The sequence below is a fragment of the Maylandia zebra genome, linkage group LG8, assembly GCF_041146795.1.
Source record: "Maylandia zebra isolate NMK-2024a linkage group LG8, Mzebra_GT3a, whole genome shotgun sequence".
In the NCBI taxonomy this organism is placed as follows: Eukaryota; Metazoa; Chordata; class Actinopteri; order Cichliformes; family Cichlidae; genus Maylandia; species Maylandia zebra.
In genome coordinates, this window is record NC_135174.1 from 9,768,265 (window position 1) to 9,890,292 (window position 122,028).

A 122,028-nucleotide genomic window follows, 5' to 3' on the forward strand; every position below is an offset into this window, starting at 1 on the left:
GCCTATAACGGAGGTTGTTATGGTTTTAAAGAACCAGGGCCCTGTGCTTCGTACGTCGCTTACTACATCCAAGATCAAATGAAACATCCAAGACCAAATCATCGCGCTAACTCTGAGCTCGCTATTCCGGTTCCCCGAACACACCTGTTGTTGACGATTAGTATAGCTGGATGAAGTAATGTGAGATCACTGGGTGGCCCAACAGGGGCTACGCATCGATAGTAGAAACATTGATCGGCAACCCTTTGATTGGTCGGCGAAAATGTCGAAGGAGCGCGCTCGGTATTTTTCGGCAGCAGAGCAAGAACTCTTGAGTGAGGGATTTCAGGAGTTTCAGAGTTTAATTAAAACGCAAGGGAACACTGCAAAGGCTGCAAAAGCAAGGAGAGAGGGCTGGCAGAAAGTTGCTGACAAATCAAACTCGTAAGTAATTCAATAATAACAATAATAATGGAGTGGATTTATATAGCGCTTTTCAAGGCACCCAAAGCGCTTTACAATGCCACTATTCATTCACTCTCACATTCACACACTGGTGGAGGCAGCTACGGTTGTAGCCACAGCTGCCCTGGGGCAGACTGACAGAAGCCAGGCTGCCATATTGCGCCATCGGCCCCTCTGGCCAACACCAGTAGGCGGTAGGGTAGATTTATCATATCACACCATATTATCCAATATTATATTACATTATATTATATTATAATATGTTATATTATATCCCCTTTCACATTAGAGCCACAACAGGACCCACTAGAACATGGGAACAAGTAAAAGTGAAATATAAGAATATTCTACAGAATGGTAATATTTATCACTTATATTGCTTGTCGTCTCTTGGAAAGAGACCCTGGAATACTCTGTTTGTTTGTTCATAACAGCAACCAAGAAAAGGGCAGAGCAAAAAAAAAGACAGGTGGTGGTCCTGCACCCCCTCGTCAACAAGTTGGTTAAGTGAATAATACCCTCACGGGAAAATCGATATCTCTCTATGAGCACACTGTCGCGCTGAGCTAAAGGATCCTGTCTGTCCCGCAATATACGCTGAATTCTGAGGACTCTCCTTATCAATCTTGCACCTTCCGCAATGGGTTGCTCGCGTAAACGGACAGGATATGACTGCAACAGACTTCCCAAATCCACCTTCGCTTTTATAGCCGTGGTCTCTCATCTTGATTACACGAAGTAATTTACAATTACTACTCTGAAATATGAATTACATCTGTAATAATCACATACATGTAATAGAATGTTAATAGTACATTTCCCTTTTTTAGGGAATGACCTGTATGTATCTGTGTGAAATCAATAAAAGGATCAAGTGCTGCATTATCTTTAGTTACATTGATGTTATTTATTTATGGTGAAACAGTGGTGGAATATCGCTGTTGCTTTCGTATGAATGACGCGGACATACCTGCGTGGCCGCGATCTAATCCTGTTTACATAAAGTAAACCTGCTCCCCAGCAGGTTTACGCTTACGGCTCTGTTGCTATGACAGCAAGTCCCGGATGGGCTTCGGGGAACCGAACGATCCAGGATCACGCAAAATCGTCAACAATCTCATCCAGCTAACTCACTTAGCGCGGTACGAAGAACAGGCCCCAGGACTGAAAAGGTTATGTTGTGGTTTGAATATTGATATATGGCATCTTAACAGATACCAGACGGGGAGTGTTCCACTCTTAATTTATTGCAATATAGGCGCTCTTTGCAATGAGCTAATTTTATTTTGAAATTCGTTTTATTTTGAAAACCAGTTTCAGAAAGTGACAGGATGTCAGCCATGTTTGTTTAGTTCCTAGCGGATCACATGTGGGGAAATTTGATCCAGTGACATCTGCCTTTTGTTTGTGCCATCGACACCACCGTCTGTAAGTTTCATTTGTATTGAATTGTAGGATTGTATTTTATGTATATTTTGTGGAAATATTTGCTGTAGATGAATACTTTAGTAGCTGTGTGCTAACGCTAATGGATGTGTATTGGAATCTAATTTTGTTGTGCTAATGATGCTAGGTTAATTTTAGCTATGTTATTTGTATTTCAGTTTTACTCCATGAGGAAATACTCACTAATTAAAAGGAGTTGGACGCTACATCCTGACTTCGCGCGTTATTTCGAGTGGAGTTAGGCTACTGCTGAATTGTGTAGCGTACACACACAAGGAGAGCAGGATAGATACGATGTCACATGAATGTGGATATTACCTATATGACCAAAATTGGTTTAAGATGTTGGCTTTGTTTTTGTTTTCCACCTTTGGAGGTTGTCACTTGGTCATTCAGCTGTCGCTTTTTATTATGGGCATTCTAAGAAACTATTCCTAAAGAAAATCTAACAAAGGGGGGTTACTTTATTAACTTGGAACACCTGCTTCCAGAAACAGCAACTCTGGTAATGCTTTTACTGTGAAAACTGGGAAAGTCACTCATTAATGGTTGTTACCTTTTGTTTTTCAAATCCAACAAAGTGCGACTTAAAGAAATGTTCCCTTCTGTGTAGAGTCATGCACAAAATCCAAATGTATGGAAAACGTATGTGGAGGATTTTTTTTATTATTAGTACACCACAAGACAAGGGTTAGAAAACATCTGAAAGGCCGCACAAATCCATCTCCAGCCCATCTTTCACTGATCCGTCATCACCACGAGCAGTGACCTTAGCAGAGGCTGCAGAGGTCAAACCACGCTGTCCATCTCCGTTACTCAGTTCATGAATAAACAGAGGCCAGTGTATGGGCGTACACGTCTGCTAGGGTGATTACACGCACGCAGAAACATACGCATGCATGCTCAAACATCCTCGTGCCGATTCCACTGGCATAATTAGAAACATTTGGGATCATTTGCAAAGAGAACACAAGCTCTGATGGGATCCAGATGCACTACTGGGTTTCACTGAAAATACAGGAACCCTTATTTATGAGGGGCCTTTGCTGGTTCCTCACTCAGGGAAGTGTGTGTGTTTGTGTGTGCTGCCCAGTTTGTTCATATACTAAATGGGTGTTTGGGAGCAGATCATCCGTATTCAGGTCATACTTAGTTTAATGGCTTTTGTTTTTGTGAGAAAATGAAGGTTTGCATTTCTCAAAATTTCACTCAAATTAAAAAAAGAAGCAGTTAGTGGATCACAGAAATGCCTGATGACGGTTACGTCCCTCTGAATGATACTTGTTACATGTTACTTCAAGAGGTTTGCTCCAGTCATCTTCTTGTTTTGATGTCACCAAAATGTTTGCTGTGGAGAAAAATAAAACAAACCATAACCATTATGAACTAAGTCATAACACAAGACTCAGTACTAGTGATCTCTGGTGCAAGGCACAGACAGTGTTGTTACATGTAGCACAATGCTTCCACCTTGTGGATAAGATATGAACAAACACTTTAAGATCAGTGGGAGTTGATAGATCTCACAGTGGGGTATTGGCAGGAGAATTATGATGACGCGTGATAGCCCCTAGCAAGCTTCTGGTACAGTTTTGGAGGGTTTTGGTCGATCTTCTTATTTAAATTGGTTGGTTTTCTGGCACCAACCAAGCTTTTAAGCATAGTCTAAAACTTTTAATAGGGTTGAGTGTGGGGCTTTTTAAAGGTCAGTGTTAGTCTGCCTTATCCATTCCAAAACACAATCTACATCAATAACATTATTATTTCTCATTATCCAGACACTCACCTATACATCAGATATTCTGTGCAGACATAGCCATACTGTGTCTCCAGCCTCTCTGCTCTTCTATCCCGTCTTTATTTCTTTGAAAAACAAAGATAAACTTTCATTATTAGTTAGAAGCACAGCCTCTTAATCTAATAAAAGTTACATTCCTTCATGTCATGGCACGTTATGTAAGATGTTAGTGTTAGCAACATTATGCCAAATTACAATGTTAGTTATGTAAGAGCAGTGTTTATCCCTGTGGACTATCAAACACCATTAAATAGACTTTCCAGTGTCTTTCTGACAGTGATAAAAAGTGACCGTGTAATCACATATGACAAAACTCCCACAGGCTTTTTATCACAGTGTTGCTGTCAAGTCACATCAGCTGACGCTGTGGAACATTCCTGACCTTTCTACAGTGTTGGAGTCCATTTATGAGATCAGCTTAATGTTCCTGTCAACTGATCAAAACAGCTTTATCGGCCGTTCTCCCTACAGTCTCCGTCGCCACTCCCTGCTTTGTTCTAAAGCACACGGTTGCTTCAGATGATGCTGGCGAAGCAAGACGATGAGGTCACTCATGAGCCAGCGAACTGATCAATTGTAGGAAGAATCCCTGGTAAACAGGCAGACAAGTGGGTGAAGTCGGTGCATGTAGAAACGTGTATGTGTGTGTGTGTCAGAGTGCATATTTACCTGGTGGAGGACGACAGAGGGTCAGCTGGACTTCAGGTGGAGAAGTTTTGAAAAGCTTTAGCACCTTCTGCAGGATAAATAGTTGATAACAAACAAAAATGCATGCAGATATTTTTGAGATTTTAATCATCGTATATACTGCATATAAACCAAGTTCAGTAGCATTCATACATATAAAATCCATCGTATCGTAAGGCTATATCTGATTTGAATGGAAGAAAATCAAAGCCCACTAACAAAATTAGCAAACACAGATGATTAAGCTTAAATGGACGGTTCACACCAAATTAACAAATCTTCCCTCTTGCCTGCAGTGCTGTTTATCCTACAGATTGTTTTGGTGTGAGCTGTCCACTTTTGTAGATATCAGCTGTAAAAATGTCAGCCCGCTCTTGAATATAACAGAACTAAATTGTACTTGCCTTGTGCTGCTCAAAGCACCAAAAAAGTACATTTGAAAAACTCAGCAGTGATGTCTCTTTCCAGTAATCATGACCCAGTTACTCAAAAAGATTCTCAAGTAAATCTCAATGAACATCTACCACAAAATCTACAGCCCCAAGGATGAATTTGCATTTGCACTGCCTACTTTAATTTAGCATCTCCACATACTGGATAGGACAGCTCCTTGAGCGACTGGCCATTGATGGCCAGCAGGACATCTCCCTCCTGGATTCTGCCGCTCTGCTGAGCAGGCTGACCCGGGAAAAGCTGCTTTATCCGGACGAGGCTCCCAAAATCTCGGGTGGGCGGGTCCAGCTCACACATCAAGAAGCTGAAGCCCAGCCCACTCTCATTCTTGATCAGAGTCACTTCCTTGGTGTTGTCTTTGAGGTCAAGGATAGGGCCAGTAATGGGATAATGATAAGGTGAAGCATTGGAAGGGCAAAGGAGAAGAAGAAGGAAGATAGAAGAGTGTGTAGTAAATGCCTTCATTCAATAACGTCTCTGTTAATTCATGTTGCTTAAATGCTTACGAATATGTTACACCAACTCCTAAAAGTTCACTTATTCACCTATTCCTTTTTCCTTTTTTTCCTCTCTGGAAGGATTATGTGATAGGCCAGTCTGAATCTGTATTGTTTGCTCTTCAGTCAAGTCAGAGTGATGTCTCCTGTTTTCCCCACTACACCTTTTTGTGTAACAGTTTTTGTAAAGATAGTGGTCCAAAATCCCTCCTGACTAACTACATGAAACATCTCATTGATGTGCTTGCCATTAAGCATTTTGTATTAATTTTGTATTAATGTATTAATTTCTAAACCTGAGCTGAGGTGTCGTACCATCAGTAACAAAGCTGTACTCGTTGGGCCGATCAGATATCGTGTTTAAAGTAGTGCTCACAGATGAGGAGCTGTTGAGTCTTAGCTGGCTGGTAGATGAACTCAGGCTCGGATTGGATACAGTGCTGCTGGTGTCAGCAATAAGAGAGACCCTGGGTAGGTTGACCAACTCCCTCTCCACAACCAAGGACACTACCTATGATAGAAGAAGACAGGACAAGATTGGGATTTGGTTAAAAAAAAAGGGGGGGAGAAGGAGATATGAGAGTAACAAAAGGAAAAATGTAAATGGATGGCCACGGTGGAACAGAATTCAGTTTGATATGAAGCAAAAAGATGAGACCGAAAACTGACAGGATAAATCCATTTGCAGCTGGACTGAAATGGAATTCATGTTGGATTTCTACTAATGTGGCTCAGTCTGGACGCTGTGCTCGCTCATATCTCATCTTTAAGTGTCTTTGGAGACACAATGACCACAGGACGTAGAACTCAAATCCAGAATCATGGAAGTGAACTAAATCCATCTTTATACTGTCAGGGTATTATAGTTGGCACCATGGACAGCAGCAATAGACAGAGTGCAGCACCGGCACTTTAGTGAGAGATTATTTTAGACCTTACTTTAGATCGCTTGAGATCCAATAAAGATACAAACTGTATCTAATATGAAGGCAAATGATTTTCAGGAGTTTTTCTGAGTCTGAGCACACAAATCTGATTCTATAATTTTGGATAGTTCATCATGCAGTAGTTGTTTCTCACATTGACATCCACAAATCCACATCATTAGTATGGCTAAATCATAAGTCACCATCAAATGCAGACACTGGTAATCCTTGGTCCCTTGTAGTCGCATTTCATGAATTTACCTCCCCAGTTTTACTCAAGCACTCCACAGCCTGCTGGTAGGTGAAGCCCTGGAAGTTAGTGCCGTCGATCTCCAACAGTCTGTCACCTGAAAATGAAAGAGTTAAGAAACAGTTAACTCTTACTATAACACTTCTTCCTTTTACAATTACAAATGTGTGATATTGTAGTTTTGACTCCTTTGTGCCTCCATGTTATTTGCTTTTGGGTTGTTGGTTTTTTTAAATTTATTTGATTAAACCATTAGGTTTTAGCATTGCTTGATTTAACACAGAGTGTAAGAGATGAGAGATGAGATAGCCTTTATTTGTCAGTTGCAGTTGCTCACAACCGAGATGACAGACCTTGCCGACCGTACATACAATACACAAACATCACATTGGGGAGACAGGTCAGGCTAGGTAGCAAGGGGGAAAAAACATCGAAATGTGTAACACAAAAGGATAATCCAGGAATGCACAGATATCAACACACCATAACACAATAAAACACAGACAAGCAACATAGGAGAGTATTCCAGTGTGTACAGCTGATCTGGGAGCGCTGTAATCTTCGATTGCGCCTCCAGCTGATCCGTTGTCCACATCGGATGGGAGGTAAGCAGGAGGCGTTGGATTCGGGGGAGGGAGGGTGATAGTGAGGGCGTGTCAGTATCAGTGTACATGTTTCGTGTGTGTGCATGTGTGTATCCCGTGTTCAGCTGAGAGAAAGTGTCACCACGCCCGGTTAAGCGAAAGTCAACAGTCTCCAGTGGACCCAGGTGGCCTTGAAGGAGGGACAAAGAGTTCTGACAACAATCCTGTTATCATGGGAAGAATTTGTTGTTCCAGTCGGCTTCAACCTTGGCAGGACTTCAGCTGGCGCCAGGGGGGCCGCATGAGTGAAGCTGATGAATGTTTGGGTTTAGTGCGAACAACTGCATCCAATTTTTACAGTTGGTCTAATGTCCATCACTGGTCACCAATTATCTCAATTCCCGTTGTTCTTCTCCAAGATCTTATCCATATTGCGTTCAAAACACAGTCTGAGTACTCAAAGCCCTGCTATCGTCTATCATGTCTGCCAGCCTCATAGGATTTTGAACAGCTGTAGCCGCTTCTTGTTCTTCGATAAGCCAGCTCCAATCAGCTCGAACTCTGTTATCGTGGTTCCAAATTGGTAGATGTCGTTCATTGTCCTCCGTCGAGAGTGTCGCCAGACACACGACGCAACCGACCATCGAGTATCCGGCAGCAAACGTCTCCGCAGGACAATCGGGCTCTCCCAAGCCTAGCAGGGTGTCAATTCCATTACAGGAGCAGTTGATCAAATCCATAATTCTTTAGGTTTTAGAGAACAAGACTGGGAAACTTTTTGAGGGTTAGAGTTAGACGAGACTAGACAAACACATAGAAGCAGCAGCAGGGAAGATAAGAGAGGGAGAGGGAGAAAGATGTGTCCACCTCTTCCGAGAGCCAAAGAACAAAAGAGTGTAATACCTATATGCAAACGTCCATCTCTCTCAGCAGCCCCTCCTGGAACAAGGCTCTTGATGTAGATTCCTCCATTAGGAAGGTTAGTGTTGATGCCACCCTAAACCATCATTAACAGAAGACCTTAGTTTAACTTGATGACAACATAGATATATTGATAATTATACTGTGATATACTGATAATAAAGTTGCTTAAAAAGTTTATTTTGAATAAAATAGGAGAGCAACCTCTGTGATAGATTCTCAGCATATTCCAGTCAATCTGGGTCAGTCTCTTTGCAATGGAGAACTCAACTCAGCTGACTGTCAACTGGTTGTATCCTAGTTATTTTCCTAAATCGTCCATTCTGCGTGTTTTTATTGAAGAACATTTATTAAAGGAGCTTTAACTACAAAGTACTTTACAGTGTCGTATTGCTTACTTTTCCAGTGCAGATCAGGTCAAGAAAGGTAACTCTCTCTAATCCTGTCAGACCATAGATGTTAATAAGATTGGCTGCAGTCTACTGCTGGAGATGAGCTGCTGTACTAATTGTCCTCCATGACTGTCAAGCCTAATGTTTTTAATCGAATTATTCTTCTTAACACGTTAGTTAGATGCGTACAGGCTATTGAACGCTAATACCAAAAAAGCTATTTTCAAAATCTCACTTTGTAGTCCACATCTTAAAAATGGTCAATACCCTGCCCAATCTGTTCATTCTATATTCATTCATGTCACAAACTTACAGATATGCTAATGCCCAGATTTCCTGATATCTTCCTGAGCTCCATGCTGATCTCTTCCGGCTTCACGCAGTTCATAGATGATGACAGAGAACAGCTATCCTGAACATAACACAGACATTAACAACACAAAGTTCAAGCTTCATCCTTACCTCACCTGAAGTATGCTTAAAGAAGGTTGTTAAAGAGATATTTAGCAATTAATTGTGCAGAATTATCACAGTTTAAATCCCTAAACTGCTTGGATGTTACCTGTGTACTGAGAACTCGAACTTCAGGGGGGAAGTGTAGTTTCTTGCTGGTCTTTGGCGTCATCATGACTGACACAATCTCATCGAGGCTATCATCTCTCGATCGTCCATCTTTCATTAGTGTTGTCTGGGATATATATTTTCTCAACCCAGGAGAACGACAATTATTACTGCTGGGACTGATGGGAACTGTGGATAATGGCAGCGACACTGTAAGAAAGAGAAACAGTATTCAAAGAATCGTAAATGAAAATGTACAGGATAATTTTGCAACAGCAAAGATGGTGGTAGTGCAAAAACTTTTTAAACCCTACTATAAGTGAAAAAAGAAGGGTTTAAAAAAAGTAGGGTTTTTTAAATTTATCTAAGCTAGCTAGTTGCTAGAGAGCATATGGGAGAAGGACGCAACCCATAACAACAATGCTCAGTGGCTATTGGACCAAAGAGCAGACCATGTCAACCTTCCTGAAAAGGGTCCAGTGACCATCACAGTGGCATATATCCAAGAAATGGTCCCAGTGTGAAGAATTACATCACTAGGCCCTGATATAATTCATGCCTACTGGCTGAAAAAGGCTGACTGCACTCCGTGAGCATCTGGCAGCACAAATGAACCAGCTGCTTGTAGATGAGAGACACCCGGAATGGCTAAGTTGAGGCCGGACAGTCCTGATCTCCAAGGACCTCCAGAAGACAACAGACCCATCCAACTAGCAGCCAATAATCGGCCTCATTACCACATAGAAGCTCCTGTCAGGCATCTTAGCAGCTATGATGAACAGGCACATGGTTCAATAAATGAGCGGGACACAGAAAGGAATTGGCAGGAATACCAGAGGGGCAAAACATCAGCTACTGGTAGACCAAGCAGTCGCTCAAGACTGTAAGACCACCGCCTGGATTGACTACAAGAAAGCCTATGAGTCAATACCCCACACATGGATGCTGCAATGCCTAACTATACAAGATCAACAGGACCATGAGAGCCTTCATCAGGAACTAAATGGCAGCACTAATAATGGCGCACGATCTGATATCGTCGTGTTGGTGTTGTTCCCAGATTAACATAGTAAATGTTGTTCCAGGATCAGCATTGCAAGTGACCAGTCAGAATGTTGTGATGTCATACTTTTGTGACTTCGGGAAAAACCGCCGTAAAACAAAAAACTGTACTTAAGCTGCGAGAAACCACCTCTGTCCGCCGATCAACGGACCCTGACCCTAACCCTTTAATAAACGCTAAGCAGAATTGACGCCCAGCTGGAAACACCTCACGCAAGTCGAGCTGCCCGAGATTCACAGAATTTACAGAAAATGTAAAATTTTTGTGATTTATATCATTATCGGGACAATAGATATCGTATATCAGGATATGAGATTTTGGTCATATCGCACAGCCCTACAGCACAGGAACAAAATCTCGGCACAAGATCCATAGAGGCTGAGATCTACCACACCAGGCAAGACCCCAGGTGTGGGCTGTGTAATGCCCCACATGCCCTAAAGACAATCCAGCACATATCAGCAGGGTGCAAGATGCAGGTAGGGCATACATGGAACGCCATACCAAGTGACTGGCATAGTACACATAACATGTGTGCCATGTGTGACCTGGAAGTCCCGAGGTCAAAATGGGTAGTCAAGAATGACCGAGCTAAGATCCTGTGAGACTTCCAGGTACAGACAGACAAACCGGTGATGGCTAACCAACCTGCCATGCTAGTGGTGGACAAGCAGAGGAAGATGGCTGTCGTGGTAAATGTAGCTATACTGAGCGATAGCAAAATCAGGAAGAAGGCTGAGAGAAGAGCTCGAGAAGAAGTCGGGAGTGAACAGTGATCCCAGTGGTAATCGGAGCCCCCTGTATTGAGTGCTTCTGTAGTCTCTTTTTGATAGCTAGGTCTATACAAGCTAGCACATGAACTGAAACCTGACTAGTAACAAAATAAGTCTGTTGGGTACTTGCTAGTCTTGCAATCTGTCATCAAATCTTGAAACTCTTGGACAGAGCAACAGTGGGCAGTTTCCCATTATAAATACTTATTTTTTAAACAAAGTTAAACAGAATCTGCTTGAAAAAATATTGCTGGTTTTAAATAAGAACATGTAATAAAATTATTCATTTACATTGATCTGAATCTTAAAATCTTAAAGTATACAAGCCATTTACGTAATCCTGTTTTATGTTTCTTTTTTTTAGGACTTTAAATGTAAGGCAAAGCAGAAAGAATGAAATGCTAACACATATTAACACTCTCAGCATTAAGTCAAAATGGAGACTGCGGTTTCAAGCTTTTTATAGTGACAATGGAGGCTGGAAGGTGGAATCAACAAAAAGCTGAAATGTTGCTAGCAGGCTAAAAGGTAGAAAAAAATAAAAACCAGCTGAATCCTCAATATTACACATAAAAGTGGTCAAAGGTCACAAGTACTCAAGTATTATTACACACATACAGTAACCACACACACACATACATCCATACACACATGCACACAAAGCACCTTTCGGCTGTGAGATAATAAGCTGCACCTCCTCTGGGCTGTTTTGCATGACCTCTGCTGCCTCGCTGAAGGTAACACCTTCCAGGCTGATGTGGTTCAGAGAGATCAGACGGCCACCTGTAGGCAAAGGTCATGGTGAAATTAAATGGTGCTAGTGTCCAGTGACAGTACATGTACAGACTACATGTGACCTCAAACACCCCATAGACACCTCAAGTGCCATCTTTGTCCTCCTTTCTTCTTACATGCTACATATTCTCTGCATCATTTTTCTTAGAATAAAAGACGATGCTGGATGAAACAGTCAGCATAATATATTGGAATCCGTTTTCCTTCTTTCTAAGTGTTTTATGTGGTGTTACTTAACTTTAAGTAAAATATCCACATGAGTCCATACCAGCTCTGATGCGTCCATCTTTATCAGCAGGTCCACCAGGCACAATAGAGGCTACAAAGATGCCCAAATCATAACGCCCTACTGTGTCCTCGCCAACTATTACTATACCTGTAAAAACATAAACCAGATGAACAGAGAGTTTGTTGGGTTGAACATATTCCAGAGGAACCATCTGTCATGGTCCTGCGACCATGACTCAGTGACTTTATGTTTATGTTCTTTATTGTTATTACTTTCATTATTATTCATGGCTGTTTTGGGATGGTTTGTGTTTGGGATTTTAGACACTGGGTTCTGGGTTTGTGCTCCCTCTGTTGGTCCCTGGTGTTAGTGTTCCCCTGTCTCGTCAGGTTAATCAGGTCCAGCTGTTTCCCCCACCTGTGTGTGATTTCCCAGTGTCTCTTCGTGTACTTATAGTGTGTGATTTCCTCTGCTCCTCGTCGCGTCGTCTGTGTTCATACCTGGTGTAATCCCCTGCGTGCTCTCCCTGCTGTTCTCCCTTCATGCTCAGGTTTGCTATTTCTTTGTGTAGTTTCTCCCAGTTAGTTCATCCTTAGTTCTGTTTTACCATCCCCACTTTATATTGGATATTATCAATAAATCACCCTCACACCTGAATAAGTGCTGCGTTTTGAGTCCTCCTTCCGCTCTCCACACGGCCGCTGCCCCGGACCGTGACACCATCACACATATTTATACAGAATAGTACTAATATGTAGCAGAAATGGCACAGTGATTGTATCTAACATGTATTAGTTATGTCCAGCTGGTTTTGAAAACAGCATTTTATATATACAAAGTGAGTTTAGCTTACCTAGGCCAAGCTTTGGGTCTTTCTTTAAGGAAACACATATAACTTCTCTCTCAGATGGTGTCCCCAGTTTAGTTGGAGTTTCTACAAAAAAATATAGTTTAACAGTGGAGTTAACATGTGGGAAAAGCAGCTGTGTTTCAATGACTTGATGATGGAGCATTGAATCACAAGGCAACCAACCAGAATTAAACATTTTTAAGATGCTGCTCTATCATAAGAGTACTTGGTGTAAACCACCTGTCATATGTCGGTTAAAGTGGCTGAAAGTGTATTTGGTTATATAGTGTACCTTGGGCTGCTGGCGAACCACAAGGGGCTTCAGATCCACTCCTCTGAGAGCACGATGGTGAGAGCATAACACTGCTGCTGCGCTGACTGCTAGAGCAAACATTAAATAAGAAACACAAAGCACAAAAAAATTACCCGTGGTAACTTCATGAAAGCTTTAATATCTTTCCTCTTCTATTCACCTGTCTAGTACACTTTTATAAAAATAATAATCTAGATAAGGATTACATAACTGCAGGAGAATCACTGACATTCTCACGAAAGTATGGGCCATAAAAGCCAATTGCTCCTCTGTCGTTGCTACAGTTATGAGATAAAAAGCTGATGACCCAAAACATTACGACCACCACTAGTTGGTAGTCACGTTGCACTACCAGCGCAGCTCTCACAAACCAAAGCATGGGTTTCTGAAGCAGTTCTGTAGCATTAGGCATCAACACGACAGCAGCAGATCCTTTAAGTCCTGTAAGGCGTGACTTGGATCAGCATTCTTCCAGCACATCCCCCAGCATGCTCTCTCCAGTTGGACGTTTGTCCCTGCCTTAGGTGTCGCTGCCTGTAAGTACTCACCACAAGCCTTGCTGTTTCAGAGATGATCCAACCCAGGTGGCTGGCAGCAACCAGTTGGTTCTTGTCAAAGTTACTCAGCTCTTAACACCTGCCCATTTCTGCTGCATCCAACACATTTCCTACAAGAACCAACTGTTCACTTATCATCTAATATATCCGTATATATTAGATGCTACAACACGATCAGTGTTCCTTAAGTGGTCATAATGATTTGGTTCATCTGTAAATTGAATGTTCAGTGCGGGAAACAGCGTTATGCTTGTAAAAACCGCTGGAAAACAAAGTACCTTTGCTCGTTGAGGCGCTGCTGTTTTATGCGGGCCTCGATCTTGGCTGTGACATCATCATACAGCTTGGTCATGGACTCATTCTGAGGCGTGGTCAGACCGCTGTCATCCTGAGGGGTCTCAGAACATGAGAAAGACTTAAGCTGGCTGCTCTGAGCACGGCACACTGCTGCGTACTGCACAATATTGTCCTCTGGAGAACAAAGAGGCAGAAGTCATCTTTAGTATTTGGACAGCAGAGTAGACTTTATGGTTGTGTTTTTGTTAGTTTCTTGGTGTATTTCTTCACTGAGACAGAGTAACACTGAAATAACTAACCTGACACCAGGCTGTGGCTTAGCTGACGGGAGTTCATCTCATTGTTAAACTTGTGTTGCGCTGAACAAAGGTTACAAAGGTATTTGGCTATCTTCGACCTCTCCGTGATGAACGTGTGCTTCTTCTTGCTGCCCCGGCACTCTACTACAAATTTATGCTTCTGCGGAAAAATGAAGGAAAATTTTCTAGACCATGAAAGGAAACCGTGTGTCACTCCCATAGACTGTATAAAACATGGAGGAAGGTTCCAAGTCTCATTCCTAATCAGCAGAAGGCAACTACTCTGGCTGCAAAGAGATGTCTGGTTGTGTGGAAGTCTATGGGCAAATGGCCCTAAGCTCCTTTGATTCATGCTCTCAGTAAATATTTTCCCGCTAGGTTTACGGTCTTAATAACTAGTTTGAAGTATTATGAAAGTACTTTTTGAATTCCATTACTATCCAGAAGGATAACTCAACAGGTTGAGCTTAAGGTCCGGCCAACTTTGTGATGGACAAGCAGCTACCATGAAAGAGTATGGTTTCAAAGACCTAATACGGTGATAGCCAGAACTTATTGAGACTTAAGAATAGCTTAGCAAACAACAGCTCCATCCTTTACACAGAGTTTATGGTCACTACCAACCAATGGCGAAACCATTACTTCACTCACATAAGACGAGATGGTTGCTGTGTCCCTCCAATAGAAAGTCTGAGCAGTGGATCTGCTGCCATCTTTCACCTCATAGACAATAACACCTTTGGCACAAACCCCAAGAATAATCTCTCCGTCTGAAGGCTTTTTCTCTCGTGTCACACGGTGGAACGAAACGCCGTACTCAGGCAATTGTTGACACACCTAAGAAAACACAAAGCGGTAACCACCATTTCTGTGAGACTAACAGTGGTCACAGCTATGAAGATACAGTAAAACACACTGCATCATTATTTAAATATTGTCACAATAAAGACAGGTTTGATACCTTGAGAAATTCAAGTTCTGATTCGTCGGTGAGCATTTGAGCATTGTTGGTGTGAAGTCGCAACAGCTCCCCCTGAATGTAAGGCAAGGCACATTTCTCCAACACGCTCTTGGAGACATACTCATCAGGGCGGTAGTAGCCCCTACCATATACCTGCAAAGAACACCAGATAACAGACTTATGTTAATGCTATTCAAATAATTTCTGAACAGAATTAAAGGATAATGACATCATCAGGATCATAAGCTAAACAATAATAATCAAAATATTCACCCCAAACTAAGGGTATGATGGATAAGCAGGATCTATAGAAGCACTCTACCTGGATTCCAGCTTGATCCAATCTATATATGAGTTACTAACTAACTATAGTGACGGCATATAACTACATTCTAACTATAGTTTAGCTTCAGGTACAGAACCTCAGGCATGGAGTCTCCATACTCCGTCTGCATGGCCAGACCTCCTAGGTACAGAGCAGTCTCCTCATGACAGGACAGCCTGTCCTCCAAAAGATCTCTCCTAAGCTGGAGGTAATACTGGTGTCGGGTCTGTTTGTGCCTGATGGAGAAGATCACACACACTCAAAGGTTTCTCCCTCAAACTAGGGCTGTTGGCAATAATCAAACAGGGGGAAAAACAACATACAAAAGAAGAGAAATGTCGTTGATGAAGAATTTGACCCTGAAGAAAAGGACAAAGGTGGCAGTAGGCACTTTTTTCCAGCTATCTGGAGCAACTTTAGAAATCTTGGTGTCGTTGTCCACAAAGAAAAACTCATTATCTGACCAGAGAAGAGAGAAAAGAAAGAAACTTTAGTGACTTGATAACGTATCAGTTACAGCATACCAGCACCACACAAAAACGTTTACCATCAATGTAAGCAAGGCCGAAGTAGAAATGCTCCACAAGGTTGAAGTGAGCCACAATCATGTCAAAGACGTCTCCTCCTCTGGATTTCACCTCGCACCTGACATGGATGCTCTGGCCATTCGGCATTACAACACTCAGCTCTCTTTGAGTGGTAGGAGATTTCCCTTTCTTTGACTGCAAAAATAGAAGTTTGAGAATATCAGATTTTTATCTGTCTAATTAATCTAAGAGGATTGACGGGTCAATTTTGGTTGTAGATGAACAAAATAGATTATGAAAGATATAATTTTTTAGATGAATAGACAAAATATTCACTTTGCAAAATATTACTCTTCAGAATTCTATAATGGATATTTTGAAACTAAACTGATTAATATTCCATTCAACCAGAGACCAATGCAACTGAGGAAAGCACATCAAAACTGTACTTGAGTAAACACATTTAGCAGTATTCTAGTATTGTGTGTCCTTGAAAGAAAATCTCCTAAAATATCAGGACTGTACTCACCACAATGGATCCAGGAAGTTCCAAGACAACCAGCGGCTCATCCAGCACTCTAATAAACTCAAGACCCAAGTCCTGCAACACAGGAAAATGGAGAGGAAAATATAGTGTCCTTAAGTAAGAATACTCATTACATAGAATGGCACTTTTCAGAAACATATACATATTACTGGATCATAAGTATTAATCCATTGTTGCTTGTATATCTCTTTAATGTTCTACGTGTTCATCATTCTTATTATTTGTATTTGGTTTTGTGGTTTATCTATAATAATGTAATTCAGCTGTAAAATAATAAGTACACTTTAAGGTAAAGGGTACAAAGCATGACATTTGTAATGAAAACGTAAAAGCAGAAAGTGGCACAACAAATACAAAATACAAGTATAAATACAAATGTATTAAATTTAAACTTTATTAAAGTAGCTGGGACATGGGGGAACTATGGTACCTTGTAGATACGCCACTGGAGGGTTGTGAAACTGACAATTTTACTGTGTGATTGTGGTACACACAGGAAGTGGTGTCCTACTCAATTTGTTAAGGGAAAAAAGTCTGGATGGTGGCATATGTTGCTCCAAATCCTTATCCCTGTAACCCTTGTTCCTTCTCTAACCTATGCTAACAGAATATCCCATATTATTTTAATTTTTTTACTTTTGAAGACTGTTTTCTTGAGTCTTGGCAATCAGTGAACAAAAGAAACAAACATTATAGCTAAAACTGAAAAATGTTCTCATTGTTGAGAATTTTGCCTACTTTGTCTTTCACAGACTGGTGAACCCTTCACTGTCAGCTTTGAAAGGACCTTGTTTATCTTGGGTGCTTCTTTAAGGTCAGTTATGTTTCTGATTCTGATCAATCTAACAATCAAAACCTGTTTAAGTCTGAAATCCATTTAAAAAGACCATATTTCTCAATGTGTTGTAGTAATAACTAAATATATAGATGATTCACAAATTACATACATTATCACAATTATTTTGGGAAACATTATACTATACTATAATATAATGTCACAAATGCACTCACCTTTACTTTCTTATCATTCAGACTCATTGAGGAGTCAAACTGTGTGAGGGATCTTGAGTTGGCATTTCGATTACCATCCATATAAGGACTACCGGGGCTGCGGTTCAGCTGCTGCCAGCTGCCGTACCTCTCTATTTGCCGGCCTCCCAAGGGAATCCTGGGGAAAATTAGATTTCCATTCTCAGTCTGATGGCAGGTGAGATCCGTCACTCATGAGATGATAGCTTGTGCACACAGGAGTAACATTTTGATGGAACTAGCTTTGTTAAACACTCCTTTGGGATTTGACAACTCTGTATGGTTTCTATGTCTTTTTTAGTTATTTTACCACACCTTATTTAAGCAAATACATTTCACTGAACATGCCCACCCGTGACGCAAACAAAATAGGATTTAAAATGTGGCAGAATGCTGTTATAAGATGTGTAAAACACATTTCATACCCTGTGGCATTAGCTGAATAAGATACCCCCGAGAATGTTCCGGACATCTTCTTCTTCAGCGACCATGTCGAGTTACTAAAAGAGCTCCCTGAAAAATAAACATGTATGTCACATAAAAGCTGAATATTATTTTTAAAATATGCTTCTTAGCTTTCTTGCAGGATAAAGACTGATACCACTCATGTCTAACATGTAGTTAGCTTAGCATATTAGCTTAGCCTGGAAGCAGGGACAAGCTCTGTCCACGGATGATGAGACTTCTGTGGCTCATTAATGAACACATTTTATATCAAAATCTATACTTTATCTATACTTTAAAAAAATATCAACTTTTGTTGGTTTTAAAGAATAATGTAGTTAGATTTACTGAACAAATTAGGTTTTCTTCAGTTGAGTCCTTTGTGTTGTTTCAGTGAAAAACTGCACCCGCGATCCTCACAAGGACCAGCAGAAGAGAATGGATGCATGGATGGAGGTTATGTAAAGGTTAGACTGTGTTTTACTCAAGAAACTTGTGACCCACCTGTGCAGGCTTGCTCTTATTTATTTTTATCTCTTTATACTATTTTAATTTGGTGTATACTTACTTCTGTACTGTAAAGCACTTTGTGAATTCTGCTCTTAAAAAGCACTATATAAATAAACCTTACTTACTCTAAAATGCTAAACTGATTTACTGAAAAGCCATTGAGTTAACCAGCCACAGTATTCTGCTGAAATAACACAAATGACTCAAGTAAATTTATACTGTTGCTTGGGAGTTACTTAACACAGTTATGTGTCTCTAGGACAGTAGGAAAGGGGATTTCCTTCAGGGGGCCCCGAAGGAACAACATAACTTTCTCTCTTTTGTTTAATTTAATATTTAGCATAAGTTAACTCAGCAAGCAGAGCAGTGCACACAGTCAGGAGTCAAAATTGGGACGCTGGCACTTGACAGCTAGCAAGCTGAAAGAACGTAGAATGACACAAATCAGTGAGAAATGACAAAACTCTTAGGCTGTGTCCCAATTCAGGGTCTGCACGAGTACTATAAGTACAAGAAGTGCGGAAGTGAGAGGCTTGTGAAATGGGACGGTCTACCCTTCGTCGCGCTGTTCAGGTTGCCTAGCAACCATGATACTAACCGCAAGAAATGTTTCATACAGCTTTGTGTGACAGAAATGAAGGAGAAAAAATGTTTTGTTGGTCATTCATTTTTGTCATGACATCACTTTGATTAGTTGAGTATCTGAGGCTGAGACCACGTGACTGTAAAACATGATTGTTGGGCTTCATTCCTGTACTGAACAGTCATTTCAAGATTAGTTAGTAAATAACAATTAGCTAATGTTGGTCATGAGACTAAAATCATCTCACTGTGGTAATGTAAATATAATATGGACAATATTATATGTATTGTCCGATTATTATGATATATATATTTGTAGAGGCTTTAAAACCAAGTTAACACTGAAAGTCACTAATGTTACATAACTTTGCCGACATGTGGCCAACAGCAATGTTTTAATGTTATTAAACATTTGCACATAAATAAGTGACATCCTATTCAGTACTTACTTTTAACAGTTCACTCTTCGGCCGCTCCCTCCTGCAATATTTTGCGGCAAAATTATCCACACCCACCGCCACGCTATGAATTGTGGGATATATGGGACCACGAAGCGTGAACCGGACCATGCTTGATATTTGGGGAAATCAACGGCGCATTTGGAGTATGCATTTGAAGTACACTTCGAATTGGGACAGCCGTCGCGTGGCGGTGACGTAATCGCACTTAAAATGCGTACTTCAAGCGTGCAGACCCTGAATTGGGACACAGCCTTCGTGTACCACGGAAAATGTTAGAGAAAAGTGGGACAGACCATAAAGCATGACTCATCTGAAGAGTACCTGTCCTATCAGTGCCACTAGAGGAGTATTGGTTCAGCACCAATCAGCACTATAGTTAGGACTGACATCAATCTCATGCTATTGTAAAGCATTGTTAGGTAGTGTACTTTGACCAGACCTTTGACAATCAACATTAAACTCTTTTTTTCCTCTTCAGACAAAGTGATAACTGATGAAAGACCTGCTTTCCCCCTATTAGGTGGACCTCAACTAGATCTACACTTTCACTAATGAGCACTAATGAACTATACCTGCTGATTGCAGCAGCTTTACATTTAATATACAGACATGAAAGTGCTATTGTTTTTCTAATGCTTTAAGCTAATAAGACTTTTCAGAAACATTACATTTGACAATTAGAAGCACTTTCTTACTGTGTAATCTGTCCCGGACCACTTGACTGCGGTCTGTTAGCTGGGATCCATTATCAGCCATAGAGACGTGATCAGCCTGTTAAGAAATCATTGTCAAACTCAAGGAAACAGAGTTATCACAAAAATCAAAACCAGACATGATCTCAGCTAACCGGCGGAGCTTCAACCTAAACACTTAACCACTACTCACCGAGTTTCTGTAAACATCCTCCACCAGCTGCCTAATAAGACGCTCTGCAGGAGGAAGCATTGAAGCCTTGTGGTGTAGCTCACAGGTTTCCAGCACCGTTAGCAGGTCCGTCCTTCTCAACATCATGTCCTCGCACATGCTCAGTAGCAAACCTTCCAGCTCAGCACTTATTTGGACTGGCTGTGGAGAAAAATACAGAAGAAAAGCAAAATGAATGGCACGCAAGTGCTAAGAATAAAGAAGAATGAGATTACGGGAAGATATAAGAGGAGGAGTACCTGGTTGTGAGGTAGGTGATAGTCAACACACCAATAAAGAGTCATCCCCAGTGAGTATACAACCATCTGAAGAGTAGATACACACCAAATACGTGACTACTAAATAAGTTAACCTGAGATTTCATTGTTATCTACAATTTAGAGATTTTTTTTTTTTAATCCTACGAGGTATCATGCATGATTTCCAATTATGGTTTTTCTTTTGGTCAGTGCAAGATTTTCCAAATTTAGTCAGCTGCATATTTAGCAAATTGGCCACAGCTGTGCTTGTGGAACATCTGTTTTTTGGAACAAGCACGCACTGCAATATAAAAGACCTCAAAGCAACAACAACACACCTTTTCGACTGCAGTCCTCGAGGAGGCGGTGTGACCCTGCTGGACTTCAGGGGCTGTGAAGGAGGCCATGTCTTCATTTCGAGCACAGCTTTTGAAGGCCAGACTCCCGTTGGCTGAGAGCAGCACTGAGCCTGGGCTCAGCACGCTGCTCATGTTGCCTGAACCTAAACGGAGAGCACACCACAAGCTTGTCACCAGCTCGAGAGATTTGATAAAAAGAGATTTCTTTGAATAAGATCATGCTTTCAGCCACAGTGTGTTTGTTATTGAACATTACTTTTGGACTAGAGAAAGAATATCAGAGATACTAAATGTAACTTTCAGATCTGAAAAGGGGGTCAACGAGAAGGTGACTTCTTTGGGCTCATGGGGAAAGGGCCCTCAGTTTAAAACATCAATAAACTTTCATGTATGGAAGCATTTACAGTCTTGGTTGCTAGTTTCAGGTCCTAATAATTACAACATGATTTTCATTTTGTACATTATGAGCTCCCTTAGCATCAAAAGAAAGAAAAAGTAGGATGCATACAGCTGCCTTACCTCCTAACTGACAAATAGTTAGTCTATGACTATGAGTTGTCCCCTGGTTACTTTGTAATCATCTACATCGACCGTTTCACATCGAAAACACCATGGCAAACGTGAAAGGTTTCAAAATGGGACCTCATACACTAATGAGTACAGTGGCTATATCCATCTTTATTGTACAGTCTATGTTTTAAATCAAGCCCTGTCCTTAAACAGTTGTGAATTTGGGAAGGTGATGAAGGAAAGTTACCTTTTTTGGAGATTTCGAGTAAGGCATCAGTGGTGGCAAGAAGCAGACACCAGACCTCATCCTCATCCAGCGGTGAGCCCCGGGCCTCCAAAACCTCTGCCAGGGTCACAAACGTACCCATACTTCTGGGATACTCAAGCAAAAGAGACAAACCCAAAGCACCCCATTACCAAATTTTTATTTTATTGCAAGAGAATAAGGCTCTTTGTTTCCTTATGTTACAACGTAAAAGTTCAGATGTTCATCTACACTACATTTTGTGAAATAGACTCATTTTAGATGAAATACTCAATCAAATGCCATAGAAGCTTTCTGAAAGTTGATTTTTCCTTTTTTGTGTCATTAGAATTATATTTAAATGAAAGCTCTTGTGACAAGTGCTTAGCGTATTTTCTTAACAAATCATACTGATATGCACATCTGAAGATTAAATGAAAGATAAGGAAACAGAAAACGTTAGATGTTGTAAGTGTATTTTTGAATCAGTTTCTTTATCAGTGCTAACTAAGAGCCTGCTGAGCTAAGCGTGGTGATCAGCACATTTAAAGCACTTATGTGCGTAGGTTAAAGGATTTCTGAAGTGCTAAATTACCTTGAGAAGCTTCCAGTAAGTGAAAACATCCGGTGTACTGAGCAGGAACATGAAACACGGCTTATTGCTCATCACTATTATCAATTTCCAATCCTATAAATTTAATATATGTATTTTAAACAATACATACTTAATACAGTTCAGGAAGATATGCAGGATGGGTCACAACTGAACACATTAAAATGCAATAATCCTTGATTTTTACCTGCTTATATTTACTTTAACATTGGCTTTAACCAAACTAGCTTACTCCATTGGGGTGGCTGTGGCTGAGGAGGTAGAGCACTAATCAGAGAGTTGTGGGTTTGCATGCCAAATATTCTCGGGCAAGATACTAACCTCAAGTTGCTTTCAGATGCATCAATCAAACCTATACTTTCAAAGTAGTTTTACCCAACACTGAAAATGCCTTCAATGAAAAGCCCTCTTGTTTAAAGATGTTTTATTGGCATGCAGACACATTCGTTGACACAAATAAGGCAAAGTACATCAGTTGATTTAAAAATCACAGCTCCAAATAAAAACTCCTGCAGAGAAAGTAAGTCACTGCATTGCTGACATAAATGACAAAAGTCACAGTCTTTCTCTTCACACAGAGCACATGATGAATGACTTCAGTTGCTCTGTGTCACTTACACACAAACAGATAAAAATGAAGGCGGCTCAGTAAAATACTCCTGTTTTTCTTATTAATAAGCTGTATCTCACTCACTGTGTGTGGGATTGAAATGGGTGTTTTCTGCCTTCCTCAACCGCTCCCTGTTCTGCAAACTTACCAGCACTGTTCTAGAATAAAAAGTGAGTAGCTATAGCAGCTGACACAAAGGATAAAGTACAAAACATGCTGACTTTTGGTGACAAACTGTGTGACTGTACGCAAACACACACTTTTACACTTTGTCGGATGAGCGCTGCTCAGGCTATAAACGATAAAATCTGCATTCCACGCATTATGGAGCCTACCTTATTTCATCCAGTATCTGGAGAGATTCTTCTTAAGTTCCTTTCTCTGAACCTAATCCTTCCTCCTCTTATTCATCCCTTGCTGCCGTTCCACCCACCTCTCCCTCATCCCGGCGCTCCCGTCTGGCAGCTCGTGACACCCCAGTCATCTCCTCATCACAAGAAAAAGAACCCATAGCACAAATTTCCCCTGTGCTCGCATCTAATGACGTGGCCCTCTGCGTTTTCCCTTATTTTCTACTATTTTTAGACCGGGGAAACTAAGAACATAATTGGATTTGCAGGGCAAGCTAACAACAGATGGGGCAGCAAAGCACCAATCCATTGTAGGCAGCACTGTGTTAATCTGATGCTTCAACTACTAGTGACACATTAGGTTAAAGCAGGAATAAACACAGTGTGTTCATGCAGCTACTGACAGCTTCATGTGACTTCTCTAAAAGTGATTTTCTGAAACTTGGATTTATGCATCTGTGGACAGGCAAGCATTATGTTTCATTTGGGCCCAGGTTCTTTTGTTTAAAGTATGCTGACAATCTACATCATTAGTAGTCAGCTTTGCGTTTAAAAACTTGCAAAATAACAACTCGGTTGTAAATCATGTAGGTTACAACCTCGGATACCTCAGTACTATAAAGTCCTGTAATTAGACAGGCTCAAAAGTTAAATATTCCTTGAGAAAATTGTGCCATTTTGGGGAGGCAGTTTTATATATTTTTTTGTCTGCTTAATTACTTCTTTTATTACCCTAACATATGAAAGAGCACTTCGTAGAGACGTCTGCATTTCCCCCATTCTCTGCCAGAGTAAGCTTTTTTTTTCTATATAGACAACAGGATGAAGTGTGGAGACAAGGTACTGACAGGACAAGGAATGGAAATTGATTTAATAAACTTACTATAATAAAAAATGGATAAACAGCTAAATAAAAGAAGGTAATTGATGTGTAAAGCTGTGTATAATTATATATTAGAAAATGTGGGGCTGGAATGATAAATATTGCAGTTCATAAGCTATGAAATAGCGATGAAATATTGAAGTCCACTGTGTGATTTCTTATTTCGAGGTGTTGATCTGACAATTGGGCATCACTGATTAGCGCTGCTGCAGTGAGCAGGTCAGTGAAAATGGCAAAGAAAGATGGAGATAGTGAGCTGTTGTGTGAATCTTTGTGGTGTGAGCCCGTCTGTGTACCATTCTCTTACTCAATGGGAGACTGCCTCTCCAACACCAAATCTGTGTAGGGTGCTGAATAAAATGTCATATGTATTTTACTTATACATAATTTAATTATATGTATGGGATATATGTTGATTTTGAGGCCTTGATAAGTCAAAATGTTACAAAGTATGATGCTATGGACCAACTTTGGACCAGGTTTTTATCTAGAAAAGTAAAGCAAAGGCTACACCTCATAAAAGTAGTCTATAAATACCTTTAAATTGTCATTCAGGACAAAATTATTTTCATTTGGCGCTTTAACATGTATAAGTTTAACTGGAATAGTTATTTTTTATGTGAACCTGTCTTACATTTGCTTGATAGCTAGGTGTAGAAAACAGCTATAAAACTGATAATACTTTGTTAGCGCTATTTTAAATGTTACTCGTCACTTTTGTATAACGTTTTCAGTAGAAGATGAGTAGTTGTACCTTTCAGGTTTTTAAATAACCCTTTAGCAAGTAGTTAACATCCACCCATTCCCATTGAACGCGACATCATTCCAAAACGTTGCAAAACCGTCGCTTCCGCTTTGCAGACGTAGCCGCCGGGAACGCGCAGGCGGTTTTGAACGCCCCCTGGTTCTCATTGTGCAGCCGAGGAAACATCGGAAGGTTTCGACGACGTTGGTATGAAATGGCAGAAACTGCCTGGGTCGCGGAAGCACTGAGACTAGGTTGCGTAGAAGCTACACATGTATCTTGCGGTGTTCCCAGCCTGCTAGTGTGACGAAACGGGAGTGTAACCGGAGGGAAGAAAGGGATTAAAGCGCTGTTTTCCTCCTAAACACCGTCCAGCTTGTGTCTCCGGCAGCAGGCAGCGAGTGGCGACTGCGGGGTCGACACTGTTGGAATTAACCAGAGAGGGGTGAGCTCGACATATGGATTTTTTTTCTCCCACTGAGACATGTTTGACGTGTTATTGTCAACTGCTGGGAGGGGAACGGACAAATGTGGGTCACACACGTTACTCTAAATAGGTGTCACCATAACGTATAGGGTGACCAGCACCACAACGTATAGGGTGACCAGCACCACAGCAGGCAGGACAGGTCTGGCCTAAATGGTACAAGGCAACCAGAGTGAGCGGCTACACTGGGAAGTATACCTATCCATGTCATTAGCACAGCTTACACCGCCAAGCGTGAACCGGGTGGTGTCACAGAGGTATAAAAGTATCAGGCTCAGACTGCAGTCTTTGTGCTTGTGTGTGTTTTTAATGTGATGATTTAACCTGCAGATTGACAAATGTACTCCTTTTTTTGCCAGTTGCATCAGTGTGAGAGCATTTCTTAGCTCCTGTCTTTATTATAAACAGGGATGAGATCAGAGGATTGTGTGTTTCTTATCTAACACACGAGATTATTAGCTGTATTAAGAATTTTATTATATGGCCAAAGTTGGGTTAGGCAGAAATCACCCCAGGTTGCAGCTTGTGCACTCAATATGTGCATCTTGGTTACACTGAAGTGCTTCTGTCGTCATATTTGGGCGATGCAGCTCTCACAGTGCACTGCACATTGCTAGCGGGGCTTTTGGGAACAACCTGCCAAGAGGACAGGGATGGTCAGGCCAAAAGATCCAAGAAATCTGATTCCTGCACCAAAAGCAAAAGGTAGCCTGCAGAGCCAGGATTATGAATCCACATCGAGCCCACTCTGACATCTTGATACTGAAATGTCCGAGGGATTATAAGCCTCTTAACTTTTTTACCATGGTTTCAGCTGATTTGTGTTGTCTTTTTGTGACAACTGTTTGTATCTAGACACCCATCAGCAGGCCATTTTATTAGTAGACACAAGTGTGTAGCATCATTTTTTTTGGAGAGTGGAGTCATTGTTTGACATAAAACCAGTCATCACGGTAGCGATGCAGTGCTCGTCCTGCTTTAATTCTTCTGCTGGGACCAGCCCTAACACAAATACAACAATTAACCCAGCACGTCACAGTTCAAACAGTCACAGCTGAGAGCAGAGACGGTTGTGCCTCTCTGCACTTTTAGATTATGGACACAAAAGGTTGGTCCATATTGCTTTGTTTTTGCCTCCAGAGGCCCTAATATCATATACATTAACCTAAATAAATTAAGCTTCTTAAAAGAAGGGCCCAGAATTTCTGAGCAGGAAACGGAAACAATCATTTTTTTGTATATTATGAATTGTGACACGTCCTCTTCGTTATCTGCAACATTTTACACACTGCTCCGGTCGTCTTTGTTGTTTTCAGACGTCGTCTGTGATTTGACATCGCTGCCACAGTGTTTGCTACTACAGTATTAAATAGTAATGTTAGACTGTTATCAGTTATGTTTACATACTTGGGTTGTGGACGTGCAGTCTCATATAATGCATTTATTTACTGTAAACAGCATGCTGATAAGACACTTAAGCGGAGCCAGTTTAAAAATGCTAAACTAGCCGACAGGGTGGGGGGAAAATCCAGTCTGTCAGCAGCTTATCCAGCTGCCTGGTTCGGTACCTGTAGATTGTCACCATTCTAAAATTTTCATCATCATCCATGAGCTGAACTTCTTATATGTTGGCGACAACAATGATGATGCTACCTGCAGGTCCTAATTGAAATAGGCTTTCAAGCTGTCAAACAGTGCACTCTTCAGTTTGTAGGAATATTTTGTGTTTGACCAGGCGTTTCCTCAGATTAGATGTATTGCCTTGTATTGAATTTTGAGCTACAAATAATGCAGAAAGCACTATTTTGAAAATGGAATCACACCTGAGACTGCTTTCTGCTTTCCACTGCCTCCTTTTCGGCGCATGTTGTTCTTCTAAACGTCGCGGAGGTGGCATCGGATGCTTTGGGTCCCTTTGTTGTTCTAACCCATTTTTTTTTAAAATTTATTTATTTTAAAGTCAAGCCTTATGTTGTCTCACACATTAAAAGAATAATTCCCAGTGTCATCCTCAGAGTGAAGATTACAGCTCATTAACTCTGGTATCAGATTATTATTTGATACTGGCAGATACCTAAAGCCAAGGTATTGGTATCCTATCAGCACTGGAAAAAGCTGAATGAGCAGATCCCCAGACTGGAGCCTAGGGGATGGGTCTATTTACTGGTATTATAGCATGTGCCCCTCTGCTTTATAGATTGGTTAAGCTTTTCTTGTGGTGTGTTTCCTGTCTGCTACCATGAGGCATGTGATACTCACACAAATTAACTGCCTGGGGTTTTTTTTGTTGTTGTTTTTCTTTTTTTAAAATTTAGGTTTTTCTTATTCAGAGTATTGTCAATTACTTGATCAGCAGTTTGTCAGACAGCTTGAAATCTAGGCCAAGATTACAGGAAGTTTAACAATAAACCCCCCGTGGTTTGTGTCTGCAGATGGCCATGAGAGAAGTGTCATTCAGGGCCTTCATTGGTACCAGAATTTGGCACTGAATAAGGCCTTGTGAGCTCTTATCAGCAGCAGCTACTTTGGCTGAGTGCGAGCGCTTTGAAGATAAAAAGCGATACTGCTGGTGGAATCGACTGTGGTCACCCAGATAACTTGGAACTGTTTGATATTTGCAAGAATTTCGCGTTTATGGTTTTTCTTTTCTGGGTGAAACGGAACAAAGGTAGACAAGATGGGAAAAGAAGGATCAGCTCCCAGCAGTGACAGCGTGATGGACAGCTGTGTGGGAGAATATCTGGACAGGAGCGGCAGTTCAGAAGCCATATCTGCTACTTTTTGACACAGTTATCTGTTTAGTTCTGTCTGGCTGTCAGAGACCTTATTTGCCCACCACCAGTGTGTCAGTGGATGGCAGTAGCTGTGCCACATGTGCTTAATTTGAATTCTGATACAGCTGCAACTTTCATGTGCCACATGTGTTTATAAAAGCGGGTTGATGGGTTTAAAAATACTGTAGTGCTGTAGTATTGTCATTTATTTTCAGATTAGCATGTACAAACGAATCCTAATTGATAACTGAGCCAGTTGTCAAAAAACCTGCGCCACTGCTATGGCAATTTTTCTTTAAGAGATGTCTTAAACCTTAGTTCTACTGAGCTGCTTCAGTATGTTTTCACATGTGTAAAAACATTTATCATTAAGAGCAGGATAATAACATACATTAGCTAATTAAATGGTTGGAGCTGGTGTCTTAAGAAAACATCCCTGATGCTTGGGCCTGGCAGAGCGTTCAAAAGCCAGCCTGGCTGTGGTGAGAGCAGCTTACACTCGGAGTCCTGCTTGGTTTTCATCTGGAAAACTGCAGAATCTTACCTGTACAGACTAAATAATTAATAAGCTAGTTTAACAGCTTCTTGCACAGTTAAATATTTCCTGATTCATGTTGAGACAGAAATGATTGCTTCTTTTTTTTCCCCCATTCAGTTATATGTAGATCTTGGCCCGTCTTACCTTTGTGGTCGTCTAGGTTTGTGCTGTTGTGATTATAATTTCTTATTCAAGTGGTTCAAACCTACCTGTGTAGGTTGACTTGATTTGCAGCTCCACAATTCCTTTACATAGATTATTTTATTTTCATGCAGGCTTCCACACATGCACGATTCGCTGCTTTCTAACAACTGAGGTTGATGGGGCTGATAGCTTGATACACTCCATCAGATTGCTGAGTTCCATCTTAAAAGGAAGCTGGGGATTTACCTGTCTCACAGGGATCCTGAAAACCTTTGCACTGCTCTTCCTTCACATAGGAGAAATGATCATGTACCATTTGTTTAGACATACTCTTTGCAGCGCTGGGATAGAGCTACACATACTAAGTAAAACAGAGCTTGAATACGCCCTCTCCCTCCTGTGTGGCCTATATTTGATATGCTAAATGACTTTTTCTGAAAAGCGTGTCCAGGAGTGTTTTGCATGGTATTTCTGGTCTGTGCGCAGAAGGATACCTCTGGCAAATAAAGCTGACATTTTTGCTTTGTGGTGGATGCGGCTAAATGTTGTACATGAAAGAAGCTGAGCTCATTTGGATTGAACGGGGAACTGAATATGAAAGCGACGTGGAGGCCTCAGAGTATTCGCTGTCAAAGTTACGCTAGACATAATTGTTCTAGTAAATTCTTGCATAGTTGCTATAGTAGTCTAATTAAATGATTGAAAACTGAATCCTTAAAACCATTGCTGTTTCATACTTAACTTCATTTAAGAGCTGCTTTGAAGAAACATACTGATGACAATTTCTTTTCCTTTGATTCAACAAAAGCTGGTCAGCTGGCAGTTTTACTGTCGCCTTGGTAGTCGGCAGCATGCAAAGTGAGAAAAATTAAATATCTTCATAGGTCCATCTAGCTGAACTGGATAATTTAAATTATTAAAACAAACTAGTGGGGCTTTACACAGTGAGACCTGACCTGAGCATTATGATGATGATGATGATGAGGTAGCCTTTATTTGTCAGTTGCAGTTGCTCACAACCGAGATGACAGACCTTGCCAACCGTACATACAATACACAAACATCACATTGGGGAGACAGGTCAGGCCAGGTAGCAAGGGGGAAAAAAAACATCGAAATGTGTTACACAAAAGGATAATACAGGAATGCACAGATATCAACACTAGGGATGGGTATTGATAAGATTTTCATGATTCCGATTCCATTTTTGATTCTGTTTAACGATTCGATTCTTTAACGATTCTCTTATCGATTCTTTTAAAAAAAAAAAAAAAAAAAGGAGAACACTAAGGTCGATTAGCTTAGAACTTTTGTTTTATATCTTCTCTTTGAACAAGATAGAAATTTATGAGTAACATGGCCTTACAAACCCAACAGTGACATCTTAAGAGATCCACAGCCTACGGCTCTTCAATGGGGTGTCACAGGGTCCCCAGGAAAAAAAATTGTAAATGTAAAATAAAAAAATAAATATTCTTCTGTAGCAATTACACAAGAATATCCAGTAATGTCCCTGCCTACAATTAAACACATTCACTTACCGAAAATCGGGGCATCTGTTGTGGCAAATGGGTGCAAGCCTTTTACCACAAACTTAGTCACTGCTCGGTGACATTCGTCTATCCTGGCCTGAAAGGAGATGCTACCGGTAGACTGCAGCGAGAACTGCCAGCATCTGAGCCAGACTCTGTCTCTCTCATCATGGTCACCTAAATGCACAGCAATGGCAGGTTTTGTAATAAGACAGATCGCGCTAACATAATATGCACTGTTAGTTGATTATTTATCCGCCGCATTAACGGGAGAGGACGTGCAAACGTTACCGCTGCTGCTGGGTTGAGATTCACGAGTCCGGAGCGGAATTAAAAACACGACATTCATTTAAGGTCATCGCGTGTTTTGTGAGCAAATGCTTTTGCATATTCGTAGTGTTTCCTCCCTTAAATGAAATATCTACTTTGCAAGTATTGCAAGTTGCCCTGTTGTCATCCGTTCTCGTAAAGTGTAATCAAACTTTTGAGCGTTTGAGCCGCTTAGGCGCCGTGTTTCCTGCCAGGTAAATGACGCTCCGCAACGTGGTGACGTCATTCAGGGCGACTGGAACTGAATGACGTCAGTGAAACAGTGGGAACCGGTTCTCAACAAGAACCAGGTTTCGATACCCATCTCTAATCAACACACCATAACACAATAAAACACAGACAAGCAACATGGGAGAGTATTCCAGTGTGTACAGCTGATCTGGGACCGCTGCAATCTTCGATTGCGCCTCCAGCTGATCCGTTGTCCACATTGGATGGGAGGTAAGCAGGAGGCGTTGGATTCGGGGGAGGGAGGGTGATAGTGAGGGCGTGTCAGTATCAGTGTACATGTTTCGTGTGTGTGCATGTGTGTATCCCGTGTTCAGCGGTGTGTCACCACGCCCGGTTAAGCGAAGGTCAACAGTCTCCAGTGGACCCAGGTGGCCTTGAAGGAGGGACAAAGAGTTCTGACAACAATCCTGTTATCATGGGAAGAATTTGTTGTTCCAGTCAGCTTCAACCTTGACAGGCCTTCAGCTGGCGCCAGGGGGGCCGCATGAGTGAAGATGATGAATGTTTGGGTTTAGTGCGAACAACTGCATCCAATTTTTACAGTTGGTCTAATGTCCATCACTGGTCACCAATTATCTCAATTCCCGTTGTTCTTCTCCAAGATCTTATCCATATTGCGTTCAAAACACAGTCTGAGTACTCAAAGCCCTGCTATCGTCTATCATGTCTGCCAGACTTATGGGATTTTGAACAGCTGTAGCCGCTTCTTCGATAAGCCAGCTCCAATCAGCCCGAACTCTGTTATCGTGGTTCCAAATTGGTAGATGTCGTTCATTGTCCTCCATCGAGAGTGTCGCCAGACACACGACGCAACCGACCATCGAGTATCCGGCAGCAAACGTCTCCGCAGGACAATCGGGCTCTCCCAAGCCTAGCAGGGTGTCAATTCCATTACAGGAGCAGTTGATCAAATCCATAATTCTTTAGGTTTTAGAGAACAAGACTGGGAAACTCTTTGAGGGTTAGAGTTAGACGAGACTAGACAAACACATAGAAGCAGCAGCAGGGAAGATAAGGGAGGGAGAGGGAGAAAGATGTGTCCACCTCTTCCGAGAGCCAAAGAGGGTTATGAACCCAATCCAGCATGTAGTTGAGCCAAAGAGACCAGTGCAAAGAGAGAGATCCTAAACACAAGAATAACCAAAACAATCTGACTGTGTGGTTCAAAGACACACGAGTTAAAAGGTGCGTTTGGTTTAATTTGGTTTAGTCTGTGGACTGAAAAAGACAGGGACCATTGGGCTTCTTATCTGCACTCAGTTCAAACGCCTGCATCACTGATGGTATGGGCTGCATTAGCGCCTGTGGAATCAGCTTGCACATTGGAAAGGCACCATAAGGGCTGTAAGGCTCAGACTAGTGTCGGTTGAAGCATCGTAGAAGAGCTGGTTGGAGTTTAAGGGAAGGATGGCTGCAGGTTTAATGTATGAGGGACATTGAGTGCACAGTTGGATACTATTACGTCACATTAACACAGCAAAATGTTGCATTTTCCTTCAGCTGAAATGCCAATCCAGAGAGCCTGTGTAGGTAAACTCTGATTAAAAATGCATGAAGACTGTTATTGAATTTAGCAGCTAGCACATTTATTATTGTTTCTCCTGCTGTTTTGTTGTGTACCCTTTGTTGTATACACTGTGTGTCTTTTTGTTCAACATCCAGCAGCACACTTCTTGCTTGTGTTCAGGGTTGTTTGTAAGTTGTGCTCTGTATTCATCCCTGTACCTCTTCGCCGTCCGGCTTAGATGCCGAATTTTGACATGGTTCTGCAACGGGGAAGAGAGATGTTCTGATCAGAGTCAAAGAGAATAATGCAGCAGGAGAGGAGAGGGCACAGATGAGGAGAAGCAGAAAAGACAAAACACAAGCAGCGCAGGCAGAGCTGTGTTTACAGCAGGGTGGCATGTGAGCCAGTATAAACATCCATTTCTGAATGAATCTGTTGGTTTCTTGTAATTCGGGTTTGTTAGTTTTAATTAAAACTCAAAAGATACGTCTTCAAACAGACGCGCATCTCATTTTTGATACTTGGAATTAGAGCCAACAGCTATATGCAAAACAAATAGTGTATTTTTAAAAATGTGGCAGGAGGCACATTATTTGACGTGACTACCGCCGCGTTTGAAGAAACGCAACAAAAAGAATGTGACCCCGTGTGACGTAGACCACTTCAGAATGTGGTCTAACAGATCCAGTCTCAGTACGTATTGGGTGCTTTCACAGCCGTCACTGTTGGGCAAGCGCAGTGACTCAGTTCCTTTCTGCACTGCGTCTCAGATGTGACTCAGGTTTAACTGAGGTGTTCTTGACTTCAGTCCTTCAAAGCAGCGTTGAAGCAAAAGTGAAGAAAATGAGATAAAGCTGAATGTTCTAGCCCTCAGCAGTTGGCTGTGTTTTCTTCTGTTCTTTGAAATGCACCTGTGTTGGTCACGTGGAGGGGCAGCAGCAGTAATCACTGTTTGTTTGACTGAAAGTGTGTTCTGGGTTTTATACTTATGCATTAAATGTGCCATAGGTACTTGACCCTTCTGAAATCCTACACTGTGCTGTATCCTCATTAGAGATGGCACGATACCACTTTTTTATGTCCGATACCGATATCATAAATTTGGATATCTGCCGATACCGATATGAATCCGATATAGTGTTTTTTAATCAACAAAACTGTTTTTTAAATATCTTGCTGCATTTTGTATAAGTTCATACTCAAGTTTAAAACAACAACTACACTAAAGCTATTCTGTTATACCTGTATGCAAAATTTTTTTTTCATAGTTCAGCAATACTGATCAATCTAATAAACTTAAACCTACACCATCCTCCCTATTCTGGTATTTTAAAGAGTACTTAGCGTAAATATTAAGCAACCTAACTAATAGGGTTCCAACTCCTAGCAACAACAAAAATAAATAAATAAAAAATAGGAAACCACCCCTCACGCTCCACCTCATGATGCTTAGTCGACGTAATCAACCTTAATTTGATGCAGTGTGAAAGAAAATGCACAGAAATCAATTATTTTTCAAGAAATATTAAATAGATTCAACATCTTTCTTCAACAAAATTGCAGACTGCACAGATGGTACCTTCCCAAAGGAAAAAGTACTATAGCATATATATATATATATATATATATATATATATACATATATGAATGAATGACTTAATAGTCACTATATACAGTAATTGACTTCTATTCATTTTGCATCAAATTAAAACTTTGGCTGTCAGATAATTATTTATTAAAAGCTCGACATTTTAAATGAGAATAAGAAAGAAAAGTATGTCTTTGTGCCCCCTTTCCCCTGTTCATGCCCTGTCGGCCCCCCTGGCTAAACTTTGCTAGATCCGCCCCTGCACAGTTACCAGCGTCAGCTACGTAGAAAGTAATATTAAATACATTCTAACAACAGCTGATCAAGCTTAAATGTGCTGCTGTTGTTCAGCCGCTGGTTTCCTCTTTCTGGTGCAAAGTGGGCCAAAAGCAAACTAGAGACACGGACTCGCGACAGAAAAGCCGATCAGCTGATCATTAAGCAGTTTCATGATTGAAGTAGCAGCAAGAAGAGGCAGTCGCTTGTTAAGCTTAACGCAGGAATGCTTTACATTCAGAGATGGACTTACACACTTGCTTTACTTCTCTCGGGGATAACTTTGTCGGAGATGAAATGCCAGGTTGCTAGCGAAGCTCCAAATGCTATCCAGACCACCGACAGGTCCCGCATGCCACAGCCGCTCTATCACGTGATGCATACTGCTCCGACGTGCTAACATTCTGAGGTGAGTTACGGGTGTTGCAAGTTTTGTGAGGTGCTTTCGTGATATTTAATGGATCGGATTACATTTTTTATTTTTCTCCGATATCCGATCCAGTAATTTAGGTCAGTATCGGACCGATACGTAATATCGGATCGGTCCATCTCTAATCCTCATACACACCTTCTTAGATATACTACATATCGAGTCATCACAGCCATACCACATCTGTTCGGTACTGCTGTTTCTGCTACTTATGCCTCTGCTGCCATTTTTCAAATTGACTGGAACAGAATGATTCAATTCCAAGAGAGAGACCCCACCACTAACTAATGCTTCAGCAGTGAAAGGATAGAGCAACACAGGCACACTACCCCCAGGTTTAAAAGCTGGCACTGGTATCGGTCACTTGCTTTCTAGATTAATCTTAGTAAGTAATCACAGAATTTAAGATGACTCCACTGCTGTTATAAAGGGGTTTTTTCCCAAATAATATCTTCCATACCAAAACAGTATTTGTTGTTGTACTACTCTTACCAACAGAGTGCTTTGTTTAATATGATTTTGTTAATAGACATATTTCTTTGAAAGCTATCCTAGATAATAAGTTCTTAATTTCTGTGTATCAAACAGAGTAGAGGAGGTTGGTGGGCTGACTGATACTAAAAAGGAAGAGGGTGGGGTGTGGTCTGCCTGCAGTAGCTGGAGAAATCCAGTTCAGGGAATGACCCGTGGAACGTACAGCTATCACTACACAGCCAACCTCCTCAGCACAATGCTCCAAATTCCACTAATGATTTGTCATCTTCATCTCCTGCACGAAACCCGGCTTCCTTCTTCCTCTGTGCCTTGATCACTGCTCCCGTCGCCCTGACCTTTGGAATTTATATATGTGTGCGCAGGTCCTCTGGGCTATAAGTTGGATTGCAGAGGCTTAGTTGTCATTACAGTTGATGAAGCTTCCTTTAGGATTCAAGACACGGCTGGTTTGATTTTTCTGAGATTAATGAGTTCTTCCGGGTTTGAATGGGGGGGGAGAAGCGGAAGAAAGCAAGACAGGATTTGTACCATTATGTTTTGCGCTGCCGTAGACCTGATCACTACAAGTCAATTATTTTCAAGAAATAAATCTGATTTTGTTTGGTACAGATAATGATCCTAAATATTCATTATGACAGGGTCATACATAATGCTAACACTGTGAACATTTGATTAAATGTAACCGATAAGATAACTGCTTCCTCCTGGCTTGTTTGATTGAATTAACTAGTAGCCATTGTGAGATAATAAACTGTGTCAGACGGCCTATATTGTGGGATAGTGTATGGAAATACTTTCCTGAGTGCTTCAACAGAAATTCTTCAAATATCCGTTTTAAATTCGGTGCAGTTTTCTTTTCTATAAGAAAACTATAACCTGTAGATAAAAGATGGACCTAGCCACTGTCACATCACTCATTAGTTTTGAACTTTCGTTTTTGTTTTTTATTTCTTTCAAAACAGTATAACCCCTTTTCCCATTAATACTTACTCGGACTCGGATCGACTGGTTCACAACCCAGTGTGCGTGCTTGTCATCATAGCAACACGTCTGGGCATCCAGCAATGTAATTAATTTGCAACATGAACGCTACAACAAAGGTGGACATGTGGCTTTTTGTGAGACCTGGGGAACACAGCCATTTTGTTTTGTTTCTTTTTGGGGGGGGGGGGGGGTTCGGTGGCTTCAATTTTTGTGAACGAGACGCTCTCATGACTCATTCAGTGATGCTACTGCGGTGTGGCGACGTCACATTTTAGTACCTGCACGGATCGCTTGGCATCCCGGTCGAGCAGGTACTAAAAAAGTACCTGGTACCAGGTACTATGACCTTATGGGAAAATACTGAAAACCGTGGCGAACCGTGCCGAGTCGATCCGAGTAGGTACTACTGAAAAAGAGGATTATGTGACTGTCAACTGGAAGAAAGGGTACCACAGAGGAGTGATCAACTAATATATGTTCCTGCTACCTAGCTTGGTTAGTAACCTGTGTAATTTTGAGCACCAGAGAAACTTAAGAGCAGACTGTCACTGTGCCTTTAAAGCCAAATCTATTTGTTTATGTGCTGTGCAGTTGATCTGTGGGTATGGACTTTTGGAACTAGTCCCACATGGTAACTGAAGTAACTCCAGTTTTTAGAACTTGTTTACTTGCATTTCCTGAACAGGAAAGCCTTGAGAAAAACACTGTTGAAAATGTAGCTTTTCTGTTTTGTTTGATGTAATGAGTCAGTGAGGGTGGTCTTTGCTCAGATCTGATAGATTTGTTCCTCCAGTCTCAGCACAGTACAGTGTGTATCATTTACTCGATGATTTATCTGCTTAGTCTGTCAATTGTAGCATTTACAGACACACGGAGATGCATTTTCAACACTTTTCTGCTTTGTCATTCACATTTTTATGCACAAATTGTAAATATGCCAAAAAAGAAAAAGGACGGTGGAAAAATAGTTATTGGCAGAGATAACAAACGGCAACTTGGATGCTGGTAGGACCTGTTCATATACTTTGCCTGGGGACAACTGTTTATGGCTCACTGATTTTACACTGGGCTTTAAACATAAAGAGGGTGTGCTGTAACACACAGCTATAGTGTTTCTTGATTGAAACGTGTTCTAGAAATCTCTATAGTCTGATCTCCTGTTAATACTTTGCAGGTCTTGAGAGGCGAGCTCCATTTGGATGCCCAGTCACCGATTGTGTCCAAGACTTCACCATGAACCGAAACAAGCGTGAAAGGGAGTACTACAGTATAGATGTGGGCGATTCAACTTTTACAGTTTTAAAGCGCTACCAGAACCTAAGACCCATTGGATCCGGCGCACAGGGAATTGTTTGGTGAGTATATTTACTTTCTGCTGACCCAGATGACAACCTTCACTTGCAGATTGGTCACTTCTTTACTCAGCGAAAAGTTAGATTTAACTTCACCACCAAAACCTGTCTAACATTTGATGAAAGCTTGAAAAGCACACCTTGGACTTTGCCGGCTGCCGTTGACGAAAGTTGATAAGAACAGATGTAAAAAGAGCAGCATAAGTTGCATACAACACAGAAAATTGATGCATAATATTCTATTTGTTGACAGCACCGTGTGGTGTTATCTTTCCTGTGAAGTTTTGTTGATGTGAGAGGGTTAGGTGTTGGAGTGAACTGATCCACACCACAATTGGTTTCTAAAATTTTCTAGGGTTTTTTTTTTTTTTGGTATTCTTTCATATTTGCAATGAGCCATGAATATTTTTTATTTTTTTTTGCTTATGCATCAAGTGGTTGATTGATTGGCCCATCAAAATCACATGAGCTGTCAGAATGAATCCATTTCAACTTGTAACATAAGATGAGCTTGACGAACTCATCTAGCGTCTTTGCTGTCATTAACCTTCTCTCTTCCTCATACCAGGTAGGAATACCAGAAAACTGATGCACAACACAGTTAAGAGTGTCAGCTAAGACTTTAGCTTGTCATGTAAGAACTTGCTGGCTACAAAATCTCAACAACTGCAGTGCTTAGTGCTGGAAAAGGATTAATAGTGGGCCTGTTAAACGTTTCTTTATTTTCTGTCCCATCTGTAATGTTACGACGCCGTGAGGTCGTACACACGTGATCAAAGTTTTGTTTAAAGTAATAAATTCAGGTATGTACAAGTAATCCCTAAGAACCAAAAGCTCAGGCTTGACACTGCTCTAAATGCTCAGTTTCTTGTCTGTTATGTCAGGGAGAGGGGATATTCCTAATATCATCAATTCAGGCATACAGACCCACTCACATGAGGGGTGGACTACAAAGCAATTACAACACAGAGCCCTTTTTAACGTGCACGTTCTGCTTCAGGCATTCTGCACACTCACATTTCTGCACCATCTGACTCTAGTCCTCACAAAATGACACAGTTGAGTTCCACCTACAAGAGAATCCGCTCATATGAAGATTATAAAAATATTACTAGAAAATCCTACAGAGGGATGCTACATAAAACAATTGTAAATGTGTTTGTTTGTACACTTGTTTGACTATTCATTTTATTTCTATGACAGCTGCACAGTGGAGCTCTTTAACGTGACATTTAAGAGCATTTGCTGACATTTTAGCGGCATAAAACAGAGCAGCACAGCAGGACTAAACATGTTCGCGCATTTTCTACAGTTATAACTAAAGTTCCTCTGACAGTGTAAAGCATACTTGGCATTACTAATGTACATCTCTGTATATGAAACATCACTTATGGCCGGCATTGACAAGAAAAGAATTTGGGTCTACGTGGTGCTTTATCCAGCCAATTATAAACCTAAGCTCATTGGCAGCGATGTTGTTTTTGTTTTGTTTTTAACAGATAGAGTAACCAACCTAAGTTTAAAGTAGGAGGAGGCATTATGGGCTGTCCGAATGTATTGCTCAATAGACAAAGTTTGCTGACTCATTCTGCATAGAAATTTCCGATCCTCAGTTTATCCGTTATTACCAACTAAATTTGTTTCTTTTATTTAAAAGGAAACCGTACGGGTGTAAAGATTTAATATTTTGGTTGCAGAAATGAAGAAAAACCAAGCTTAGTTGTTTAAATAATGTAAAAAATAGGTCTCCCTCTCTCTTTCTAAGGCCTCGGGGAGCGTGTTATATGTTCTATTAGATGGATTTCTAAAATTCTCTCAAACCACATATGGTATATTTGGTCAGATTTAAAACCGAGCAAGGCATGCTATTTGTCAAATGATTATATTAAAAATGCTTCAAAAGGCGCCGCAAACGTGGTCAAGACTTCAGGTCGAGTGGTTCTGTTACTGGCTGTGAAGCTGTAGCTTTCTGTAACCTTTAAACATACACAACATCGAAACCTTATTTGATGATTTATATCAAAATGTAGTTCGTGTATGGCTTTCATGACCGGGGAAATCATTTTTTGGTAATGGGATGTAAACATGTTTGTTTCTATTGTAAAGCTGGTCATTTAACCCAGGGGTCATTGGGCTTTATGGCAGTTTGCAGAACTACAGATTTTTGGACTTAAGTGCAACACAAGGGATAACTTTTTAGAGACTGCCACATTCAGTATAGCTCCCCTTAGGTGTATATTATGGGCAAAATATTAGCAACAGACTTGGCTCACTTTAGTTCAGTGGCGCTATTTCTCTCTTCCTCTGCTCTTCCTTTCCTGTCAGTCTCTACTGTCCCTAATAAATAAAGCTGAAAAAGGCAAAATCTTCATATTCCTTTGGCCGTCAGGGAAAAACAACAAAAACAAAGAACAATTTTTAACATCCATTATTGCTGACTGAATTTCTCCTGTGCTCCTTCACCCCAGTTCGGCGTACGACCACAACTTGGAGAGGAACGTTGCCATCAAGAAGTTGAGCCGACCCTTTCAGAATCAAACTCATGCAAAACGGGCCTACAGGGAACTGGTGCTAATGAAATGTGTCAACCACAAGAATGTAAGAGCCAGAATTTAATGGCATTTTTGTTTCTTTTGCATGGTTTGAATGTTTTGGTCTAATTCTTTAGACGTTAGAGGATAGCCTTACCTTTTGACTGTATAGTGTAGGTGCATTTCATGTAGATAAACCTGAGCATTGAATAGAAGTATAATTTAAGCAGGAGCAGAGAATGTACAGTAGAAATTAAAGGGGACAATTAGCTTTGAAAAGTGTTAGCAGGATGCATTTAAATGCTATTCTCATTCCTGTCCATTACAATGATTTAAGTATTGATCTTTAGAGTCACTATATTCAGAGTTGTGTAAAGTATGAGTCAGCAGGGAAGCAAAAAGAACTGGACAATATGTTTGTTTTAAAGCAGAACCTGCTGAGCGCCACACATGGAAACGAACCATAAAAAATAGTGTTTTGAATGACCACAAACTTCTCGGTGCTGCTGCCTCGGAGGTGTGAATGAGGAAACTATCCTGCTGTTATTCATAAATAATGCTAACGCTTCCTCGTTTAACTTTTCAAATTAAGAGTTGGCCTTCGTGTCCAGGGACGTGGATGTGAAGATGTTGTCAAATATACAAAACAACTCCAGCAATTACACTTTTTTTTGTTGTTGTTGTTGCAGATTATTGGGCTGTTAAATGTATTCACACCACAGAAGACACTGGAGGAATTCCAAGATGTGTGAGTATCAGCGAGTCAAATCGCAGCTGCTCAAATCAATACAGGATACAGAACGCCGGGGGCTTAGATGATCTTTTTGGGGGCTTAGCCGGATCTCTTGTTGTGCCTCACGTTAAATACTTCAGGGAAATGATGCTTTATAGTCAGTGGGATGTCAGGTGTGCACATTTCATGGTGAATATTAGAAAAGCACAGACTGAATCAGCTGGTGACAGGAATGAACCAGTTTTCAGGCTGATTGGCCACAATCTGTCACCAGCCTGACACTCACCTGTCAAGAGCTGTAGCTATACTATATACAGTGGGGCAAAAAAGTATTTAGTCAGCCACCGATTGTGCAAGTTCCCCCACCTAAAATGATGACAGAGGTCAGTAATTTGCACCAGAGGTACACTTCAACTGTGAGAGACAGAATGTGAAAAAAAAAATCCATGAATTCACATGGTAGGATTTGTAAAGAATTTATTCGTAAATCAGGGTGGAAAATAAGTATTTGGTCACCTCAAACATGGAAAATCTCTGGCTCTCACAGACCTGTAACGTTTGGTCAATAACAAAAATACAACTCAATACTTTCTAACATAACCTTTGTTGGCAATAACAGAGGTCAAACGTTTACTATAGGTCTTTACCAGGTTTGCACACACAGTAGCTGGTATTTTGGCCCATTCCTCCATGCAGATCTTCTCGAGAGCAGTGATGTTTTGGGGCTGTCGCCGAGCAACACGGACTTTCAACTCCCGCCACAGATTTTCTATGGGGTTGAGGTCTGGAGACTGGCTAGGCCACTCCAGGACTTTCAAATGCTTCTTACGGAGCCACTCCTTTGTTGCCCGGGCGGTGTGTTTTGGATCAGTGTCATGTTGGAAGACCCAGCCTCGTTTCATCTTCAAAGTTCTCACTGATGGAAGGAGGTTTTGGCTCAAAATCTCACGATACATGGCCCCATTCATTCTGTCCTTAACACGGATCAGTCGTCCTGTCCCCTTGGCAGAAAAACAGCCCCATAGCATGATGTTTCCACCCCCATGCTTCACAGTAGGTATGGTGTTCTTGGGATGCAACTCAGTATTCTTCTTCCTCCAAACACGACGAGTTGAGTTTATACCAAAAAGTTCTACTTTGGTTTCATCTGACCACATGACATTCTCCCAATCCTCTGCTGTATCATCCATGTGCTCTCTGGCAAACTTCAGACGGGCCTGGACATGCACTGGCTTCAGCAGCGGAACACGTCTGGCACTGCGGGATTTGATTCCCTGCCGTTGTAGTGTGTTACTGATGGTGACCTTTGTTACTTTGGTCCCAGCTCTCTGCAGGTCATTCACCAGGTCCCCCCGTGTGGTTCTGGGATCTTTGCTCACCGTTCTCATGATCATTTTGACCCCACGGGATGAGATCTTGCGTGGAGCCCCAGATCGAGGGAGATTATCAGTGGTCTTGTATGTCTTCCATTTTCTGATGATTGCTCCCACAGTTGATTTTTTCACACCAAGCTGCTTGCCTATTGTAGATTCACTCTTCCCAGTCTGGTGCAGGTCTACAATACTTTTCCTGGTGTCCTTCGAAAGCTCTTTGGTCTTGGCCATGGCGGAGTTTGGAGTCTGACTGTTTGAGGCTGTGGACAGGTGTCTTTTATACAGATGATGAGTTCAAACAGGTGCCATTCATACAGGTAACGAGTGGGGGACAGAAAAGCTTCTTACAGAAGACGTTACAGGTCTGTGAGAGCCAGAGATTTTCCATGTTTGAGGTGACCAAATACTTATTTTCCACCCTGATTTACGAATAAATTCTTTACAAATCCTACCATGTGAATTCATGGATTTTTTTTTTCACATTCTGTCTCTCACAGTTGAAGTGTACCTCTGGTGCAAATTACTGACCTCTGTCATCATTTTAGGTGGGGGAACTTGCACAATCGGTGGCTGACTAAATACTTTTTTGCCCCACTGTATATGTGCCATGTATGAATGCACTTTAGTTGCCCTGGATGTGTTTCGAAGTCGACAAGATGTCCGTGTAAGTAGCTGTAAAATCAGAGGGGAATGCTGGGATGTGGGGGAAGTGATGGTTACCAAGAGTATGATGGGAACGAACATGATTAATGCCATCCTTTTGAAGCCCAGAGTGTGTGTGTGTGTGTGTGTGTGTGTGTGTGTGTGTGTGTGTGTGTGTGTGTGTGTGTGTGTGTGTACTCTGCTGTGGAGCTAAAAAGGAAACTGGACAAATCGTAGCCAGAGGGTAGCGGGGCCATCGCAGAGTTGGAGGATGAACACTGCATTTGCTTTGGTGTTTGTTTACTTGAATGTATACCGGCACATACATATGTGTACCCATACTATTGGTAATGCATTGTAGCCAGTTTCAGTATTTTATAAGCTGTGTGCAAGCACAGGTTCTGCTTTGTAAATGATCGTTCTCACACAAAGATGTTGCTTTGTTTTTTGTTGTTGTAACAAAAAAAAAAAAATCTGTCAGCGGTTTCTTACTCCATGTAGTGACTGATGATGTAACAGCTGACAACTGTGATAACATCATCACTGTTTGGAGGAGATACCGTACTGTCATTTCCAAAATGCCAGGCAAATTAAAGCTGATTGGGTGAGAGAATCTCACACTTTAATGTCGCTTCATATTCTATTGGCATGTAGGAAACGTAATACAGAGTCAGGCACGTGCACATGCTGCATCTATACACTGTAATACACCCACTGAAACAAACATAAAAAGCCCCTGTGTTTGTTTGTCTCTGCCTGTGTGCTTATTTGAACCTCTTTCCTTGCAGGTATCTAGTAATGGAACTGATGGATGCCAACCTCTGTCAGGTGATTCAGATGGAGCTGGACCACGAGAGGCTGTCGTACCTGCTCTACCAGATGTTATGTGGAATCAAACATCTGCACGCCGCAGGGATCATACACAGGGTAAGCCATACCAGGGGGGCCATATATGCAGCTGTACAGATGTGACTGGGAGCAGTTGCAAGCTGAAGCTTACACTGAGTTAAGTCTGTGTTTTTATGAATTTAAAGTTTCACATCAAAGGAAAAATATGAGACCACTGAAAGATATCGAAGTGTAGTAGTGAAAACACAGTAGGGTGGTTGGAGGAAGGCAGTGACGGTGGTACGTTTTTGCTGACCAGTTGTGCAAACCAATGCTTAAATCATCTCTAAGTAAAATGTGATGTAATTTAACTTCCTGCCATGATATACACTATAGATGGCATGCTTGTGGGCTAAGCTTTATGGGTTCTTGCAGCTTCTTTAGTGTGCAGACATAAAAGTGGAACCTTCCAGCCCGTCCACAGGATAAGTTTGCCTGCTAAAATGTCAAGGCGCTCTTTTAAAGCTGCAGTTGACTGGATCTCATTGCATTTACATTTACTGACGTTTCTAACATGAAAGCACCAGATAACACAATCACACATTTACAGGTTGCAGTGGAGACACACACTGCACACTTGTCGTTACCTTGAAAGATCACACACAGAATGACAGTACACATCCTGAGGCATCAACAGCTGTATGAATAGGTTTTTCATATGGACACACTTACAGAGTGACTGGCAGCCTCCTGTCAATCACCCTCAGAGAGATGTGCTCCAGTAGATTAGCAGAGCTCCTCTTGCTCTGCCAGCCAGAACTAATTGAACCGCAGGCGGAGCTAACCAGCCTCGCTCACACTGGCACAGCTTGGCACGCGAAGCTTTCATCAGGTGAACAGATGCAACGTGAGTCACGGATCGCCAGAGATCGTGCTCTCGTTTTTTTGGGGGCATTGTCTCAGTGATCAGAGCTCTCTGGTCTGTTTCAGCTGCTCAGAAGCTACCTATGGAGGTGGCAGTATGACTGACTGTGGTTTAGCCCTCCAGTCTGATGTTCTTATGATTAACAAGTGATGATAATTATTATCAGGAGGATTTTCAGCTGTAGCGCATTAAAGATTTCCTGAAATTAGCGTTTGCCAGTGAGTACCCTTCAGGTGTAGTCTGTTTATTTTCTTCTCAAAACCAGACGAGGCTCATTAAGATGTTATCAGATTAGCCTGCATGCAAATAAGATTGAAAGGGGGAAATTATTGCAATAAATCACCTGGCATATGGCCAGGTTATAGCCATAGGCAATGAGTCTTTATCGCAGGATTGCTTATAGTTCCTCTCGATTCTGTCAGGTTAGCTTCAGAAGAGAGGAGACACCCTTGAGCAGATGGGCTGTTTTTTAAGTTCTTGTAAGGAAGCATTGCCAAAAAAAAGCACACAGGGAAATGAACACACTGAACTCAAGAGAACAGATAAACAAGGATGAAATGGTGTAACCAAACAAAACAAAGACTTTGTGGTTACAGTGATTCATCATCCTTTCGGTGGGTATCAGCTTTTCATTTAGTAGAGGAGAGAATGATCGCCTCTTCTGAGGGAAAACAAACCCTGATATTTGAGCCCCATTACACCAGCGACTGTGTTTCCCATATATAGACATTTCTAGGAATATTTGTCCCTGCACCAAAAAAAAGTCTCCTTGCAAAGCGAGTTTGATTTTCAGTCAAGTCTTTTAGTTGTCTTTTGTGAAATGTTTAATCTATGTCAGGTTGTAACTTTTGCGGTGGTGTTGTGTTTGAACAGGACCTGAAACCCAGCAACATCGTGGTAAAGTCCGACTGCACACTGAAGATTCTGGACTTTGGTTTGGCCCGGACGGCCGCCACTGGTCTCCTCATGACGCCCTACGTGGTGACGCGTTACTACCGCGCCCCTGAAGTCATCCTGGGAATGGGCTACCAGGCCAACGGTAAGTGCAGGAAGTGGATGAAGCGGCTTCTTGACAGCGACCGGCTAATGAGGAGCTGCTGCCTGGCCTGCTGCATGGCCCTCACCCCCTGAGATGTTTCAGGATCACTTCCCAAACACTCTCTCCCACACACAGGCACACACTCCCTTTTCCTGTAAAGGTTACGCTCAGGGGGGGAGTTGGCATGTGTGGCATCGGTGCTTTGTGGGGAACTTCCTGTCTGAGGACTGTGGTGCCCAGCAGTGTTTTAGCATGTGTTTGATGTTTTATTAACAAGTTGCCTGAGCTCAGCTCAGCTAAGCCAAAAAGTAAACCTCAGTATGAATACAGGCACTAATGCATGCTTCAGCAGTTTCACCGTGCACCCCTGCTTGAAACACATCACAGTTTGAGCAAGGCAGTCTGAAGCACAGAAGTTGACGTATGGTATAATATGTCATATTGATCCATTAGATGCCAGAGCACCAATATTACATAGTTGAGCAGAAAGATTAGTAGAGAACTAGGAGGACTGTGCTGTGAATTAGTGCAGCCCAAAGCTAGCAGAGATGAAACGAAGCATAAGAGATGTACTGCGATATGTGATTAAAACCTATCACCACTAAAACCTCAGTTCTGTATATAGATAAAAATCTATAACAGTGCAGTAAAAGCTAGGGAGACGCATTGGGTGCAGCTGTGGTGCCGGTGGTTTGTGTTAGATGAGCATTTCCTTTTAAGAAGATGGCCTTGTTGTGGGAAGTCTGAGATTCTCTGCTGTGATTGTGTGAGATATTGACATTATCAGCACTGAGCTGCAGACACTGTAAGGTGAATGCCAGCACAGCTCATTAGGTTACCGTAATACTGGACATAAAATGTCTAGAGAAGCCCACGAGTGCAACAGTTTTGTTATAATGTTCTGTCCCAGTAAGGAAATAAAGACTGAATTCATTGGCTAATAACATGCTGAGAGTCAGGTGGAAGCAAAAACACTAAATGTAATTGGAGAGCTGCACTGTTTGTTTGTTACTTTTAAAATTCTGTTGATTTAAAGTGTACATATTGCCCTAGAGCACAGGTGCAGGTAGTACAAGTCCCCTCTCAAAAAACAATTAGAGGGTCTCATAAAAACTAATGCTCATCAGAAACACTGACCTGATTCTTTTTTTTTTCCTGCTGACTTGTTGCATCTTTCTTTCTTATTTTATTTCATTGTTTTGGGTTATTCTCTTCTCCCTCCTTTGATGCTGCGCATATGTAGTGGATATTTGGGCTGTGGGCTGCATTATGGCAGAAATGGTTCGCCACAAAATCCTTTTTCCAGGAAGGGATTGTATCCTTGAGCTGCTTGTAGCAGTGTCTGGCATTTCATGTGAAATGAAGATGGCCTCAAAACAGTCACCTTTTCAGATCTTCTTTTGTTTCCTGATTTTTATTTTTTGTTATTTTTCTTTCTCATCAAATACATCGCAGCTATAGAAATTCTGTTTCTTGGATTTGCCTGACACCTTGACTTGCAGCCGCCCACCTGCTCTTCCTGCAGATCCACTGGCTCGACTCCCTCCTCACTCACTCGAGCAGCAACACTGTTGCTTCGAGCACCATGACTGTCACATGAAAGACCTGAAATAGAATTGATAGTTTGCTCTGCCATAGCTGAGAAGTGAACTGCATAAAATGCCCTCCAGTATCCTCGAACTGCTTAGCGTATGGCTTTTGTTGTAATGTGAAAGAAAAACTCTTAATCTAAAATTTAACACAAAAAAATGATTTCTTGGCATCATTAGATAACACTTTCCAGCTTAAGTTGCAGTGAGGATACAGAGAACATTAAATTGCATTTTTGCAAAAAAACAAAGTTCTCATAAATGTTAAAAGTCATGGTCTGAAGGAGAAGTAAACATACATTTTTGCAGCTATGATGGAGACAAACACCTGTTAAACACTGATCCAGGTGTGAGAGTGCTCTCAGATGCATGCAGGTCATTTTGCGTCATGTGTCACCTTGCACGAACATCATCGTGTTTATGGATTATAATTTCCCCTCTCCTCTTGTTCTTATTTTCATTTTTTTTTCCATTTGGTTTTCAGTCCTGCATGCTAATTCGGTGGTTGTCATTTCATTTTTCAGTTGATGTCTGGTCTGTTGGCTGTATCATGGCTGAAATGGTCCGGGGTAGTGTGTTGTTTCCAGGCACTGATCGTATCCTTAAGTTGAACCTCCATCCAAACCCCCGTCCTCCTCAAACGACCGTTGTCCCATCCTCTGTCTGACATCTTGTTCATATCTTTGCACACAAAAGGGGGGGGAAAAAACCTGCCAAACCTGCTGTTTAATGAGCGATGACGACATTGCGCTCAGGGTCGACATTCATCACTCGCAGTGGCAGAGCTGGAAGAATTGTAGCCATCTTTCATGGCAAATGCTGGCTTCTTACAGCAGGAAAAGTACAAGTTTAATTATGTGGTGACAAGAATAATGGCTCCAATCTATTTAGGTGACCCAGTAAGTCTTATTACACCAAGGTTAGCACTTCTATTATGCTGTATCAGACCCTGTTCAATATAAATGGTTCTAACAAGAAAGTAAACATGCACTACAACCCTATTTGATCCCACTAGAGAAACTGTGAAGCAGTGGAGGGAAAGAATACAGGCATTTTATGCCCTGATTCAAAAAGGTCCCTATATAACAACATATTGTTAAAGAGCTCCTTTGTTTAGTAGTTATGGGTTTTTATTAATGGGCTGATCATGATGTCACCGACTAGTTCCTAGTCTTAAACTTCAATACGACATTAGAATTTCATCATCTAGGTGTATTATGTATCAGACTGTAAAACTGCACATTCACTGACTATCAGTCCGCAGTTGCTAGAATATCCTAAACAATCCTGCTTTCTGACACTTAAAGTAACAAAAATTCACATAATGGACTTAAAGTTTTATTCAGAATAAGTGACTGAGCCCATAAGATCAGGAAAGTATTTACCGAGGTAAATACAAACTTTTACTACAAACTTTCAAACAAGGCTTTTTGCAAACACCAGTATCGCCCCCTGTTGGACACTAGAGAGAATGCTGGTTTTAGGCCCTCCCCAATTGGTTTTAGTTTAAGATCCAAAAGCCAGCTCTACCTTTTATGTGAAAAAAAGGCCACTCTGTAGCTTTGTGTCAATGCCATCCTCTTTAAATTAAGTCAAGGATGATATTGTCAATTGATTTGTTTTTATCTGATCTTTTTAGCAGTGTAGGGTGTTTGGTTGAAAACATGGCTTAAAGGCTAGCTTCCTCATTAGCTTACTACTAGGATGCTAGCAGTCGGTAGCTTTGATTTGTCTTTATGCAAATTATTTACATTCACAAAAGCTGCTAAACAACAGACTAAAGGATAAAGAAAAAAAAAATCAATCATAGCAAATGTACTTTGGCATTAGGAACTTAACAACCAGAGCTTTTTGTTTTCTCAAGGCTAGGTTTCTCCTTCTGTTTGTTCATTCATGTTTGAGGATGAACAAAGATGTGAACAAGCAGTCTGAATGTGTTATCTGTCCTTACATGTGTGTGACTTGTATTTCCAACATCTGGATGTCTTACAGGTGAACCTCACATTGCTTCACTTGACGTCTAGCTATGCAGAGTGCAGATGTTTGAAATATGTGTGTGTATTGTTTTTTTCAGATTGTGTGTATCCCACTCAGCCCATCCTAACAGGTTTCTACAGGAATAATGTGCAAACGAAAATCGTTTAGTTTCAAAGCTGTGTTGTAGCTATTTGTGGTTGTAGTCATTTGCTTTCGTTCTTTTTTGTTTTGTTTTGTTTTGTTTTGTTTGAGCTTTCTTTATCAGCTCAGTATTTGGGGAACATGTCCAAACCAGATCAAACATTCCTCAAACTTCTCTCAAACTGGAGCATCTTGTTTTCCAATCCAGCCGTACGCTTTTCTTAACACTATAACCAAAAGATATTGACCAGTGGAACAAGGTGATCGAGCAGCTGGGGACGCCATCTCAGGAGTTCCTGATGAAGCTCAACCAGTCCGTGAGGACCTATGTGGAGAACCGGCCACGGTATGCTGGCTACAGCTTCGAGAAGCTCTTCCCTGATGTCCTGTTTCCTGCAGACTCTGAGCACAATAAACTGAAAGGTAGGGGTGTCTTGTAAATTCTTACTCAAGCATAAGAAGGTAATGAGTGTTGAAACAGTTTTGGTGGATGGTTGTTAGTAGGAGCAATGAGGCAGTCATTAGTTATGCCACAGTGTGTTTCCGTTTTACTGCTTGAAACCACTGTTGTAAAGCTGTGTTGTTCTTTTTTTAATGTAGAATTTATCATCTGTGACCTTTTAGAGGTTTTTTTTGGGGGGGGGGGTTGTTTTTGCATTTGGAAGTGTAACAAATGAGTCCGTGGGTAGTCAGTGAGTACACATTCAAGGACGTATAGATATGAACTTCTCCTCCACATGTGCTTTGGGTTTGCAACCTAACAAATATCTGCTGACAGCAAAGCCAAAGCAAGATCACTGCTCGGCGGCAGTCTTTGCTTAACCACTTATTCTAGAAGCCGGCAGCACCAAAGTTGTTTCTTCTGTGAAGAGGAATTCACCTCAAGCGTGTCTTTCTCTGTAAATGCAGAGGTGGTGACAGGAACACTCACAGTGAGTGCCACAGAGCTGTTGTAAGATGTCGCAAAAAAAAAAAGTCGTTCTTTTTCAGTCCTTGTTACTTCACAGAGGTAGGAATGTGTGATGACAGTGTGTTCCCCCCTCAAGTTCTCTGCTTTAACAACATCAATTAGCTGTGATGACTCACTCTGTCAGGTTTCATACAGAATGTGAAACAATGTGTGATAATCAGGGCGGATGTCCTTGACAGGCTCAAATGGAGACAAAAGTGGATACATGTTCTCTGTTGAAAAGGCAAAAACCTCGGTGAGTTTCCCATCTTGGATAGCATCGGGGAGCAGTGTTTTGAAAGCTGGCTTTATTTGTTCTAAAGGCTTTGTGCAGTTTTTTTTCTAGTTTAAGGTCTGTGTGAGTCAGTGTCAAAACCCTAAAATAGACATCACAGGTACAAACCTCTGAGTGAGCAAATAAGCTCTAACCATGTACCGTTCAGACTTTTTGCTTGGGAGGGATAGCCAATCACAAGAAAGTTTAATTCTCTCAGTCATACAGGATTGGTTCATGACTTCCTATTAACCTCCGTTAGTTTAGGGTAGAATATGTATTCCCTGGGTAAAAATGGTCACAAAGACTACGCTGCACCAAAAACCACCTTGTGGACCTCACAACAGGAATTATTGTGATTTGTGGTACTTTTCCGTACACTCAGCCATTTTCACCAATATTAGCGTTCCCCCATGTGCCAAATCCCACTTTAACCCTTGACTGCTCTTTTTTTTCTGTTTAGGTGTAGAGGCAAAGAAAAACAAAAAACGTTTGTATTCCCATGGACTGCTACATTTTATCATTATATAATTAAAAGAACAAGAGCTTCAGTTAGCTTGGCACGAAAAAAGCTGGTAGAAATGTCCTTCAAAGAGCTGCTTTTTACTATTTTGGGTATATTTCAGAGCTTGTACATTTTCACTTTTACTTGAATAAAGAAGTTTAATGAGTTAAAAAAAAAACCCACCTTGTGATTGCTTTGATTGCTAGTAGATTGGCACAGTCGCCCGTGGTTTGATGCCCAAACTTGCTAGCCAATCAACAAGCAGTAGTGAAACTTGAAAAAGTGTGGTGCAGAGAATTTTAGCCCTGAAAGTAAAAGTTGTCTTACTGCTGAAATCAATCAATGACACAGCTTTTACTCTGAAGCTGAACGTGCTCTGTTTCTGAGTGGCATCTCACTCTTCAGTTTCACTGCTGCTTAGCAACTAGTTGGTGAATGTTTGCAAACAAGTTGGCAACAACGAGCAAACTCCTGTAATCCTTCACGATTAGTAGATTAGTCACACAGAGGTCACTTGTAGTCTCTATGTGAGTGAGGCCTTAACTTAAAAAGGAATGGTCAGTGTGATTCAGATAGAGGCAAACTTAGGGTCACAGAATAAGACAAATGGGGATTAATCTCAACTGTGAACCCCCAACCAATTTTGGCAGATGGCCTCCCTTTACCTGAGCCTGGTTCTGCTGGAGGTTTCTTCCTTTTTAAAGAGTTTTTCTTTCCCACTGTCACCACCTGCTCTCTCATAGGGGGTTGTCTGATTGTTGGGGTTTTCTCACTACTATTGAAGGGACCTCACAATATAAAGAATATTGAAGGGACTGTTGTGATTTGACGCTGTATTAGGAAAGAAAATGGGTCTGAAAATATACATTTGGAGCTTAATATAAGCAGAATTTTTCCTTTATGGAAAAACAGGACTTTATAAGTGGTACCACGAAAATTATGTTATGAATTTTTTCCCTTCCTCATGGATACTCATTCGTTTACATTTCAAAGCGGTTGCTGCCTACATTGTTTCCTGCACCAACATCCCATCTCAACAGGAAATGCATCTCATCAACCAAGCCGCACACTCCTGCATATTTTTTATGTTCAATTATTTCCTTTCAGCGAGCCAAGCCCGTGACCTCCTATCAAAGATGCTGGTAATAGATGCATCAAAGCGGATCTCAGTGGATGAGGCTCTCCAGCACCCCTATATCAACGTGTGGTACGACCCAACTGAGGTGGAGGCAGTAAGTACTTGAGTTTCGTGTATTTTCATTGCATTCCTGTTTGAGTGATAATCACATGGAAGTGGTTATCACTGCTAATAGCATCTATGTTCATTGATTATGGCAATCACACCTGAGCTCTACCCATTTCAGACCTCTTAAAAAATCCTTAATGTGCAACATCAAAGCCGCTCTAAGTGTAATATAATTTGCTTTAGGCTGGAATATATCCCTCATATTGAATAGCTGATGGGAAAATTCGATTTAAGGGTCTTTTGAAGTTTAGCAGGAATGCCGCAATGTAGCTTTCCTCTGTAGAACATTGAACATTTTCCTGTAAAACAAGTGAAAAGGTAAAGTTTAACACCTTTCAAATGCCATTTTAAGCTCCCTTTTCTGTCTCAAGACTACAAACTGTAAAGCTGTGTCTTTGTGCTTCAGTCTCTAAAATTGAGATGGTGACAAATGTGAAGCCTCTCCTTGGAAACGCTGTGACTCAGCCAGTGCAGATTGATTTTTGACTGCGTTTTGGCAGATTGGGAAATGAGGCGAATTGTTGCTTTTTCCTCCTCTCCCCTGCCTGAAGGCTGATGGGTCAGATGGGTTTGAGTCTCAGTGACCTCTGACCTCTGACCTATGAAAACCTTGTGAACACTTGAAGAAGGTGATGTAGTAATACCATAGGTGTGTCTAATAGCAGGCTGAGGGTACCACTTGTAGTCACCAGTATTTTTCAACTCGGGATTCACTGAGTCCGAGACATCCTCATACACCTGCTGTATGTGAATGACTTCTGTAAATTTGACCTCTGGTTTGGTAACACTCATAAATCAGAGGCTACTAGCGTCGGCGTTTGTCTCTTAAAGAGGCAGCATCAGCATCTTCTCTTTGCTCTGTTAAATGTTAGAAAAGGGAGAGGTTTAAACTATGGCCTGAGTCTATAATGTGTGCGGATGTGATATGAATGTGTGACCATTTGGTAAAAAGACACATTATTCTGTTTTTCTTTCCAGCCACCACCGGTGATCACAGACAAGCAGCTGGATGAGCGGGAGCACACAGTGGAGGAATGGAAAGGTAGGAAGGATCCTCTCCTCTCCTGTCATAAGTACTTAGCCGTTTACAGGGTGATGCATAAGGTTGGTCTAGCTTTGTGCTTCACAGCCTGTGGGACATTTAATCTTTGTTCTGGAAGGGAGTTGCATGTTTTCCTCTGCACAGTCTGTCAGAAACCATAAATGCCCCAGTGTCAGACACGTAGTCCTCATTTTCTGCTGAAAATAACTCTGTGTCCAAAGCAGCATATTTCCCCCGTTGGTCCCCTCGGCCAGAACATCAGAGCTTTACCGGCTTGGGAGAAAGATAGAGAAGAGGGAAAAGCTAATTTTCATTGGTGTATAAATGCAGATTTACATTTGGTTTTTGTTTAGTCTAAGTCTGCAAAATGAATGAAAGCTTTCAAAATTAGTGCAGTTCATTCTTCACGGTTACTTTACAATCCCCGTCATCTGTTTTTAGTCACAAATACTAAGGTGTGCAAACCTGCATCACCTTCCTGCTGGGTCTTTATTAACATAACTGTTCCTTTAATGTGAAAATGGTAAATTTAAAGCCTGTTTGCTTCATTCACAAAAATACATATTCCTGGATTATGATGCTTGGAAGCCTTGTGGGTAGAAAATGAAGCGTATGCTGAGGTGCTAAATGCTAGAGTTGCTTTATACTGGTGAGAAAATACCCACAGGCTACCATGTTAAAATGCTCATCTTATGCATACAGGTTCAGTTCTCGCTAGCTAATTTGTCCTTAATGACAAACGTTTGATTTTAGTGGTGTTAAGCCTTAAGGATGAATGGGGTGGGCACAGTGTAAGTGCTGCATTAGCTAGCACGACTCTTACATTTAAATACAATCACATCTGTTTTTATGAAACAAAACAAACTGAAAAACAAGCAAAACAAGTAGAACCAGTTTTTCCTTAAACTAATATGCATGTTTTATTATTCAAATTAATTTTAAATGCCGTAAAAACTAAACTGAGTAGCTGTTTTTCTTGTGTCCAGTCACATGTTTAGATTGAGCAAAATGGTGAGCTCATCACTTTAGGTTCAGGTTTTTGGAAATATTTGAGCTTTTTTAGATTTTTTTAATAGTAAAAGAGGTGTTTTCTCCATGTTAGTATTCCTTTGAATATCTTTAAGCTCCCCTGTCCTAGCAGAGCAGTGATAACAACAGGAGGTTCACACCTGAAAGTGTAAATGTGACACACAGATGGCTTGAAGACACACTGTCCCATTTCTGTCTCCTTAGAGTGAAATGTTCCCGTGTAAACTGGGCATTCATTTATTACCATTTTTTAGTCTGAAGCTTTTTGCCAAAAGAAGAAAAACATTTGTGCATGACCTCATCTTAAAACTGTCTTTCACCCTTTTTTTCTTCTTCAGTTTTTAAAGTGATCTGAATAAATGGCTTTCATTGTGTTTGTTACAGAGTTGATATATAAAGAAGTGCTAGACTGGGAAGAAAGGACGAAGAACGGCGTCATCAGGGGACAGCCGGCGTCCATAGGTTGGTGGACTTTGTTATGTGAGAGGAGGTTTTAAAATGAGTTTGTAATGGAAGAGATGAATATGTTTGCACTGCACAAGACGTCTGCGCATGATCACGGCTGCTGCACTATATTGCAAGTGATTGTAATGTATCTGAGACTAAGATGCTTTCCTTCAGATAACATTTGCAGCGCTTTGATTTCATTTCCGTAATCGCTCTAATGGGAGCAGATGCGAACAGCGTTGGCCCTGACGTGACCCGCGCTCACATTTGTGTTAATTTATTTATTATTTCGGTGAATCTTCAAAGTCGTGTAGATAAACCGGATACATTCAGGCATTTATACGGCATGTGGTTCAGAATGAATCCACTCGTTGGTTTGTCAAATGTAAAAACCAGCCTTCACCATCCCGTCTTTATTAGATCAGCTGCTAAAGCACAATGCTGTTCCGTGACTGACCACAGGCCCATCCCTGCTTCTCATAGCACAGGTGCAGCAGTGAGCAGCAGCCCCCAGCAGCACCACCAGCACCATCCCTCCACTTCTTCCTCCACCTCCGCCAACGATGTCTCCTCAATGTCCACCGACCCGACCCTGACCGACACCGACAGCAGCCTGGAGACGGCGGGCCCTGCCGCCGCCGCTGCTACAGCCTCCGGCCCAATGGGCTGCTGCAGATGACTATCGCCTACACCTGGTTCTGGGCTGGGCCACGCCACCTGGTCACATCCAAGACCACCAGCCCGACACCGGCCCCTAGACCCACCCGCTGTGTTTGCTTCCCCTCCGTGCTCGTCTTCAGTAGTGTAGCTTTAACTAGCTAGCTGTTTGAAACATTTCTGAAAGGACAGATCTTTTTCTTTTTTAATGAAAGCTGTAGTCTTTTTCTTTACTTCTTTTCTTTTTTTAAAAAACAAAAACAAAATTAGGATTTCTTTTCAGTTGAGTCCTAGCTGTAATTTATTGTGGAATTTCTTAATTTTTTCAGAAACCTGAGATGATCAGAGAATTTTTATCATTTCACTATATTCCGGTTTGTATGAGCCAACAGTGAAAATTTAAAGAAATATCTGTAAAATGTTTCAATGTGATTTTTTTTTTTTCTCCACTTGTTAAGCTACTGCTTTTACAATTTGCCATATACGTGTAGATTGAGTTTGTACAGATTTTATTGTAGATGTAGTTTTACTCTTCGATACAAGTTTGCAGTGAGCCATTGAAAACCTAATTTAATTGACGAACTTTGTCTTAGCACTCCCCCCGTTTCTATTCTCTCTCCCATAATGTGGATATTAGATCATATGTATATCCTTTTATTTGAACTCTTTTGAGTCAGTACTACATTCTTCATTGTAAATTTTAACTTTAACGAAAGCTTTATAATCAACGTATTTTTCCCATCATTTAAAAATGCTGACATTTTCTCACCATGTGATTTGATTTTTTTTTTTTTTTTTAACCTCTTACTACAGGATTGGTTATGGCACAGTTAGGTCCTGCAGGATATCCTCTTGATGACTGTCTTCTGTATTATTTTTAAGTGCTTTTAAAGTACCTCTTATCTGCAGATGGCTGTGCGACACGTTGGAAGTAGATAGGCGGAATAGTTTCGGTATCAATTCAGGACTTCAGAATGTTCTTCATTGTGCTTCGGGAGGTTTTTGTAAGACGTAGAGTAGTTTGAGGTTGTGAAGTCGGCGATGGCGTAAGTGGAATGTGTTTCGGTCAAGTAGGGCGACGTGATATTCGAGAACGCATGCGAACGTGTTGATATTTGGCATCTCGGAGCGACAGCGGTTAGGTGTAAAAGGTGTGTGCCTCCTTACTCTCAGATCCCGTTATTAGTAATGTGTTTTTGTTTTTAATTTTCAAATTTTTTTTCGTAATAATCAGCGAACACTTTGCGAACTAGACTTGCCTGTAACTATGGCTCAAACGAACTATCTCTATATAACCTAGCAGCACAAAAACCAGAGTCAAAAGAAACAAATTTTTTCTTACTGTATGCAATAATAGCGTCCTGTTTTAAGTGTATATGATTTTTGTGTTGAAAGGAAAAGTGCCTGTTGTTTGTCATTCATTCCTGAGTGCGTGTAGGAGGGAGCATTTTATCCGTCAGCTTCTGGATAACAACAGTAGTTTCCATGTCAGAGCGGTGACGTGCGAGGGGAGGTCGTAGTTCTCACGAGCGTGTTGTATATTTTTCTACTTGTTTTGGTTTTGGACTGTTGAGCAAGAGACTGCGGTGTCTTGCAGGAGAAGGTGGTGGTGACGTATGCATTGAGGTGCTTATGCATTTGTTGGAGTCATTTCAGAAGAAGAGGCAGTTTTATCAAGGTCTTTCATCAAAGTAAAAAGAAGTGTTTCTTTGCAGTGACAGCAACCAACATATAGAATAATGACAATTTTTATACATGTAATTTTCTTTAAGTAGTTCATTTAATTTGTTGACTGATGGACAGAAAAATTAAGTGCTGGATCAAACTATATGAGCAAACTCTGCGACTGAATTCATGCTAGTATTTTAAAAAGCTTTGGATAAAGTTTAATATTAGAAAGGCAGATTGACACTAGTAGAAAAAAGGCAGAGCCATGCAGCCACATCACATATAGCACATAACACTTGTATTAACTGAAAAGAATGTCCTTGCCATATTGAATCAGCTAGCCATATTAGCTTATTTTCTTGCAGCAAATCTGCCTGCCACCAAATGTTTGCATAATATTTATTTATGTGATGCGCTCTCACGTGGATCGTGGATGCTGACAGCAGAGGAGTACATGCTACAGTGCTAGGATTGTCAAATTGTGTAAGACAACACCGTCTGCATCCTGTTGTTTTCAGTGGTGACATTATCTTTAGACTGTAGCATACACTGTAGCTCCACTCAGGCAACTTCTCTGCCAGATATTTAACCATTTATTAACAGCATGATTTCTCAAATATTAACACCACTGAGGGCCTTGTCGGTGTCAGGTTCTGAATTCGCACCCTATTCATGTTATTGATCTATAACAACTAGTAACTTTACATCTAGTGGTTTTTACTCAATCAGGTTGAACCATAAAATATGTCTAAATAGCTGAAAAATTATCTATAGTAAAATTAACGTAAACGCCTAATATTGCACCAGTCTGTGATGGCTAATGCTCGCTAATAGTCCTAAGCTGGACATATTACATAAGCCAGCTAGTTATCCAAAACCTTATCAGATCCAAACTTATCAGATCAACAGTCACACATTATTCAAAACAGATTTTCCCAAAGGGTGGCATGTTTTCTTTCCTGAGCTAGCATGTAATTTATTAGCGAAACAACTGTTGGTTTTGTTTTTTGTTTTTTTGTCATGTTACTACCTTCGCTGGTGTCATTTAGCTGCACAGCCAATAGTATTTCATATATCAGCAGACAAACATGGCTATCACTTAGCTGCACAGTTGTTAATATTTTACATTACAAAGCAAAAGCTGGCCCTATCAGTGAGCTACAGGACAGTTAGCATCCAAAATGGCAGCCTGGTGTTAGCTTAATATCTGGTGTGTTAAGAGGCAAATGTTAGCGTTTACACTGAGCTACACTGTATTAAAGTATAAAAGATGGACGCAGTCTCTGTGATGACGTCTACATAAAAACAGGAAAGTGTTTACTGAGGTCAGAGCAGAGTGCTGTTTCTCCGAGCTTTATTTTTAATAGCCGACTCGTGGCTATTAAAAAGATTGCAAGTTTAAGGACAAAGTACAGCGTTAGCAGCTGTGGAGCTTCACCCATACAGCACAACAAAATCAACCTGCAGTCATTTAGTTTCTAACTAAATGTTGTAAACTAAAAATTGATTTTTTTTTAAATGACACAGTTAATGCAGAGAAGCAGTGGTATGCATCAAATTGTCATATTAGCTGAAAAGAAAGATGATGTTCTGTAAAGTGCTCTTAATTTTCTTAGCCCATCGGTAGGAACAAATAATTGGAGTATTTTCTTCTTCTGAGGTTGTTGTTGTTTTTGTCATTATTACATCTCTCAACCACTTTCATTCTGATTCAAGTCAGCTTTGATGAACTACCTCACGCTGAATTTCTGCCTGTTCTTGCATATAGTCGCCTGCAGAATTAGCTATCGAAGACATGTGAATAACAGATTCCATTATTTATTTATTTGAAAGTGTACTATTTGTCGGTTTCAACAGACTTCTAGTTTTGTACATTATGTATACTTCACCTAGAAGTAAGAGAATTGTTATATGTATTTTTTTTTTTTTTTGTTGTTTTCTTTTTGTTTTTGAACTAAATGTGCAATACCTTCAGCAAACTGTGCGAGTAGTATGTGATGGGCCTAGCCTTTGTTAGCTGTCTCCTGAAGGTAAAGAAAATGTTTGGTACTGTCAATCCATGTTTTGATTTTGTTTTTTTTGTTTTTTTAAATGAATAAGATCAGTTTTTATTTCTGTGACTTGTTTATAGTCAAAATGTTACGTATTTGGTCTTACCCGTCAAAAAACAAAGAAACAAAGAAAGTCTTTCACCTGGAGTTTGATGCAGAGACCGAAAGTTCTTTGACTCACACATGGGTGACAGATTTTTGATTTGGGGACATGCTTAGAATAATATTGTTAAGAAACTCACACAAAAAATGAGTCAATACCTACAAGAATTCATTATATGTATGGTGCTGGTTTGTAATGTTTGCTAGTGAATCCAGCCATGCAAGTAGTTTTAAGATTTCCTGGATCTGCGACACCCAAAAAACTGCAACCCACAAAGAAGTGCACTACTAGAATACATGCATTGGGATCTGATGATGCCACCTCTTAAAAACTCAAAAACGGAAAAAAAAATGAAAAAAATAAAATATACTGCAAATAAAACAAATACACTTTGATTCATTCATTGTATGTCTGTGTCTGTGAATAAAGACAAATGCAGTTCTTAAGGGTACTCGCGGTAAATCCCTGCATTTAAATCCTCCCAGAAGTAACTAATACTATCAACAGAATATGTATATTCGGTATAATCTTTATTTAACTGTGAAAGTCATTAAAGACACATTTTTCCTGGAAAAGGGTGATACAGAAAGTGGTCTTGGGCTAAAAAAAAAAAACAATCAAACATTTCAACATACCACCTGGTAAAATACTGCCCCCTGGTGGTGCAAGGTTTATTTAAGATTCGCAGCGGGTAATTACATAAAGTACCTTTTAGGACCAGCAAACTGTGAAGCACCATAATAACAGTAATGAAAATAATAATAAAAAAAATATTCATGTAGTTGTCCTTAAACATCACCACACATGTCAAACATTCATGAAACCCTTTCAATCAAAATGTAGCTTCTGTTGAGACAATCAGTTTGGGTCAGTTGATATATTCATCAGCTAAGGACAAGTATTGATGTGTGTGTGTTTTTGGTTATTTGTGATATTTTGCAGGTATAGTTAAGATTAACAAGTGATGACCACTCATGGCTTGTTTGATTTTTTTTTTTTTTTTGTTTAATGGCCTGAGTGATGTCATTGGGAAAGAACTGCTATAGACCAAATGACCTGAAACAAGGATGGGAACAGTCAGTTGTGGAAACGGAAGAAAAAAAGTAAACTATCAGTGACTAGTATTTTTTGCAGTTGCCATCTTGTTTTGTTTTCTGCTTATTGTGAACCAAAGTGACCGTATTTGAATAAGAAGCTAGGCATCGACAAAGAGCTGGGTCTGAATGAGAACCTAAAAACACCATGTACGTCTACATCCTGGCATCTTATCTATTCCTTTTTTCTTTTTTTTTTCCTCGCCTGTCCCGTTTGGTTCTTTTGCCATCAGAATTATTGTCTAAAGGCAAAGAAAGATGCCCAACGGATTTCTTTCACCAAATGGACCATCCCGGCCTTGCCGCATTGGTCCATTTGATTGACCTTTGTTTTTATTGTTTATTTTATTTTATTTTCACTTGCTACACACGGGACAGACATGACTGGGGGAAAGAAAAGGGAGAAAAAAAGAGAGGTAGGGAAAGAAAAACAGCGGGGAAGAGGAACGGTGATAAAGGGCAAAGAACAAACAAAACAAACAGACAAAAAATACATATTTCAATCACCTGTTGAGAAAGAAAAAAGAGAAAACAAGCAAGAAAAGAGAGCAATATAATGAACAACATCATTGCGATAATCTAACAGTAAAAAACAGTAAATATTGAATATTATTGTGCAGCACGTAAGATCGACAGCGCACAGTGTAATTTGAGGTAGGAGCCAAAAAGGGTGTAGTTTGTGTGTGTGAGCACCTGTGTGTACACCCCCGAAGGGGCCCGAGCGAGCCCCACGCTCCAGGCCCCGACAAGCAGCCACCAGGAGTGAGCCGGTGCATACCTGGACGCCCATCCCCGGACACCAAGAACCACCAACGCACCGATGTCTGAGGGTGTCTGCCACTGACAGGGGGAGTGGTGGGGGGAGATAGGCCTCCATACCTTGGAGGGCCTGAGATGCCCCTAGAGAGGTGGTGTCTGATACCCGACCTGACATATAGACACAGACAAACAGGCACACACAGAAACGAACATCCATTCCCACCCTCATGCTCTCATATGCACTTACTCCACACTCACCCAACGTGGAGACAGACATAAATAGACACTGTACACACAATCACACTCCCCAAGCGTACTCTATACCCCAGGTCTAGGTACCCTTGCATCTTATCTATTCCAAAGTAGCTGAATCTTAAAACTTATCTTCCTGGACCGTTTTACTCTGAATGGGATCATCAGCCATCATAAATCCACTAAAAAACTTAGCCTACTTGGTAAAAAGTGAAAACTCTACTTTTTGCAACAGTGCAGTTGTTTTATGTTGCTAATCTGAAAGAATGGCAGTTAGCATCACTTTGAAGCTAGGTTCACTTTTTTATTATCTCTGTGAGATCAAAATATGCTCACTGTGTTGTGCTTATTCTATCATTCAAAGTTTAAGTATTACAGGATTGTGAGGTGTGCCAGTATTGGATTGATTATTAGCCAGCATCTGCTATTTGGGCTAAGACTTTAGACAAGCAGTCCCCAATCCCCGGGCCGCAAGAGTTGAAGCTCGGGTGTGAAATTTATGGTTTATCGCTTTTTTTTTTTTTTTAAATCATTTTTATCATTAACTCTGTTTCCTTGGGTCTTTTCCCGTGTGTTATGAATAAATCCTCTTTTTTTTGGTACCAGTACTAGTTTTATTTTGTTGTATTTATCCGCGACACCTTAACGGCCGATCAATGAAAATATTGTCGGACATAAGCCGGCCCGTGGCGCAAAAAAGGTTGGGGACCGCTGCTTTAGACTGTATATAAAATTGGAGGCCAGTGTCAGGATTTGACCACACCCATTTTGATTCTGGGGCCAAAAGTGGCCATATTTGAACAGAAGGTGGAGCGCTAAGTTATCACCTGTAACGCTAACAGAAACTCCAGTAGGTCAGGTTAATCACCGTCATGTGTGTAATCCTTGTCACCTTTATTTCCATACATGGTCATTTGTTACAATAGTGGAAATCCATAATAAATAAGCACCATAGATGATCCGCAGAGCAATAACAAACATTTAACCTTCGTCATGAGACATACATAGGAGAAAAGTAAAAGGCTGTTGGAATCAAAGAGTTAGACCAGCGTGTACATGTGCAAATGAAGTCAATATAACAACACTGTATTTTAGCTCTTTAAAAAATGGTCACATTGCCCAACCAAAAGCACGCTTTCACATATAATTGTACTGCCTAAGGGGCCCTTCGGGGATTGACTGTTACTAGTTACACCTCTCAATGTTCTGATTAACGGTAAGATGCTGAAGATAACGTTCTCACAAAACTCAGTAGTACTCACTCATCTTGGGAGCAGACATTTGAGTGTTACAGTGAGTTTGATGCTTTCTCTATTGTTTACAATTTTCTATCGGGCTGGTTTGATCAACGACACATTACATTCACTATAAAGATACATTCTTAATGCAAAACTTCCATTCAATTCACAATTCACTTTCACAAGAATTGGCACCTTCGAGGGACTCATCAGCATCAGCAGTTTATTCCATATGTCTTTTAAAAAAGCTATTATGGAGAAGTATATGCACCACATCTGTGGACAAGCAAGCAACACTTCATTTTTCCTAGTTCAGAACACTTCCCTGAAGGCACAACCAGGAAACTCCATTGTTTCTTTGAGGGCAGTGTTCAGCTTCGTGTGCCAAAATCAACATGGCTTCCAGGCAGGCCATTCTGATCTCTCGTGAGCGAACTGAGGCGGTCTAGCTTTGGTATTTTACTGTGTACTGTAAATGGACTTCATGTACTGAGGCACATATCCCGTGTGCTAAGCTGAAAAGAACCTGTTATATTATCTGTACATTAAAGGTATGTTGACATCAGTGAGGATCAGAGCGAACCAAAGATTGAGGCTTTGCCATCAAATGAGTTCGGGAACCATGTCGATGGTGACGAGAGGCACTGGAAGAGCCTGAGGATAAAAGAAGAGCTATGGCAGAAGTCCCATCTGTTAATGCGTTTGCTTTTTTTTTCCCCTCTGAAAAGAAACTGTTTGGAAAGAGTAGTTTTCTTAAACCTGCCTTTGTGTTGCAATATACAAATTGAACCTCCTAAAGCTACCACTGTAGTTAAGGAGTCAGTTTACCCAAATAGTACAAAATACTCGTAATTAGAAGTTATAAGCTACTCAAAAACTTTCATTTGCCCAGATTTGAAGATATACAGTACATGAATGGGATTTTGGCCAGCACTAACCTAGTATAATTTCAGTGTCTGGTGTTTAAAAGATTAAAATGATATTTAAAAAGGGTCAATTTGTAAAAGTTACAGTTCTTTTTTAGAAACTAACATTTTCAAATTCTGAAACAGAAAAGCGTTTGCTAGCTTCCTCTACAGCCTAAACTGACCCTGCAGTATAAGACACTGTTTGACATTTTGGGAAGTGTATTTGCTTTCTTGCCAAGTTTTAGCTAAAAAGTCCAATATCATCATGCATACTAACGCTAGACATAGCTACCTCGGGTTAGCATGAAAACCACAACCTAATATTTTCTTAATATTTCAGTTTTTAAGTGCCCAGAAAATGAAATTATATATGTTAATCAATTAGCTTTGCAAGTGTCAGTGAAGTTTTTATATATAAACAGTACTAGGCCACCATTTTAACTTGTGTTACGCTAGGCTAATTGGTTAGCTACCTTTATCAAACGAGCCATTTCTAGCAATTTCTGACCAAAAAATCTATGTATGGGGCCAAAATGCTTTTTGAGGTGTATGATGAAGGAAACTACGGAGCCCCGCAGGGGACATGGGAGAAAAAAAAATTAAGACTGACTTTTGCGAGATCTCGCAAAACTATCTCGGGATCTCGCAAAAGTTTTGCGAGATCTCGCAAAACAAACTCGGGATCTCGCAAAACTTTTGCGAGATCTCGCAAAACAAACTCGGGATCTCGCAAAACTTTTGCTAGATCTCGCAAAAGTTTTAGCCGCATTCTTCCCGTTAGCTCGAAGCTAACAGGAGGTCGAGACCTACTTCAGCCGGGAGGAACACCGCTTTCCCCGCACATCGTGCCTCGACCTCCCGGTCGACTTCGAGCCGGCGTCCGAAGAATGCGGCTAAAAGTTTTGCGAGATCCCGAGTTTGTTTTGCGAGATCTCGCAAAACTTTTGCGAGATCCCGAGTTAGTTTTGCGAGATCTCGCAAAAGTCCGTCTTAATTTTTTTTTCTCCCATGTCCCCTGCGGGGCTCCGTAGGAAACACCACCTGTTAGGTGTATAATGACTTATTACTAACAGGTGTAAATTAAAGTCTTTTACCATACCATGCATAACAGCTTTTGTCTATTAATGATTCTTTGTTGGTTTTAAGTTTTTATTACTAAAATGATATTTTGATCTAACAAAAACTAATTACTTTCCCTTTTTTAAAATCATCAACAAAGCAGAATAACTGTGAAGTGTAAGAAAATATCTCTAAGGTATTAGCTATTTATGTCTTAGCTACCTATTAACATGTTTACGCCTACTTTGAAACAATCACTATGAAGCTGTGTTCATAAGCCCAGTAGGCTTTTGCATTTTATAATCAATAGCCTAATAGCTTAAAAAAAAAACTTCTTAAAAAATGGCTCTTTACCAATGGTTCTAGAGCCTCGTGTTTGTGCCCCTAAGCTAGGCTCAATGGCTATTAGCTTTAGCACCTTCTTTGACATACAGGCATGAGATTGGTTTCACACTTCTCATCTAACTCTGCAAGACAGCAAATAAGTGTATTTCCCAAAATGTGAAGCTATTGCTTTAAGATCCCATACAGATAGACAGCAGTCCACTGTCTTAAGTTGCACACTTTTAACACAAAATCCATTCAGTTATTGTCCTTTTAAAGTAGTGGTTAAAGAAGTCAGTGCTATCCACTTCATAAATTGTTACATTATGTTCCACCATTTATATCCAGGCACCTGAACTCAATTTGTAAGACAAACCTCTGCAGTAATCACAGGAGGGCCATCTTTTTAAAATGAGTTTGAAGCATGCGTAACAAAATCAAGACCACTTGCTGTTTAGTAGAGATGATCCTCAGAAAGAAAACAGTCAAAGTTTATTTCCTTCAGAATTTTCTATCTGATCTCTACGCATGTGCACAAGTAGGTTTTCTTTATTTTCTATTTTCAGTCTTATTTTGAGTTAGGACTCATACCACAAAATGCCCCACCCCCACCCCAAGACAGATGAGAGGCCGTGTATCAAAGGTCACTAGTCCTTGCACCAAGGGCCAGATCGCCCAGCGTGGCAAAAAAATCCTCCATTTCCTTTTCCAAGAGGCGGTTGCGATTCTCCGCATCCTCCCGTGCCCGCTCAGAGTTTCTGAGTTTTATCTCCAGCATGCGCTGCTTCTTCCTCTCCTGCTCCATCTCCTGTTCCAAACGCTCCATCTGGGCACACAGAGCAGCACTAGACTCTTCCAATCTGTGTGGAAGCACAATACACACAGAAAAGGTCACGGACATTTGCCTTTTTTCTGTTTGGCTGAACCACCCAGTAAAGCACATTTCAAACAACTTCCTACCTTCCCAACTTTTTGTCTGACCCGTGTGCCCAGATTAATACTAATGTGATATTCTTGGCATTGGAGGAAATAAAACAAATCTGCCCTGCAAGAACCGCTGTTAGCTATCTCTCTCTCTACATATATATATGTCTTACTTGCATAATATAATCTCTATCAGTTTTCTGCAAACATTTCCAACACTATCTGGAGCTGAGCTACCAAAACTGGCACACAGGTATAGCTTATAGTTCTTATCTATAGCAGATAATAACATCATCACGTTGCCTAGCCAACACCTACCAAGGGCTATAATGACCCATTTGCAGCATTTATGCACCTCTAATGCCTTATAAGAGCGTTGTATAACTTTAATTTTGCAACGGTAAAATTTCCTTTATATCCAGCTTTAATTATATATAATATATTATGATGTCATCATGTTGCCATGCAACCACCTAACAACAGACTAAAATTATAGACCAAACAATGTGTCCAAATTCATGGGCTGCATCCTCCTGAGGACGCATTTGTAGACCGATTACATCACAGCGACGCGCCGAAGGCTGTCCAAATTCGTAGACTCCTCCGAATGCAGCCGACAAATGCGTCCTCCTTTTCCCCAAATTTGAAGGATGGGTCGGGTGTGTCCTTCGTGGCCCACCATATCCCAGAATTCATAGCGCGGCCCAGCCAAACTCCAGTTTCCGGCAATGGCGGCCGCTACTAAGTTTTAAAATTACTCTTATTAATCTTTCTGGGTCACAAAATAAACTTTTAACATATTTTCAGACAAGAATGTGGGTGTGTAAACTTCAAATATCTGCTCGGTTTATCAAGATATCACATATTTCCAAAAGTGCTTCAATGTTTTCGGAGACGTCTGTTATCCACCAGCTCGATAGCTAGCCAAGAGCTGGCTATCTAGGGTCACTAGAGCCGCAGAGAATGGCACAACTCCCGGCACATCATTTTCAGATCACCGCGGGCTTTCGCTACTCAGGTTAAACGTAATATATAAGTCACTTAGACAACCTAAAATGTTATTGTTTGGCTTTTTTCAGTGTTTTATTTGTTGTAAAGTTATTAGATTAGATAAAATAAAACTTTATTAATCCTCCGGGTGGGTTCCTCCTTGGTTTTCAAACAGCTGAATAAACGTCAAACAGAAAACGGATTAAACAGAAGTGTGAGATTTACGCCAGTGTCCTGTTATATTTTAGATAGCAAGGAGCAGACGGCCAAGTTTATTAAACTCCACCGAGACAGCGGTGACGCTAATCAGAAGGCTAGACCGTCCAATTTCACAGTCGTTTACTTCCGGCTTACCCAACCTGAGGACCCGGCCCACGTAGACCGCGAAGGCCGGGTCCTCAGGAGGATGCAGCCCATGAATTTGGACACGCTAATAATGACGCATGGGCACAGGTATATAAATATGCTGCTTCCAGCCCAATGATTTAACATTTTGTTTGTTGCTTAAAGCACCTCTGTGTCATGGTCCTGGGTCATGTGACCCAGTATTCTGAGTTTTGTTATTTTTTTCAGTCTAGTTTCATTTCAGTTTATCTAGTTACATTCTGTCATGCCTAGGTTACAGTTTTAATTCATGATTTATCAAGCTCCCCATTTTTAAGAAGAATAAGGACCCACTTAAATGTGAGTCATATCGCCCAGTAAGTTTACTTGGATGTGATTATAAAATACTGACCAAGGTACTGGCAGCTAGAATTGAGCTTGTCATAATCATAAGTAAGATAATACATCCTGATCAGACAGGGTTTGTTGCAGGTAGACAACTCTCCAGCAATCTCCGCCGTCTGTTCAATGTAGTATATACTGCTGAAGATAACATTATGCCAGAGATTGTGATATCCTTAGATGCCCACAAAGCCTTTGATCGAATAGAGTATTACTATCTATTTACCGCCCTCGAAAGATTCGGCTTTGGTCCAACATTTTGCTCATGGATTAAAATAATTTATTCGAGCCCCCAGGCTATGGTGAGAACGAATAATATCATATCTGAACCCTTCTCTCTATTCCGGGGAACAAGACAGGGGTGCCCTTTGTCACCCCTGCTCTTTGATGTGGCAATTGAACCCCTTGCGATGATGCTGAGACAGGCTGCTGAATTGGTAGGGATACAAAGGGGGACACAAAACCATAGGCTGTCCTTATATGCTGACGATCTCCTCCTTTTTCTGTCAAACCCTGCCACTAGTATCCCGGTGGCCCTTGGTATTATCAAAGATTTTGGGAGGGTGTCGGGCTATAAAATTAATTTAGACAAAAGTGTTCTTTTCCCCATTAATAAACAGGCGAGGAAACTTTCTTTCCGGGCCTATCCCTTTGCAATACATAAGGATAGATTCGCATATTTAGGTGTTAATGTAACTAGTAAGTATAAAGATTTACTGGACTATAACTTTAAAGTTGCACTGGACAAAGCGAAATTAGATATGGAAAGGTGGGCGTCGCTCCCCTTATCATTAGCAGGGAAGGCAAATTCTGTTAAAATGATTATACTGCCGCGGCTCCTCTATTTATTTCAGACGATACCGATTTTCATTCCTAAATCATTTTTTAAGGAATTGAACAAATGTACGTCTGCCTTTATTTGGAAAAAAACTATCCCCAGGATAAGACGGGAGTTTCTTGAGAGACAGAAAGAAGAGGGAGGTCTGGCTCTGCCGAACTATATGCACTACTATTTTGCTGCTAATATACATAAGTTGTTATTTTGGGTCAAAGAGTTGGATGAGGATGAAACCCCAATATGGGTTCATATGGAAAGGTATGTCTCTAGTCCAGTGTCCCTGCGCTCCCTGGTCTGCGCTCCTCTACCCTTGAGCAAACATCTTTACACAAACAACCCGGTGGTATCTCATTCTCTGAAAATTTGGACTCAATTCAGATCACATTTTAAAAACAGAACCGCCCTCCTGTCTGCTCCCATCTATGGAAATCACTTGTTTCCCCCAGCCCTCGGGGGAACAGCCTTTAGGGAATGGCATAGAGCTGGGGTGGAATGTGTCAAACATCTTTTTAAAAATGGTACTTTTATGTCTGCTGCTCAACTGGAAAAGGACTATGGAATCTCCTCCAAGACTAATTACTTTAGATATTTCCAGGTTCGGGACTTTGTGAAAAAGTCATTCAGCCCCTCCCTCGAGCTTCCACAAAGCGGATGGACAGACGAGTTGATGGACACAGATCCGACTACTAAGGGGACAATCTCCACGCTATATACACATATTCAGAATGTGGCTTCCCCCTCCCTGGACAATGTAAGACGGAAATGGGAGGAAGAATTGGGGCTGGACATTTCAGAGGTTGACTGGGGGGGGGGGGGGGGGGGGGGGGGGGGCTGTAGATCTAGTACACTCTGCTTCTATATGTGTGAGACACGGATTGATACAGTTCAAGGTGTTGCACAGACTGCATTTGTCAAGGGAGAAACTGGCAAGAATGTACCAGGGGGCCAATCCGACCTGCCCCAGATGTAAACAGGTACCAGCCAACTTATGCCACATGTTCTGGTCTTGTTCCAGGCTGAAAGACTTTTGGGCTAACATCTTTAGAACATTCTCATTCATTTCTAATAAGGATATGGAACCAATGCCTCTGACAGCCATCTTTGGTGTGGCACCAAGGGAAACTCAACTAACAGCCTCTCAGAGGAAGGCAATAGCATTCGCCTCATTGCTGGCTAGGAGATTGATTCTACTTAACTGGATAAAGGCAACACCGCCATCCCATAAACGCTGGGTGGAGGAGGTGATGGCACACCTCAAATTATAACATCTCAGATTTACTATACAGGGCAACACCAAGAAATTCTTTAAGGTCTGGCAGCCTTTCATTTCCTATTTTGAAGATGAGTTTCCTTCCACTCCATAACTGGCAACTCCCCCCCCCCCCCTTTTTTTTTTTTTTCCCTTTTCTTTTCTTCCTCTGTCTGGGTATAGTTTTGTCTTACACTGTGCGGTAGGACTTGAGTTCGAGCTTTTCTGTATGAATGATATGCTTTCTGAAAACTCAATAAAAACACTTTGATTATTATTATCAAGCTCCCCATTTGTCTCATCCCTGTGTGAAGTTTTTTGTGTTAAGTCTTCGTGTGCTTATCTGTCATGTGTCATGTCCAAGTTTTCTTTGTTTGTCAAGTTCGAGTCATGTCTGGGTCTCGCTATGTTTCTCGTTTTATTTTGAAGGATCCTTGTGTTTTTTGTTTATTGTATTTAGCTTCGCGTCCCCTGTCCTGTCATTATGTTAATTGTTGTCAGCTGTTTTCCCCGTGTGATTCCGCTTCCCCTGATCATTCCTTATGTGTACTTAATCCGTGTGTTTCTGCTCAGTCGGTGTCAGATCGTCTGTTATCCTCACCTCATCTTTTCACAGTTTCCGTTATTGTCTCACTGTTTCATAGCCTGCCTAGTTACTCTGTGTTCATAGTTTTTTTCATAGTTCTTTCACAGAGTGTCATAGTCTTTTTAGTTTACACAGTGTTCTTAGTCTCCTTAGTTTTCCCAGTTTCAGTGTTCTCTAATGTTTTTGTCATGCCATCAGCCACAATAAAGGCTCGCTTTATTTTTGGAAACCTAGTTCTGTCTCCACTGTGTCTGCATCTGGGTCTACCTCTTCTTCACACCGGTGCACCCCGCCGTGACACTCTATGTCTTAAAAAACATGCCATTTATTTCCATGACAGGTTTTAGTTGCAAAAAGGGAAAGGTTTTTGAAAATACCAGTTCATTTTCAGTGTTACAGATAACAACATTTTAAGTGTTAACACACTTAAATTGGTGTGTTACAAACTGAGCATAGGTGTGCTTTAACCATGCCATTTGGGTTTAGTATAAAAAATGGTAATTGGAATTATGGTAAATATACAATCTTTTGTTTTGGGAACTTTTTCCATCTCAGGATGTATTTCATATTTATTTATTCAGTCTTTATTCACTGTCTTCCTGACGTGTTCCCCCAACTGTAAAGAACAGCAATACGAAAGTGCCCTTTAAAGGGCTCACAGCAGGTTGTAATTGAAGTACTTCCATTGGTTCTGTGCTAATGAAATAAAAGCCTGACATCCAAAACCATAAAGTTCATTCAAATGTCTTTCTATTTACCATATAAAAGACCGACACTACTATTATAAGTTTGAAAGATCCTGCATCAGAGACTTACTTTTGGATCCTGGCCTCATATGTAGTCTTCTGTTTTCTCAGCTCGTCTTTCAGTCCCTCTACCAGGCTGCTCAGTGTTAGTTTTTCCCCATCTCCATCTTCGGACATGATAATGGACGGCACCCCGGCTGCCGTGGCCACGTTTCCATTTTCACTGCAGGCTGCGCTGCTGCTGCACAGCTCCATGGCCTCGCAACTGTCCTGCTCGGAGCTCGCGTCTGTCGTCATCCCTCCATCCCTTTCTTTGTTAATCTCTCTGTGGCTTTCTCCATCTTCCACCACACCTCCACAGTTCTGGTGCACCGGGGGCTCGCTTGCTGAGTCCGGGACAGATATTTCACAGGAGGACGTGGACCACGGTGTGCTGGATACACTTGGAACGCTCCCCATGCTAGAGGAGGAGGTCACGTTGTCATACGTGGACAGCCTCTGGGACGAGCCGGTGGAGTCACGGTCACGGGTGGACCGTTCCCCTGAAGATGTGCGCCGGTGTCCCCTCAAGGAGGACAAACCGTTCATAAGCCAGTTGCCCCCGCTTCCACCTCCTCCACCACCAGAAGACAGACTGGTTGTATCTGCTGCGGAGCCACTGCTGCTGGTTTGCTTAGCTTGCGGCTGGGAACGAGGCGCTGAAGAGCTTTTGAAGGAATATTTCCAGGAAGGCATGGTCTTGGCTTGTTTACTCGGACTGATTACCGTCTCACCCTTTCCCGATGAAGACCCAAGTTTTGGTCCAGGGTTTGGGTTAGGGGTCTGAGTGGGACTGACGGCTGCGCACAGCTTGGCGTCCAGGGATGAGGCACTGCTGTGCAGATCTTGGTCTGGGTTGGAGACGGGGCAACTCTGAAGGTCCTCTTCAGAGATCCAGGCTCCCAGGCTGCGGTGTTGGAGATGATGCCCTTGGATAGGGATCTCAGTTTGGGGTAGAGCTGGCCCCTCCTGTTCCCTCCCTGAGTACAAACGGTTGTGTTCCCTGATGAGGACTGTCATCAGGTGCTGGACAAGAGAAGTTCCTAGACAATACAAATCACATTCAGCCGGTGTCGGTATAACTTTTTTAGTTTTATTCTAAACTATCATTTTTAATAAATAAATTACAGAAAAACAGAACCTTATTTGATTGTCATTAATTTTCTGTACCTTCCATGATAGTGACTGGGTCCTCCATCTTCGGTCTAAGGATGTTAGGTCCAAATACTGTGGCAAGGTTCTGGACACTCATCTTGTTCTCATTACAGTGGGACTGGACCTCATCAAGGAATCTAAGGAGAGATATAGTGAAAAACTAGAGTAAAAAACTGATTAGGCTACAAAAGCCTAAGTTCTCAACCTAACGGGTGAAGTCACTCACTTGCATATGTACTTGAGGAGGTTGTAGTTCGGTAGAGGTAGAGTGCTAACTTGCTTTCCAAGCTCCTGGACTCCCTGATATGAGACAAATCATCCTTATTCTACTCACAGTACCACTCAAAGTCCTCACACCAAAGGTAAACAGCACATACCTCCTCCTCATCTTTGGCCAAAAGCTGCGCACAGGTTAGAAAGTCTTCATATTTGGAGAAGGGGATAACTGGTTCAGGCAGCTCTCGCAGGTACAACTTCAGCAAGGATGCCACTGTGTGGACGTCTGTGTTACTGCAAGTCAGAAAGAAAGATGATTCAGTAGAATTCAAATCAGTGATGATCATAAAAGTCTTTGGCAAAGTGAATTTTCCCATTTCATCCTCTCACCCACCTGTCAAACAGGGGCTTGTCCCCACAGTCGAAGGCCTCCTGCAGCTCCCTGACCAGGTTGGCCTGTCCTGGCATTCGAAAGAGACCTTCCTCATCCAGACCCCTCTCTCTGATAAAGTCCACACACTGCTCAACCAGCAGGGGTGCAAGGCGGGGGCCAAACTTCTTCTCGTACTGCACTGTGTCCTCTAGATGCTGGCCAAATATCCCTGTTGACAGATGGAAGAAACATAACATGTCAGGGCTTTCTGAAGGCACGAGGCCGTAGTTGGTTTTTGGATTGTGGAGCAAGTGATGAAAATATGTACATTTATTCTGTGGGAAAATTGAATATGACAGGATGTTTCTGGAACAGCATTTTTTGGTTATTTGTAGCCTTCATATGATTACAAAGATAATTAATAAATAAATAAAAAGTGACAGTTAACATGAACAGAGGAAAAAAATGCCCAGAATAAATATGCAATTTTATGCCAGGTTATTACCTGTTGTTTGGCTGCAGCAGTCACAGCTGGATGTTAGCTTGCAGTAATGGTAGTAATTGAAAGAACAGGAGCTGCACAGTTGCAGAAAGCGTTTGTCATACCTCCCCAGCCCACATTTCACCATGTTCATCCATTCCTGTTCAGGCATTTGACTCTTGTAGCTGGTAATTAATCTTTCATTTATCCCACAGACTTCAGCAGAAACAAGCCAAGTTGAGGAAAATGACAGAGAAGCTTGGAAAGAGCAGCTGAGGAAGCAGAGACATGTTGCATGGGTTCTGCTGTGACTGCAGTGCTGCTGTTAAGGAGGGGTCTATGATTTGGCACAGATCTATTCTGGACACAGAGGCAGCAGACTGGCACATTTTGCCTGTGAACTGGAGAGGGAGGCTGGAAATACCACCCAGCCGGTCAGGGGATTCACTCTGAACATACACAGCAAAATCTCCAGTGTTAATTTAACACTGGAGATTTTGCTGTGTAGGTGTCAGTGTATTGACTTTCACTGTGCATTTAGTATGAATGTTGAGGGGAAAGTGAAAATTCTAGTGATATAGGCTAATGATAAGCTAAGCTAATGCGCAAAAATATATTTTTATATATTCATTCTATTGTTTCTTTTTCACAATTTTTTTTCTATCTCGTTTTAAAACTTTTCCTTTGGAAAGATAAACCCCCGCGTATCAGCTTAAAAACGCTTCAAAGAACCAAGGATAAAGTCCCCTTCTGGCCACATGTGCCTCAATTTTATTCCACAACTTAGACATCCACATTACTCACACTCTCATAACACATACATATAGGACCTTGAGGGTGGGCACGTTAACGGCGTCCAGTGGATGGTCTGTGTATTCAACCCCACCTCTGGCGCCGGTGCCCACCTCTCAATTTTAAATCCATGTAGACATTGAGGGTTCTCGGGAGGAGCCGTGCTAACACCTGCTGCTCTCTGGCAGCAGCACCATGCTCTCCCGTATTTTAAATGCACCTTAGAACAACACGCAGCAACACTACACATGAGCGAGAGGAGGGAGGTTTGGAGTCTTCACACACCCCTGTTCTCTGCTGGCCATTGGGGCGGGGGGGCTGGAAGGAGGTGTTGGCCGTCCCTGCTGCTGCAGAGCCTGGGGTGGTCTGCTTGCCTCCACCCTGGGGGAAAGGGTAACATCTCCTGGGTCTAGGTGCCGTTTCCCCCTCCAGGGGCGAGGGTACCTGGACCCGGGGTATAGAGTTTGTTTGGGGAGTGTGATTGTGTGTACAGTGTCCATGTATGTCTATCCCTACGTTGGGTTAGTGCTGAGTATTTGTATATGTGTGCATGAGGGTGGGAATGCATGTTTGTGTCCGTGTCTATATGTCAGGTCGGGTCTTACACTCCACCTCTCTGGGAACTCCCAGGCCCTCCAAGGCCTATCTCCCCTCACCACACTCCCTGCCGTTAACTGATGCCCTCAGGGGTCGGTGCGTTGGTGGTTCTTGGTGACCGGGGCTGGGCGCTCAGGTATATACCGGCTCACTCCCGGTGACTACTTGGCGGGGCCTGGTGCCTGTTGCTCGGTCAGGCCTCTTCTGGGGCAAAGGGGGCCCTCGGGCCTCCGGCCTCTCGGCCTGCGGCTCAGTTCACTCTGGCACAGCTGGCTGCCGGCAGCTGGCGCCACTGCAGCCCCCTCTGGCTTCTGCTCCGTGGCTACTGGGTGACCCCTCATCTGGGGCTCTCCTCAGCTTTTCCCAGGAGGGTGGCACGGATGCCCCTCCGGTGGTCCTCCTTGGGCTCTCGCACTCTGGGGCCTCTGGATGTCTGGGGCCTGGATCTCCTCCATGCCTGCTTCATGCCCTGGGGGACCGGGCTATGGCTCTCTACATCCTCTAGCAGACTATTACATGTGGAAACCTGGAAACCATTTGAATACAAGCGCGCTGATCCACACAGGTGTGCACACAGGTGTTCACTGTTCATAGACATAAACTACACCTCTATTGGCTGCCATCTCCAAGCATATTGTGCAATGTCTGTCCTTTTTGCTACACAACAAAATTCAATATTTAGTATTTACTGCTGTTTACACTTAGCTAGATTAATGCGATGCTGTTGTGTTTAGTATGTTGCTCTGTTTTTTTTGCTTGTTTTCTCTTCTTTTTCTCTCAACAGGTGATCCAGGAGATTTTTTTTTCTTCTTTCTCTTTTTAAGTGCCCTTTTTCCACTGTCCCTCTCCCCTTCTGTTTTTCTTTTCCTTCATCTTTCTTTCTCCCTTTCCTATCCCTCAGTCATGTCTGTCCTGTTTGTAACAACTGAAAATAAAATAAAATAAATAATAACAACAAAGGTCGATCAAATGGACCAATACGGCAAGGCCGTGATGATCCATTTGCAAAGTAAATCCATTGGGTATCCTTGTTGGTCTGCAGACAACAAATCTGACGGCTAAAGAACCAAATGGGACAGGCAAAAAAAAAAAAAAAAAAAAAACTTTTTAAAGGTGCTTTAGTTTTTTTTCCTTTCGAAGACCTACACAAAAGCTAGCATTTTTTGCCATCTTTTCAACGGTCAAAAATCTAGAAAAAAACATGCTAGCTATTTGTCCTAGCAGCACAAAAAGCTAGCATTTCAGAAAAGTTAACAAAAAGCTGGACAAAAATGCTGTTAGAATTTTATCAGTTGCTAGCACAAAATGCTAGCGTTTTAATAAAAAGCTAGCATAGACAAAAAACTAGCACATATTTATTACAAGATTAAAATGAATTATTATTTTTCCAATCTTTTGGGGGGTATTAAAAAAGTTCAGATAGTGAGAAATGCTGTCATTGTCCAAAACGATAAACCAAGTAGATAAACCACCAAGTATAAAATCTATCTATCCATTTTCTTCTATTATCCAAATTGAGGGGGTGGCTAACACAGACACAAATACGTTACACTCACATTCACACTTAATGGTAATTTGGGACCTTTCAATTACTAACTGGATGCCTTTGGATTGTAGAAGTAAGCTGGAGAGAATCCACACAGACGCAGGGAGAACATGAAAACTACACACAGAAAGACCCCAGCAAGCCAGTGGATTCAAGCCCACATTTAAAACTTCTTGTTTTGTGAGAGCAGTGCTAACCTCCGTGCATAGCATTGTGGTATTGCAACTTTTTCTTAATTAATTAGGCCTATGCTAGCTATTTATAAACGTCTGTTATTTGTGTTTCTTGTGTGGACATTTAAGCTAGTCATGCTTGTCATAGATCTTCCCTTATTTTTCCATCAGCCAAGCTTACAGAACTTCTTTTTTTGGGTGTTTTTATTTTCTAAAATTGAGGGAATAAACAAAGATAAATGACTAATTTTCATAAAGAATAGGTCTGCTAGTTGCCAGCAGCTCTTAAACATGCTTTACTAAAGACAAGGATTAAAATTAGATTAATGATATCATACAGTATATTATTTATGTGTTATTCTACATTTATCCCCCTGTTAATATAGAGCTGCTTTGTAACCCAACACCTTCCTGCTCAGCTGCTCCTTATGCCCCACATCATAACCAGACAGGCCTGGTTATATTTCTGGCCTTAGACATCCCGAGCAGACAGGGTGAGAATTACCTGCAGGCTAAAGAAATGAGACAGAGTTGGGGTTGGAGATAGTTTGCATAGCTCAGCTCAAGTGTGTTACCTAAACATTAAAGACAGAGCAGAGATGTGGACTGCAGTCTTTTCTATTCTAGCAGAAAGAGCAAGTTTCATATATTTTGGGCGATGTGTTGAGCTTATAAGGCAGAGAGGAAATCTCCTGCACTGGAAGGCATGCCTTGAATTATTGCTGGCAAAGAAATATGAATAATATATCTTGCTTTCTTTTACACAAAGATGATGAACAAAAGCAGTGTTAGCTGGGCGTCGGGGGGTTCCCCGGAGGCATTTTCCTTGGGGGGCTCAACCCGGGGTAGCGGTCATGTCTGGTTAGGGGCTCTGTTGGCTCTCAGGTGACTGTTTCCTCGCGGCTGCGTGCAGCGGGACTAGGGGAGGGTCTGTGCTGACGGACGTGGGTTACTGACCTGGTAGCCTGGCTGCCCCTGGGTGGGTCCAGGATGGGCGTGAGCTTTCCTCTCCTCAGGGGCTCTCTCTACAGGAGGGGGAGATACAGGAGAGGTGGAGGAAGATCTCAGCCTGGGTGTTTATTGTCTTATGTAGTCTGGAAGAAGAGTGGATGGTGGGGTGGGTGCAGTTTTCTCTGTGGTGGGATTGGGTGGACTGTCCTGGGCTCTGTGGGGCCGGGAGGCGCTGCTGCGCTGGGCCCCGGTCTGGATGGACCTGGGCCCCCTTTCCCTGGTGGGTCGCGGAGTATGGGGGTGCCTACTGGGGTCAGCAGGGGAGCTGGCCCCAGGGAGGGGTCACTTGCCCCTCCCTTCCTTCCCTCCCCATCTCCAGCTGCCTCCCTCTTCCCGCTCCACCACAACCACCCACACATGCAGGACCTTGGAGTAGGGGTATGTCACCAGGGTGCAGAGGAGGCCACCCCCCCCCCCCCCCCCCCCCCGTCCCCTTCTGGCTGCCTCTGCCTCAATTTTATCCCACAATTTAGACATTCACATTACTCACACTCTCATTACACGTACATATAGGATCTTGGGGGTGGGCACGATACACGGAATCCAAAGTACCATCAGGGTGTACACCCCACCCCTGGCGTCGTTGCCCACCTCTCAATGTTAAATACACGTAGACATTGAGGGCCAGCAGGAGGGACCATGCGCTTACCTGCTGCTCTCTGGCAGGTAGCTCCATGCCCTCCTGGGTTTTAAATGCACCTTAGAACACACATGCATCAACATTACAATGAGCGGGTGGAGGGAGGTTCGGAGTCTTCTCTCACCCCCATTCTCTGCGACCTGCTGGAGCAGGGGGGCTAGGACTAGGAGGAGGAGTTGGCCGTCCGACTGCGGTCTGGAGTGTGGGGCCTCCCTGCTGCTGCGGAGTCGGGGCGGTCTGCCTCCCCCCACCGCAGGGAAAAGGGTAACACCACCTGGGTCTGGGTGCAGTTCCCCCCCTCCAGGGGCAAGGGTACCTAGACCTGGGGCTTAGAGTACGCTTGGGGAGTGTGATCGTGTGTACAGCGTCTCTTTATGTCTGTCTCCACGTTGGTTGAGTGTGGAGTAAGTGCATATGAGAGCATAAGGGTGGGAATGGATGTTTGTATATGTGTGTGCCTGTATTTCTGTGTCTATATGTCAGGTTGGGTGTCAGGCGCCACCTCTCTGGGGACATCTTAGGCCCTCCAAGGTATGGAGGCCTATCTCCCCCTACCACCACTTCCCCTGCCAGTGGCGGACCCCCTCAGACATCTGTGCGTTGGTGGTTCTTTGTGTCCGGGGATGGGCGTCCAGGTACACACCGGCTCACTCCTTGGCGGCCGCTTATCGGGGCCTGGAGCCTGGGGCTTGCTCGGGCCACTTCGGAGGTGGGGTGCCCCCGGCCTCTCGGCCTGGGGCTCGGTCACTCAGGCACGGCTGGCTGCCGGCGGAGCTCACGGGCGCGTCACTGCAACTCCCCCTGGCTTCTGCTCCGCGGCTGCTGAGTGAGCCCTCATCTGGGACTCTCCTCAGCTCTTTCTGGGACAGTGGCGCAGCTGCCCCTCTGTTGGTCTTCCTTGGTCTCTTGTATTCTGGGGGCCTCTGGATGTCTGGAGTTTTGATCTCCTCCATACCTGCTTCATGCCCTGGAGGACGGGGCTGTGGCCCCCCCACACCCTCTAGCAGATCATTACATGAAGGAACCTTTTAAAAAACAAAAAACAAACGCGTCCATGCTCACAGGTGTACACACGGGTGATCACACCCACAAACTACACCCTTTTTGGCTCCTACCTCAAAGCACACTGTGTTCTGTTGATCTTATGTGCTGCACAATAATGTTTAATATTTAGTATTTACTGTCATATTCCCATATATCATTGTGATGTTGTTTATTCTATTACTCTTGTTCTCTTCTGCTTGTTTTCTTTTTTCTTTCTTAGCAGGTGACCCAGGTGATTGATATATGCATTTTTTTTCTTTTTTTCTTCTTTTTTTTCTTTTTCTGCTCATTCTGTTGGTTTATGTTTTTTGCCCTTCTCCCCCGTCCCTCTTCTCAGCTGTTTCTCTTTCCCTCTTTCTTTCTCCCCTTCTTTCCCCCAGTCAAGTCTGTCCCGTATTCAGTAAGTGAAAATAAAATAAACAATAAAAGGTGAATCAAATGGACCATTATGGCAAGGCTGGGATGGTCAGTTTGGTAAAGTAAATCCGTTGGGCATCTTTCTTTGCCTTTAGACAACAATTCTGATGGCAAAAGAGCCAAACGGGACAGGCCAAAAAAAAAACAAAAAAAAAACAAAAAAAAAAAAACAAAAAAACAAAAAAACAAGCAGTGTTAGCTTGGCTTTTATGTTTGTATATTTTCCTTAGAGAAATATGGATTTTTAGTTGCTACTGATTGGTGGCCTAATATGTTTTTTTCGTGTTTCAGTTCAAAGGTTTGGCTTTACCTCCTCCAAATGGTGCCCAGATGACCCGCCGTATGGCCTTGACCCAGTCGTCCATATCACTCTGGGAGTTTGCCATGAGCAGGAAGGATTCATGGCTGATGGGTGCCCGATCCTTCTCTCCTGTTCCGCCTGCGGGGACACACAAGGAAGAAGCGTATGAGTGAGTACAACAGAGATGAAATAGGGCTTAATCGTGGAATCAAACTTGTGCTCTGCAGTGTGATGCTACTAGATGGGTTTTATTTTTGGTTATTTGTTTGTTTTTTTGTCTTCATAGGGAACTGCCTCATAAATTTACCTTGAAATAAATGTCAAACTGCTCAGGACTTTCTCTGAAGTATCCTAGCAGTTGAATACAAGATAATAAATTGTTGAGAAGATGAACTCTAACAGAAAAAACATTTAAAACAAACCATTACTGTTAAGAATTAACAAGTAACTATTACAGATATCATAAACATGTAACATGATAAATAATAAGCCAAAAACCTCACAGATCTGATAAAGGGGAAATGATTATTTGGATTAAGTTGGAATTGTGATAGCAGCAGATTTCGCAGAGAGCATTGTTTACTAGTTACACATATATAAGTGAATTTGATCTTCTTTACCTTAAGGTGAAGAGGTTTTGAACTCTTATTAGGTCTCTATACATGTTTGATACCAAAATAATACATTTAAACTGAAAACAAGTCCAAAACATACATTTGCACTGGACTTGAGTGGGCTAAATGCTGGGGTAAACGTTTTGGTTTGGTAAGGTGGATTCAATTCAATTCAATTCGCCTCAAGGCACTTTATATTGTAAGGTAGACCCTACAATAACACATACAGGGAAAAACCCTGTAAAAAAAACTTTGGCGAAAGTGGGAAGGAAAAACTCCCTTTTAACAGGAAGAAACCTCCGGCAGAACCAGGCTCAGGGAGGAGCGGGGCCATCTGCTGCAACTGGTTGGGGAGAGAGAAGGAAGACAGGATAAAAGACATGCTGTGGACAAGAGCCAGAGATTGATAACAAGTGTGATTCAGTGTAGAGAGGTCTGTTAACACATAGTGGGTAATAAATGTAACTGAGGCAGAAATACTCATAGGATGCATCATCGGAATCCCCCAGCAACCTACACCTATTGCAGCATAACTAACGGTGTGTTCACACCGAACGCGATAGAGGCAGGCAGAGCGTCAGGCTTACATGTAAAGTCAATGGAAAGGCGCGCTGACCCGCGATTGCGGCTCCCGCGAAAATTCGGAAGCAGATTTGCGTCGCGAAAACGCGAAAACGCGAAAACGCGAAAACGCCTGAAACGCGCGTGAGTGTAGCGCGTTTCAGGCGTTTGACTCGCGAAAAAAACCACGCGCGTGAGTTTATGTGTTGCATTTTGTGCATACACGCGTTTCGCGTCCCCCGCTCGAGTTGGAAAAATCTGAACTCCAGCGTCAAATCGCGCCGCGACAACCAATCAGGAGCCTGGTGACGTGGCTGTTACCTAGTTCAAAGAGGCAGATCCAGCCAAAGCCCTTTATTCTTCAATAGAAGGAAGACTAATCAATGCCGTAGCAAACAACCCGGAGCCGTACGACACCAGCTGCTTTCTGGACCGAGACAGGAATATAAAGGACCGAGCTTGGAGGAAGACATGTAAAGAGATCGGGCAACCTGGTAAGTTCATTCATTTTTCTTAAGTTTTCTCTAAAGTTTTCACTGACCCGGGGAAGCCGCACAAAAGCTAGCAAGCCACCGCTATTTTCCCACTGACGTACAAATACCGTTCTGCTTTTAGGCATGTTGTCATTTAAGAATATATTTTATTGTTTATTAATAAACAGCACACAGTGGTCCCGCTGTTCATCTGTCACTGCCTCTTTTTTCTTAATTTTCATTTTCTTTTTTTTGCACCGTACAGCATTGCATTCTGCAGCCTGATTGACAAATCTCCTGCGCTTGCCAAATTTATCATGTTTGGTTTTGATAACCATCACGTCCAATAGAAAAAACAGCACAAAAACACCCATAACTATGAGCCTCATTCGGAAATAGACACCTGCACCGCGAGGGAAAAAGGCGCACGAAAGTGGCAGGCAGATGAAGACAAACCGCGGCATAATAATACTTTTACGTTTTGCAATCTACAAAGGTTTGCACTTTGAGAATAAATTGTGAGAACTGTGACCAATGTTCATGTGTGTGGGGAAAACAGTGTATAAAGTGCGTGGCCAGGGGCTAGTTATTCTGAGAACCCCTGCTGCAATAAATGAGGGACCACTGTCTACTCTATGATTATTATATTCAACCTGTTAACATTTAATACTGTATTGATAGAACCAACTGATTCTGAAGCAGAGCATCCCCTGTTGCTTCTCCTGGCTCCCCAGTCCCTGAGCTCCTGCTGCTGCACCCACAGATATGTACAGCAAGCACTGATACCTTTTTAGTCGGTGGGATTGCCTGTGATCACCTTTACTAAAGATCTACAACCAATCTGATTATATCCTGTTTTTGGTTTGTTTGTTTTTTTCAATGTTGAAATTAAAATCTAGTAGCAGCCTTCTCATTTCTTTGTGTTTTGTGCTGTTTTACAGGCCCACAGGGGAGGATGGCTCCGAGGCAGATGAGGGACGGGTCCCAGGACGGTCCATCGGTGGTGGAGCTGGAGCCACACCAGTCTCCAATGGAGCATTTCCTCCTCAGCCTGGTTCCTGCTCTGGAGAGCAGCTGGTCCTTTTTATTCCTGTCTCTCTGTAAATACTTATATTTTATATATTTATGCTTAATGTATTTCTGTGTGAGAATTTTAATATTATTTCAAATCAAAAATCAACCAAGATGGCGCCGCGTATGGTTGCCCTGGTGCTTCAGTGCGTTACTTTTGTTTTGTTTTTGTGCATTTCTTCTGTGTCTGGGCACTCCTCTGGATACTCGTACACCAGAGAAGAGCTCCTTAACTACAGGACTACAACGCCTGTGGATTTATTTCCAATATTTGTCGCATCTGCGGCAGATTTACTGCTGACTCTGACCAGGAAAGCGAGACGCCGAAAGAGAGGGAAGCGAGCCGGCGCACTCGTGCGTTTGAGGAGACGCGGACTGCGAACTGCTCTTCCTGGGATCTTCCTTTCTAATGTACGCTCACTCGGGAATAAGATTGACGAACTGGCCCTGATGAGAAGCATGAACAGAGACTTTGCCTCCTCCTGTGTCTTATGTTTTACGGAGTCGTGGCTCAGTGAGAACATCCCAGACTGCGCGCTCAAGCTGGAGGGCTTCCATCTGCTGCGCGCGGACCGGCAGGCCGCTCTCTCCGGTAAGTCCAAAGGTGGAGGTCTCTGCTTCTACATCAATAGTGGCTGGTGCACAGATGTGACAGTGATTGCTCAGCACTGCTCTTCCTCTCTGGAATATCTTTTTATCCACTGCAAACCGTTTTATTCTCCGCGGGAGTTTGCTTCATTCATCCTGGCCGCTGTTTACATCCCGCCAGACGCAGATGCCCAGGCAGCTCAGTGCGCACTCGCGGAGCAGATTCTCCACACGGAGCGGACATTCCCGGACTCTCTCATCATTGCTCTTGGGGACTTTAACAAAGCCAATCTGAGCCATGAGCTCCCGAAATATAAGCAGTATATTAAATGCCCGACCAGAGAGGAGAGGACATTGGACCACTGTTACAGCACGATCAGCGGGGCCTATCGCGCGGTGCCCCCGCTCTTCACTCGGACTTTCTGACCACGTCATGATCCACCTAATCCCCGCGTACAGACAGAGGCTGAAGCTCTCCAAACCTGTCGTGAGGACTAAAAAACTGTGGAGCAACGAGGCTGTGGAGGAGCTTCGCACGTGTTTGGAGACCACAGACTGGGACACATTGAAGGCTGCTTCTAACAGCTTGGACGAGTTTACGGACACTGTCACCTCCTATATCCACTTCTGTGAGGACAGCATTGTGCCATCACGCACCAGGGTGAGTTATAACAATGACAAACCCTGGTTTACTCCTAAACTCAAAAAGCTGTGGCTGGAAAAGAGAAAGGCGTTCAGAAGCGGAGACAGGGACTGCTACAGAGAGGCCAAGTTCACTAAAGACGTGGACATTGCTAAACATCAGCACTCTGAGAAGATGCAGCAGCAGATCTCAGAGAATGACTCGGCCTCTGTGTGGAAAGGTTTTAGGAATATTACAAACTACAAGCCTAAAACCCCCCACTCCACTGATGACTTGCTCTTAGCCAACACCCTTAACAACTTCTACTGCCGTTTTGACGAGCCATCAGGCAGCCTTCACACCTCCAACGGCCCCAACAATAGAGGCACTTTGGACACTCATTCCCCCACCTCTCCCCCCTCCATAGAGCCATCACCACCTTCAAACTGTTCACCTACAACACCCCCCTCCTCACCCCACACAAAAGAGGATTTCACACCACAACTCTTCATATTCATGAAGCAGATGTGAGGAAGCAGTTTAAGAACCTGAATGCTCGGAAAGCTCCCGGCCCAGACGGTGTGTCTCCTGCCACCCTCAGACACTGTGCAAACGAGCTGGCCCCAGTGTTTTCTGGCATCTTCAACTCCTCACTGCAGGCATGTCATGTGCCTGCCTGCTTCAAGTCCTCTACCATAATCCCTGTCCCCAAGAAACCTAGGATCACTGAACTAAATGACTACAGACCCGTGGCTCTGACATCTGTGGTCATGAAGTCTTTTGAGCGCCTAGTTCTCTCCCATCTCAGGACCCTCACGGCCCCCCTCCTGGACCCCCTGCAGTTTGCATATAGAGCCAACAGGTCTGTAGACGACGCCATCAACATGGCCCTACACTTCATCCTGCAGCATCTGGACTCCCCAGGAACCTACGCCAGGATCCTGTTTGTGGACTTCAGCTCTGCCTTCAACACCATCCTTCCAGACCATCTCCGAGACAAGCTTTCCCAGATGAATGTGCCTGATCCCATCTGCCGGTGGATCACTGACTTCCTGACGGACAGGAAGCAGCATGTGAGGCTGGGAAAGAATGTCTCGGACTCCCGGACCATCAGCACCGGCTCCCCTCAGGGCTGTGTTCTTTCTCCTCTGCTCTTCTCCCTGTACACCAACTGCTGCACCTCCACCCACCAGTCTGTCAAGCTAATCAAGTTCGCAGATGACACCACCGTTATTGGGCTCATCTCTGACGGGGATGAGTCTGCCTACAGGAGGGAGGTTGAACGTCTGGTGTCCTGGTGCAGCCACAACAACCTGGTGCTGAATGCCCAGAAGACAGTGGAGATTATTGTGGACTTCAGGAAGCACACAGCCCCACTCCCCCCCATCATCCTGACTGACACCCCCATCACCTCTGTGGACTCATTCCGCTTCCTGGGTACCACCATCACCCAGGACCTGAAGTGGGAGCCCACCATCACCTCCGTCATCAAGAAAGCCCAGCAGAGGATGTACTTCCTGAGGCAGCTGAAGAAATTCAACCTGCCAACACGGATGATGATGCAGTTCTACACTGCAATCATCGAGTCCATCCTCACCTCCTCCATCACCGTGTGGTACGCTGGAGCCACTATCAGGGACAAACAGAGACTGCAGCGTGTTGTGCGCTCTGCTGAGAAGGTGATTGGCTGCAGACTCCCATCTTTGCAGGACCTGTACACCTCCAGGACACTGGGGCGTGCAGCTCGGATCTCAGCTGACCCTTCTCACCCTGGACACAGTCTGTTTGACCTGCTCCCCTCAGGCAGGAGGCTCCGGTCCATTCGCACCAGAACCTCTCGCCATAAGAACAGTTTCTTCCCCTCTGCTGTTGGACACATGAACAATAACCATATGACTGTTCCCGCCACTAACACATGACCCTACGCTGTGTCACTGCATCATTCCATGTTTGGCACTGATCACCACCTGCACTCATGTATATATCTTTCAACGTAGCACTCTTAATTCTTATTCTCATGTATATATCTCATGTATATCTCATGCACATATCTTTCTACGTAGCACTTTTAATTCTTATCCCTACTTTTATTTTTTTTTCATGTCTATTTAAGTGCTATTTATGACACTATGTTTGCACTGAAGCACCGCAGCAATTTCCTAATGTTGTAAACCTGCTCAACATTTGACAATAAACCCCTTTCTGATTCTGATTCTGAAATACATTTTTATAATGACTAATGTCTCAGTTCTACTACACAGCAAATGTTGGCACACGACTTGACACATGTAGAATTTATTTCATATTATACTAATGACAAAATATACTAATACAGTGGGATGCAGAAGTTTGGGCAACCTTGTTAATAGACATCATTTTCCTGTATAAATCGTTGGTTGTTACAATAAAAAAAATGTCAGTTAAATATATCATACAGGAGACACACACAGTGATATTTGAGAAGTGAAAAGAAGTTTACTGGATTTACAAAAAGTGTGCAATAATTATTTAAACAAAATCAAGCAGGTGCATAAATTTGGGCACCACAAAAAAGAAATGAAATAAATATTTAGTGTATATCAATGTGTGTGTCTCCTATATGATATATGGGGTGCCTTTGTATGGACGTGCTTCCCATCCAGAGCTGCACAGCACAGAGGGAAGTTCCAGCGCTCCTGGAGTCCCTCTGTGATGGACCGCCAGTCTCCAGGTGAAGGCACAGCCATGAAGTCGTCCACTAGACAGTCCCAAATGCCCCTCGCTGCCTGGGGGGTGATCTGACACACCGACTCTGTAACTGAACGCTTGGTGCTGAAGCAGTCCGCGGTGACAAGGAACCTGGACAAAATTGTTCAAAATCAGTATTATGTGTACTGCAGTTACAAAATACATTATTCAAATTCCAAAATACTTTGGTGATGTCAGATTTAAATCACAAAACTTAAATCTTACATAAAACATTTTGTAATTATAAGGATAATTACAAAATGTATATTAGATAATATCTAAAACAGTTGTGTTTTATTTTAACTTTAATATATCATAATTTGATTGGTAGCAACTTTTGCCACTACAGTGAGCCAATCACTCATAATTCCTAAACATGTCAATCAGGTAGGAATGAAGTAAGACATTAATAGAAATAAAGAGTTGTATGTTGACATGTAGCCCTTTCCTTGCTTAAATCATTAATATTTTTGAAAAATTAATCTGTGATAAGACAGCTTATCAAGATAGAACCATGTAACTAGAGATGAACCAAACTGTTCACAGTTTTATCTAACTCTGTTTTAATAAAGGCTGGTGACCCATGCTATAGAGTCTGACAGCTGCAGGGATTATATACAAACATTCAACTATCCCAGAATTAAACCAGGTCTAAATAAAAAGGAGTGAGTATCACTACAAAGGTTAACTCAGTGGTCCTAATGCTACAGTTTGATATCAGCAAACACCGAGCGCATACATTGATGTGACACCACAGCCATGCTATCATTCAAACACTGATAACAGCATAAATCGAATTAAATCGGGACTTGATGAGAGCTTCTGAGTATCACTAGAAATATTATAAAGAGTCGTCTCTGTACCACAGTTTGCTTTCAGTAAACACCGAGAGCATTCACTGTTAGCATAGCACATCCATGTTAGCAGTGTATAAATGGATGGTTTAGCATATATTAGCACAGGTATCAATAAAGGACTACGTATTAAACACTTTTACTAACCTCAGGCAGACGGACAGGCGCTCTGCAGGTGGGATTGAGCGCCTGTAGTCGGTGTCTAGGCGGGCGATTCTGGGACCGACGCGGGACAGCAGGTCCTCAAACTGGCCGAGTGAATGACGGTGATAGCGCTGGAATCGGCCGTCATCCAGGCGCAGCTCCTGGAGCAAGTGGTGAAACTCACCAAACTGCTCATGCCTCTGGAGGACCTGATGGACCCAGGTACGGCAAGGATGTCCTTTATGCCGCTACTCTGCTCTCCACAGTAAATAGAGAAAGGAGACTCTCTCTTCAAGCGCTAGCTCGACAGCTGCCATCTTGCAAAGATACCGGTCTTGCAAAACTTCCTCCCACATCCCTCCCACATTTCCGGTTCACGCGCGTTAAAATATGATATTTTGGGGCGCGATGGATTTTTCTTGGACACGCGTAGAGGTGCGAATGTGCACGCGTCAAGTTAGGGGCGTTTGGGGCTTTTTTCACGCGCCCATCGCGTTCGGTAGAGTGCGACCAATTTGGTCGCAAATGCGACCAAATTTTTCAGTGGTGCGACTAAAAATAAATATTTGGTCGCACCTGTGCGACCAACTGTTCGGGTAACAAACAAAAAAAATCTCTGCAACTCTCTGTGTGGTCAACAACAGACACACATTATGCCCCTATCATGGACTAAACCAATCAGAGATAGTCAGGGGCGGGACCTCTCTGATTGGCCGTGGTCCAGTTGAAAGTGCAGGTGGAAGAGAGAGGTGAGTAGCTTGAATAAAGCGATATCAATTCATTAACGGATTCCACACAAAGACGTAAACACAGAGCGGACCCGACACAGAATCAGCTTTGTCTTTCTCGGCTTTCTCACCCGACAGCCCGTACACGGACACGCTGTCGGAGCTTAGCGATTCTGATGCGTCGGGTCCGCTCTGTGTTTATGTCTTTTTTGCGCTGATTCTGAGCTGCAGGTTTTGTCTCTCTCCAACCAAAATTCGCCGAGCCAGCAGCAAAAGAAGCAGCAAACTACGCTTCACATTTGATCAATGTCGTCATGAATTCCCTCTGACTTTTGCTGTTTTGCTTCCACCAGGATAAAAATCGCACTTCATGCACAGCTCTCTCTCTCTGTACTTCAAGAACAGTTTGCCGTCTCAAATCCCTGTTTTCTGCATTATTCATTTGCTTATTACCCACCAGTCTACCGTTGTTTACAGCGCTGTCTTTTTCTTTTTTCACTTAAATGACCTCGGACAAGAAAGTCTAATTTCTGCTGTTCAATACTGAAGAAATTTAAACTTCTTAAAATTATGCAAAATTGCAGAATATTGCAGAATATTTTTAAGGTTATCTGCTATCAAAAGCCAGACCAGAAAAATCTCCATGTTTTTCTGTGTTTTATTCTCAGTTACTTTCACACAAAGGCATCTGCTGTGATTTTCACAATTCTGATGAAGTCTCATGTGTGTCAGTATTGATAAATGATCAGAATTATATTATTTCTGACTGTCTGAGGCTAAATTGAATCAAATCAGGACTTTGAGAACCGGAATCGAATGGATTATAGAAATCAGTGATGATACCCAGCCCTAGTGAGCAGCCTACGCCTGAGAGAAGTGGATGTAGCTGTGGGTAATAAAAAAAGATGAAAATAAATTTTGTTAAGTTAAGGCCTGATCTGTCTGAAATTCATAGCCAGTGCTCTGACACGGTGCCATCAATCTTTGAATGCTGAAAAAGCACAGTGTATCCAGGAAACACATTATATGCTGCAATAAATGCACTGCCCAAGTGTCCCCTCTCCCTACTGCCTTTCAGCAACAGACAGCAGCAAACAGGTCGTCAGAGGAGGCCGAGATGATTAAGTTTAACATTTTCTACAATATTGACAAAGCACTTTAAGCACAAGTTTGTTAGTTAATAATTTAGAAATGAATATTGTCTGTATGGACTTCCCCCCCAAAGAAAGTGCACAAGTAAAACTGCGGTGTTAAGCGATGCGGTTGAAAAATTTGAGTGCGCCTAACTTTTGTGCTGGTACGCCTAAATTTTTAAAGTTAGGCGTACCGGTGCGCCCATGTCAAAAAGTTAGTCTAGAGCCCTGGGGAGGATTCAGGGTTTCCTGATCCAGCACTAACAACAAGCTTTAGCAAAAAAGGAAAGTTTCAAGCCTAATCTTAAAAGTGGAGATACAGTTTCTTGTTTCTTGTTCTAGAACTGTATTCAAAGCCTACTTGGGAGCTAGTGTATTGCAGATCCTTGACACAGTGCTTTTGAGACTAGCATCTTTGACTAAAAGGGTATCTATCAATGTTGCTCGGGGTATCTCAGAGACAGAACGGTAATGGTTGTGTGAATAACAGTACAAATGAAAGATAATTCCTCTGCTAGTCGATTGAATGTCCTAAACATCCCAAAGGTGCTCTTGGACTAAGAGCTGGATATTTACTTTTTATTTATTTATTTATTTATTTCATTTTTAAGGGCATTTTAAAATCTAGAAAAGGTATATAGTTATAGGTTTTGGTACTGTGACTCTGTGAATATGGCTATGGGCTCAAAATGTGGTCATAAATATTTTGTACTTGTAAAAAAGATTTGTATGTGTAAAAAAGATTTGTGTGTGCGTAAAAAAGATTTGTATGTGTAAAAAGAATTTGTGTGTGCGTAAAAAAGATTTGTATGTGTAAAAAAGATTTGTGTGTGCGTAAAAAAGATTTGTGTGTGCGTAAAAAAGATTTGTGTGTGGACTTAGAAAAAAAACCCCTGCAAGTTACAAGTACGGATTTTTGACCCTATTTTTCTACCCTTCATCTGATTGGTTAATGTCATGTCAATCACAAATGTAACAATCCAATCAGAGAACAGATGGGTTTGGCTGTCGGAGGGGCGCTTTTTTGAACTGCAGGTCCTTGAAGGGTGATACCGTTTGAAGCTGGAGGATTGCTATATAAATATCCGATAGCAGCTAGGTCCCCTAACTTTCAGTAGCTGTTGAAAGGAAAAAGTTGTGGTATATCAGTGGTTAGAAATAACATTATTACTTTAGGATTAGTTTAACACAAAGTCAGGGCTGACCCAGGACCATTGCTGTGAGTCACAGTGCGCAGCATAAAAGTCCTTTCACATCGGATGCAGGATACGCTGCTAATGCTAACTGCTAACTAAAAGCAAAGGATCTAGAATTTGTTACGCTGGCTGCTGGGCTCTATGGGTTTTTGCAGCAGCTCTACCTGTACTAGATGCACCTGCTCCTTGCCTTTTCTATCTCTGACTTTATGTCCTCTACAAGAGTTTGTTTTTTTTGCTAGTTCTTCAAATGTTCAATAAAAACATGTATGCTAATTCATAACGAAGAAAGCTTTGTAATGAAGACTGTCATTTCCAAAACACTGCCCGCCCCCACCCCGCAGTCCGCAGCGCTGTTGAAAAGGCTGTGGAAGTCCCTGTATTAAACACGTAGACCTGTGACATAAAAATCACCAAACTCGGACGACCACAGACTGTTTTCCTTCGTGGTGATGAAGGAAAACGCTGGGTTGGCATGTAAAAGGGCATTTATTCCCTTCAAAGACCTGCAGTTCAAAAAAAGCGCCCCTCGACAGCCAAACCCATCTGTTCTCTGATTGGATTGTTACATTTGTGATTGACATGACATTGACCAATCAGATGAAGGGAAGAAAAATAGGGTCAAAAATCCGTACTTGTAACTTGCAGGTTTTTTTTTTCTAAGTCCACACACAAATCTTTTTTACGCACACACAAATCTTTTTTACGCACACACAAATCTTTTTTACGCACACACAAATTCTTTTTACACATACAAATCTTTTTTACAAGTACAAAATATTTATGACCACATTTTGAGCCCATATATGGCCTCATGATGTAACAACAAAGAACAAGAGCTGATTTGAAGGACTGGAGAAACCACAGTTTTGCTGGTAGGGTGTTGATATCTAAATGTATAGTTTATTCATCAAACTGAACATTTTACAGACAATGACACTTGAAGATACCCCCCCCCCCCCCCCCCCCCACACACACACACACACACACACATCCAACTTCTAAACAATTAAAAAAATAAATAACATAATCACATTTTGAAATAACCCCTCAATCTCTTGAAAACTCCTTTTTTAAATTTAAATTGAAGGTCTTAATTTAGGCTCAAATATCAACATCGTTTAAAGGTTTAAAAAATGTTATTTGAAGATGAACAAGGTAGCAGATTTTCTTTTCCCTCCCTAGATGAGACATTTAGATGGGACATTAGTGAATTCAAAGTGAAAATTATCTTATTTTATCAAAGATATTTTATAATATTTCTGACAGCAGCAAATGTCCATTTTTAAATTTTGTGTATTAAACTTGTTTCGTTTGGATAAACCAGGTTGAAAAATCACTGTGCTTTAGAAATGTGGGTTTCTTACCACTAGATGGCAGAGTTGTCCTATTGGGTGCTTGTACTTTTGCACTGTGACCCACACTGTGGTCCAGAGAAGAAGTGAGGGATCTAAAACATTAGCAAAGCTCATAGCTGCCTGAAAACATGTGGGGAAGAAAATCACATCGTACTGTAAACTCGGTGTGAGTCACAGTGAGCGACGCCAGGTTGATATAAGAATACCAAACATCTTATTTTTGTTTTTCAAATGTGTGAAATGTGATCTTCAGCAGCACTTGGGCATTAGGGTTAGATGTGGGCAATTGGCTGTGGCTGCACAGTCACTGTTGTTACAGTCATTTAGTTGTGAGAAGGGAAACCAAATATAAACAGTGGTGCTATAAAGCCAAGTGCCATTGTCACCCAGCTTTTCAAACTCACACTACCATGATCAACAATACACAGCGGCGTGTCATCACAAATGCTCCACTGTCTGGGAATACTGTGAGGAAATAGACTCACTGTCAAGCTTGCTTGTATTAATGAGCAATATCTGTAGTGTCATAGAAGCATGAGTCGTAAATAAGTCCACAGGAGAAGAGGGGTGATAAAAATGTAGAGAAGAGATTTGGACATTAAAGTGCTACCAGATCTCCTCTACACACACAGAGCCACTTAAATCGGAACATCCAAGCCTGGATTGACCAGCGACACAAAGATCCTATTTGCAGCCAGTTAAGATAATGTTTACTGCAGACAGTCGTCTGACTGGGTTTTCCTCTTCAGCTCCCTGCAATGAATTTGATTTTGGTTGCTCCACACAGGCATGAGACAGAGGTTGACATTTGAGCCTGCAAAGAGGATAAATGTTTGCAGAGCACATGCGTAAAGCTGCAGTGTTAGGAGTTAGGAGTGCCTGTGTATATTCCATTGAAGATACGCCCTGGAGAAATCCTGCTTCAGTATTTAAATGTCACAAAGCTCATAGACACTGTGGAATAAACGATAAGGAGTGGAAAGGATGAGTGGAGGAGGACAGGAGTATAAACAAGAGCTCTCCTAGCTGAAGTTACTGTTAGAACTTAGTAAACTGTCACAATAGGTTGAGATACCTGCACTCAGTTGAGGTAGTGCATTACTTTCTCATCATAAGTATATTTATGTCCAGGGGTGCACACAAGTGAACACAAAAGACAGCATATTCTGCACCACATCTTTGTGCGTTCATCATTTGTTTGAAGCCAGCTCACCTCCTCTAACCACTTTTCCGAGAATACGCGCTTCTTTTGCGGTTCGGACTCTTCTGACATTTCTTTGGAGGTGGAGGAACACCAAAGTAATTACTTAAAGGAGCTTGCTTCTTCGACATCTTTAGGAGTTCTAAACAAAGGTCTGTCCTCCTCCAGAAAATCTTATGTACGCAAACGTGCGTTGCAACGTCTTATCTAGTGCACGTGTTTTATGTAGAGAGCGAATGCGCACCTGCGGACCACTTATGTGCAGCCCTGTTTATGTCACTTATATTTTTATCCTGTGGACTGGCTGTCTGTTTTCTTATTAAACAAAATTGAACAATTATTTTGCTGGCATCCCCCATCTATGAAGTTGCTTAAAAAAATGTATCAATTACCTATCATTTAAAAATCGTTTGAAATGTAATTAATTGACAGGAAAAGTAACACTATTATTTGTTACAGCAAACAAGCAAAAGACGTTTCAGTATGTTTGCATTAAAGGTTTTCAAATAATAAGAAATACAGGTAATATACTTGTGTCATCATCTGATTCAGCCGCAACATACCTGCAAAATATAAAAAGTAAAGCTTATAAATCTGGATACTGCCCCTCAGTAAGCTTCCAGAAACTGGACAATCAGAAGAATGTGGGTTTTTGAGAGGGAGCGGTTAAAGAGCATGAGCAGCTTGTTTCAGATAGTGGATGAACTAAGGAACTGCATAAAGGGTTGGTGTAAGATAAGCAGGTCAAGTTTTTTTTTTTAAGGGAAATCATATAAAGTTACTCTGTTAGTTACTATAGTTACTCTGAAGTTACTCTACTCCAGGAATGGACATATGGAGCTGTGTGCATGGGGTCTTTCCGGGTACTCCGGCTTCCTCCCAAAGACATGAAGTTAGTGGGGTTAGGTTAATTGGTAACTGTGTCTATGTGTCAGCCCTGTGACAGACTGGCGACCTGTCCAGGGTGTACCCTGCTTCTTGACCTGGGATAGGCTCCAAATGAATGAGTGACCAAGAAAGGGAAACAATAAAAACAATAAAAATAGATTACACAACAGGTTCTGCTTCCTGATATGTTGTACCAACTATACAGTGAGTGATGGCTACGAGATCAAATAGTGGTATGACCAAGTGGCAGCCTCTGAAACTTAAAAATGAAGTTCCTGAAAGACTGCACGTCCTCTAGTGGCCACTTGAGGCACCAGAAAGCAAGTAACTCCCAACAGACGGTCTCGTTAGAACGCCTAACTTTTGAGCATTAACAAGAATGTTTACAGCCTATGGGTGGTTTCCTGCTTCATAAGAACTTTACAGGAGGTTGAATGCAATAACTTTTCCACAAAGCTACCTGGACTTAGCACTCCACTTTTTCTTCCATATAAGCTTCTGGTTCCATGAAATCCACGTGCCAGCAACCAAAACACTAACATCAAACCTTCAAAATGTGTAGTCCAAAATGAGTGGGTCAAATGCCATAGGCTTTCTATCTACAGATATCTATAGTTTGACAATCTATTACAGACTGTAGCAGTGCTAACCATAACCAAAGACACAGATACCCTTGTAACCACAAAGTAGAACTATTGTATTCTCCAAACATGCATTACAGCACAGGAACAGCTGTAATTTACTAGTAGCTGTGTGCAAGTGACCTCTCAGTCATGCAAGTAACTGCCAAGAGACATTAATTTGCTCATAAGGGTATAAAACCACTTTACCTAAAACAGAAGGGAAGAAGTTCAACAAGTCAGTATACTGCAGTGTGAAAATATGAGTGGATTAAACTAAAAGAAAAGTTGTTAGACAGGAATTAGCCAGCTCAGTGCTTTTCTGCAAAGTAGTCAGCATGTCATTCTCTTTTGTATTCACATTTTGCAGCAAAGCTTTTCATATAATTGCTCTTGTTGAGGCATAGAAATTTTAAAAAAACACCATCCGTTAAAAGTGTTCTTTGTGGGGCAGGAGGACAGGGCGGTCATGTTAAATCTGTGAAAAAAAAGCTCCATAAATAAAAGTTCTAAACATGCTGTAAATCTGACAGTCTCAAAGCTGCTCGGCCGCTCCACCTCACTGTCTACTACACTTGTAAAAAATCTCCAGCATCTGTTTCCCGTTACCTTGGAGATGTTGTTTCTTCAGTCTGTCCGGTTTACAGCAGACCGGCCCCATGGCTGAGTGAGCGGCGTGGGCTGGGGCAGGCGCTGCCTCCGGCCTAAAGCTAGAGCTCGAAGGAGTGGCTCCTCCGCCACCACCGAGTCCGTTTGGAAGCAGATCAGTACGCAGGTAGCACCGATGGCCAGAACCTGCCAGCGAGGCATGCTCGATGCCAGCGGAAACTAAACCCCGTCAAATGACCCCAGCCTCTTACTCCTCACTCGTTTATTCTGCCCTTCCATTCACTCCTCTCTTCCTGTCTCTCACATTCAGCAGTGTGGGCAGCAGGTCCGTTCCCTCAGCCCCCCTGGGGAGAAGCAAATCCCTGAGGAGGAGTGTAACAAGTCTCTCTCTCTCTCTTTCTGAGTGTGCAGTATCTGGGAGATGGGCTGTCCTCCAGTCTTTGTCAAACAAACCCGTACACACACACATATACACACACATATACAAAGAGAAACGGGGCAGTTCCTATCAGGCTCTGTGAGACAGATTCTTCCTTAAATGAGACAGAACAAAAAACATGTTACTGATACATATCCCTTTTACAAACTATTCTAGACATTTCTGAAGCTGGTTGCAATTTCAGAAAACTTTAGGAAGATGTGTTGTTCTGTCTTGTAAAATGTCTCTTGAGCAATTTAACCAGCCAATATGTGACCATGTATTCTGTTGACAGAAAAGAAGCAAAAAAGAAAACACAAGCATATTTTTCATACCCGCTGCTATAAAATACTGTTAATGTGATGCATCTTGCATGCATCTGACTCATTTAAAGTCAGAGAGAATCAACATGGGACCCAACATGTAGCTGTGTTAATGTTACAAAGGTCAAAGTGTAAAGAGAACTGGTTCTTTACTTGCAGTCAGACATTTAGGGTTGCCATATGAGGCAAAATGGCTTTTCAAACACACAAAAATCCTATGTGTGTGTGTCTGTGTGTATTATTCATCCATGGGTGATGTACTGTGTGAGGAACTAGTCCACAGCAGAAGCTATCACATTTGCACACCGCAATTGCATGTGCTCTTGTCCAGGTGGCTTATCATTGCGCCGCACCGCCAGAATAAAGGGTTAATATCCCCGAGCCAGCCGTTAAGTTAAAAAAGAATAATTTAAGATATCTACGTATTTGCTTATTTCCCTCATGCCTGTAGGCTTTAAGACAAGCTCAATTCAGACTCAGGCACATGACTGTTGAATCGGCTTTGTTTGGGTGCGCTGCTAGCTTTGTCTCGAGTACACACTGATTTAAAAAAAAAAAAAAAAACATAATAGAAGCCCAGTTTTTAATTGCAGGCATGCAGAACTACTCATGTTATTTCAGACAAATGCCAAAAGGAATTTGGTGTTTTTTCTGCTTCCACTCAAGTGATATTTAAGAGAGGGCTGTCTGCAGAGATGCAGGATAACTGCAGGCTGGTTATGACTTTGATGTTTCACATTTGTCAAACACTGAAAACCATTCAGCAGCACTTGCTTGCTTGCATGGGGGTTATTGTGTTGCTAGTGTCTGCCTTGCGTCTACCTTTTCCAATACGGTTGGCTACTTAGCACCACAAAAAAGAATGACCAGTAGATTTACTCTGCAGCCAGACACACACACACACACACACACACACAAACGTAATCTTGCCAGAGCAGAGTCTATCAGTCAATGACATGACCCAGATGAAAAGCCAAGGTCTCTGGGCTCCCTTGAAAGACAAGGCTACTATTACAGCAGACAAAAGAGTGCTGAAAGTGAAGGAAAACCAGGCGCTGATTTATCAGCACTGATAGAAAAGTCCCCACCTTCATTTCTGGTCTGACCTCATATCGAGGGGTTACCAGTGCAGAAGTCCCAAACAGCTGCAGTGCGTGTGGGTTGCACTGCTGCTCATGACTGCCTGTTGCAAACAGATGTAGTTCAAAATGGTTCACTTTTAAACCTTTACATACAAATGATTCATTTTCCAGCCAGAAATAAAAGGTGAACCTAATGTGAGGGAACATAGAGATCCATGCACTATTTAACCATTTTAAACGGGAGAGTGAATTTGGGCTGCAATCTGTTTGTCTTTTTCTCAAATCTGTTTGTGTACAAATCATAAAAACTGAAAAAAAACTATGGATACTGACAATAATTTGACCATAAAATATGTTTGATTCAGTTCATCTTTATTACATATTGGGCAATAATGCAGCCCCTCAGGTCATCTTCTACCTGAAACAAGCTTGTTAACCCTTCCCATTTAACCCTCTGAACTGTAAATCATCATAGGTGTTGATGCTAGCCCTACCCATACTCTAACCTCATATTCTGAGGTTTTCTTTGTTCCCTGATTTCCAGCTCAACAAAAAAATCTGCTTGCCTGGAATTAGAGGTAGGGCTAGCGTTAGGGTTTTCTTTGATGATTATACTTTCTATATTTGCAAGTCCATTAGAGGGTCTGAGTTATGTAAATTTTGTCATTGGGCGATGAGGGTCCATGCGGACCACATGCTTCCTTGGTTTTTGTGACCACATAGACTTGTCTGCGGAGAATTTCCGTTACAATGGACAAACTACACATGCTCCCCGGGTGGTGGACTTCAAAGAAATATAACAGAAATGACTACTCTGCAATCAGGTCTCCAGCTGTCTGCAGTGGAGGAAAATCAAGGCTTTAGACTTCTGAAGGTTAAAGGTCCTGATCCTATGCTTTACAGGCCCAACTATCAACGTGGGAACATAAATCCCCCATGAGGCCACCCCACCCCTTTGAATCCAGGTTTCTTCTGATTGGCTGTCCCTCACTAAAAGAACATTTGAACTCCAGGTGGGTGAGGCTGTTGCGCTCACAACCAGATCTGTGTGGCTGATGTGAGCATCTTACATATATATACACATATATATGTGTGTGTGTAATTGCTTAGAATCAGAATACTTTAATAATCCCTAAGGAAATTATGGCAAAATTAATTATGGAAAGCATTTTCAGTGCTCAGAGTGAGTAGGAAAGTGCTATACTAGCCCATTTATATAGAATATGACTGAAAATTAGGAAACGCACAATAAAAATACCCTTAAAAAAATTAGCTGCCACCTAATTAACTAACAGATTAACATTTTTAGGTCTCTGCTCTATGTAAACGTATGCAAATGTAAATTTTACAAAAGACAAAAATCCTGTTTATTGTATAACAGAGACTACAACATAGCAACACGGCACTCCACTGTATATGTTATAGTGGCGAATCACTGTTCAGTGAGCTCATTATTGTATGTTTCAAGAGGGACCGCTCTGTGAAATTGGCTGCACACATGGCCAGACACATTAATGATTGCTTTAGAAATGAGAGGAAGCATCATTTTAACACAAGGTACAGACTCAAATCTCCAAGCCTATTCATTTCATACTAACGGGAGCGTGTAAACCTTCATCACACTAAGCCGATTACAGGCTGGAGGAAGAAAGGGCATGCTAACACGTGCTTCTGCGCTGAGCAGACAACAAATCTAACGTGATGTAAACAGCAGATGGAGTCGTCATAAATTATGGACAGGAGGGAAAACATAACTTATACAGACTGATCCCGATAAGCTTTTATTACAGTTAGAATCCGGCAGGATGTGGACTGTGGATGTGACTAACTTCCACACTCAGCATGTACACACCTAACATGAACTGAATTTCTTTGGAGTCTTGTGGTTCCTGCATCCTTCTAAATTATATTTGTCTCCTTTGACTGACCTCCTCCTCTCCTCTTTCTTTACACTCTTCTCCTGCCTTCTGTGCTTCTTACAGTCCACTCACATGTCGGGGTTCTTAAGACTTTTCTGGGGTTCACACCCGTCTGCGATATTGACTGGCCTTAAACAAACCACATAGACACTCACAAGCCTGTCGGCCAGTCTAAACAGAAGAAAGGATCTCCAAGCAAACACCACAGAATGTGTAATAAACAGTCAAACTATTACAGAGGTCATTTGCAGTATGGATTAGAGCAGCGGTCCCCAACCCCCGGGCCTTGGACCGGTACCGGTCCGTGAGTCGTTTGGTACCGGGCCGCGAGAGTTGAGGCTCAGGTGTAAAATGTATGGTTTTCAGGGTTTTTATCGGTTTTTAGCGTTATTTTGTTATCGTTTTTTCGTTAACTCGATTTTCCTGGGTCTTTGGGTCATGTGTTATGAATAAATCTTCTTTTTTTCGGTACCGGTACTAGTTTTATTTTGTTGTATTTATCCGCGACACCTTAAAGGCCGGTCCGTGAAAATATTGTCGGGCATAAACCGGTCCGTGACGCAAAAAAGGTTGGAGACCGCTGGATTAGACAACCCGATTTAGAGATTATACCTGTAGCTCTGTGGCTGTTTAGTTGTGGCCCATTTTTATACTCATATCTTCTTAGATATGTCTTAATATACACTTTAAACTGCTGCTCAGAGATGGTATTATTTTAATCTGTTACACAAAAGGTTAAGTATTATGACAAACTTCACCTTCATGACAATAAAATGTGTTGTATTGATTGAGTGAAACCTTGGAAAGCCATGTGAGGTCAATCTAGCTAGACCAGTTGGCCACAGGCAGTGCTTCTGTGTTTGAAGCATGACGGCTCACTAACAGTCCTGAAATCTACGGTCTCAGAGCAACAGCATGATGGAGGGCGAGGCTGTTCTCTGTCTTATTTTATGTTACGCTCACACAGTAATTGACTTTCATGCTCACACGCCACAAGCTAGAAATACAACACTGGAACTGCCAGCACTGAGGTCAAGAGACGCAAGACAAGGAGGCAGACACTGTGGACAACAGCGCTCTCTAGTGTTAGCAAACAGAGTAGGAACTAAAGAATAAATAGAGTCCAGGCACAATGCATACGAGTAGGTATGTGAGGCGATATGAGATGGTGAATAGCAAATTTAATGCTAACTATAACAGCTAGGAGAGAGTAAAATTATTTTACAGGTTCTTTTTTAATACAAAAGGAAGCTCAGTGAAATTAATGTCATGCAAACTAGCAACTGATGGGAATTCCTTGCTGCTTCCTGTATCTAATCTGTGGTCACGTGACTTCAGATATTTGCATCGCTCACCATAAAACAGGATATTACATTTTTGGCTCAGACGGTCAGCACAGAGATAAACGCACAATGGGAAACCTGCAGGTTTTTGTGATAAGGGTGCAGAGAATAAGGGATCTCACCTGGTACGATCTCAAACAGGTGCCTTCCTGGTTCGTCTGGATTAGCTGTGAGTTCATTGACCAGGCATCCCTGCAGTGGTATACAGCCCTGAAACGTACAGGAAGAAGCTTACAAATAGTTTCCCACCACAGAAGCATCGATTTCCTTTGTCTTTTCTCCACTTTCACTAGTTTCTCGACTTTTTACTTATATTTTACTGTAACTTTCCAGAAAACTGGCTAAAGAAAGAAAGAAAGAAAGAAAGACAAATATGAGGAGCTGGGCACACTGAGATAAACACTTGTGGTTTGGAGTGACCGTGACCTACAACATGACCTGTGATGGATGTAAATTTCCTGGCTTCTGTGACGAAACACTCGGTCAGTTGGTAGTTTATGAAAATCTTATTTTAACAGGTAACCTTATCTATGGCCAATGTTTAGGATGCAAATGAGTCCAAGCCTGTGATAAAATCTGTTTTTGTGCCCCACTTGACTCCCTGCAGTGGTGACACCCTCTCTCGAGCTCTGCATTGATTATTGGTGTTCTCTGTTTTCAGTCACCTCTGCCAACGTGTTATCACAGCTTCCAAATAGTTTGCTTGTGGTCTCTATTCCTAACTAAACTCTCAGTTATTCTGGCAGGATATGGTGGAAACTCCAGGCTAATTTTAAGATCATTTGACAGACAGGTACAGCTAGTACCTGCGTAACCCTCTGAGGTCTAAACCCAAACCTGTGTCATGTTTTCAAGGGTTATGGTTTAACTCTGTTAGGTCTAAGTCATCATTGATGATCTTTTTAAGTTGAAATTTGGCACGCCATTTGGAATGATATTAAGACTGAGGGTACTCCCATTAGGCAATCCAAAGTGTGGCCAAGCATGCTGGACCAACAGTGCCCGATTCTTTTGGGATTGCTGCAAATTGTGCTTGGGCAAGTGTGCCATGCCCTGACCTGCTCAAAGAGGCGTCCCTGGCTGATTGATCTGGAGTGACTGACCATGTCTAAGAAAAGATCTTCAGTCCTTTGTCAATAACCGACTCTGCAAACCTGAGGACTGGGTGTGACTGATTCCAAAAGCAGCCCCAAATGAACCACAAAATAGCGCACAGAGTTACTCGGATTCTGCAAGATTGCCTGTTTTTGCCATTACATCGTAATAAAATGTGTGCATGACGGGCTTGAGTCTGACTTAGTTGCCTACTCTCACCCCCCCACCTCCTGTTTCCTCCCTCCTTATTACTCACCTCTTAGCCCCTCTAAAAATTTAAGCAGCTACTCCTGTGATTGAACAGGGACCCACACAGATTATCAGAATACATTATCCAGATCAATACCCATTTAGCCCCGAGAACTTAGGGCCAAGTGAGCTGTGAAGAGATGCCAGCGTCTGTAGGTCGGCCCCGTTAATCTCCACACTGGCATCCTCCATCAAACAGGCAGAAGAGTCTGCCAAACAGCCTCAGCCTGAGGGCCGGGCTGTCGCCAGCATTAGTCGCCATGGCAACAAATGGAAAGGGGTGGAAGCTGTGGATGGATAGAGCACAGGGGCAGGGCAGGATGGGTGTCCCAAGGGTGCTATGTGCTCAGAATAACACAAGTAGCTGGCTGGGGATGAATGACTAAGAAAAGGCAACACGTAACCCGAGAACACAAATCACGCAGAAAAGTAGGCTAGATAGCACTGTTTGTCCTTCCCTGCATTTTAACCAATGATACGGGAACTGTGCGCACATGTAAGAGCTTCAAAGCAGCTGCAAACAGATGCGGCCACGCCTACTTTAACCTCGTTTGTACACGAATGTCAGTCAGTTATAATTCTAGCCTGGCCTCTCGAGGTTTGTTCACACTTTTATCTCACGTTGGCAACAGTGCAACATGAACAGCTAGCGCATTGTTACTCATGGACATTACGCAGTGCTGTTGATCGGTACCGTGTGTCTAGATCTGGACCTGAAGCACCCCAGACTCGTCCTGTTTGGCGCGTGCCATGCCCAGGTCTATAGACGCACGCCTCTTAAAAGTAATCGGTGCCAGAAGTGGACGTAAAGCAAGAAACGAAGGAGCAGTAAAGAATTACTGGAACAGAAAGCCATGTACAATGCTGATGCTGCCAAGGTTTCGGAGCACCATAATGTCAGGCTGAAAAAATCTAAAATCATATGAAAGCAGTAAGTGATGGGGTTGGGCATGAATCAAATCAAAACAAAACCAAATATAAACTTTAAGTTTAAGCTGTTTTTAAGCTTTTTTTGTTTATTTTGTCAAAGGTTTTGTGTATTACAACCAGAGTCATGGTTGTGTGATGGTGGTGCCCTTTGTGTACCGCCAGATAACTGGACTCTGTTTGTTCAGCAGTGTATTCCACCCCCAACACACACGATGAAAAGGAAAACCCCCATAGATCCTCATCCAGCGCTGCCTTCCCTGCTACCAATTATCACATCCTTTCATCTTGGTAGTGGGGCAGTCATGTTCTGTTCGCAACACCCTCCCCACCCACACCTCCACCTCCGACCACACTCCCGGCCTCGGGTTTCCTATTGATTAAGAGATGAGAGGGTTAAAAAAAAAGGCCAGAATCACAGTTTCTCACACAACTCAGAGGGTGTGCATGCATGAGTGGGTTTGTGATGGTGTGTGTGTGTGTTGTGTGTGTGCACGTGTGCAGTCAGCCACACTCAGCACATGTGACTTGAATCCCTTGGAAGTTGCGAATCAATATGAGCTGGATGAGTATTGGCAAGCTCTGATTAAAGACTGTCATTTTTTCTCCTCAAAATTGGAGACAGAGAAGTGGGGAACACGTCATTGTGTGTGTGTGTGTGTGTGTGTGTGTGTGTGTGTGTGTGTGTGTGTGTGTGTGTGTGTGTGTGGGCATCAGTCAATCATGAACCTTCTGTCTTTTATTGTTGGATTACATCACTCCTTGTTGCATCTACAACTAAACCTATTAGCTTCACTGAATCTCCACCTAAAAGTATTCGATATAAGTGTGTGTGTGTTTGTGTTTTGTAGGAATGCAGAGTGGGAAAATGTGAGTCAGCTGTTTGCCACAGTTCAACAAAGAAGCAATGGGATTGATTGGAGGTTTACTCTGTAGACAATTTTACAATGATGTACTAATGCAGTAGGAAGACAGGCGTCACACGCTGCCCTGCTGTTTGTACTAATGCACTGAAGCGTCTGCTGAGTGTGGTGAGTTATCATTACAGCTGAGTGTTTTCATCTGACAGCAATAAAGCACACGCAGTGTTACTGTTGGTAGCGGTCACTCATTGTACATAATTAGCTCCAAGCCTTGATGTTTTTAACTATGAGAACCATGAGGAGGCAGAATTGGAATTTGTTACTTACTTACATGTAAATGTAAAAAAATGAGGTGTTTAGCAAATATAAATAATAATATTGGATAAATATAAGCTTTAAGAATGTGCCTTATTGCACTCTGCACTTTTATTAGTCATTGTTCAAGTTTTTAGGGATAAATAGGGATAAATGTTTTTTCTGCGTATCTTCAGTGTGTCTTTGATTTATTACTGTTAGTTTATTGCTTTATATTTATTGCTTTATTCAAATGTAATCATTTGTAGTGGCAGTATCTGCCTAGTGCAGCTGCATAAGGTGCTCAAGAAGAAGTGATATTGATATATGTTGTTATATGTTGCATTTTTCCCACCCCTAAAGAAATGTTAAAAATCTGAAAATGAAATACTGAGCCACATATAATGTTACCCACATATATGTGGGTAACAGACATCTCCAAAAACGTTGGAGCACTTATATATGTGATGTCTTCATAAATCGAGCAGTTATTTGAAATTTACACAGCTACATTCTTGCCTGAAAATATCTTAAAAGTTTATTTTGTGACCCAGAAAGAGTAACATTAAAACTAAGTAGCCTGTTTACTTCATAAACCTCTCTATTGCCCCCAAGTAGCCAATAAATGGAATGAATGAATGTTTAAGGTGGGTTTAAGTCCAGTGCTCAACTGTAGAGTGACTTAAAACAAGCAGATTTCTCACAGATGGGAATTAGGATAATTTTTTCTTGAGGTAATGGCTCAACGTGCTGTTTGGCAAAACTGCAATCAGTTCCAATGATACAGAAAAAATGTTTGGGAACAAAGTCGTTTACAGAGATGACGTCAGAGGAAAACAGGGCTTGCTCGAGAGTACTTAGGGATCAACAAGAGTTTCTTTAATTCTCTGCCGCGTGAGCTGCTCATGCTTTGATTTGAAAGACCTAAATTAGTTTTTTCCCCTTCCCTCACTCAGACACTCAGACTGAACAAAAGCTTCAGATCAAATCATTTACATGAAGGTTTCTCATGTATTCAGCTGCACATTAAACTCCATATGTTTGAGCTGCATGACTCAGCTGTCCCGTCCTCCAAAAGGAAGCTGCACCTCATTATGTAAATATAATCACGCCGGCCAAAGAGCAGTGCTCCAGCTTTTAATTTCGCCACCCTCTGACTGTTTTCCGTTGTGTGTGAACGTGGCTGAAATATTACCTGCGGTTTGGTTTCTTCCTCGTCTTTGTAGAAGTAGAGCTGGTCCGAGCGCAGCACGAACCAGCGCAGCTGCCAGTTCTTCATGATGCTGCGCTGCTTCTTCAGCCACCCCGCCTTCAGAGCCCCCTCGTGGAGGCTCGGGGAGGCTGGGCGGCACGATCCTCGCGACACCTCGCTCATCACCATGCTCTTTGACCTGGCTGATGACACATACACAACACACAGCATATTTTTTAGGCTTATACACAAGCAGCTGAAAGCAAAGGATATTGTTTGTTTTGATTTATTTACCATTTGTCTTATTGTTTGTGTTCTAGTAGGTGTATGTTGTCCCTCTTTTTTTATCCTGAATGCACATAGTGCTCTACCAGGGGCTTTAGTCATGACAGCCTTTTAACCCAGGCTGCTCCACATAAAAGGGAATGGGACTGCAGAGAGGCAGCAGACACAAAAACTAAGGGGAAAAACACACACACACCCACACAGACCCACACCATGCATAGCCTCGGGTGACAGGGATACCCCCCCTTCAATTTCAGAGGTCCTTGGAATAGACTTATTGTGCAGAGGTACAACCCAGCAGAATAGCTGAGGCTTTTGAGCTCAGATAATAGGACCACATGGGACTGACTGGCTGACTGAATGCTCCTCAATAAATGTGTGTAACCTGAGCTCAAGTCAAAGATGGGTTTTAAAAGCGAGTGTGTGGCAGCTTTATAGCTACCGAGGTACTCAGATTTTCCTGGTATGACATCAGCGGTTAAATAATGTCATTTTTGTAGTTATTGCACGGACATTTAAATAAAACTTCTGTAGACATAAAGGAGCGTGACTCTACACTGAGGTGTGTTTTCATCAGACGCTAAAGGATACATTATTTTTACACACTTACAAAAAGGTTTGGCACAGATAAATATACCTGGGGCAAACTAGTGAAAGGCTATTTGATGATCATGTATTATTTAGAGCAATCAATTCTGCTGACATCCTCCCTGCTGGTGTGTGTTCTTTGCCCCCCCACATACCTCAGACACACACACACACACGTATACATGGAATCGATGGCACTGAGGCATGGAAGGAGAAGAAAATCAATTTTTATTCTTTTTTATTGTCCCACATCTTTACCTTCAGCCTATACATTGAGCTTAACGAACATGGCTCATATCATTTTTATTGCACATTACAGCCTGTTTTGACACCCTGAAAAGCCTGTTGATTCTGACAGACGTGGTGTGGCCCACTATTTTTTTTATGCAAACTGGGTCCAGGCTTGCTGTGGAAACCTCTTTAATATATATCAGTAATATATATTCAGTAATATATTACCTTAAAGTGGTATCTTTTTTCCACTCTGTGTCTAATGCTGTCCTGTCTGCATTCTTTAATAAGAAGGTTTTAGAGAGCACACAAATGCTGCCTAAACTGCAAGAATAATTTGCTAGTGCAGCTGTGACTTTAACTTGGTTGGATTCAGTTTGAAATTTGCTGAATATGGTTTGAAATTTGCTTCAGTGTGTGGCTTTCATTATGATTGTGCAATTTAGCCTTTTTGCCAGTGACCAAGGATTATTCATGTTCCCTGGTTTCAACAAAGAGTGGTGTCATATTACCCTTTTTGTTTAATCCAGCTTTTCATTGTTAGCTTGCTCCTTTATTCTGAATGTTTGTGCAGATATTTGGAAAACACTGGCGGCAGATACAGAGTACTGCATCGTGGTGCTAGTGTTTGGGCTGCTGCTCAGGGCATGTTTAAAGGTGTAATATGTAAGATAATAATATACAGTCTATTAACAGCAACCCACAAGGGAGAGCAGCTTATTACTAGAATGCTTTTGTAGTGGTATACTCCACTATTGTAGAGTAAAGTAAGGTAAGCCTTCTGGTCAGGTGACTGTAATCACCTATGACTTCAGTTTTTCCCAAAACACTAAAGATTGGCACGAATTCACGTATTGCTCTAGATGGTTTTCTTTCAAAAGACTCTTGAAGTCATGGAGAGTGCCTCTAATTGGGATTTATTTATATGGTCACACTGACACATGACTCATGAGGAAAGATAACCAGTTTAGGGATGGGGAGTGAATCTGAGGGCTCAGTAGAGCCAGAGCCACTGACTAAGTAACATTTTCCCATTTTCCATTTTAATATGAAGTGACGTTTTCCTTTATTTCATGTTTTCATACATGGAACACTCTTTTTCCACATCTCTGTTTAGACAGTTGCTCTTGCAAAAGAAGGAATCAGATGCATTCAGTCTGTCAGTACCGACCCACAACTTACTGAGGAGGATAGAGGCAGCGTTGCTAGTTAAACATAAAAATAAATACCTTTTTTGCAAAGAGCCGTCTCCTTTGGCTGCCATTAATAACACAAGCTCATCATATGCAGTGTGGGCAGTGCTACCCATGGACTCATTATCACCTCTTAAGCTACGAAGACAGATTACAAGGGTCTGGTTGGGACTAGCTGCTTGTTATGGGTCAATATTTCTGCAACGTTATGCAAGACAACTTTGAAATTTGGTCAGACTCTTTATTTCTCCACATTCTGCTGTTGAGTTCATTTTGAATCATTTTAAAGTAATTATAACATATTTTAAAAAGCTTTAATATCAGCAGACTCACCTCTCTTTATGATTTACCTCTCTCCTCTAGATTGGCTTTCTTTCTTTTTCACTGCTAACAGTTCCCGTCTCCCCTGGCTCTTTATTTTCACTCCTCTGCCCGACACCCTCCATTTCTTGTACTTTGACTCGCTCTAATTCTTCTCGTCTTTTGAATCAAAGAGCACCCAGCGCACATGCATTTAAAGGACAGTTTTGTTATCAAACTGGCACGGTAACTAATTTTTGAATTACAGCTAAACTTTAATTGGCTGCATATAATCTTTTACATGTAAAATAATTTTCATTTTTCATGAGAAGTCAATTTGAAGCACTGCAAAGCATAGGGTTATCTGTTATTGTTTTGAACAAGAGACTCTTCTGCAGCTGGCTTTTTCTCTAACCAGTTAATATTTAGCAGAAGAAGCATAACTTGAATCTCTCTTATATCATTTTACTTTGTAGATCTCTAGTTTTCTTTTGAATCCTAAGCTATGCTTTCCTTAGCTGTCACTATTCTTTGATGTTTTGGTTGTCCAGTGTTGCCTTGACTACACAAATGTGATAGCACAACCCCTGCACAGATCAGCTGGATATTTCGACATGGTGAAGTGTCTCATGTGGGCAGCATCAGCGGTGTAAACAAATCAGTCTTACCCTGACTGGGATCATCGCTACAACTAACAAATTGCAGTTGTATTGCAGTTGTGTAACTCACCTTCCCTGTCCTTTTTAACACCTCTCCTTTTTCGCACCACATCCCGTCCCTCTTGCCTTTCCATCGCTCCTCAACCTGCCGCTGCTCCCATAAAAGAGGACCACTGTTCAACACATAAGCTGCCTGGATCTTGGACTCAATGGAACATACGCAGGGCGATGATTCACGCCTGACTCACAACTGATTTTTGATTTGTGTGTGTGTGCATGTGTGTGTGTGTGCGTATCAAGCACAACTACCCACTGTGCCAATTTGGACCTTCTATTCAGAGTGATTCAGACGTTCCTTGGTTTGGGTGGAGCTGGTCTGTGGTCACTTCTACAACTATCAACTACAATGAAGGAAAAAAGGCCATTTTGCTGTAAAAGTGCACTTTATACACAATCACTGCAATTCAGTGTGGTTATGGAAGCGCTGAGTCAAATTGCAAGGGCTCATCATCATGGATGACTTTGTGCAGTACAATATACCCATTATTGTCCATCATGACTTCTCTGATGATAACTTATGTAACTGAGAGAATGCATCATGTTATTTCACTGTCACGGAATAATTGTATGTATATCAAGGAATACCTAATGGATTGGCTACATATCCAGTTACGATATCATGAAAATTGAAGCTGGTTAAAAGGAAATTGTTAAAAAAAAAAAAAGGCCATATACTGTAGATCACTTTAAAAAACATATTTTTTGTGCTATTTACCAATAATTATATTTATCTGTCCAGTACACTACACCCCTGAGTTACAATCAAGAGTCTAAAATGTAGAAAGCTGTTGTAGCTTATTAGCTATATGCTTTGTGCTTTTCAAGACCAATTAGTTGTACAAATGTGCCTTTTGACCAAACTTACTGTTCAAAGCCCCAGAAACAAGCTGACTAAATGATAGCTAAGTCAGCTAGCTTAAAAATTAAAGCACAGAAAGCTAATGTGACTGACTACTTCTAGCATGTTCTTAGATTACAGTTGTGTTAGCTTTTAGCTCAGCAGCTACATTAGTTTACCAACTAGCCCAGTGAGTAGCTCCTAGGTCAACAAGCCTCTAGCACTAGCAACTAACATTAGCGACTTCAAGTCAAACAAGTACAGGGATGTAAATACATTAGAAGTTTTTTTTTAAGCCAGGATAGTCCACTAGCAGCCATCAGCTACAAACTGATGTGGAACCTTTCCTTTGGTTCATGTCAAATAAAACGAGGTTACTATGATTACTATTAGATATTAGTAATGCTACTACTGAAACTCATTCTTCTTTCAAAGTGCTTTGGCCCAGTAATGTCATGAGGACTGATACTTACGATACCAACATTCAAAAAAGGAAACAGTACTTATTTTATTTAGCACCGCAGGCATCCCCAAGGCTGCAGTTAGGGTTGCCAATTGTCCTGTTTTAGCCGGGACATGCAGTATAATGAGCAAAACTGGTGCATCCCTTATATTAACTAAAATGTCCTGTTTATTGATTGTTACCTGCAACGTCACTTTCTGACCAACAGTTGGCACTCTTACAAATACCAAATATGATTTGACCGTAATTATATCAGATGAGTGCTTGTGTCCAGTCACAACTGATGTGAGGAGTAATATGTGAGTCATAAAAATACGGTGCCATTTGGTCTGCTTAATAAACTGAGTAATTGAAACCTGTATTTACAGTATTTTGTTTGATCATTTTTCTTTTTTTCCCATGTGATTTCTGTCATTTATTGTTTTAGATGAGGTATTGATTATGAACATACAGTGCATATTTACACTATGCCCAGCTAGCTGTGCACTGTGTTTCTGGCACACCAGAGTGTCAGTTTGCAACCCTAGCTGCAACTCTTCTGTGAATTTTAGTCTATCCTTACATGCTCATTGTTAAAATGTTTTATTCACCATTCAGGGCTCTAGAGTGCGACCAATTTGGTCGCAAATGCGACCAAATTTTTCAGTGGTGCGACTAAAAATAAATATTTGGTCGTACAGGTGCGACCAACTGTTCCGGTAACAAAAAAAAAATCTCTGTAACTCTCCGTGTGGTCAACAACAGACACACATTATGCCCCTATCGTGGACTAAACTAATCAGAGATAGTCAGGGGCGGGACCTCTCTGATTGGCCGTGGTCCAGTTGAAAGTGCAGGTGGAAGAGAGAGGTGAGTAGCTTGAATAAAGCGATATCAATTCATTAACGGATTCCACACAAAGACCTAAACACGGAGCGGACCCAACACATCAGAATCAGCTTCGTCTTTCTCGGCTTTCTCACCCGACGGCCTGAACACTACACGCTGTCGGAGCTTAGCGATTCTTCGGGTCCGCGCTGTGTTTACGTCTTTTTGCGCTGATTCTGAGCTGCAGGTTTTGCCTCTCTCCAACCAAAATTCACCGAGCCAGCAGCAAAAGAAGCAGCAAACTGCGCTTCACATTTGATCAATGTCGTCATGAATTCCCTCTGACTTTTGCTGTTTTGCTTCCACCACGATAAAAATCACACTTCCTGCACAGCTCTCTCTCTCTCTGTACTTCAGGAACAGTTTCCCGTCTCAAATCTGTTTTCTGCATTATTCATTCGCTTATTACCCACCAGTCTAGCGTTGTTTACAGCGCTTTTTCTTTTTTCACTTAAATGACATCGGACAAGAAAGCCTAATTTCTGCTGTTCAATACTGAAGAAATTTAAATTTCTTAAAATTATGCAAAATTGCAGAATATTTTTAAGGTTATCTGCTATAAAAAGCCAGACCAGGAAAATCTCCTTCATGTTTTCCTGTGTTTTATTCTCAGTTACTTTCACACAAAGGCATCTGCTGTGATTTTCACAATTCTGATGAAGTCTCATGTGTATCAGTATTGATAAATGATCAGAATTATAATATTTCTGACTGTCTGAGGCTAAATTGAATCAAATCAGGACTTTGAGAACCGGAATTGAATGGATTATAGAAATCAGTGATGATACTCAGCCCTAGTGAGCAGCCTAGGCCTGAGAGAAGTGGATGTACTGTAGCTGTGGGTAATAAGAAAAGATGAAAAGAACTATTGATAACTTTTTTGTTAAGTTAAGGCCTGATCTGTCTGAAATTCATAGCCAGTGCTCTGACACGGTGCCATCAATATTTGAATGCTGAAAAAGCACAGTGTATCCAGAAAACACATTATATGCTGCAGTAAATGCACTGCCCAAGTGTCCCCTCTCCCCACGGCCTTTCAGCAGCAGACAGCAGCAAACAGGTCGTCAGAGGAGGCCAAGATGATGATTAAGTTTTTAACATTTTCTACAATATTGACAAAGCACTTTAAGCACAAGTTTGTTAGTTAATAATTTAGAAATTAATATTGTCTGTATGGACTTCCCCCCCAAAGAAAGTGCACATGTAAAACTGCGGTGTTAAGCGATGCGGTTGAAAAATTTGAGTGCGCCTAACTTTTGTGCCGGTACGCCTAAATTTTTAAAGTTAGGCGTACCGGTGCGCCCATGTCAAAAAGTTAGTCTAGAGCCCTGCCATTGTATTATGTGGAAGATAAAGCCGCAGTATAAACATGGCAGATAAGTGCATATGTTTGCTAATTTGTGTGAACTGAGCCTTAAAGAAGGCTTTACAGGACAGAGGACTCCACAAAGCAAAACCATGTGAGGATGTAGCTTCATTCAGTTTGCTCGTGTATAAACAGGAGAACGGTGATGCTGATTGTTCAGCCACAGAAATAGACAAACTCACAGAGACTGAAATTCATGCAACCCTCAAAATAGCAGCGATGGAGTGCCCTGTCCTGGACTCAGCAGTGGCACATATGGAACTAATGCCACAATGTGAACAAATGGTTGTCAACAAACGTAAAACAAAGCACAAGTGGTCTGACACATGAAGACACATGATGCCTCGCACACATGCCTGAACGCGCACACTGCCTGTGACGTCACTTTATACAGTTTGGAGCTGTATATTTATCACCAGTGGGAAATTGATATAAGGCTGTTATGCACATCAGAGAGGAGTGGATCCATTAGCATGGCCGGGCGAGTGCTCCAGAGTAGCTCAGTAGCACTACACTGATGGCTAAATCACATGCACGCAAGCACAAACATTGGCATGTTGGAAGAATCCAATTTCATTAATCTGGTTTTTGTCCAGTGATTTATGGCTTGCGAAAAAAAACAGCACAGGGAGTTACAGGTGCATCAATACGTTAGCCTATCACTGCTGATTAATGCGTTAGCTGTTATGTGTGTGTGGTAGCATTTCTTGGGTGGGGGCTGCAAATAATATACAGCCTGTTATGTTAAAACTGCAGTGGGGTGGACGTGATCTGCACTGGTGGGTGCGCGTTATCGTCTCTACATGTATGTTATATGTGTGAATTTTTCCTCCACAGTCTTGCTCACAGCATGTAGTTGTGAGGGTGTTCGTTCATGTTTCTTTGACAGGCGTTATGTCAGGGTGTTGCTACATTGGAGCACTTTGATCACAAAACCATGGTAACACAGATCAAAAAGACGCAGCTGATATGTGGGCAATTAAATCTGCTACTATTTCTGTAGCCAACCATTGTAACCACAACCCTGTTACAGTTTCAATGTGTTAGTGGCTGACACAGTTATTGCTAAAAGCCAACAGTTAGATAGAAGCTAAAAGGTAAATAATATCAAGTCTGTAGTTTAGACATGGTAGAAATTGACCTTTATTTGCTTCCTTGATAGAAAGATAAATCTGATACGGTTTGTCTGTTTGCTAAATAAGAAGCAGAAGCATCTGAAGAGCAGTGTGCAACAGCCAGACTGAACATTGTGTTACGTCTTCAATATCTGCAAAAACACAAGGCCCTATAGGATCTGGGTGACATGCTGTCATTTACCCTCCAATTTGTTACAAGGGCAACTGCCTCCATTAGCTCTAAAACCAAAATGGACACTGTACCAGGGACATTGTCAAGACTTCTTGTACACAGCATATGGTTGTTCACGTCAAGTAGCAACCTCTGAGGTTAAAAAATATAGCCAATGTGGAAATGGCAATTTCCTCAAATGGGTAGTTGAGGTTGGTTCCAAAAGTGGAGTCAGTCCCAATAGACTCCCATGTAAATATGTCCAGCAACAGAACTAGACATGTTCTGTAGACTGACACACCAAAACATCTTTGGTCTTTATAGAGTGGACTGGAGAGATTCCAGCTGGATTCAAGCTTGTGCCACCAACTCTTGTTTTTTGGGGGTCATTAAAGATGTAAATTGTAAAATCGTTCCATTGTGGAGAAAGGTCATTGGAGGACTTCCGATCACAACTTTATCCTGCGAAATTAATATTTATACTTTTATACTAAATATTTCTTTTCACATGTATAACTCATATTCTTATAACTGTTTTATTTTTGATTCAGTCTAGCTGTAGACTTTTGATCAGACGGAAATTACATTTCAATTGTGTATGCCACATTCCACATATTTTAGAACTGACAATAAAGTTGACTTTGACTTTTCCTTTCTTTGTGTCCATTGTGCAAGAGAAAAGGTTATTTTTTTTAATATAATGCAATTAGTTTATGTTATATTAAGACTTAAAGTTGACACGATAAGGACAGTTTGTTTGCAATTCATCTTATTCAGTTAAAATAAGTAAGAAGTTAAAACAGTGCTGTAATGAAACGAGTGTACGGTAATCCCCATCTCTAACCTGCCGTCCAAAAACCAAAACAGTGCCAACTGAAATGTTCAGAAAAACAGAAATCACAAAGCAACGGGTGACTTCACAGCCATCGTTTACATACAGGCTACACTGTAGAAAAAAATTGCAATATAAAAGTATTTTACTGTGTATTTTACAGTTTTGTACTGTTTTTCTAGAATATCATTAAATTCACATAAATAGACTGTGATTTTACATTTCAAATGTAAATTAACGTAAAATCACTGTAAATGTAATAAAACATAATTTTCTTGTTTTTCAAAAAAAATTTTTTTTGTCAAATTCAAATTTTATTTGTCACGTACACAGTCATACACAGTACGATATGCAGTGAAATGATTAGACAACTGCTCGTGACCTAAAGAAAAAAAAGGAAAAGGCTATGAATAAGATAGGAAATAAATATGAAAAATTAAAAAGTGTAAATTTAACTAGGAAGGAATAAAATATAAAAAATTAAGGTTAAAAATGAGTTAAAATTTTTAAATGTATCTGTCTGTACATATGCATATTTAGATATTAATAATATTCTCACTGTTATTTAGGGCGATCGTGGCTCAAGAGTTGGCAGTTTGCCTTGTAATCAGAAGGTTGCCGGTTTGAGCCCCGGCTCGGACTCTCTCAGTCGTTGTGTCCTTGGGCACTTCACCTACTGGTGATGGCCAGAGGGGCTGATGGTGCGCTATGGCAGCCTCGCCTCTGTCAGTCTGTCCCAGGGCAGCTCTGGCTACGATTCTAGCTGCCTCCACCAGTGTGTGAATGAATAGTGGAATTGTACAGCGCTTTGAGGGTCTCGAAAAGCGCTATATAAATGCAATCCATTATTATTTAAACCAACTGTTAACTGTATATTTCTGTACATTTAAGTATTAGTATTCATATTGCCGCATTCATTGACCTTGTTTATTATGGGCTCAAAATGTGGTCATAAATATTTTGTACTTGTAAAAAAGATTTGTATGTGTAAAAAAGATTTGTGTGTGCGTAAAAAAGATTTGTATGTGTAAAAAAGATTTGTGTGTGCTTAAAAAAGATTTGTATGTGTAAAAAAGATTTGTGTGTGGACTTAGAAAAAAAAAACCCTGCAAGTTACAAGTACGGATTTTTGACCCTATTTTTCTACCCTTCATCTGATTGGTCAATGTCATGTCAATCACAAATGTAACAATCCAATCAGAGAACAGATGGGTTTGGCTGTCGGAGGGGCGCTTTTTTGAACTGCAGGTCCTTGAAGGGTGATACCGTTTGAAGCTGGAGGATCGCTATATAAATATCCGATAGCAGCTAGGTCCCCTAACTTTCAGTAGCTGTTGAAAGGAAAAAGTTGTGGTATATCAGTGGTTAGAAATAACATTATTACTTTAGGATTAGTTTAACACAAAGTCAGGGCTGACCCAGGACCATTGCTGTGAGTCACAGTGCGCAGCATAAAAGTCCTTTCACATCGGATGCAGGATACGCTGCTAATGCTAACTGCTAACTAAAAGCAAAGGATCTAGAATTTGTTACGCTGGCTGCTGGGCTCTATGGGTTTTTGCAGCAGCTCTACCTGTACTAGATGCACCTGCTCCTTGTCTTTTCTATCTCTGACTTTATGTCCTCTACAAGAGTTTGTTTTTTTTGCTAGTTCTTCAAATGTTCAATAAAAACATGTATGCTAATTCATAACGAAGAAAGCTTTGTAATGAAGACTGTCATTTCCAAAACACTGCCCGCCCCCACCCCGCAGTCCGCAGCGCTGTTGAAAAGGCTGTGGAAGTCCCTGTATTAAACACGTAGACCTGTGACATAAAAATCACCAAACTCGGACGACCACAGACTGTTTTCCTTCGTGGTGATGAAGGAAAACGCTGGGTTGGCATGTAAAAGGGCATTTATTCCCTTCAAAGACCTGCAGTTCAAAAAAAGCGCCCCTCGACAGCCAAACCCATCTGTTCTCTGATTGGATTGTTACATTTGTGATTGACATGACATTGACCAATCAGATGAAGGGAAGAAAAATAGGGTCAAAAATCCGTACTTGTAACTTGCAGGGGTCTTTTTTTCTAAGTCCACACACAAATCTTTTTTACGCACACACAAATCTTTTTTACACATACAAATCTTTTTTACGCACACACAAATCTTTTTTACACATACAAATCTTTTTTACAAGTACAAAATATTTATGACCACATTTTGAGCCCATAGTTTATAGGTAATTTCATTGTTTAATCACGTTAGAATGTTCCTAATTTAATGTTTAAAAGCACTTGACAAAGGCAAATCCCATGGAAAATTAGGGCAACAAACTGTATTGTCATTACTGAAAATAACCGTATTTTTATGAGAAAGTTATTTTCTGTTATTTTCTGGTGTTATTTTGCCGCCCCAGCTGCCGGAATATTACTGTTTTTTTTGGATTTTTTTTTTTACGCTGTATGGTTTACATAGCTTGACCTTCTGCTGTCATGAATTCAGGAGCCAGGAATGATCAATACATGCGTGACACATCGTTAATTTATATTATGAGTGTCTTCTTCGGCTTACCTGTACAAGCAGCCTAATCATCCACAGCGTCGCCACCACGCTGGTTGGTGCCCCGTCCCTTCTCGACCTACTGTGACCTTAGCTCAACTTGTGATATGCGTCTGTGCGATACTCCATGCAACAAATGTGATGCTGTCAGCAGTGAAGCACTAATTTACAGACGGTATGCAGAGAATGTTTCCCACGCGGGGCTCACACAGTCGCTATAATCTCTTTCATTTTCACTGTCTCAGATGTGCAGCGAGGATGTGAAGTAGTGTCAGCTTATACGAAATATTCTTCCCTAGACTACCTTCCTTGATTCATAAAAATGCATTTTTGACCTTTATGCTATAGGAAACGAGGGATTTTGTCTATAAAACCCCTTGTTTAGGTCAGACTACAGATTTAACTGACTTTGCAACCAGTTCTGTGCCACTCCAGAGGATTTAAACATCGCTCTGCCATTCCTGGGAACTATTCATGTCATCTTATCAGATCCAGTTAGATAATTGTAGTTTTCTATTGGTGCCAAAAAAGAAATGGGAGACAGACGCACACTCTCACACACATATTAATGTATCCATCCACAAAGACACACACATGCCACACGGCTGCAGCTTCAGCGGCAGCTGACGGCAGCCTGATAGTGCCTAGCGCTGCAGTGATGAAACTAGAGATGCTGCTCACGCCTCCTAATAGAATTCACACCGACGGGATCGACCAGCTGTAGTAAAATGCTAATATACGCGAGAGGTTCCCTGTATGGGCAGATCGCCTGTTTCATTCAGAAATGTGAGCCAAACAGATGGAGGGGAGAAAAAGTGCTTCTCCATGGGTATTAGAAAACCATAAGTATAGGAGCAATTGTTTTTTATAGTAAAAGTGCGATGCAGTGTCATAAGGAGTTAGTGCATCTACTAATCCATCATCTAAAACTCTCACCAGAGTCCCTGTGAGATGTGACGTGATGTATCTCCGTCCATGTGAAGGCAGAGAGAGTGAACCTACCTCTCCTGGTCTGTCTGATCTTTGGGCTCAGCATGGCTGTCATCGCTCGTCCGCACGCTCTCCTGTCGGCATGTTCCTGTACATCCACGCACCCCACCCCTGCGTTTCCCTCTGCCTCTCTCCTCTCCTTCTCCCACTGACCTTCTGCAGTGCAGCCGGCAGCTAGGGGGTTGGGTGAACACGGGGAGGGGAGGAGAATGGAAAGAGAAGAGGGGTGGTGAAGGGAAGGAGGGGGAGGAACTACCCCTGTTTTTTTGCCATGCCTGCGCTCACGCCCAGTGTCCTCCACCCCTTCCTTTTACATTATTCATAGTGGTACATCCGCCTGTGGTACATGAGGAGGATCTCCTCCAAAAAATGGGTCTGACTGGCTATTAGATGGCTGATTTTAAGTGCTCTTATTTTCCACTGTGATTACTTTTTTTTACGTCAAGATCTGTCTGTTTGTAAAAGGGAGGAAGAGGAGGAGTGCTCATCTGGCAGGTGTCTCCTCCTTCTGCCACTAATTAAGCAGCAGAGCTCTGCAGCTCGTCTCTGCCTTCCACCCTTAATTACTCATTTCCCCTCACCCATCTCCTGCTTTCTCTCTCACTCATCTCTCCTCCTTGCTGTACCAATATTTGATCTGCTCACTTCCTTCCCTTCCTCTCTCACCCCAGTTCCTGTTTTTAAATTCCTCTATAGCCTATGATCTGGCAATCCATTTTTATCTTTGCCAGCGTTGGCTTTCTAAGAATGATACAGCCTCCGGTTCAAAATCGGGTGTAAGAAATTCCCAGTTCATGCACTAGGCTGTAATTGCACCTTCCAGGCATACCAGTGGCACTACTCAGAAAGACCAGGGGAAATAAAAAATACAGATCCCCTTCTAAAAGACAACGTCCTGTCTCCTTGAGCTGCGACAGCCTGTAATTGACTCAGGAAAGTGAGTAGGAGTGTGGCCCTTGGGAAGGAAAATTCAAAGCTGTTTTTTGTTCATTTTAGTACTTCTGGCTTTCATCAGTAAATTTTTTGTCTATTTTGTAAACTTGTATAGGCTTTTATGGAATCTGAGGCTATTTCAATCATTTTAGTAGTTGTTACAGGTGTTCTTTTTTCAGGTTAGCAGAAAGGATACTTCATTAACTCAGCAAGCTGCTGTAGTTCACATCTTCAACATCCATGTTTTTGTCATGAAGGTTTCGCTTAAGGGAAGAAGCTAAAACATAATTGCCAGGTTAGATTGAATCAATTACATTAGTAAAAATTCACATTATAGGAAGATTCGGATAGTATCCATCCCTGAATCACCTATAGGGAAGCACTTACAGGGAGTGCAGAATTATTAGGCAAATGAGTATTTTGTCCACATCATCCTCTTCATGCATGTTGTCTTACTCCAAGCTGTATAGGCTCAAAAGCCTACTACCAATTAAGCATATTAGGTGATGTGCATCCCTGTAATGAGAAGGGGTGTGGTCTAATGACATCAACACCCTATATCAGGTGTGCATAATTATTAGGCAACGTCCTTTCCTTTGGCAAAACGGGTCAAAAGAAGGACTTAACAGGCTCAGAAAAGTCAAAAATAGTGAGATATCTTGCAGAGGGATGCAGCAGTCTCAAAATTGCAAAGCTTCTGAAGCGTGATCATCGAACAATCAAGCGTTTCATTCAAAATAGTCAACAGGGTCGCAAGAAGCGTGTGGAAAAACCAAGGCGCAAAATAACTGCCCATGAACTGAGAAAAGTCAAGCGTGCAGCTGCCAAGATGCCACTTGCCACCAGTTTGGCCATATTTCAGAGCTGCAACATCACTGGAGTGCCCAAAAGCACAAGGTGTGCAATACTCAGAGACATGGCCAAGGTAAGAAAGGCTGAAAGACGACCACCACTGAACAAGACACGCAAGCTGAAATGTCAAGACTGGGCCAAGAAATATCTCAAGACTGGTTTTTCTAAGGTTTTATGGACTGATGAAATGAGAGTGAGTCTTGATGGGCCAGATGGATGGGCCCGTGGCTGGATTGGTAAAGGGCAGAGAGCTCCAGTCCGACTCAGCAAGGTGGAGGTGGAGTACTGGTTTGGGCTGGTATCATCAAAGATGAGCTTGTGGGGCCTTTTCGGGTTGAGGATGGAGTCAAGCTCAACTCCCAGTCCTACTGCCAGTTTCTGGAAGACACCTTCTTCAAGCAGTGGTACAGGAAGAAGTCTGCATCCTTCAAGAAAAACATGATTTTCATGCAGGACAATGCTCCATCACACGCGTCCAAGTACTCCACAACGTGGCTGGCAAGAAAGGGTATAAAAGAAGAAAAACTAATGACATGGCCTCCTTGTTCACCTGATCTGAACCCCATTGAGAACCTGTGGTCCATCATCAAATGTGAGATTTACAAGGAGGGAAAACAGTACACCTCTCTGAACAGTGTCTGGGAGGCTGTGGTTGCTGCTGCGCGCAATGTTGATGGTGAACAGATCAAAACACTGACAGAAACCATGGATGGCAGGCTTTTGAGTGTCCTTGCAAAGAAAGGTGGCTATATTGGTCGCTGATTTGTTTTTGTTTTGTTTTTGAATGTCAGAAATGTATATTTGTGAATGTGGAGATGTTATATTGGTTTCACTGGTAAAAATAAATAATTCAAATGGGTATATATTTGTTTTTTGTTACGTTGCCTAATAATTATGCACAGTAATAGTCACCTGCACACACAGATATCCCCCTAAAATAGCTCAAACTAAAAACAAACTAAAAACTACTTCCAAAAACATTCAGCTTTGATATTAATGAGTTTTTTGGGTTCATTGAGAACATGGTTGTTGTTCAATAATAAAATTATTCCTCAAAAATACAACTTACTTAATAATTCTGCACTCCCTGTATAGTGAAATTTTGGGATTTTAAAATAATGCAAATACTTTGTATCAGTGAGTCAGCACTAATTATGGAATGAAGAATATGCAAACAAGCAAACAAACACTGCAGGTAAATTAGTGTTTACTGTTGAACTTTAATCATAATAAAAAAAAAGGAATCATTAAAGCAGCAGTGTGTCTTTAATTCACTATTTTCCACTCCAATCTTTGGGGATTTGGCGTTCGTACCTGAGACATCTTACTCAGGACTACACATTGTAGAGTATAACCACAATTAAAAGGAAAAGAAATTGAGGTTTTAGGCAAGAGTTAGTTTGTAGTTTTCTTTTTTATCTTTTTTTGGTAGTGTGTAGCATGCATATTTTTTAAACTGGGGAATAAAAATAATGGTAAATGGCCTGTATTTGTATAGCGCTTTACTAGTCCCTAAGGATCCCAAAGCGCTTTACACATTCAGTCATCCACCCATTCACACACACATTCACACACTGGTGATGGCAAGCTACATTGTAGCCACAGCCACCCTGGGGCACACTGACAGAGCCTACTGACCACCACCAGTAGGCAACGGGTGAAGTGTCTTGACCAAGGACACAACGACCGAGACTGCCAAGCCGGGGCTCGAACCGGCAACCCAAAAAACTAATCGCTTACAACAATGAAATAAATGTACTTCCATTTGTTTTGGTTGATACATTTGTTATAGCATTTTTGTAAAAAAGCTGAATTTAATTGTAATGGACAAAATAAACAAAACAAATAGTCCTAAAACATTAAGCTAGTAAGCTAAAAGCTAGTTAGCTAAAAGCTAATTAGCCTAGCGAAATGCTAATTAGCCTAATGTATGTGTCCTTTATACTGTTTATGAACTGAACATGCCTCTTTAGTTTTAAGCTTTTTTCAGTAAAATTCAATGTCACTGTAATGTTTACTGTCTGCTTATTTGTTGTTTTTTTCCTTCAGATTTAATTTTGGTTAAAATATGACTTTACTGATGGACACTGGTTATTGAACAGGACTTAAGTCTCTACATTTGTCCAGTATTTACGTATATCATTTCGTGTTTATTGCTGATAATAAATTCATAATATCTAAACATATTTCACTGAGAAATTTAGGACAAAATGTATCAAAATTGACTAAATTGACCAAATACCTTGACTGCATTTGGTTTAACAGGGATATTCTGTGTTAGAGGGCTGTTTGTCCCTGTCTGATGTCTGAAATATCCCGCTCTCAGTCATCTCTGGAAGGCGGCATCAAACCTGTCGTTGCTGTAGCAGCTGTGCTGCTCTCCTCCTCCAGCATACAGAGGATAATAGCCTTAAGTCCTGCACTGCAATTGAATCAGAGCTGGCCTCACGACAACCACAGCTGCTCTTATTACAGAGCAAAGTGGGAGACACAGAGGGGGTCAGGGGTGTGCGTCTCCACACATACAGGCACACATACCCACAAGATAACAAGCAGCTAAAATGAAGCAGCAAATGCAGAGACAGATCTAGCGCACACACGCAGAGAGCAAACCAGAATGGAGCCAAAATGAGGCTGAAACAAACAGAGATAGGGGTCACATAAGCTACAATGAAACAGTGGAAGGAGGAGGGACACACACACACACACATACACACCAAGAAGCCAAAATGAGCCAGCAGTGGGGGGGGGGGGAAAA

The 122,028-nt window shown here is 41.8% G+C and overlaps 3 protein-coding genes across 17 annotated transcripts; 1 reads left to right on the forward strand and 2 right to left on the reverse strand.

Moving 5' to 3' along the window:
* Positions 1 to 4,070: 4,070 nt before the first annotated feature.
* frmpd2 (FERM and PDZ domain containing 2) lies at positions 4,071 to 23,617 on the reverse strand. 9 transcript variants are annotated; one of them, XM_024803583.2, is made up of 29 exons: positions 23,356 to 23,617; positions 22,393 to 23,178; positions 21,801 to 21,933; positions 21,023 to 21,186; positions 20,685 to 20,750; positions 20,407 to 20,586; positions 20,217 to 20,292; positions 17,950 to 18,037; positions 17,507 to 17,663; positions 16,478 to 16,549; positions 15,969 to 16,143; positions 15,745 to 15,880; positions 15,519 to 15,657; positions 15,097 to 15,249; positions 14,787 to 14,972; positions 14,136 to 14,295; positions 13,818 to 14,010; positions 12,962 to 13,050; positions 12,673 to 12,753; positions 11,859 to 11,966; positions 11,462 to 11,578; positions 8,961 to 9,169; positions 8,712 to 8,810; positions 7,989 to 8,082; positions 6,513 to 6,598; positions 5,641 to 5,836; positions 4,970 to 5,184; positions 4,358 to 4,424; positions 4,071 to 4,277 (listed from the first exon to the last, which is right to left on the reverse strand). In XM_024803583.2, exons 2-29 carry the CDS (start codon positions 22,462 to 22,464, stop codon positions 4,240 to 4,242), a joined length of 3,549 nt encoding a protein of 1,182 aa, XP_024659351.2. In that variant the 5' UTR covers positions 22,465 to 23,178; positions 23,356 to 23,617; the 3' UTR covers positions 4,071 to 4,239. The 9 variants fall into 9 exon arrangements, 8 of the variants coding, with proteins under 8 accessions (XP_024659351.2, XP_024659352.2, XP_024659355.2 ...); XM_024803584.2 differs by having other exon boundaries at positions 21,801 to 21,925; positions 22,393 to 22,429; positions 23,356 to 23,616; XM_024803587.2 differs by lacking the exon at positions 22,393 to 23,178 and having other exon boundaries at positions 23,356 to 23,615.
* A 1,526-nt stretch (positions 23,618 to 25,143) lies between these two features.
* On the forward strand, positions 25,144 to 59,823 carry mapk8b (mitogen-activated protein kinase 8b). Of its 4 annotated transcripts, none has more exons than XM_023153367.3 (12): positions 25,144 to 25,443; positions 37,489 to 37,669; positions 40,135 to 40,264; positions 40,887 to 40,945; positions 43,734 to 43,872; positions 45,572 to 45,737; positions 46,981 to 47,052; positions 49,685 to 49,867; positions 52,280 to 52,404; positions 53,397 to 53,460; positions 54,874 to 54,951; positions 55,425 to 59,823. In XM_023153367.3, the coding sequence occupies exons 2-12, from the start codon at positions 37,548 to 37,550 to the stop codon at positions 55,613 to 55,615; spliced, it is 1,329 nt and encodes a 442-aa protein (XP_023009135.1). In that variant the 5' UTR covers positions 25,144 to 25,443; positions 37,489 to 37,547; the 3' UTR covers positions 55,616 to 59,823. The 4 variants fall into 4 exon arrangements, with proteins under 4 accessions (XP_023009135.1, XP_014265218.1, XP_014265219.1 ...); XM_014409732.4 differs by lacking the exon at positions 46,981 to 47,052 and adding an exon at positions 47,851 to 47,922 and having other exon boundaries at positions 25,145 to 25,443; XM_014409733.3 differs by lacking the exon at positions 46,981 to 47,052 and adding an exon at positions 47,851 to 47,922 and having other exon boundaries at positions 25,146 to 25,443; positions 55,420 to 55,567.
* A 2,561-nt stretch (positions 59,824 to 62,384) lies between these two features.
* Positions 62,385 to 121,639, reverse strand: arhgap22b (Rho GTPase activating protein 22b). 4 transcript variants are annotated; one of them, XM_004557616.3, is made up of 11 exons: positions 121,513 to 121,639; positions 117,498 to 117,659; positions 104,989 to 105,188; positions 100,488 to 100,575; positions 79,903 to 80,031; positions 72,913 to 73,120; positions 72,680 to 72,812; positions 72,529 to 72,602; positions 72,318 to 72,439; positions 71,179 to 72,190; positions 62,385 to 65,909 (listed from the first exon to the last, which is right to left on the reverse strand). In XM_004557616.3, exons 2-11 carry the CDS (start codon positions 117,538 to 117,540, stop codon positions 65,687 to 65,689), a joined length of 2,232 nt encoding a protein of 743 aa, XP_004557673.1. In that variant the 5' UTR covers positions 117,541 to 117,659; positions 121,513 to 121,639; the 3' UTR covers positions 62,385 to 65,686. The 4 variants fall into 4 exon arrangements, with proteins under 4 accessions (XP_004557673.1, XP_076743402.1, XP_004557674.1 ...); XM_076887287.1 differs by lacking the exons at positions 117,498 to 117,659; positions 121,513 to 121,639 and adding an exon at positions 108,312 to 108,420; XM_004557617.3 differs by lacking the exons at positions 100,488 to 100,575; positions 104,989 to 105,188; positions 117,498 to 117,659; positions 121,513 to 121,639 and adding an exon at positions 95,281 to 95,643.
* Positions 121,640 to 122,028: the final 389 nt, after the last annotated feature.

What these genes read in the sequence shown, in the direction of transcription:
- frmpd2 (XM_024803583.2), bottom strand. Translation starts at nt 22,464, where the DNA reads ATGAGCAATAAGCCGTGTTTCATGTTCCTGCTCAGTACACCGGATGTT. An exon ending in CGAGGACTGCAGTCGAAAAG is followed by an intron (nt 20,751 to 21,022) that starts GTGTGTTGTTGT and finishes TCTACTCTTCAG; the next exon opens with ATGGTTGTATACTCACTGGG. An exon ending in CGGCCTTGCTTACATTGATG is followed by an intron (nt 15,881 to 15,968) that starts GTAAACGTTTTT and finishes TTCTCTGGTCAG; the next exon opens with ATAATGAGTTTTTCTTTGTG.
- mapk8b (XM_023153367.3), top strand. Translation starts at nt 37,548, where the DNA reads ATGAACCGAAACAAGCGTGAAAGGGAGTACTACAGTATAGATGTGGGC. An exon ending in AATGGGCTACCAGGCCAACG is followed by an intron (nt 45,738 to 46,980) that starts GTAAGTGCAGGA and finishes GCGCATATGTAG; the next exon opens with TGGATATTTGGGCTGTGGGC. An exon ending in CCTTTTTCCAGGAAGGGATT is followed by an intron (nt 47,053 to 49,684) that starts GTATCCTTGAGC and finishes TATAACCAAAAG; the next exon opens with ATATTGACCAGTGGAACAAG.
- arhgap22b (XM_076887287.1), bottom strand. Translation starts at nt 108,375, where the DNA reads ATGGAAAGGCAAGAGGGACGGGATGTGGTGCGAAAAAGGAGAGGTGTT. An exon ending in GACAAGCCCCTGTTTGACAG is followed by an intron (nt 72,813 to 72,912) that starts GTGGGTGAGAGG and finishes TCTGACTTGCAG; the next exon opens with TAACACAGACGTCCACACAG. An exon ending in TATGAGGCCAGGATCCAAAA is followed by an intron (nt 65,910 to 71,178) that starts GTAAGTCTCTGA and finishes GCTTCCACACAG; the next exon opens with ATTGGAAGAGTCTAGTGCTG.